Below are 144,179 nucleotides of genomic sequence, written 5' to 3' on the forward strand. Positions count from 1 at the left end.
ACTTGCTTATTGAAAAATTCTGGCCTCCTTGAAGAAATGCTAAATTAAATCACAGAGATAAACTCTTTGTGCTCTTGTCATTTTTCTCTACTATTAAGTTCATTTTCTTAATTCAATATTTTTTTATTTCTACATTTTATTTTGGCTTGGTACAGACAGAATGAGAACAATACTTTTACTGTGTTTTCCATATTTATTTCCAGTTCTTTCTTTCTAAACACAATCCTTCAGAGATCTTTTCAGTTGGGTACAGGCCCTGTGTTGTTCCAAAGCTTACATTGGCCTGCTAGTGGATGGGGCTAGGGCACAGCTGCTCCTTGGGTAGGATTTGAATCACTATGGGCAGGCTGGGTTTGCTGGCTGTAGGATCATGGTTTTCTTGCATCTGGTGTCTCTCCCTGGTGAGTGAGGCACTTCTGGAGGTTGGGGCTGGCTTCCTGGAGGGTAGATCTGGTGCATGCATACTGGCGGGTACAGCTGAGTTGTGGTCCTTTGGTGGGCAGAGCCATATCTAGGGTTGTGTCTAGAGGTGGCTGTGGGCTCAGAAAGTCTTTAGGCACTCTGGCTGCTGATGGGATGGGGGTGGGGGTTGCATCCTTGCCCAGTTAGTTGTTTGATCTGAGGTATCCAGCACTGGCACCTTTAGGTGTTTGGTGGGGTGTCTTGGCATTAGTGAGCTAGAGGGTGAATCCCAAGACAGCAGCCATCAGCAGCAGTGTTCCTGTGGTAGAATGTTCCCAAATATGGCTGCCACCAGGGTCTAGATCCCCAGGGTGAGCTGTAGCCATGCCTTGTCTCTTCACGACACCCTAAAAGAGCAGCAGGCAGCTCATACTCAGGCTTCTAGCAGATTACTCCTTTTGCCCTGGATCCTGGTACACATGAGTCTCTAATTTCTCAGATGGGTCAAGTCTCTAATTTCCCCAATCTCTTGGGTCTTCTGAAATTAAGGCCTGCTGGTCTTCAAAGCAAGATGCTCTGAGGGGTCATCTTCCTGGTACAAGACCCCCAGCCTGAGAGCCTGATATGGAGCTCAGAACTCTTACTTCTATGGAAGAACCTCTGCAAAATTATTCTCCAGTGTGTGGGTCACCTACCAAGGGGAATGGGATATGACTGTATTGCATATCTGCCCCTCTTACCTGTCTTGTTGGTGCTCCTTCTTTGTGTCTGTAGTTGTAGATCTTTTTTGTTAGTTTCTGGTCTTCTTCACCCATGGCTGTTCTGAAGATAGTTGTGATTTTGGTGTGCTTATGACACGAGGTGAGCTCATGATACGAGGGGAGCTCATGATACGAGGGGAGCTCATGATACGAGGTGTGCTCATGATACGAGGGGAGCTCATGATACGAGGGGAGCTCAGTGTTTTTCTACCTCGCCATCTTGGTCAGTCTGCGGGCACAGAGGTAACACACCTCAGCATAATAAAGGCCACATATGACAAATCCATTGCATAGAAATTGAAGATGATACAAACAGGTGGAAATATATATTTTGTTCCTGGATTGAAAGAATCAATATTGTTAAAATTACCATATTACCCAAGGCAATCTATAGAATCAATGAAATCCCTATCAAACTATCAATGGCATTTTTCACAGAACTAGAAAAAAAAATTAAATTTGTATGGAAACACAAAAGATCCTTAGTAGCCAAAACAAACTTAAGAAAGACTAGAGCTGGAGGAATCATGCTTCCTGACTATGGACTATACTACAAAGCTAATGTAATGAAAATACTATGGTACTGAGACAAAAATAGACACATAGATCAATGGAACCAGAATAAACCCATGCACTTGAGATGACAAGATAGGCAAGAATGTACAATGGAGAAGAGACAGTCTCTTCACAAAATGGAGCTGGGAAAATTGGACAGCTACATGTAAAAGAGTGAAATCAGAACATTCTCTAACACAATATACAAAAGTAAACTCAAAATAGATTAAAGACCTAAATGTAAGACTAGAGACTATAAAATTCCTAGAGGAAAACATAGGCAGAATACTCTGACATACAGCATTATGGTTTTGGATCTGTCTCCTTGAGTAAAGGAAATAAAACCAAAATTAAACAGATAGGACCTCATTAAACTTAAAAGCTTTAAATAGCAAAAGAAAGCATTGACAAAATTAAAAGACAACCTACTACATGCTGCTGCTGCTGCTGCTGCTAAGTCGCTTCAGTTGTGTCAGACTCTGTGCGACCCCATAGATGGCAGCCCACCAGGGTTCCCTGTCCCTGGGATTCTCCAGGCAAGAACACTGGAGTTGGTTGCCATTTCCTTCTCCAATGCATAAAAGTGAAAAGTGAAAGTGAAGTCACTCAGTCGTGTCCGACTCTTTGCGACCCCATGGACTGCAGCCTACCAGGCTCCTCTGTCTATGGGATTTTCCAGGCAAAAGTACTGGAGTGGGGTGCCATTGCCTTCTCTGAACCTACTACATAGGAGAAAATATTTGCAAATGCTATGACTGATAAGCAGTTAATATCTAATGTACGTAAACAGGTCATACAACTTCAAAAAAAAAAAAAAAAAGCCTGATTAAAAATGGGCAAGATGAGCATAAGAACTGAATAGACATTTTTCCAAAGAGGACATGCAGATGGCAAACAGGCCCATGAAAAGATGCTCAATATCCCTAATCATCAGAGAAATGCAAATCAAAACCACAATGAGATATCACCTCATACCTGTCAGAATGGCTATCATCAAAAAGACATAAATAACAGATGTTTTCATGGAATTTCAGCTGAGCTGTTTCAAATCCTAAAAGGTGATGCAATGAAAACACTGCACTCAACATGCCAGCAAATTTGGAAAGCTCATCAGTGGCCACAAGTTTGGAAAAGGTCAGTTTTCATTCCAATCCCAAAGACAGCCAATGCCAAAGAATATTCAAACTACTGCACAATTGCATTCATTTCACACACTAGCAAAGTAAGGCTCAAAGTTCTCCAAGCTAGGCTTCAACAGTATGTGAACTGAGAACTTCCATTTGTTCAAGCTGGATTTAGAAAAGGCAGAAGAACCAGAGATCAAATTGCTGACATCTACTGGATCATAGAAAAAGCAAGAGAATTCCAGAAAAATATCTATTTCTGCTTTAGTGTCTACACTAAAGCCTTTGACAGTGTGGATCACAACAAACTGCTGAAAATTCTTAAACAGATGGGAATACCAGACCACCTTACCTACCTCCTGAGAAATCTGTATGCAGTTCAAGAAGCAACTGTTAGAACTGGACATGGAACAACTGACTGGTTCAAAATTGGGAAAGGAGTGCATCAAGGCTGTATATTGTCACCCTGCTTATTTATCTTATATGCAGAGTACATCATGCAAAATACTGGTTTGGATGAAACACAAGCTTAAATCAAGATTGATGGGAGGAATGTCAATAACCTCAGACATGCAGATGACACCACCCGTATGGCAGAAAGTGAAGAAGAACTGAACAACCACTTGATGAAAGTAAAATAGGAGAGTGAAAAAGTTGGCTTAAAACTCAACATTCAAAAAACTAAGATCATGGCATCCAGTCCCATCACTTCACGGCAAATAGATGGAGAAACAATAGAAACAGTGACAGACTTTATTTTCTTGGGCTCCCAAATCACTGCAGATGGTGACTGCAGCCATGAAATTAAAAGACACTTGTTCCTTGGAAGAAAAGCTATGACAGTGTATTAAAAAGAAGAGACATTACTTGCTAACAAAGGTCCGTATAGTGAAAGCTATGGTTTTTCCAGTAGTCATGTATGGATGTGAGAGTTGGACTATAAAGAAAGCTGAGTGCCGAAGAATGCTTTTGCATTGTGGTGTTGGAGAAGACTCTCGAGAGTCCTTTGGACAGCAAGGAGATCCAACCAGATCCAACCTTTCCATCCTAAAGGAAATCAGTCCTGAATGTTCATTGGAAGGACTGATGCTGAAGCTCAAACTCCAATACTTTAGCTACCTGATGTGAAGAACTGACTCATTGGAAAAGACCCTGATGCTGGGAGAGATTGAAGGTGGGAGGAGAAGGGAATGACAGAGGATGAAATAGTTGGATGGCATCACCGACTCGATGGACATGAGTTTGAGTAAACTCCAGAAGTTGGTGATGGACAGGGAGGCTTGGCATGCTGGAGTCCATTGGGTTGCCAAGTCGGACACGACTGAGTGACTAACAGAACTTCCTCGAAACAACTATATAGAACTACTGTGCATGCTAAGTTGCTTCAGTTTTGCCCAACTCTTTGCAACCCTTTGGACTATAGCTCACCAGGCTCCTTTGTTCACGGGAATCTCCAGGCAAGAATACTGGAGTGAGTTGCCATTTTCTCCATGAGATTATCCCAACACAGGGATGGAATCTGTGTCTCTTTTTTCTTCTGTATTGGCAGGCTGGTTCTTTTCCATAGCATCACCTGGAAAGCCCCAGAAATACTGTATGACCCTGCAATTCCACTGCTGGGTATATATCAAACAAACAAACAAACAAACACTAATTTGAAAGATACATGCACCTTAATGTTCAAAACAGCATTGTTTATAATTGCCAAGATATGAAAGCAACCTTAGTGTCCATTAACAGATAAACAGATAAAGAAGAGGTGGTGTGTATATTAATGTATATAGTGAAATACTAGACATCCTTAAAAGTGGATTTTCCCCATTTGTAGCAATGTAGGTGAATTTGGAGGGCATTATGCTAGATGAAATCTGTCTGATAGAGAAAGACAAGTACTATATGATATCATTTACATGTAGAAACTAAAAAAAAAAAGAAATTAATGAATATAACAAAAAGAAACAAACTTACAGATATAGAGAATAGGCTAATGATTACCAGTAGGGAGGGGGGGAGTGGTGATATAAGCGTGAGGAAATGGTATGTACAAACCGTTTGGTATAAGATAGGTTGCAAGGACATACCGCACAACATGAGGAATATAACTAATATTCTGTAATAATTGTAAATGGAGTGAAACCTTTAAAATTGCACAATTTTTTTTTAAAATATAAAATATCAATTCAAGTTTCTTTGCCTCCAGACTAATATAAGACTTCCAAACTAATCTAAGCCTGGTATCTTCAGAAGACCTGCAATGTTGCCATCTACATCACACAACCACTACCGAATATAATCGTCAATAGCATTATATTTTCTACCACTTCATCTACTTACTTTGTCTCCCAACAGACTATAAACTCCTTCAGTGCAAGGATTACAATTTAAACTTTTTTTAATCCTTCAAATACTTGGCCTGATAACATATTATTTACACAATGAATACTTGTTGGTTGAGGAAAATAGATTTGTAGGTAACTTTTAAAAATATATGTTTATAAAATAACATGATTCTCAAACTTTCTGGTTGTCCTCCCCCAGTTTTTTTCTTTGATATAAAATTTGGTTCTATAATTCTTTATGTATATAGGTATATGTGTATAAATGTAATTAATGACAAGTAGAAATAACTATTTCACTGTTTTATTATAAGCTTCATATTGAAGAAGTTTGTATACTTGCAAGCTTCTTTTCTCTTATTCATTCCTAAGAGGGTATGATAAATAGTTGTTTACTGCCCTTTAAATAATAGACTGTCACAAATGTTACTCTGGTTTTCTCCTTTCTCAGCTAAATAACCTTAGCCCCTTTAGACATTTAAATGCCATGAACAGATGCTCAATAATATTACTTGGTGGCTGGGCATAATTTATAGTGCTTATTTCTGGAAGTAGATGAAAATAGAAGCATTATGTATTTTTAAAGCTTTTCTTTCACATATGGTGTGCTTTACAGGGAGTGAGGATTTGGATGAATGGAGAGATGAATGCAGCTAATATTCTCATTTCAGCCTCATCTAAAAAGAGGGGAAAACACAGGAAACATCAGAATAGAAGCTATAATGCACAAGATGCTATTTTACTATTAACTCAGACCTTTCTTTTGCCAGATGGTGTTGGAGGAAAGCTTTTGTTTTCTTGTTGATGGGCATCTCCTTTGAATTTTGCTAGCCAAATATGTTTCTTCTCTTCTCAGCATTCACAGACACTGTAGCTTCCTTTAAGTATGTCTTACGTGCAGTAGCCGGTTTGCATTTCCAGGCATTGTATACCCTTCCAATTGGTTTCTGGGAGAGGAATTTATGCTTCTTGATGTATTGATTTTAATCTTCAAAAACTTGGATAACCAGGCATACTACCAGAATACCCTGTTATAGCACTCACCACATTAAAATGGCATTTGCCTATTTTCCTGTCTCTCTGAAATCCATACTATGCACTTTCAGATATCAAGAACGTTTTTTGATTTATCTTTCTATTCTAGTCTGGCATATGGTAGATTCTCACTAAACATTTCTTGAGTACATGAACAAATGAAGACCAGAAATTCAAATCTACTTTGATATTTAAAGGAAGTCTTTATACTTCCTGGAATCACATGGGACAGAAGGAGCATTTACTATAAATAGATGCCTATGCTATGTCTGGAGCATAGCACATGTTACCTTATTTAATCTGTTCAAGCAATTCATGAGCTATTCCCTTATTTGCTGCCATTTGTTGGATATTTGTCTATTTGATATATATTATGTTCTGTCTTTTAAAATACTTTATCACTTAATATTTTTAATGATACTTTGAAAAAGATATTATTATTTCCATTTTTAAAAGAAGGAAGTTGAGACTCAAAGAAAATATGAAATATTTGAATCCAAATCTACCTAACTCTAAAACTCAAATATTTCCTACTTGGCCATCATGACTTGGAAGACAAAATGTTTGGGACAAATGTTATTTATTTTATTTTTCCACTTTATTTTCTCTCTAATATTGGTATCTACCACCCCTCCTGGTATATCTTATATTAACTCCCTTCTAGACAAAAGATCTTACTATTAACTAAAAAATCTAGAGAAACCTCACTGGCCATCTTATAGGTTGCTAGTCCAATGTTAAGTCAATAAATATATTCCTTTGACTAAAAATCCTTGGTTCAATCAGTTGTAACCAGATTCTTAAAGTCACATTCCAAAAGCTTGGCTCCTTTTGCATAGCAATCTGCCTTGGCAGCTTTTCCCAGAAGGGGCCTGTAGGTCTGGCAATTGCTCAGGATTTCATGAGTAGTCCAGTCACAAATAGAAGATGCTCCCAAAGGTAATTATGCGACTTTCATCAGTACAGCAATTTTAAGCACAGCTTTACTAAAGCAGCATCAAATTCTAATTGGATCCACTAGGCTTAATTTAAGGAGCCATAGAGGACTAATTCTAATGTACTGTTACACCCAGTATATCAGCACAATATTATATGTAAGCAAGCATGTATGTATAATATATAAAGTCGGGGGAGGGATGGGGATGTGGGAGTAGGGCACTGGACTGAAAACCATAAAAGACAAGTCTTTATATTGTCCCTTAAGAAAGATAAAAGAATAGAGAAAGAAAAGGTAGCTAAATAAGCAAAAGAGAGAGAGGTTGCCACGCTAGTAAAGCTAGATCCTAAGATGAAATAAAACTTAGAGGTCTGCTAATACAAGTACTTAATCAAGAGGAATGTTATTTCCATCGACATTCATGAGTGTCAACTATCCTCAAAAGATACAGAAAGGGCATAAGTTAAAACTATTAATGTGGGAAGGGTATGGGTAAGGATATACCAGATGCAGAATATTAGACTTAAAATTACCTCCTGAATGAGGGTGATGGGTGTATGTTTGTGGCATGTAGCATGGCATAGGTAGAATGTGAATCAGACTTCTAATCCTGAGACCTAGATTCTAGGCCAGTCTCTATAATTATTATGCATCACTGAGCTGTACACATGATTTCTCATCTGTGAAATGAAGGAGAAGAATTAAAAGATTCCTACATTATTTTCCAGTGATATATCACATGAACTGGAAGAAAATATTTACTGCTGACAATGAGTGAACTGTAGAAAAAAATGATTAGGGTTGTACTGATTAAAGATGTAGATAGTTTGGGGGGATGTTGATCACCACCTCCTCAGGGAACTAAACTGACAATTTTCATTACACCACTGGAGCTATACAATCAACAGGTTTACCCACACATAATTTAGCCACTAAGGCCTTCTTCTTCCTCAGCTCTCAGTCAAACGTATCTATTTGTGTGCATGTGCAGTGACCAACCTAGACTTGGCACATGTGCTGAGCAGGATTGGCCAAGTTGGCCAAGTTGAAAACCATGGCATAGGTACCAGTGTTGTCCACAGTGGAAGAGCTGATGTCCAGGCTGTTGTCAGTGGAGCCCTGCAATTTGACAGAAAATTTAGGTCCCTCTGCACCCCCAAGGATACTTCAAGAATCCCTGAGGCCAGTCTAGATCGAAGCAGCTCTATATCAAGATGTGGTAACTCACAATGACCCAAAGAATTTGAAAAGGAAGCAAAGTGTGGCCGTTTCACTTTCAGAATAAAAACCTGCTCCTGAAGGATCATTCCCTAAACTTCAGAGGCAACAGCAACAAGTGGCACATTTTTCAATTGTTCAAGAGTGTATGGACAGACAGTCACTGGAAATCTCAGCAGGTGGGTAGTAACAGAATCAAGCCTTTAAAATATGTAAAATAAGTAATCATTTCCTGTTTCCTGAGATAAATATCTATTCTTCCAAAATCTGAAGATGAAGAGAGTTGTAAAAAATTTTGTCTGGGTGAAATGCTAGGTGTAGAAGGGGCTGTTGGATCAGCTACATATGAAAGTCCTAGGATAGATTATACACAGATTGTTTTTCTTCTGTTGCTTCATACTGTTAGAAGAATGAAGAAGTAGCAGTAACTAGTTACCTGTTAACTAATAACTAGTGTGTAACTGGTTTGGAGAAACAGACTTTTTTACAGAATTGGGATGATGGCTTTATTTATTCTTTATTGGCTTGTCTTGAAGAACCTTGGTTACCTGAGAGTCATTCACTGATCTGGCAGCTTGCAAGAAGGTGCTATGAACTGAGATTCTTAGTGGACAACAAGGATGATGAGAGTTCCTGCTGAGAATGTATTACTCTGCTTGGTTAGCAGGTGTTTTCACCAACATGCTATAGATGGTAAGCCATCTTGATGCAGCTGATCTTGGAGATAGAAAATACTTGTGATAACGGCAGGCTGAGTCCAAGGAAGTTTGGGTTGGCCAAAAAGTTCGTTCAGATATGTCTGTACCATTTTAGAGACAAACCAAGAGGAACATTTTGGCCAACCCAATACAATGGAAAAGGTCAGTTTTCATTCCAATCCCAAAGAAAGGCAATGCCAAAGAATGCTCAAGCCACCACACACTTGCACTCATCTCATACACTAGCAAAGTAATGCTCAAAATTCTCCAAGCTAGGCTTGAACAGTATGTGAACCATGAACTTCCAGATGTTCAAGCTGGATTTAGAAAAGGCAGAGGAACCGGAGAACATTGCCAACATCTGCTGGATCATCGAAAAAGCAAAACAGTTCCAGAGAAATATCTACTGCTTTATTGACTATGCCAAAGCCTTTGACTGTGTGGATCACAACAAGCTGTGGAAAATTCTTAAAGAGATGGGAATACCAGACCACCTTACCTCCCCCTGAGAAATCTGTATACAGGTCAAGAAGCAACAGTTAGAACTGGACATGGAACAACAGACTGGTTCCAACTCGGGAAAGGAGATGTCAAGGATATATATTGTCACCCTGCTTATTTAACTTATATGCAGAGTACATCATGAGAAATGCTGGGCTGGATGAAGCACAAGCTGGAATCAAGATTGCTGGGAAAAATACCAATAACTTCAGATGTATAGATGACATCACACTTATGGCAGAAAGCAAAGAACTAAAGAGCCTCTTGATGAAAGTGAAAGAGGAGAGTGAAAAAGTTGGCTTCAAGCTCAACATTCAGAAAACGAAGATCATGGCATCTGGTCCCATCACTTCATGGCAAATAGATGGGGAAACAGTGGAAACAGTGTCAGACTTTATTTTGGGGGGCTCCAAAATCACTGCAGATGGTGACTGCAGCCATGAAATTAAAAGACGCTTGCTCCTTGGAAGAAAAGCTGTGACCAACCTAGACAGCATATTAAAAAGCAGAGACATTAATTTGTCAACAAAGGTCCATCTAGTCAAGGCTATGGTTTTTCCATTGTCATGTATGGATGTGAGAGTTGGACTATAAAGAAACCAGAGTGCCAAAGAATTGATACTTTTGAACTGTGGTGTTGGAGAAGACTCTTGAGAATCCTTTGGACAACAAGCAGATCCAACCAGTCCATTCTAAAGGAAATCAGTCCTGAATATTCATTGGAAGGACTCATGTTGAAGTTGAAACTCCAATACTTTGACAACCTTATGCGAAGAGCTGACTCATTTGGAAAGACCCCGATGTTGGGAAAGATTGAAGGTAAGAGGAGAAAGGGATGACCCAGGATCTGATGGTTTGGATGGCATCACTGACTCAGCGGTTTGGATGGCATCACTGACTCGATGGCATCATGAATTTGAGCAAGCTCCACGATTTGGTGATGGACAGGGAAGTCTGCTGTGCTGCAGTCCATGGGGTCGCAAAGAGTCAGACAAGACTGAGCAACTGAGCTGAACTGAATACAATGCCAATTCAAGTGGAAATTTCAGCACAACTTCAACACAATGTGAACCTGCATAACTCAAGTTGATATTCAGAAGAAAGACTGACTTTTTTTGAATATCTGAAGTGTCTGGAAAAGCCTACACAGTTTTTCATGAACAGTTTAAACCGTTTTCTGAAATCACATGCTTTTAAAATGAATTGTGTGCTGTATGCTTAGTAGCTCAGTTGTTTCCAACTCTTTGTCACCCCATGGGCTGTAGTCCACCAGGCTCTTCTGTCCATGGGGATACTCCAGGCAAGAATACTGAAATGGGTTGCCAGCCCTTCTCCAGGGATCTTTCCAACCCAGGGATCGAACCCAGGTCTCCCACACTTCAGGCCGATTCTTTACTGTCTAAGACTATTGATGAAGCATTCTGCACAGAATCTGTATGATGAAATTTTACAGAGGTCCTGGTTGCTGTCATAGTGTTTATTTATATGCATACATATAAAATTGCATTGAAAATGTGATAACAAATAGCTTTTAGGGATGTGGATCTTAAATTTTCTATCACATTCTCCCCTACTAAAAATTATGTCATTATTGTGTCTCCCTCATAGACCTGTTCCACACCATCTCTCAGCCCTAAGTTTTTCTTTATAAGATCAACTTGCTTGTTCTGCGTCCCTTCCACTGACTCATTGTTGGGTCAGAGAGGTGCTAACATTCACAAAGAGGATATCTAAACTATTATTTACCTTGTACAGGTTGTGCATTGCACCAGAGCACATGACAGAAGAAGCCAGCGGGGTCTGCAAACTGTGCCTTTGTGTGGGTGCCCCCAACTGAAGGCAGGCATGCCTTCTTCCTATTCATTCTTAAGTGTAGTATGGGCTTGTGGTGTTCCGGGAAGTGGAATTTACTCCATGATCTGAAAAGATCTGATCTATACCAACAGTGTGAATATCCATTCCTCAATGCCAAACATCACAAAACTAATTACAAGGGATTCTTTTGTGGGGGCTAAAAAAGAAATAATACAAACCACTTCCACTTAAAGGACAAAACATTCTAGGCAGCTCAGATGAAACTTCTGCATCAGCCTATTTTGTGGGAATAACAGTGCACTATCATGGACGGACACATTTTTAAAACAAATTTATTGGTCAAAATATCCTCAGGGCTAACTTGCACTGAGTCCCTGCTGAATGATCTCAAAGGAATAAAACAAATTACATACACTACATTAGGCCTTAGCATGCATGGTGCACTCAAAAGCATTTTCAAACACTCTGTCAGTGCCACGCATGGCGCAGAAAGGAAAATCTCACTGAAACACTTGTTGATATTCTATCTCTCTCATGAAGAATTTGATAGATTTTCTGCAGATTTATTTGTGGTTTGGAATGAAAGTGTGCTATGTACGGCTGCTCTAGAATTTCATGGAAAAGGTAAATTGTCCAAGCTCCCTTCCAAATATCATCAGACTTAAAGTGGTTCCCATAGCTCTCCCTTCAACCATAAGATGTTCCCATTAGTGCCAATTAATGCTGAGACCCTGGCAGTCTGTGTGCATGATTCATTAATGAGAAGCCTCATTTACAGCTGAGAAAGCAATGCAATGGAGCAGCTGTAATAATTTCTCACCACCTCTACACAGACCCATGCCCTGCAAACTGCTGACCTCTCACACAGATAAACTTCCCTCTCTTTGGCCTTTGGTGGTTTGTTCTCAGGGAACAGTGGGCAATGGTAACAATGGCAGTGAAATCCTACCTAACATTCCAGCTTCTGTGCTTACTGGAGACCAAATGTGAGACTGTGATTTTAACCTTCCCTTCTCAATTGAAAATTCTAATTCAATTAAGGGTGGAACAGAGACGCTGAGACCTCTATTTCTCTGCTGTACATTGCTTTTCCACAAGGTACCCTTTTTATCGACACCCTCTAAACCTGTAGAATATATTGCTAGTCTTGTTACTAACATGACTCCAGTAATCAAACTGGTTCAACTAAATTAAACCCAGGTCAAAGATGCTGGGTTTTATTGTCTATATATACATATTTTTAATTATGTCTGACTATTTCTTTGCTATGATTCCAGATATCACAGTTATTTTAAAAATGATAAGTTATCACTTTTTTTCCTGCCCAAATGCTACCCTATTCTCCAATGTAAACAGAGGTACAAATGATAAGTGATTGGACACCGAGTGCCAGAGAGTCTCCCAAATCTGCCATAGTCAGTAAAGCAGGGGGAAGGTACCCCTGAATCCAGAAGCCAAGTTGCAGTTATACTCTTCAAAATAAGAAAGGGGCTTTTTCTGCCTCTGAGAAAAAAGCACTCAAGGCCCTTCAATCTCTTTTATCCATGATCTTGGCAGGCATCTTTTTCCCCACTCCCATCCTTGCTTCTGGAAGTGAACATGAGACACTCATCAGTAGAGTTGTTTTAAGCCCTGCTTTGCTTGAAGCAGCATCCAATTCTAAACAAAAAACCTTTTGGCTTTAATATTAATTTTCCTTTGTCTCAAGAGGGAGCTGGGCTGAAATACAATTTTGTACTTTATACAAACAATAGTGCAAGTAACACTGAAGGGGAAGCGTTTATGCTACTTAGGAGAATCAATTGCTTTTCAAGCACTATTAAGCCTTTTAGAAATGGTACATTTGATCAATATCCCAGCTGAGCTATTAACAAGTTTGTGACCTCAGACAAGTCCCCAAACCTCTATAGGCCTCAGTCTGCTCATCTGTAAAATGAGAGCTCTAGATTGGATTTTCTCTATGGATGCTTGTAGCTCTAAGAGGCTGTGATTCTATACATTAGTTGCAAATGACTCTTACCTGGGTGATAAAAATCAGTGGCCTGAAACACTCTTGGAATCAAGGCTGCTTCCAGCTTTTTTTTTCTCCTGAATGAAGTTGGAAATAGCAATCATTACTTGGGGCCTTGGGGGCTACTTGCTTGTACTCAGGCTTTCTGGAAAATTGAGATGCATTAATTGGCTATCTTCTGGGTCTAAATCTATTTCTAAATCGATTGGGGATTTCGTATTTTCCCTATGAGATCCAGTGGTGACAAGGTACTCAAAGGAAGCTAGAGTCAAACGAGGAGACATAGTTCTACCCCCTGGAGGCCTCTAACTAGGACAAACCTCAGCCCCTCTCAAGCCTCTGGTAATGTTCTAGAGAATGCAGGGACCAAAAACTTACCCAGGAAAGTTATACACTTTTGATATGTTTAAACAAATTGAGGCAGAATTTTACATATCTCATGCAGTCAGTATGATGGCAAGTGAACTGTACTAGTTCAACTAAGATTTATTAATAATCATTCATACTCAATGTGGTGAAAGTTATCCATGAGGCTATATAGCCTTTTTACATTAATGACTTGTCATTTTTAAAAACTGTATATATTAATACCTGAAGGATTCGGTGGCTATAGTGCTGTTTATTTTTTATAAAGCTATGTAGTCATATTAACTACAGATTAATAATCCCAGTTTGTTCTCTTCAGAGAAGCCCATGGACTTATGGACAGAAGTTGTGAAAGTCACTTAGTCATGTCTGACTCTTTGTGAACCCATGGACTATCCAGTCCATGGAATTCTCCAGGCCAGAATACTGGAGTGGGTAGCTGTTCCCTTCTCCAGGGGATCTTCCAACCCAGGGATCAAACTCAGGTCTCCCACATTGCAGGTGGGTTCTTTACCAGCTGAGCCACAAGGGAAGCCCTGGACAAAAGTTCCACAAGGTTCACTGAGTCCTTACAAACCTCTACTGCAAAGGATGATAGGACTTTGGTTTTGTTTCCTCAATGACTTCATTTCCTCCTCAATTCCTCAGAGGAATAAGTTCTATAACTTCATTTCTTGTGCAAACTATTCAGATAACCCTTCACATAGAATTATAGCTTCTATTAAAAATGTGCATTCTTTCCCAAAGCTTTGTTTTAACATGAAACAATATGAGCACATTGGAAAAGAATTATTATCCTTGTCAACATCCTTAGGGGGCTTGATTAATATTAGAACAACTTCTTCCTGACTAATGATGGTACAGGTTGCAAGAGCCTTCCCCAAACAACTGTGCAATTCAAGTCCTTTGTATCTAGTGTGCTTTTGACAAACTGGTCAATAGTGCCTGCTGAAGAAGAGTATTCCTCTCAGTTTCAATCACAAAGCAACCTTTGAAGAAATTCTCAAGTCTGATAAGTAGGCTAGACTTAAAACTTCATACTCATCTGTGACACTCTTGCCTCAGTAGAGATGTTGAATACAAAAGAGGAGCCTGTACAAGGAAATCTGAAATATGAATGACAGCTGAAGATTACGTACTGTACTAGAAAATAAGACAATCACATGAATGGTAAAAATTTTAAATCCTCCTTCTACATGATAATACAAGTAATAATAAAAAGCTGTCATAAAAGTTATCATGTATGAATAACTTACCTAAGGCTTAAAACCTACCAAGTGTTTTATATATAATAATGAGTTTCATCCTCATACGAACCTTAGAAGGTTGTTAGTAGGACTATAATAAGTAGATAGTTTTTTCTGGTATTAATTTTACTTCATATTGTTTTGTTTGCATATTTCCACATCATTTTTTTCAATTATGATTTTCAAAAGCTGTTGATATTCACCCCTTCATGGATCACAGCCTTGTGGTAGTGCAGGGACCTGCATAACTCAGTGAAACTATGAGCCATGCTATGCAGGGCCACCCAAGACGGCCAGGTCACAGTGGAGAGTTCTGACAAAATGTGGTCCAGGAAGCAACAGTTAGAACTCGACCTAAAACAACTGACTGGTTCCAAATTGGGAAAGGAGTACAACAACCTTGTACACTGTCACTCTGCTTATTTAACTTATATGCACAGTACACCATGTGACATGCTGGGGTTGGATGATTAACAGGCTGGAATCAAGATTGCCACAAGAAATATCAGCAGCCTCAGTTATGCAGATGATACCACTCTAATGGTAGAAAGTGAAGAGGAACTAAAGAGCCTCTTGATAAGAGTCAAAGAGGAGAGGGGAAAAGCTGGCTTAAAACTCAACATTCAAAAACTAAGATCATGGCATCTTGTCCCATCACTTCACAGAAAACAGACGGGAAAAAAGTGGAAACGGTGACAGATTTTATTTTCCTGGGCTCCAAAATCACTGTGGATGGTGACAGCAGCAACGAAATTAAAAGGCACTTGCTCCTAGGAAGAAAAGCTATGACAAACCTAGACAAAGTATTAAAAAGCAAAGACATAACTTTGCTGAAAAAGGTCCATCTAGTCAAAGTTATGGCTTTTCCAGCAGTCATGTATGGATGTGAGAGTTGGACCATAAGGAAGGCTGAGCACTGAAGAATTGATGCTTTCAAATTGTGGTGTTAGAGAAGACTCTTGAGAGTCCCTTGGATTTCAAGGAGATCAAACCAGTCAATCCTAAAGGAAATCAACCCTGAATATTCATTGGAAGGACTGATGGTGAAGCTGAAGCCCCAGTACTTTGACTACCTGATGCAATACTCAGACCACCGATCCTGAGTCTGGGAAGGATTGAAGACAAAAGGAGAAGAGGGTGGCAGAGGATGAGATGGTTAGATAGCATCACTGACTCAATGGATATGAATCTGAGCCAAGTCTGGGAGATAGTGAAGGATAGAGGAGTTGAGTGGGCTACAGTCCATGGGGTTGCAAGAGAGTCAGACACGACTTAGCAACTGAACAACATCGGCATTCCATTACTTCGGTAATGGATGATTGTATTTATTCATTTTGGTATTTCAAATGTGGTTTAGAAATTTCCGCTATGAAAAGAAAGAGCAGAGAAAATTTAAAAATATATATAGCGGGGACAGAGAAGCAAAAGTATAAATTATACTGTGTAGTTTCTCAATAGTTTCAATTGTTTAAGTGCCTTTTTGAATAGATCTTTAGTTATGTTTGTTATTGTGCCGAAATGGCTAGAGATAGATCTGGAACTTATTGTGAGCTCTACTGTTTGTCCTCCCCGTCTCCCATTCATTCATATATTGAAGTCCTAGCCCTCAGCATTTTACATGTCACTGTATTTGGGGACACAGACTATAAAGAGTTAATGCTACAGTCCTTGGGGTTGCAAAGAGTTGGACATGACTTGGCGACTTTCACTCACTCAAGGTTAAATGAGGACACTGGGATGTGCCCTAACCCACATATCAGTATTTGGAAATAGGGCCTTCAAAGACGTGATTAAGGCAAAGTACCTGAGGGTGGATCATAATCTAATCTGGTTGATGCCCTTTTAAGAGAACATTTGAACATGGAGACAGATCACAGAGGTACAGGCACTTGCACATGGGACAACCATGTGAAGAGGCAGCAAGCGAGCAACCATCTTCAAACCAGAAAGAGTGATCTCAGAAGAAATCAACCCTGCTGGCACTTTGATCTGAGATTTCTAGCCTCTAATACTGTGGGAAAATAAGTCTCAATAACTTTAAACCATCTAGTCTGTGCTATTATGCTATGGCAGCCCAAGCAGATTAATACAGTGCCATACAGCACAAATAGAGGTGTTAGCTGTCTTTAATTTAGCTGTTTCCCCTTTAATTGGCTCAAACCAATTTGAACTGAGGGAAAAACAGATCTTAATAAACCCTAGGACATATGTTTTGAAAGTGGTCAAAGAAACACACTCGAGCCCTATTTTCATAAGTAATTTAACCCTATTTATTTAGTAACAAGACTGAAAGCCCATGGCAAGTGTCTAGCAGAAGAAGGATGACTTTCACAGACCTCCCTGAGCAGCATTCAGTGTTCTCCAGTCCAAGGAACTGCTGGACATTGTGGTGCCCCCAGCCATGGATACCTTTAAAATAGGCCCATGCACAGTGAGGCTCAGATCAGTAGCAACGCAGAGAATAAACTCTCAATAGCCCTGCCTTTCTATGGAAGAGTTGGGTCTTGAAACAAGCTCTCCTGATCCCACTGTTTATTTTTCACCGCACTGGTTTAAATATTCTGGCGTTTGAGTATGTATTAAGTACTAATTATATGACTAGTTAGTGCATTGCTTGAGGTAGTATGACAAGGATATGAAACAATATTGGCACTTAGTTGAACTTATCCTTTTTTGAAGGAATCCAAAGTCCCAATTAACTGAAATGGGTGACCTTGCCACATTATTATGCTGGATGGTCCTTATGCATTTTGAAAAATAAGGGCAATTTTAAAATGGTATATTTTAGATATTTGATACGACCCATTATGACAGTGCTTTGATTGAAACCTCACACAAGATAAAAGCATATACTATCATTTTAAAACACAGAAGAGATAGTCAAACACATGTACACACACAGACATACTCTCTCTCACACATAAACACTCCCTCAAACACCAACACTGGTTGCCCATTGAAAAATTTAATCACTTTCAACCCTAAGAAATATTTTCTTATATAGTTGGTCTTAATCTCCAATGCAACAGTTGATCTATTTCCTCCTTTTAGGCCTTCAGTACAAAGAGGGAACAGCTGGCCCCAATTCTTTTTTACAAGTTTTTCACATACTGGGGGACTTAATGTGGTAAAATAGGTCATGCCTATCAATTACAAAAGCAGACTTGAATTTTCTATAACTTTGATTTGTTTAACTACCTGCACCTGGGAAATAGAGGGTGGGGAATAACTGGTATTTGGCAGGATTTCATACATTGCCACAATCTTTTCTTTCAACAAAAATTTGTCCTTTCAGATTTGTCCTAATTATTTTGTAAAATGTCTGGGGGAAAATAGACAAAATAATTGGTACAATTTCTTATGTTTGTGGTTGAAGAAAACTCATGAAAAAGAGACAATCAAGTCCCTCAGATTCTTCCTGGGTTTATGTTTTGTTAAAATGCATTATACACTTATTAAACACTGTTGATAGATACATTCCTAAGTATTTTATTCTTTTCGTTGCAATGGTGAATGGAATTGTTTCCTTAATTTCTTTTTCTACTTTCTCATTATTCGTGTATAGGAATGCAAGGGATTTCTGTGTGTTGATTTTATATCCTGCAACTTTACTATATTCATTGATGAGCTCTAGTAATTTTCTGGTGGAGTCTTTAGGGTTTTCCATGTAGAGGATCATGTCATCTGCAAACAGTGAGAGTTTTACTTCTTCTTTTCCAATTTGGATTCCTTTTATTTCTTTTTCTGCTCTGATTGCTGTGGCCAAAACTTCCAGAAATATGTTGAATAGTAGCGGTGAAAGTGGACACCCTTGTCTTGTTCCTGACTTTAGGGGAAATGCTTTCAATTTTTCACCATTGAGGATAATGTTTGCTGTGGGTTTGTCATATATTGCTTTTATTATGTTGAGGTATGTTCCTTCTATTCCTGCTTTCTGGAGAGTTTTTATCATAAATGGATGTTGAATTTTGTCAAAGGCCTTCTCTGCATCTATTGAGATAATCATATGGTTTTTATTTTTCAATTTGTTAATGTGGTGAATTACATTGATTGATTTGCGGATATTGAAGAATCCTTGCATCCCTGGGATAAAGCCCACTTGGTCATGGTGTATGATCTTTTTAATGTGTTGTTGGATTCTGATTGCTAGAATTTTGTTGAGGATTTTTGCATCTATGTTCATCAGTGATATTGGCCTGTAGTTTTCCTTTTTTGTGACATCTTTGTCAGGTTTTGGTATTAGGGTGATGGTGGCCTCATAGAATGAGTTTGGAAGTTTACCTTCCTCTGCAATTTTCTGGAAGAGTTTGAGGAGGATAGGTGTTAGCTCTTCTCGAAAGACCTATATATAGAAAACTATAAAACACTGATGAAAGAAATCAAAGAGGACACTAATAGATGGAGAAATATACCATGTACATGGATCAGAAGAATCAATATAGTGAAAATGAGTATACTACCCAAAGCAATTTACAAATTCAATGCAATCCCTGTCAAGCTACCAGCCACATTTTTCACAGAACTAGAACAAATAATTTCAAGATTTGTATGGAAATACAAAAAACCTCGAATAGCCAAAGCAATCTTGAGAAAGAAGAATGGAACTGGAGGAATCAACTTGCCTGACTTCAGGCTCTACTACAAAGCCACAGTCATCAAGACAGTATGGTACTGGCACAAAGACAGACATATAGATCAATGGAACAAAATAGAAAGCCCAGAGATAAATCCACACACATATGGACACCTTATCTTTGACAAAGGAGGCAAGAATATACAATGGAGTAAAGACAATCTCTTTAACAAGTGGTGCTGGGAAAACTGGTCAACCACTTGTAAAAGAATGAAACTAGATCACTTTCTATCACCGTACACAAAAATAAACTCAAAATGGATAAAAGATCTAAATGTAAGATCAGAAACTATAAAACTCCTAGAGGAGAACATAGGCAAAACACTCTCAGACATAAATCACAGCAGGATCCTCTATGATCCACCTCCCAGAATTCTGGAAATAAAAGCAAAAATAAACAAATGGGATCTAATTAAAATTAAAAGCTTCTGTACAACAAAGGAAAATATAAGCAAGGTGAAAAGACAGCCTTCTGAATGGGAGAAAATAATAGCAAATGAAACAACTGACAAACAACTAATCTCAAAAATATACAAGCAACTTCTTCAGCTCAATTCCAGAAAAATAAACGACCCAATCAAAAAATGGGCCAAAGAACTAAATAGACATTTCTCCAAAGAAGACATACGGATGGCTAACAAACACATGAAAAGATGCTCAACATCACTCATTATTAGAGAAATGCAAATCAAAACCACAATGAGGTACCACTTCACACCAGTCAGAATGGCTGCGATCCAAAAATCTGCAAGCAATAAATGCTGGAGAGGGTGTGGAGAAAAGGGAACCCTCCTACACTGTTGGTGGGAATGCAAACTAGTACAGCCACTATGGAGAACAGTGTGGAGATTCCTTAAAAAATTGCAAATAGAACTACCTTATGACCCAGCAATCCCACTGCTGGGCATACACACCGAGGAAACCAGAATTGAAAGAGACACATGTACCCCAATGTTCATTGCAGCACTGTTTATAATAGCCAGGACATGGAAACAACCTCGATGTCCATCAGCAGATGAATGGATAAGAAAGCGGTGGTACATATACACAATGGAGTATTACTCAGCCGTTAAAAAGAATTCATTTGAATCAGTTCTGATGAGATGGATGAAACTGGAGCCAATTATACAGAGTGAAGTAAGCCAGAAAGAAAAACACCAATACAGTATACTAACACATATATATGGAATTTAGGAAGATGGCAATGACGACCCTGTATGCAAGACAGGAAAAAAGACACAGATGTGTATAACGGACTTTTGGACTCAGAGGGAGAGGGAGAGGGTGGGATGATTTGGGAGAATGGGAATTCTAACATGTATACTGTCATGTAAGAATTGAATCGCCAGTCCATGTCTGACGTAGGGTGCAGCTTGCCTGGGGCTGGTGCATGGGGATGACACAGAGAAATGTTGTGGGGAGGGAGGTGGGAGGGGGGTTCATGTTTGGGAACGCATGTAAGAATTAAAGATGTTAAAATTTTAAAAAAATAAAAAATTAATAAAAAAAAGACAAATAAATAAATAAATAAAAGGAAAAAAAATAAAAATAAAAATAAAAAAATAAACACTGTTGACTCTTGTGATTCTTGAATGGTCAGCCTTTAGAGTGACAATAAAAGCTTTAGGGGTTTGATTTCTATGGGATAGTTAGAACAACTTTCCCATTGATAACAGTTATCAAACTTAAAATTAAAAAAATAAAATAACCAAGTATTATTTGAAGGCACTGAAGACTGACTAAAAACCGGCCGAAACTGGAGCAGAAGATACTTTTGAAAGACGAGCTGAAGAGGTGAGACTCGGTATTTTTGTGGGTCTGACTAAAAATATCAAGTATAGCAGAAAGACACAACTTCATATGCTTGAAGTGTGACACACTATTAATATACATATGATATTGGCAGAGTCAGAACATTTGGGAGAAAAACTTGAAAGGGAAGGGACTACATAGAGGATGAGCCCCAAATTAAATCTGTAAAATTAACCCAGTATCCTGGCTGACCACTAATTGCAGAGAAAACAGAGGAGCCAGAAAACAAAAGAAAACAGAACCAAAGAATGGTGGAAGCTGAAATTACTGAGTCAAGATTTCAGCAGCCAGCAACATAGAGAAGACATTTTGACTAGTTAAGTGCTTGCTAGAAGTTTTTAAAAGTCGCTCTGTTGGATATATCACCTAATTGTGGGGACACAATCACAGGTGTTTGCCTAAGTCCAAACTCACTGAGCTACACACAGTAAATATGTATATTTATTTGTATTTCAATTATACCTTATTCAGTTCAGTTCAGTTCAGTCGCTCAGTCATGTTTGACTCTTTGCGACCCCATGAATTGCAGCACGCCAGGCCTCCCTGTCCGTCACCAACTCCCGGAGTTCACTCAGACTCACAGCCATCCAGTCAGTGATGCCATCCAGCCATCTCAGCCTCTGTCGTCCCCTTCTCCTCCTGCCCCCAATCCCTCCCAGCATCAGAGTCTTTTCCAATGAGTCAACTCTTCGCATGAGGTGGCCAAAGTACTGGAGCATCAGCTTTAGCATCATTCCTTCCAAAGAAGTCCTAGGGTTAATCTCCTTCAGAATGGACTGGTTGGATCTCCTTGCAGTCCAAGGGACTCTCAAGAGTCTTCTCCAACACCACAGTTCAAAAGCATCAGTTCTTTGGTGCTCAGCCTTCTTCACAGTCCAACTCTCACATCCATAAATGACTCCTGGGAAAACCATAGCCTTGACTAGATGGACCTTAGTCGGCAAATATACATTATTAAATCTATTCAAAAAACACTCCAAAGATAAACATAATAGAGTTCAGAGTCTTTACAATGTATAATTCATAATGTCTAGCATCCAAATAAAAATGAGTAGATATGTAAAAATAAGAGAAAATGTGACCCTGACTCATGAAAAATCAATGGAAACAAACCCCAGGGTGAGCCAGATGTTGCAATGAGCAGACAAAGACTTTTTAAAAAATACAAATATGTTTAGGTTCTTAAAGATAAATATGTGCACAGTGGTGGAACAGATGGAGAACCTCAGTACAGAAATAGAAACTAGTAAAAAGAAAAAAAAAGAAAAATGAGAATTATAGACTTGAAAAGTACAATAATGGAAATGAAATATCTATTGGAAGAGCTTTAAAACAGGTTTGAGGTGGTATAAGAGTTAGTGAAGTTGAAGAAAGATTAATAGAAATTATCCAATCAAAAGAACAAAGAGAAGTGAAATAGAAGAAACTTGAACAAGTTTCTGTGGGACAATAGCAGAAACTCTAACATACATGTAATATGGGATTTCCCAGGTCGTGCTAATAGTAAAGAATCCTCTTGTCAATTCAGGAGATGCAAGAGATGTGGATTTGATCCCTGGGTTGGAAAGATCCCTTGAAGTAGGAAATGGCAACTCGTTCCAGTATTCTTGCCTGGAAAATTTCATGGACAGAGGAACTGATATTTTCAAAGTACTAAAGGAAAAGTTAAAGAGAAAAATGTAAGAAGGAATGGGGGATGGAGAGGGATGGACTGGGAATTGGGGGTTGGTAGATGCAAACTATTACATTTAGAGTAGATAAACAAGGAGGTTCTAACATATATCACAGTCAACTATATTCAGCACCCTCTGATAAACAGTAATAAACACCATAAAAAATTTAAAAAGAATGTATATATGTGTATAACTGAGTCACTGCTGTACAGCAGAGATTGGCACAATATTGTAAATCAACTAAACTTTAATTTTAAAAATATGCTCAAAAATCTACTTACACAAAATTATATATAAGAAAAGTACATTTCATAAATGAAAGTAAAATAAAGATATTTTATAAAAAGAAAATAAAAGAATTTTTTGCTTAAAGACCCATACTACTAGAAATGCCACATGAAGGTATTGAGGCTGAAGGAAAATGATACCAGGTAGTAGGATCTATAAGAAAGAGTAAATATATCTCTTTAAAGTATAAATGTGTGGATAAATATACTATATATATATATTTATATATGTAAAATCTAAAGCTATGTAGTCCTATCTATTAATGTCTACCTATCTTTCCTTAAAAGAATTAGAATAGCTTAATGTGAAAATTATAGCACTGTATCAAGTAGGTTTATAATTGTTTGTACATATATATACGATGTCTAGTTTCACACAATAGCAATAGCAGCACAACATTATTGAGATGGGGCAATAAATGCAACAAGATTGTTGCAAGTTTCCAATATTTTATTTGAGTTAGTACAGGGGTAGCTCTAAGTAATTTATGATAAGAAAATAATTTATAATATTCAGAACAACCTCTAAAAATAATGCAAAGGGATATAGCAGAAATACTAATGGAATATCAGATTTTTGAATACCCCCCTCCAAAAAAATCAGGAATGGGTAGATAAACAAAAATTGATGAAGAAAAACCCTTCATAATCATTGACTTAAATCCAGTCATGTCATTAATTACATTGAATATAACTATAATAACCACTACAATTAAAAGGAAGAGATTGTCAGTCTGGATATAATAGCAATAGCCAGCCATGTGTTATTTATAAAAGACATTCTTTAAATATAAAGAAACAAATACACTGAATGTAAAAGGATGGATTAAGTTAGCCCCTGAAAAAAAGTCTTTATTTAGACTAAGCACATTAATTAAGATAAATCTGAGCATCTCATAAAGATAAAAGGGTAAATATATCAAAAAGATACTCATCAGCTGACAACAGCTCCAAGAAGAATAAGGAATCTGAGAGAACAGAGAAACAGCAAAAGAAAGAAAGAAAGAAAGTAAAATTGTTATTGAATATGTTAGTAATTTTCTCTCAATAATATAGCAGTTGGGTAAAAATTTATTTAGGACATAAAAGATACAGAAAATCTAAGAGGCATTATCAACCATCTTGACCTAAGTGACAATGATAAAAAATTATATCATACGACTCTACAAGATGCACTCTTTCCAAATGAACATGAATTGTTCATTGAGATATATAGGCATACATTAATTATAAAACATATATCATTAAATTTCAAAGAATGAAATCATATGACAATTATTATTTTCATATAATGGAGTTGCATTATGAATCACTAAATAATCGAAAGTTAAAGGGCACACTTTAACTCATGAAGTAAAGAAGGAATCATAGGGGAAAATATAAAATATTCTGAGCTAAATTACAATAAATAAAATATATCAAGATAGGTTTGATGTAGCTAAGAAAAAATATTTAGAATGACTTTTGGTTATCTTTTGCTTTAAATACTTACACTGGAAAATTTAAAGATTTAAGATAAGCCATCAGTTTTCACTTTAAGAAAGCAATGAAATTGAATTTAAAATAAGTAGCAGAAAAAAATTGAGAAGAGAACAGATATGATAAAGACAGAAAATACAGAAACAGAGAAGATTAACAAAATAAGAACTGATTCTTAGAATATATTTAAATTAAAAAGTACCTGGAAAAACTGATCATATAAACATAGGAGAAAACCTAAATTATCCAAGCAGGAATTAAAAAAAGGAATTATCAGTACATATATTAATATATTAAAATGGTAATGATGATATATTATGAACAATTTTATGCCAATAAATTTGACAACTTATATGTTGGACAAATTCTTTCAAAATATAATTCTCTAGAAAAATGAAGTGAGAGTAAATAAATTCTGAGTACACTTAGACCTGTCAAAAAAAAAATTTGCTATTAAAAAAAATCCTTCAAAGAAAACTCTAGAATTCACTAATGAATTCTATCAAACATTTAGTGAAAAAAACAGCAATTTGAAACATTATTCAGCTAATGAAGAGGAGAAAATATTTTCTAATTCATTTGATGAGGCCAACACAATCTGCACAGGTAATCCTTACAAATATATTACAAGACACATAGAATAACAGCCCTCATAAACAAAGTACAAAAATTCTTTCAAGGTTCTCCAAAGAAATGCAACCAATAGGATGTATATATATTTATAATAAGAAAGTGGCTGATGCTATCATGGAAGCTGGCTTTCCTGGTGGCTCAGCAGAAAAGAATCTGCCTGTCAATGCACAAGACGTGGGTTTGACCCCTGGTCAGGAAGATCCCCTGGAGAAGGAAATGGCAAACCCACTACAGTATTTTAGCCTGGGAAATCCCAAGGACAGAGGAGCCTGGTGGGCTACTACAGTCCTTGGGGTGACAAAGAATTGGACACGACTCAACGACTAAATAACAACAATCACGGAAGCTGGCAAATTTCAAGATCTGCAGGGTGATCTGTCAAGCTGACAACAGTATAGCTAAACTTTTAGTTCCTGTCCAGGTCAAAGGCCTGAGAACCAGGAGAGCCAATGTTATGGTTCCTTTCTAAAGGGAAGCATCCTCAAGACGCAGGAAGAGCTGGGATTTCAGTTAAACCAAAGGCAGGAAAAAAGGTGTTATCCCAGTGTGATGGCAGACAGCCAGGAAGAGAGGATGGATAACTTTTTTGTTCAAGTCTTCAGCTGATTGGAGGGCAATCTGCTGTATTCATTCTACAAATTTTAATATTAATCTCATCCAAAAACAATCTAACAGAAACATTCAGATTAATATTTGGCCAAATATCTAGGCACTCCATGGCCCAGTCTTACAGGCACATAAAATTGACCATCACAAGTCTACCCCAAGTCTATCTGGCATGCTTATGCATCTCCTTAAACCATACTTAATCTCCTAATAAAGATAATAACAAGGTCATAATTCTGTTTATCATGATACAAATACCCTGCATAGAACTTAAAATGCATTAGCCATTTATCCAGAAGAGAAGATAAAAACTTTGAATAAAGTTTACCATTTCCTTGATATCCTGTAACAAACATTAAGATGTAAAGATACTTATATTCTCTGATAGGAAGTCAATTCCTCTTATATTACTTAATATGAGATTAGAGAGTGAAGAAACAAAGGTACCATACACACACACACACACACACACACACACACACACACATTCATAACATAAAAAGAGAAAAAAATACTCAGTGATGGAGATTATGCACGGGTTCAGCAACACAGATTTTCATTTACCAAGGCAGACCTGGAATTCCAGTTGAGCTATTTCAAGTCCTAAAAGATGATGCTGTGACAGTGCTGCACTCAATATGTCAGCAAATTTGGAAAACTCAGCCATGGCCACAGGACTGGAAAAGGTCAGTTTTCATTTCAGTCCCAAAGAAAGACAATGCCAAAGAATGCTCAAGCTACTGCACAATTGCACTCATCTCACACGCTAGTAAAGTAACGCTCAAAATTCTCCCACACCAGGCTTTAGCAAACCATGAACCATCAACTCCCTGATGTTCAAGCTGGTTTTAGAAAAGGCAGAGGAACCACAGATCAAATTACCAACATCCACTAGATCATGGAAAAAGCAAGAAAGTTCCAGAACAGCATCTATTTCTGCTTTATTGACTATACCAAAGCCTTTGACTGTGTGGATCAAAATAAACTGTGCAAAATTCTGAAAGAGATGGGAATACCAGACCACCCAACCTGCCTTTTGAGAAAACTGTATGCGGGTCAGAAAGCAACAGTTAAAACTGGACATAGAATAACAGCCTGGTTCCAAGTAAGAAAAGGAGTACGTCAAGGCTGTATATTGTCACCTTGCTTATTTAACTTATATGCAGAATCGATCATGAGAAACACTGGGCTGGAGGAAGCACAAGCTGGAATCAAGATAGCCGGGAGAAATATCAATAACCTCAGATATGCAGATATTATCCCAGTATAATCTCACTTATGGCAGAAAGTGAAGAACTAAAGAGCCTCTTGAGGACAGTCAAAGAGGAGAGTGAAAGAGTTGGCTTAAAGCCCAACATTCAGAAAACTAAGATCATGACATCTGGTCCCATCACTTCATGGGAAATAGATGGGGAAACAGTGGAAACAGTGGCTGACTTTATTTTTCTGGGCTCCAAAATCACTGCAGATGGTAACTGCAGCCGTGAAATTAAATGGCGCTAACTCCTTGGAAGAAAAGCTATGACCAACCTAGACAGCATATTAAAAAGCAGAGATTTTACTTTGTCAACAAAGGTCCATCTAGTCAAGGCTATGGTTTTTCCAGGAGTCATGTATGGATGTGAGAGTTGGACTATAAAGAAAGCTGAGTACCAAAGAATTGATACTTTTGAACTGTGGTATTGGAGAAGACTGTTGAGGGTTCCTTGGACTGCAAGGAGATCCAACCAGTCCATCCTAAAGGAGACCAGTCCTGGGTGTTCATTGGAAGGACTGATGTTGAAGCTGAAAGTCTAATACTTTGGCCACCTAATGCGAAGAGCTGATTCATCTGAGAAGACCCTGATGCTGGGAAAGATTGAAGGTAGGAGGAGAAGGGGACGACAGATAAGATGGTTGGATGCCATCACTGACTCCGTGGACATGGGTTTGGGTAGACTCTGGCAGTTGGTGATGGATTGGGAGGCCTGGCCTGCTGAGGTTCATTGGGTCACAAAGAGTCGGACATGACTGAGCAACTGAATTAACTGAACTGGAGGCTGACCTGACTGTGACCACTGGTGAGTGCCCAGTGCATTGGATGTACTGGATCATATGGCCCAAGTGGCAGAGAGCTTGTGCAGCAGGCTGAACTCTTCTCAGAACCTTCTCTTGATCTCTGCATGCGTGCTCAGTCACTTCAGTCATGTCCAACACTTTGTCCGGCTCCTCTGTCCATGGGATTTTCCAGACAAGAATACTGGAATGGGTTGTCATTTCCTTCTCCAGGGCATCTTTCCAACCCAGGCATAGAACCTGGGTCTGCTTGCTACATTGCAGGCAGAAGTTTTACTGCTGAGCTACTGGGAAGCCCCTCTCTTGATCTGGGTCCCACTAGAAACCAGAAGCTTTCCAGGCCACTCAGTAAATGGGTTGGAGTAACATTAAAATGAGAAATATGTTGCTTCCAAAATCCTAAGGGGCCCACTAGGCACTGTATTTCTTTCTTATAATTTTTTTTTTTTTTAGACGTAGGAGGGACCAGAGCAACAGCTTATCCTGCACCTTAGAAAGGGTATCTCAGTGTGCCCCCCACCAAGAAATTTCAGGAGGAGGCCCCTGAAACTTTGTTGATTTTACATTCTACCATCTGACATGCATTTACCTTACAAATAAGTCTAGAATCACTGCTGCTTCTTGCTCACTAAGCCAAATTAGCATTTTATAATCCATTGCATTGTGGGAAGGAAAGGCAATCAAGATCCTTGTGAACTAAATTATGACACAGAGCTGATGAGTTCTTAGGTAAGACAGTGAATGTACATTGCTAGCCTTGCCAGCTAAAAGCAAACTGCTTCTGGTCGTTCTTATTAACAGGTATGGGGGGAAAGTATTTGCCAGATCGTTAGACACACATCAGGTACTAGAGGATGTGTTAATTTGTTCAAGAAATAAAACCACATCTGGTGCAACAGCTGCAGTTGGAGTCATGATCTGATTAAGTTTATGATAATCTACAGTTATTCTCCAGGATGTATCTGCATTCTGCACAGGCCAAATGTGGGAGGGCATGAATGAGGATGTGGATATGGACTGCCACTCCTGTATTAATGGTGGCACTAATCTCTACAATCCTATGTGGGTAGAGTATTGTTTTTGGTTTACTATTTTACTCAGTAGAGGCAGTTTTACCGGTTTGCATTTGGCTTTCCCCACCAGAATAGTGTTTACTCCACAGGTTTGAGAACCAATATGGGGATTTTGCTATCTGATGAATAAGTCTGCAAATTATGCATTTTGGAACTGGTAAATAGTTGCAGGATGGGTTCTGGGTCCCACTGGATCCACTGTGAAATGGACCTGACCTCCATGAACCTTACTCTGACTAGCGGATCACAGTGAAGTTTTGGGTCTCCTGGAATTAACATCAGTTCAGAGCTAGTGTCTGTTTACATTAGAAAACTCAAGTAGTTCTTTTGGCACGTGTTGTACTTCCTCACAGATCACAATTTGTACCACACCTTTCGGGGCCTGCTGGGACTTAAGTCTAGTTAGGTCTAGAAGCAAAGGAAAGTAGCAAGAGAGAATCCGCACTGTTTTACGTAGTGACTGCTTTGAGGGAGGTCATTTACTGTCTCCTCGGGCAATGTGAAGTTAATCCTTTAAGGCTCAGTAGAGAGTAGAGACGGAGAAGGCAATGGCACCCCACTCCAGTACTCTTTGGGGGAGCCTGGTGGGCTGCCATCTATGGGGTCGCACAGAGTCAGACACGACTGAAGTGACTTAGCAACAGCAGCAGAGAGTAGAGAGGCTGTTTCCACTGGCAGAAAAGACTCAACAGAATTTTGGACTCCATGTTTCCACTTCATCAGGCTCTCCCAATATATCCTACTCCAACTTTCAGGCTCCCATCCCATCCCAGTCGGAGTTCTCACTTTACTGTCGATACCCTTGTACTGTAATTCAACGAGTTTCATTATGAGATTTTGGGTTTGTTTGACTCTTCAGAAATTTTAGTCCTCAGCTTTAGGAGATAGGGTCTCCTTTTCCTTTAGGGAACATAAAGAAGTTTTCAGGTCATCTATGAAACTTTTGAGCTGGGAATTTGAACTCCTGATCTTTTCTTTTTCAAGAAAAAAAATAATAATACCACTATTATTCAATAGTGATGACTATACAACCAGATCACACCATGAACTCTCAATGCTCTCTTTAATACTTTAAATAGAGTCATTAAGATCTTTAAATCTAATTAGGCTAGAGAGCCAATTCCAGAAACTCTAGAACCAATTTAGAAAATTCATTCTTAAAATTTTATTTTGATAGAACCATTCTCTGTATCAATATTTCCCAAATGAATTCTGTGAAACTTTTTGTGAAAAATAATACCAATCTTAAATTATCTTAGATCACAGAGAAGGAGAAAATATATCCAAATTAATTTCAGGAAGCCATTAAAATCCTGATAAAAAAACCTCACAAAGACATTACAAAACAATTACAGAGCATTAGCCCTTATAGTGTAAAAATCTTTAACAAAGTATTAGCAAAGAAAATGCAATACTTCCTAAAAATTGATAATGCATCATGGTCAAGTAGTATTTATCCAAGTAATCCAAGATTGTTTCAACACTTAAAATCAATCAATGAAATTCATTATAGTGCCAAAATGTGCTGTGCTGTGCTTAGTTGTTCAGTTGTGTCCGACCCTTTGCAACCCCATGGGCTATAGTCCGCCAGGCTCCTCTGTCCATGGGGATTCTCCAGGTAAGAATACTGGAGTGGGTTGCCATGCACTTCTCCAGGGGATCTTCCCAACCCAGGGATCAAACTCAGGTATCCCACATTACAGGTGGATTCTTTCCAACTGAGTCAGAAGGGAAACCCTGAAATCCTATGATGTGTTGAATATAATTATTTTAATATAATGCCAAAATGAACAAATATAAAACTCACTCGTGATATTGAAAAAGAAAATCTCCTAGGATGCTTGGAATAAAAGATAATTTCTTCATTCTGAGAAATGCCATCTATGAAAAATCTGTAACTTACCCTGTACCTAATCTTCTCCTTAAGATTAGGATTTATGCATGACTGTCTGCTCTTACCATTTCTATTCAACCTTTTCTTGGAGGACCTGGCCATTGCAATAAATGAAGAAAGAGGGGGGAAATGCATATGGATTGGAATGGAAGAAGTTAAACCCTCCCAACAGAGACAGATTGAAAACTTTTTGTTAAAACAAAAACAAAAATAAAAAAGAAAATAACATTAAAAAATTTTCAAGCTAATAAGTGAGGTTCATAAGACATGAGGTTACCAAAATAATATACAAAAAACAGCTATATTTCTATACACTAGAAGCAAACAATTGGAAAAGAAAAATAATAAATTCCTTTTACAATTGTACAAAATTATTTATAAAGTGCATAACAATATATTTTTAAAAGTCACACAAAACCTTTATTTTTAAAGCCACAGAATACTGCTGAAAGAAATGGAGAGACATATTTATATCTTGAAACACTCAATATTTTCAAGATGTCCATTTCTCCAATATTAATCTATAGATTGCATATAATATCAACCAGAACCCCAGCAGACATTTTTATATAAATAGATAAACTTGTACAAAACAGTATAGGAATATACAAAGAATCTAGAATTTTCAAAACAATCTTGGGAAAAAAAAGAAAAAAAGCTAGAAGGCGTGTACTCATAACTTCAAGACTTCAAGTTCGTTTCAGTCGCTCAGTCACGTCCAACTCTTTGCGACCCCATGAATCACAGCAAGCCAGGCCTCCCTGTCCATCACCAACTCCTGGAGTTCACTCAGACTCACGTCCATCCAGTCAGTGATGCCATCCAGCCATCTCATCCTCGGTCGTCCCCTTCTCCTCCTGCCCCCAATCCCTCCCAGCATCAGAGTCTTTTCCAATAAGTCAACTCTTCACATGAGGTGGCCAAAGTACTGGAGCTTCAGCTTTAGCATCATTCCTTCCAAAGAAATCCCAGGGCTGATCTCCTTCAGAATGCACTGGTTGGATCTCCTTGCAATCCGAGGGACTCTCGAGTCTTCTCCAACACCACAGTTCAAAAGCATCAATTTTTCGGTGCTCAGCCTCCTTCACAGTCCAACTCTCACATCCATACATGACTCCTGGAAAAACCATAGCCTTGACTAGATGGACCTTAGTCGGCAAAGTAATGTCTCTGCTTTTGAATATGCTATCTAGGTTGGTCATAAGTTTTCTTCCAAGGAGTAAGCGTCTTTTAATTTCATGGCTGCAATCACCATCTGCAGTGATTTTGGAGCCCAGAAAAATAAAGTCTGACACTGTTTCCACTGTTTCCCCATCTATTTCCCATGAAATGATGGGACCAGATGCCATGATCTTCGTTTTCTGAATGTTGAGCTTTAAGCCAACTTTTTCACTTTCCTCGTTCACTTTCATCAAGAGGCTTTTTAGCACCTCTTCACTTTCTGCCATAAGGGTGGTGTCATCTGCATATCTAAGGCTATTGATATTTCTCCTGGCAATCTGATTCCAGCTTGTGTTTCTTCCAATCCAGCGTTTCTCATGATGTACTCTGCATATAAGTTAAATAAGCAGGGTAACAAAATACAACCTTGACGTACGCCTTTTCCTATTTGGAACCAGTCTGTTGTTCCATGCCCAGTTCTAACTGCTGCTTCCTGACCTGCATACAGATTTCTCAAGAGGCAGGTTAGGTGGTCTGGTATTCCCATCTCTCTCAGAATTTTCCACAGTTTATTATGATCCACACAGTCAAAGGCTTTGGTATAGTCAATAAAGCAGAAGTAGATGTTTTTCTGGAACTCTCTTGCTTTTTCCATGATCCAGCGGATGTTGGCAATTTGATCTCTGGTTCCTCTGCCTTTTCTAAAACCAGCTTGAACATCAAGGAGTTCATGGTTCACGTATTGCTGAAGCCTGGCTTGGAGAATTTGGGGCATTACTTTACTAGCATGTGAGATGAGTGCAATTGTGCTGTAGTTTGAGCATTCTTTGGCATTTCCATTGTCATAAAGACAGACAAATAGATCAATGAAATAAGACAAAGCATCCAAATGAACCCATATTATATAGAATATTGACTTTTAATAAAGATGCCAACTCAATTCAATAAGGAAAGGGCAGTCTTCTCAATAAATGGTGCTGGGACAACTGAATACTCATAAGAGACAAATAAACAAAAATTCAGCCCCCCCTTTCTCACACTACATACAAAAATTAATTTGTGTAAATAAGAATAAAATAAGAATGGCAGGTATTGATAACATAGCTAGTAGGTCCAAAAGATTTCACTATACTATTTTAGTACTTCTTATAATAATATGATATGCATTACAAATAAGGAACATAATAATGATTGAAAATGTATTATCCAGTAATCTTATAAGACTAAAATCCTTATATTATATCTAAAAAATGTTACTGTCTATGCATATGTTTTAACTTTAAAAATCAATTGGAATAAATCATAATAAGAAAACAACCCAATTAAACAGTGACAAATGAAAGGATGCTCAACAACATTAGTCATTTGTCAAATTGAAATCACAATGAAGTGTCACTATACACCCATTAAAAAAAGTAAAATGAAAATGATTAACAGTATCAAGTGCTTATATTTAGATTTAGAATTTTGGGGAATGCAAAGTTAAATATATTTTATCAGACTACTTAATGCTATCACTCCTTCAGTTCAGTCGCTCAGTCGTGTCCAACTCTCTGCAATCTCATGAACCTCAGCACGCCAGGCCTCCCTGAATATCACCAGCTGCCGGAGTCCACCCAAACCCATGTTCATTGAGTCAGTGATGCCATCCAACCATCTCATCCTCTACTGTCCCCTTCTCCTCCTGCCCTCAATCTTTCCCAGCATCAGGGTCTTCTCAAATGAGTCAGCTCTTCGCATCAGGTGGCCAAAGTATTGGGCTTTCAGGTTCAACATCAGTCCTTTGAATGACCACCCAGGACTGATCTCCTTTAGGATGGACTTGTTGGATCTCCTTGCAGTCCAAGGGACCCTCAACAGTCTTCTCCAACACCACAGTTCAAAAGCATCAATTCTTCTGTGCTCAGCTTTCTTTATAGTCCAACTCTCACATCCATACATGACTCCTGGAAAAACCATAGCCTTGACTAGACGGGCCTTTGTTGGCAAAGTAATGTCTCTGCTTTTGAATATGCTGTCTAGGTTGGTCATAACTTTCTTTACAAGGAGCAAGCGTCTTTTAATTTCACGGCTGCAATCACCATATGCAGTGATTTTGGAGCCCCCAAAAATAAAGTCAGCCACTGTTTCCACTGTTTCCCCATCTATATCCCATGAAGTGATGGGACCAGATGTCATGATCTTCGTTTTCTGAATGTTGAGCTTCAAGTCAACTTTTTCACTCTCCACTTTCACTTTCATCAAGAGGCTTTTTAGTTCCTCTTCACTTTCTGCCATAAAGGTGGTGTCATCTGCATATCTGAGGTTATTGATATTTCTCCTGGCAATCTTGATTCCAGCTTGTGCTTCCTCCAGCCCAGCGTTTCTCATGATGTACTCTGCATAGAAGTTAAATAAGCAGGGTAACAATATACAGCCTTGATGTACACCTTTTCCTATTTGGAACCAGTCTGTTGTTCCATGTCCAGTTCTAACTGTTGCTTCCTGACCTGCATACAGATTTCTCAAGAGGCAGGTTAGGTGGTCTGGTATTCCCATCTCCTTCAGAATTTTCCACAGTTTATTGTGATCCACACAGTCAAAGCCTTTTGCATAGTCAATAAAGCAGAAATAGATGTTTCTCTGGAACTCTCTTGCTTTTTCCATGATCCAGCAGATGTTGGCCATTTGATCTCTGGTTCCTCTGCCTTTTCTAAAACCAGCTTGAACATCTGGAAGTTCACAGTTCACATATTGCTGAAGCCTGGCTTGGAGAATTTTGAGTGTTACATTATTATTGTGTGAGATGAATGCAATTGTGCAGTAGCTTGAGCATTCTTTGGCATTGTCTTTCTTTGGAATTGGAATGAAAACTGACCTTTTCCAGTTCTGTGTCCACTGCTGAGGTTTCCAAATTTGCTGGCATATTGAGTGCAGCACTTTCACAGCATCATCTTTCAGGATTTGAAATAGCTCAACTGGAATTCCATCACCTCCACTAGCTTTGTTTGTAGTGATGCTTCCTAAGGCCCACTTGCCTTCACATTCCAGGATGTGTGGCTCTAGGTAAGTGTGAATGATCACACCATCATGATTATTTGGGTTGTGAAGATTTTTTTTGTACAGTTCTTCTGTGTATTCTTGCCACCTCTTCTTAATAGTTCTGCTTCTGTTAGGTCCATGCCATTTCTGTCCTTTATTGATATAATAATATTAGCAAATATATGCCCTCACAAAGACATATAATGGAATGTTTATAGTTTTTGTTCATTATAATAAAAAACTGGAAACAATGCAAATATTTATCAATACCAGAATGGACAGTCTTGGAATATATATAAAATGAAACACAATTCAGCAATAAAAAGGCAGAAACTACTGATATTTACTTTATTCCTAAATCTCAATAGCATCTTGTTAATTAAAGGAATATGGAAACAAAACTAATACATATTCTGTTGTTGTTCAGTTGCTAAGTCATGTGCAATTCCTTTGCAACCCCATGGACTGTAGACTGCCAGGCTCCTCTGTCTGTGGGATTTCCCAAGCAAGAATACTAGAGTGGGTTGCCATTTCCTTCTCCGGGAGCTCTTCCAGGCCCAGGGATCAAACTTGCATCTCCTGCATTGTTGGTGGATTCTTTACCACTGAGCCACCAGAGACTCCCACACATTCTATACTTCCATTCATATGAAACTATAGGAAAAAAATAGATACATATATTGTGATGGAAAGCAGATCAATGTCGAAATTCAGTGGGTGGGAGGAGACAATTGATTTCAAGGGCACATATGAGAACTTGTTGGGATGAAGGAGATATTTTGTAGCCTGATTGTAGTCACAATACCATAGATAAACTTTTGATAGAACTCATGAAATCAAACACTTTAACAGGACAGATTTTGCAAATTAAAGAAAAATCTATTGAGAATGTGTTTTTACATGCTCAGAATCTGTATTCTGTGGGATATATAATTTTCTTCCTAGTACTGTTTCTTATAAAGTGGCAAATATGATTACAAAAACTGCAGTAGTACAAAATCCATTAAACATGAAGACACAGAATGGAAAATAGACATACTTTGGCACAGGCACTAAAAAGCTCAAGAAACACTAAAATCTGCTTAGACTCAGTTCTATGACTCAGTAAAACATCTTCCCACTGAAATTGTTAATGGGCTATGAGGCTTTAAATACACAGTTCCCAATCAGCTCTAAATAGAGGCCAACTTCTTATATGGTATTCTGCTTGTTAACTGTACCTTACATGGTTACAAAGTGGTTCTGTAAGAAGTTGTTTCAAAGAGTTATTTCACAATCTTCTGTCCTCCTTTTGAGTCAGAAAAGGAAAAAGAGTCTACAGCCATGCCACCCTGAACATGCCCAATCTTGTCTGATCTTGGAAGCTAAGTAGGGTTGGTTCTGGTTAGTGCTTGGATGGGAGAAAAGGAGAAAGAGCTCAGTTGTTGACATTTGAATGGGTGAAAATGATATACAGAAAATAACTTGTCTATATTGAGATAAATAGAGCTAAAAAGGCAGTCATTTGACTTGTGGTAGTATCAACCTATTATTAATGCTTTTTTGGGGGACAATTGTTTTAAGGATGAAAAATTCAAAATGTATCTTAATAGTATCCCCGGTAATTCAAAGGGAATTAAATTGTGAATAATCTTCCTGGTATCTTCTTTAAACCCCTAGCTGCCATTTTTAGTACCAGAGGTCCTAGAATACAAGGAGGGCAGTGGACACCCTTGGTTTTCAGTATAGTCTCATTTGTGGAAAGCTATAATCCATGCTGCTGACAGTTTCCTAACAATGCTTACAGCCAATTAGGATGGTTTGGCAGCAGCTCATGGAAGAAATGACAGAGAGATCTGGGTTGCTCCTGCTGTAAATCTCAGTGCCAAAAGTCACCGTTCTTGGGCTCTTTCTCAAATCTGTGTCCTAGCAACAAGCATTTCTAGAAACAAAAATATGTGGGGGAAAGGGCAGGGGGAGCTATTTGAAAGGAGGGAAAGAGACATCCGGCAGACAGTGTCTGTGTTTTCTATATGGTACTTGGGTGGGTACATCAATCATATTTGTTAAGTTGGACTCTAAACCATATGTCAGAATTTTGGTGGCAAATCTTTCACTCTCCCTTCTTGAATCCCAGTGTTCCCCTCATTGCACCATTCTGCTCCAACTGAGGCAGTTGAGAATGAACTGGAAAGGTAAAGGATAAATGAAAGGCAAGAAGACCTCTTGGCTGCTGCAACAAACCAGGATAAACCAAGAAAGTAGTGATGATGGAGATGCAAAAAAAGTTGAAGTTAGCAAAAAAAAAAAAAAAAAAAAGTCTTGGCAACCTAATCAGATGTAGGAGTTAATCAGAAAATTCTTGTTTGAGCAACTGGGTAGAAAGCAACAGCATCCATGAAGCCAGAAAAACAGAAGAAAAAAAAAAATTGCTGGCTGGGTTGGGGATAGTTGGAGGAGCATAGCCATATAAGAAATGCATGTGCAATTCAATAGGGATTTTAAACTAGTGCAGATCTTGCGGCGCCATTATTTTCTGTTTGTTTGGTATTCTGTCACTCTCTCTCTGGCCCTACTTCTATCTATACACGTTTATGCCCACTTCCTTGCTTCTTTAATCCTCTAACAGACTTATGCTTAACTTCTTTTGGTTCCTTGAATGCTCCTTTCCCTATCTCACCGCTGTGACTAGACTTGTGCTTTTCTTTCTGGAGTGCTTTTCTCCTTCCCTCTAGTTCTCTTTCTTTGGATCACTGCCGCTTGCCCTTCAGCTTTCCAGTTAGCCATCACTTCTCCAGAAGCATTCCTTGCACCATCCCCAGTCTTCCCAAGCCCATTTTAGGTGACTCTTTAATGTACTTCCATTTCCTCTATCGTAATGTTTATCACTAGTGTTGAAATTGAACCCTTACTTGTCTGTCTTTACCTCGACATTATAAGCTCAGCTAAATGAAAGGACTGTTTGCCTTGTCAGTAATTAAGCCCAAAGAATCAAAGTAAAACATAAATAAATATTAGTAGAATTGAGTATTTCTAAAATTATTTAGTAAACATAAAAACAAATGGGGTTCTTCCCTGGTCCTTCCACTGCAGGGGACATGGGTTTGACCCTTGTTTGGGGAACTAAGATCCTGCATGCTGCTGTACAGTCACAAAAAAATTTTAAAAAGACCCAAATTCCCAACTGTGGATTATTACATATGGTCACTTATATCAACTGATATATCAATTATAATTTTTAAGAATAAATAAGTACATATAATATGTATGACATGTATAATATGGAGAGGGAGAAAGAGGTAACAAACTAAGAACTAGGGTTCTATATAAAATTTTGCACTTAAAATGCAGCGTATGGCTTTATACATGGCATTTAAATACTTGAGGTTTAAATTTTATCATCTGTACAAGTGAAAGGTGGGATGAAGAAAGTTTGATGTTTCCTCATATTTAAGATTATGTGAATCTATGAAAATAAACAGCAAAGGGGAACCTAAGTCTTATCAATTTCAAACAATGTAAACAGAGATTTTCAAAAATACAATAAGAATTGGAGTGACATCCAATAATATGAGAGTAGAAATAAATCTCAAATTTCTATCAAAAACAATATTAGAAGTACCGTAAGTTGTTCTTTTAAAAATTTATACCTGGATTCTTCATCTGACTTTGTATATTGTAAATATTTTTTAAAGATTATCTGTAGACTTGTTCATTAAGATGGTTAAAGCTCACTATAACACATGATAAATCAAGTTAATTAATATTGGTAAGTACCGATATTAACTAGTTAATATTGGTAAGTACCTAGTAACATGTAATATTAATGAGGAGCATGATGGAGGGAGACTGTAGACATGAACAAAGCACTTGGACACATGCAAGGATAAATTACCAATATATTATTACATCATTCCCCAATAAAGGCAAGATACCAAAACAGCACCAGGGGAAGTAGAGATCCTTTCAAATATTCTGGAATCAAATAAGTACTGGTTAGGAAAAACCCTCAGAGATCATTTGATCCAGCCTCATTAGGGTCTTTGATCTTGAAATACCCCCAGTAAGTGCTGTCCCACTTATTCTTGAATGTCTCTGAGGAGACAATCTCACTGGAAGCAACGCATTCCATCTTTGAGCATCTCTATCTATTGCAGAATGTTTTCTTTTATCATGCTCCCTGAAGTTTCCATTCATTGGTCTTGGTTCTGTCAGTGGGATCAAGCAAAGCACATCAAATATCTCTTTCACATGACAGCTTCAAATTGCTATTGCAAATCTGAAATGAATTCCCAATTTTGTATTTCTATACAACATAAAAATATAATGTGACAATCAAGACCTTTTTGAACTAGATGTGAATAGAAGTTTAATTTCCTTTTTATTCACCAAATTATAGAAATTACAGTTTAGCTTAAATTCTGATTCATGTTGTTTTTAAACTAAAGCTATCCCTTTTTAAAAGTATTGTACCACCTCTTGCCTCTTTTCTTTAGTTTGACATCAGTCATTACAGTCTAATTGCTCTTGTTCTTGCTTCTTGGTACGTGAGAGGTGGGGAGTCAGTTTGCATGACATCTGACATTAAAGGCTTGCTGAGTTCCCTGTTTTATAGAAACAGCTTATGGATTACACTGTAATATGCTGCCAGCCAAGGGATACAGGGAGTAGAGTGGTTGTGAGGATGGTGTGAACTGAAGCCACTTCTGCTCTTAGACAAAAGTATGTTGCAAAACAGGGTTAAGAAAATAACAATAAAACAATAAATTCTTTGCAATAAGACCAGAGCTAATTTTGCAACTTGGCCTAGAAAGTTACTATCTATATAACCTTCATTAAAAGAGTTAATTTCACTCAGCCCTAAGGTCTTCATCTATAAAATGGGAATAACATTGAGTTTGCAGGCCTGTTGTGATAATTAAATGAGGCACTTGAGCACACTTCATCTAGTAAAGTGACTGGCTATTGCTTCTCCTATTTCAAAGCTAGTGCAGTTAGAAAGTTTATCCCTTAGCTCTTGCTAGCTTCTCCAGGCCCCCACATCCTCCCACACAATATTATTGTTCAGGCCACCCTCCAGCCTCATTCTCAAGCCGGTAACATTATCTGCTTTCAGCTCTTATCTCCTCCAATTTGATGATTCCAAAATGAGAGGACCTGAGCAGTGGTGAAAGCATCAGAACTGAACTGAGCTTCCTTATTCTCATGCCCAAGATGCCCACAATGTAGAGAATGATGAGGAACTGAACGTTTCCATGACCCAGTTTGGTGTCTCCCTGAGTAACTGAGGCTGCTTTGCCTCTGAAGGTCCTCTTGGCGGTCTCCTTCGGATGACATTGGGTGAGAGAGTCCTGCTACTATTGCCTACTGAATCAAGAAGGAGTAACTACGTACAGAACACTGATGACATGCCAAGAACTGTGCTGGGTCTGTGCCTCCAACACACACATTCAATTATTCATCAAAATCTATTGCAAATCACCTGTGTGCCAAGTTGTATGTAATAGTCGAAGGGAGGAAGTACAGTAAAATGTGTAAAACATAGAGAAATTATGCAGATAAAGGAAACTCTGCTCTCCGGGGTTGTAAGATCGTGGAAGACATGACATAGGAACTGACATTTGAAAGAGAAACAGGCTTTCAGATGGAAGAATAGGTCAGGCATGGGAAACACATACATGAAAATACAGGAGGCCTGACCAAACACAGCTTGCTGTGGAAATGTCAATATGTTGATATTATAGAAACTTGACATTCAAAAGACGATTGTGAAATACCTTAATGTAGAAACAGGCTGTTGTGCAAAATAAGACCAAAGATGTAGAATGTAACCTAAAGCTGTGCTGCTCACTGTGAAATGAAGGAGGGAAATCTCTCCAGCTCATGGCTGGGCTGCAGTTACTTTTCAATTCCTTTACACATCAAAATCACAGACTTTCTGGTCAAAAGGTACAAACTTCCAGTTATAAACTAAATAAGTCCTAGGTACATAATGTACAACATTATGACTATAATTAACACTGTTGTATAGTATGCAAGAAAGATGTTAGGAGAGTAAATCCTAAGAGTTTTCATCACAAGGAGAAATAAAATCTTTTAGTTCTTCTTTTTGCTGTATCAATATGAAATGATGGATATTCACAAAATTTACTGTGGTAATCATTTCACTATATATGTAAGCCAAAACGTTATGTTGCACACCTTAAACATAGCAATGATATATGTCAATTATATCTCAATAAGACTGAAAATAATCACAGTTTCTTTTATATAAGAACACAACATAAGATCCTTTGAGAACTGAATTTTGTCAGCAGTGGAGTAGAAATTTTGTGATACATAGGTGATGCAAGTATAACATGATATGGAGGCAGGGAGTATTCTTGGGAAAAGTTGGGAAGAGAAGTCTTAATGAAAGCCCATCTCAGACTGTTATTTGTGACGGGTAATAAGGATTTAGTCTTGAAAGGGGCATAGGAACTTGTCTGGTAAACATTAAAGTATTCTCATTTTGCTGAGACCATATACTCTTCTAACTAACAGGAAGTTATGTAAAATGAAGTTCTGTTTAACATGAAGAGTTGACCTTCAGGAACTTAGGCTTGTGTGTTCTATACATTTTGCACGGCTACTGAATAAGCATATAGAGTCATCATCAGATTTATATTTCATAAATATTAACTTGATCACAATGCAAAATATAAATTTGTGAGGGATGAGGCTAGAATCAGATAAATTAGTTAGGCAGTTATTGCACTATTCTTGGGGAGAGATAATGAGGGATTAAACTAAGAAGAGCCACTGGGAACAGAAAAGAGATGATGAGGTTATCTAGTAGAAACCTGCAGAAAATAGCAAACATAATGGAGAAAATTTAGACATTAATACATTCTATTAAAGTTGGAATAAAGTCATGTACCTGATATTACTGTCACTTTTCAATATGGCACAGAGATTTTGGTCATTTCAGTAATTTTAGGAAAAGAAATAAGGTGTAATAGAGTGAAAGCATGGACCGTATGTATTTATAGATGATATAATCATACAAGCATAGTGCACACACACACACACATCCACAAACTATTAAAACTAAAAATAGAGTCCATCCGTTTGCTAGATACAGGATGACATTAAAAATCATCACAAGATCAACAAACTGCATCAACAACAATTGTGTCAAACACTACATATCCACTCAGAGATTTTACCCCAACCCTCCCCAACTTTCTCCCTTTTTCCCCGTTTACATCTAAGTGTGCCAAACCTTACTGCCTCCTTCGTGGAGGTAGGAAATTATATGTTTTCTTGTGGTTACCCTACATCTTGGTTACACTTAAGAAAAATGTCCTTTATTAAACTTTCCTGCTAGGACCCTGACAAAGATCATCCCTTCTCAAGATGATTGATATTAGTCATCACAGAAATTTCATGATTCTTTTCTATCACTGACCCAACAAATATTTGTTGACATGTGATCCAGTTTTGGCCAATTAAATGGGACAGAAGACCTGCAAATTAGCTTCCAGGGAAAAGTTTATCCACTTATTAAAAAGTATCACGGGAAAAGATGGTTTTCTTTTTCCTCTGAACATTGTCCTAACTGAATGTAGAACTTAAAATTTCTGAATCATCTTTCTATCACTATTTGGATGAAATTATCCCAAAGAATTTGTTTGGGACTGAGAGAATGAAGTGAGTGAAGAAGAAAACAAATGCCGGACTCTACAGAACTTCAATACTGAGAGGTGGTGTGAAAGAGGAGTCCTGGAAGTGACTGAGAAATATCCGTCAAAGAGATAGAACATGAGCCAGAAGAAAGGACAGTATGGACAGCAAGTAAGAATGAGTGTCAAGAAAAAGGGCATGGTCGATATCACCATACTGTTGAAGGGGTTGGTTGGGTAAGGTCTGAGAAGAGATGATACAATCTGAAGCAAAAGCAGTTGCAGTGGAATGATGGTGTTGAAACCTCATTGTTAAGGCTTGAGAAGTTAATAGAGGTTAGAACATGGATTGAGGACATGAGAAACTGAATACATTTTCTGAGAATTTTCCAGGGAAGCAGGGTATTAAAAGGAGGGAAGGAACATTGTTAGTTCTTTTATTTCCCCCTTTTTGTATAGAAGATAATCCAGGATGAAATCAACTTGGGGGCAGAGAGTGAGAAAAAAAAACAAAAAACAAAACAAAACATTGGAAAAGAAGACAGATTGACCACCATAGAACTTTCATCAGTTTGAACAATTACAACTATTTTTAACAGTAGATGGATTTTTACTCAAGTCTATCTCATGTATGTGAACATAATACCTATGGTCTGAAGGTGTGGGATCTACTCCTGCACATCCTCCTCCATCCACCCCACCACCTCCTTGCATTCTTGCTCTCCCTGCTCTTCCCTTTAGGGCTTTGACACTCCAGCTTCACCTGATAACTGTCAGGAATGTTTACGGCTTTGGCTGCAGCTTGAGTTTTTAGGTATGTGACCCTCTAATGAAAATAAGGAGAGTGGAAAAAAGCAGGAAAGCTGACCAGAACCAGAGCACCTGGACAAATACTCTTACTTCTAATGACATTTCTGGTCACAGGGTCATTTCTCTAATGCCTGAAATCTAGATGTTGAGGCAGGGCAAGGGGCCTGGGGCTTGGAGAGAAGCAGATTAGAAAAAGGATTTTTGGGGGGAGAATGCTTAGAGGAAGGTCTAGAAAATATACCATTAAAAGAAAAAACAGTAGCTACTTTTCGTTTCCTTCTTTCCTTCCTTCTTTCCTTCCTCCCTCCTACCTTCCTGCCTCCCTTTTAAAATTACTAGTGCATTTATGGGCTTCCTTGGTGGCTCAGACAGTAAAGAATCTGCCTGTAATGTGGGAGACTTGGGTTCCATCCCTGGAGAAGTGAATGGCAACCCACTCCAGTATGCTTTCCTGGAGAATTCCACGGACAGAGGAGACTGGCGGATTACAGTCCATGGGGTCGCAAAGAGTCAGACATGACTGAGTGACTTTTACTTTCACTAATGTCTTTATAATAGTTAGAGATATTCAGAGAAGAATCTAAGCTTTCCCAATTTAGTTTGCGCTTCTTGGGATTCGTCTCCTCCTCCACACTCTGCCCTCCTGTAGTCCCTTCCTGTTTAATATTAATGTGATTCCCGTCTGGTTCCTCCTCCACTCAGCCTACTTCCTTTTTCAGCTTCAGTGATGAGTCTCTGGCACTCAGGTTAATGTTCCCTTTATTTTAATCATTTCTGCTTTCTCACTTTGACCTTTCCTTCATTTCTAATTGACACCCCCATACTGCTGTGAGAAAATTAAGTCACCTCCATCCATTTCAGGGGACCAAAGTATGCGTTGCTCAGTCACAAATTCTCCATCTCATTTCCTTCCATAACAGAGGCCCACTGAGATTAGTTGAAAAGAGCAAGAAATGGGTGACCTATTTGTCTGTGGTAGTTAAAAATTTAGCATACAGCAATAGCACATTTGCCTCATTTCCTAAGGTTATGAGGTATTTCACAGAAATGATTTTTAAAGATAACAAGAATTTACTGCTTTTCAAGCTCCAATATTTAAAAGAAATTACTATGTGTTGGAATCTTCATCAAGGCTGCTTATTCTGTAATGCAGTTGCTAAATATCAGCCTCAATGCATGAAGTCACTACAAAAGGGAGACAGTGCGGTGAACACACTGGCTAGCTGAGCTATTTTCTTAGCTCTGACAACCTCTTCAGGGGAGGCTGTGCAGCTCTGTGTATTTATTTAAATTCTCTGATACTAAGTGGTTTCAGCTAAGGAAAAGTAGGTCTCTGCTCCCATAAAGTTATCAGTGCTAAAGAGAGATCCTATTGTTCTTTAATGTTTATAGTTTCATAACATGATTATTATGAGTGAGGGGACTTTGTTTTAATAATTTTGCCTAGCATCCTAGAAACAGGTTTTAATGCTTGTGTATCTTCAATTCTCCTTCTAGATTTGCCCTTTATTTGAGTGTTAAAGAACACACAGGGTGGTGCTATATGTCTAGATTGCAGGGAGTTAAAGATTCCCTTATCACTTGCCAGTATCTTTTTCAGCGGGTGAATGGTTTCTTTTCCTATTAGACTATCCCAGCATTTTAGTACATCTAGAGATTTAGACAGGGTGCAAGTGGGTGGGGGTCTATAAGGATTAGAAATGGAGGCCCACTTTCACCTCTGCTGCATTCACAGACTTGTAGAGTCAGAATCTGTGTGCCCTGGAGAACCAGGTAGGACGACAGCACCTGCAGAACACTGTTGTCTTTCACTGTAGTTTCATTTCCTGGTGTCATGGCAGATGAGTGCATGTTCCCTTTGCTGTTGACAGGTGTCGTTTACCATGCTCAACTGTGCTTTCCTTATAATTTACTTCTTCTGTTCTTCTTGAAGTATGTGTCACTCTTGGTTTCTCATAGCTCCCATTGGTCTAAAAGTATATAAAATCTGAGCCTGAGTCTTGAATTGCTGACCTGTCTGAAGTATTGCAGCAGTGGTTCAAGAAGACTATGACAGAACTGGGGACAAAGCTTGGGAATAACCTTGAACAAGTCCATTAACCTATTTTGCCCTCAGCTTCTTTATCGGTACAATGCACATGTTAACCTATATCATCTCTTCATCTGTGACATTCTAAGACTCTAGCTCTTGATGTTTCCACTAATGGTTAGTTTCTGCATTTCTCTGTGAGTTATTTAGAGAATTTCCATATATATATATATATATATATATATTTATTTATTTATTTAGAGAATATATATATATTTATTTAGAGAATTAGTTGTTTAGAGAATTTCCTTATATATATACACACACACACTTAATTATGTCTATATACTTAATTATATATATGTACTTTATATATATACACTTAATTATATATATACATTTAATTATATATATACACTTAATTATATATATATATACACACACACACTTAATTTTATATATATATATGAAAGTGAAAGTGAAGTTGCTCAGTCGTGTCATACTCTTTGGGACCCCAAGGACACTGGGCTCCTCTGTCCATGGGATTTTCTGGGCAAGAGTACTGGGTGGAGGTTGCCATTTCCTTCTCCAGGGAATCTTCCTGACCCAGGGATCGAACCCAGGTCTCCCGCATTGTAGACAGATGCTTTACAGTTTGAGCATATATACACTTAATTATATATATATATATATACCCCTCATCCAAGGTAAGGAGCAGTGGCTGCACTTTACTGGAGCAGCTGTGAAGAGATCCCTCCCACGTCCAAGGTAACAGAAACGCAAGTAAGACGGTAGGTGTTGCGAGAGGGCATCAAAGGATAGACACACTGAAACCATGATCACAGAAAACTAGTCAGTCTGATCACATGGACCGCAGCCTGATATAACTCAGTGAAACAAAGCCATGCCTTGTGGGGCCACCCAAGACGGACAGGTCATGGTGGAGAGGTCTGACAGAATGTGGTCCACTGGATAAGGAAATGGCAAACCACTTCAGTATTCTTGCCTTGAGAAACCCCATGAACAGTATGAAAAGGCAAAATGGTAGGATACTGAAAAGGAACTCCTCAGGTCGGTAGGTGCCCAATATGCTACTGGAGGTCAGTGGAGAAATAACTCCAGAAAGAATGAAGGGATGGAGCCAAAGCAAAAACAATACCCAGTTGTGGATGTGACTGGTGATAGAAGCAAGGTCTGATGCTGTAAAGAGCAATATTGCATAGTAACCTGGAATGTTAGGTCCATGAATCAAGGCAAATTGGAAGTGTTCAAACAGGAGATGGCAAGAGTGGATGTCAACATTCTAGGAATCAGCAAACTAAAATGGACTGGAAGGGGTGAATTTAACTCAAATGACCATTTTATCTACTACTGCGGGCAGGAATCTCTTAGAAGAAATGGAGTAGCCATCATGATCAACAAAGAGTCTGAAATGCAGTACTTGGATACAATCTCAAAAAATGACAGAATGATCTCTGTTTGTTTCCAAGGCAAACCATTCAATATCAGAGTAATCCAAGCCTATGCCCCAACCAGTAATGCTGAAGAAGCTGAAGTTGAACGGTTCTATGAAGACCTCCAAGACCTTTTAGAACTGACACCCAAAAAAGATGTCCTTTTCATTATAAGGGACTGGAACGCAAAAGTAGGAAGTCAAGAAACACCTAGAGTAACAGGCAAATTTGGCCTTGGAATGCGGAATGAAGTAGGGCAAAGGCCAATAGAGTTTGGGCAAGAGAACACACTGATCATAGCAAATGCCTTCTTCCAACAACACAAGAGAAGACTCTACACATGGACATCACCAGATGGTCAACACCGAAATCAGATTGATCATATTCTTTGCAGCCAAAGATGGAGAAGCTCTATACAGGCAACAAAAACAAGACCAGGAGCTGACTGTAGCTCAGATCATGAACTCCTTATTGCCAAATTCAAACTCAAATTGGAGAAAGTAGGGAAAACCACTAGACCATTCAGGTATGACCTAAATCAAATCCCTTACAATTATATAGTGGAAGTGAGAAATAGATTTAAGGAACTAGATCTGATAGATAGAGTGCCTGATGAACTATGGATGGAGGTTCGTGACATTGTGCAGGAGACAGGGATCAAGACCATCCCCATGGGAAAAAATGCAAAAAAGCAAAATGGCTGTCTGGGGAGGCCTTACAAATAGCTGTGAAAAGAAGAGCAGTGAAAAGCAAAGGAGAAAAGGAAAGATATACGCATCTGAATGCAGAGTTCCAAAGAATTGCAAGGAGAGATAAGAAAGCCTTCCTCAGTGATCAATGCAAAGAAATAGAGGAAAAGAACAGAATGGGAAAGACTAGAGATCTCTTCAAGAAAATTAGAGATACCAAGGGAACATTTCATGCAAAGATGGGCTTGATAAGGACAGAAATGGTATAGACCTAACAGAAGCAGAAGATATTAAGAAGTGGTGGCAAGAACACACAGAAGAACTGTACAAAAAAGATCTTCACAACCCAGATAATTACTATGGTGTGATCACTCACCTAGAGCCAGACATCTTGGAATGTGAAGTCAAGTGGGCCTTAGAAAGCATCACTGCGAACAAAGCTAGTGGAGGTGATGGAATTCCAGTGGAGAAATTTCAAATCCTGAAAGATGATGCTGTGAAAGTGCTGCACATATTTGCTGGCAAATATGCCAGCAAATTTGGAAAACTCAGCAGTGGCCACAGGACTGGAAAAGGTCAGTTTCATTCCATTCTCAAAGAAAGGCAATGCCAAAGAATGCTCAAACTACCACACAAATGCACTCATTCCACATGCTAGTAAAGTAATGCTCAAAATTCTCCAAGCCAGGCTTCAGCAATAAATGAATCATGAACTTCCAGATGTTCAAGCTGGTTTTAGAAAAGGCAGAGGAACCAGAGATAAAATTGCCAACATCCACTGGATCATGGAAAAAGCAAGAGAGTTCCAGAAAAACATCTGTTTCTGCTTTATCAACTATGCCAAAGCCTTTGACTGTGTGGATCACAATCAACTGTGGAAAATTCTGAAAGAGATGGAAATACCAGACCACCTAACCTGCCTCTTGAGAAATCTGTATGTAGGTCAGGAAGCAACATTTAGAACTAGACATGGAACAACAGACTGGTTCCATATAGGAAAAGGAGTACGTCAAGGCTATTTATTGTCACCTTGCTTATTTAACTTATATGCAGAGTACATAATGAGAAACACTGGGCTGGAAGAAGCACAAGCTGGAATCAAGACTACCAGGAGAAATATCAATAACCTCAGATATGCAGGTGATACCACTTATGGCAGAAAGTGTAGAGGGACTAAAGAGCCTGTTGATGAAAGTGAAAGAGGAGAGTGAAAGAGTTGGCTTAAATCTCAACTTTCAGAAAACTAAGATCACGGCATCTAGTCCCTTCACTTCATGGGAAATAGACGAGGAAACAGTGGAAACAGTGTCAGACTTTATTTTTTCGGGCTCCAAAATCACTGCAGATGGTGACTGCAGCCATGAAATTGAAAGACTCTTACTCCTTGGAAGAAAGATTATGACCAACCTAGAGGAGCCTGGTAGGTTGCAGTCCATGGGGTCACTAGGAGTCGGACACGACTGAGTAACTTCGCTTTCACTTTTCAATTTTATGCATTGGAGAAGGAAATGGCAACCCACTCCAGTGTTCTTGCCTGGAGAATCCCAGGGATTGGGGAGCCTGGTGGGCTGCCGCCTATGGTGTCACACAGAGTCGGACACGACTGAAGCGACTTAGCAGCAGTAGCAGCAGCAGATAGCACATTAAAAAGCAGAGACATTACTTTGCCAACAAAGGGCCATCTAGTCAAGGCTATTTTTCCAGTGGTCATGTATGGAAGTAAGAGTTGGACTTGAAGAAAGCTTAATACCAAAGAATTGATGCTTTTGAACTGTGCTGTGGAGATCTAACCAGTCCATTGTAAAGGAGATCGGTCCTGGGTGTTCACTGGAAGGACTAATGTTGAAGCTGAAACTCCAATACTTTGGCCACCTCATGCGAAGAATTGACTCATTGGAAAAGACTCTGATGCTGGAAGAGATTGGGGGCAGGAGAAGAAGGGGACGACAGAGGATGAGATAGCTGGATGGCATCACCGACTCGATGGACATGAGTTTGAGTAAACTCTGGGAGGTGGTGATGGACATGGAGGCCTGGCGTGCTGTGATTCATAGGGTGGCAAAGAGTCGGACATGGATGAGTGACTGAACTGAACTGAATTATTGGCCTGGGTCATTAATTACCATTTCATGTATATATCTAGATGTTGGATTTTAAAATATGGATGGATGATTATAAGCCTGTGTAATTCTGTATCATATGGTATTGCATTAAGGAAAACAGTCAGCTTCCAAACTTAGAAGTAACTCAAATATTTTCTTTAAATCTTCAAGACTGTGATTCTCCAAACAAATAGTTCATGAAAAATTTTTTTTTGGGCTGCACTGGGTCTTCATTGCTGAGCAATGGGTTTCTCATTGCAGTGGCTTCCCTTGCTGTGGAGCATGGGTTCTAGGGTGCACAAGCTTTAGTAGTTGTGGTGGATGGGCTCAGTAGTTGCGATGCACAGGCTTAGTTGCTCTGAGGCATGTGGGATCTTCCTAGACTAGAGATTGATCCCTTGTCCCCTGCACTGACAGGTGGATTCTTAACCACCGGGCCACCAGGGAAGTCGCATGGAATATTTCTTAACATCCCTTGTCCTCTCTTCAGCTTATCTTCAGAAAACTCTTTGGAGACTCTCCCTCACAAAAATGAAGAAAACCTCACAATTCCTCACCTCTTTTATTCTCCTATCATTTCCTTTTATTATTTCCTGTTTTACACAGGTTCCTTATAACACTTTCTTATCCTTGTACTCATGCTCTTTCCCTATCCAGTTCTTGAGTAAAGGGTAAAAGGCAGAGAAGCCAACAGTGAATGTCCACTTTACTGCCACATTCATCTCTAACTGATGATTTCTTTGCAAATAACTGTGAAAACCAGGAGGTCATGGAGAGAAATGTGATAAAAGAATAGCTCAGTTACCCCCCTTGGTCTGGGGGAGACACAGGGAAACAAAAGGATTAATTTTCCAGCAGCCACCCCTTGTCTTCTCCAAAGGCAGGGGGTCATACATCTTTGAAACCACAAGCTGGGTGCGCTGCCCATTACTTCTCCTTCCAAATACTAGAAGACTACAGAACCTTCATGGACTAATTCTAAAATAATGGAATTTTTTAAGTGTCTAATTTAGGCAATAATTGCCCTAAAGAGTTTATTCTAAGACAAGTTATTTATGAGGTAGATAACTCTACACAGGTAATTCAATTTTCCCCTTGATTTATTTAAATTCTGTTTCTTGAGAGGAGCTTGAGTTTCTCAGGTTCTTATCAAGTTTATCCCTATCCAGCCTGGGTGTTCACTAATGGGTGTATATTATTGAATTATCGGTTTAATCTTTTAAATAGAAGGCACCATGTATCATCTAGAAACCATTTGGCAATGAACGCTAAATAATGAAAGCTATTTCTACATGTAAAATGTCTCCAGGGATGCTGCTAATTGCATTGTTTAGGGGGCTTATGACATCAGAGCTGGCTGGCATCTCTGTGATTAATCTGGCCATCTCTTATTGTTTCACATCATGATCTCAAGACGGCTGTTGTAGTGTTAGTTTAATGTCTGCATTCAATCAAAAAGAAGGGGAAGGGAGAAAGGGTTTTAAGTCAGGAATTGTGTCCATTTAGTTAAGAGGCCCAGGCAAAAATTTTCTCTAAACACTTACCTATGTCTAGCTCAGCAGCCATATCGCTGGATAGAACTGGATCCCATGGACATCCCTAAATGCAATGAAGTCTCAAAAGGATGAGAAGATTGATTCATGAGCCACAGCCTGGAGCTCTGAATATTACTTCTCTGAACCGATTGGGTTGATTTTGTCAAAGATAATGTGGAAATGGCTCTAGAGGAGCCACCACCCCCTTCCCCCCAACCCCCACACTGAATCTGCTACATCTCTTAAGGACGTAGAGAATTGTCTTCAAATGAAATTTTCTTAAAAAGATAAGAGCTATTAAGTTTTTGCAGAGAGTTCTTAGTAAGTGTTGATCAAATAGTCTCTTCAATGTATGGGAACGGGAAGGAAAACAATGAAGAGAAAAAGAAGGCAAGAGTATCTGTGGAGAAGGTAACAGAACTGAGACTTTTCTGGTGGATCCAGAGTTCCAATTTATAACTCTCGGTAGAATTTATCACCCTTGCTACATTACATTTTACTGATGCGGAATTATTCATCCATTCTACTTTGCCACTTTATTCTCCTTTAAGTTCCTGAGGATCAAAATCACTGAGAGGATTACAGAGTGACTGCAGGTATATCCCTTTCCTTCAGTTTTGTAAAGTGTTAGTTGGTCAGTTGTGTCTGACTCTTTGCGGCCCCATGGATTGTAGCCTGTAGCCTGTATCCTGCCAGACTCCTCAGTCCATGGACTTCTCAAGGCAAAAGTACTGGAATGAATAGCCGTTCCCTTCTCCAGGGGATCTTCCCAACCCAGGGATTGAGCCCAGGTTTCCTGCAGGTGGATTCTTTACCATCTGAGTCACTGTTGGTACATCCCTTTCCTTCAATTTTCTAAAGATAAGTGAAAAACTGAATATAATTCTCTAAGAATGCAGAGGTCACAGTGGTGAATATTTTGATGAGGAAAAAAATATTATGGTTACCATTTGGATGCGGGAAATTTTTCTCTGTTGAGGGAAGTAAACTTTCTAGACTTATGAAAAATCAGAAGTAGAGGTATATTCAGAAACACCTGGACACTGAATCTGCTCTTGCACCTCAGCTATCATGTGGTCTCACTGCCTTCAAGTTTGTTTGGAGAACTGCAAGAGCCTGATGTTCTAAAACATTCCTTTACCTTGTAGTGAATATTTTTTAGCATAATTTCTTCTAGATGGAGATGTAAGTCTCAAAAATAGAAGACATTGGTGTGGCAAGAATAGAGTTTTTCACCTTTGGTAAAACCCTACTTTGTGTGGGCAATGTCACTGCAGCCACATGTCTGCCCTGGGGACTCTGAGAAAAGAGAAACTCTGCTAAATATGTCTTTTTTGTTCCAGCCCTGTGTGTCATCTCATTTACATTAAAATATTTTACCTGTGAAGAATTAAATGGTGCAGTGAGTCTAACTGTAGGGTAATCTGTCTGTGTGTGTAGTTCTTTCCCATTTCCTAGTGTCCAAAAATGCAGGTTCTACAAGATCAATGACATGGAAGACTGTAGTCCTATTTTCACTTCCCAGTACTAGGTGCCCAAGTCACAGTATTACAAGGTTGTTTTGGAGAAAGACTAATAGGGAATGAGTTGTATCACTGGAAGGATGCCAGAAAGGATGCTCATTGACTAAAATGATCTATTATGCCAGCCACAGTGGGTACATGAAATGAGTCCAAAGGAAAAACAAAAAGTGAGAAAACTTAGGAGGTAACTGCTGTAGCACTAATGGCATATTTACTCATAATCACCCACCAAAATCCTAATAAGAATTGATATGCTTGTTTTCCTTGTTGGAATCTGTTTGGAAAACATTAAGTACTCATCCTCAAAGACATAGTGCTGAACCCCAAAAGGCAGGTTTCTGTAAACAAACTGCAGAAGTGATTTCTGGGATCTAAGGGTGCAGTATGGGTGGGTGACATACGAAGAGAAGGGTTATTGAATCCCAGCAAAGAAACTCTTGTGTATTCAACATAGTTTCCTACAGCTAAGGAAAGGGGAAGCCTGTCTCTATATAAATGGCTTTAGCACCAACATAGCTTTGAATTTGGAGCAGAAATAAATAAGAAGAATCTAAAAAAATACGGGCTTTAACCAAGGGATGCCAAAAGCCTTTGGGAATAACATAAGATCAAGAGCCTAACCAAGCAGAAAGCAACAATTTTTATTACAAAGCAAAGAGCAACAGAAAATTGAAAGGCATGAGCTATTTCCACCAGTTATAGATACAGCAGGAAAGAAAGCCACACAGAAGGATGCCATGTGGAAAATGTTCTGTGAGCTTCTTAAGGAAACATAGAGCAGAGAGCATGGTGCAGAACTAACATCCCACAGGCTAATTCTTACTGTCAGGTTATGATCCCTTGATTTGCTGTGATTGTCAAAGACATGAGAGTTATTGGAGCTCATCCCCACCCCCCACACTTCAAATACAGCTATCCAGACAGCTGTATTTTCTGTCAGTGTAACTTCACTAACAGAAAATACAGTTGAGATGATGGCTGCTATGCTCCAAGTCTACTGCTAACAGCAAGCTCTGTCGCCCAGTCACTGGGGGTCTGAAACTTTGCCATTAAATCTGGTGGCTTCAGATGTCTTTTGGTTCCTCCTTCTTCTGAAACACAATATGCTTAAGCACAAGCAAGCATAGGGTATCTGGGAAAAGACAGGAGCACTAAATAAAACCTCCATTACCACATAATTTTGCACGTAGCCAGTGTTACAGTCATGAAGAAGAGCAGAACAAGTTATTTGGGTACAGAGAAACACTTTATCTCAGTAGCAAGAGCAAGACAAAAAAATCTAGACATCCAGCTAGTGAGTAGTTGTGCTTTCCTAAAAAATGGTATAAGTTACAGATTGAATGTTTGTGTCCCCTTGAAATTCTTATGTTGAAAGCCAATGTCCATCCAGGTCGGGCTTTGTGAGGTGATTAAAATTAGATGATGTTATGAAGGTGGAGCCTTCATGAATGGGATTAGCATCTTTACATGAGATAGCAGAGAGCTTGCCTTCTCTCTCTCTGCTCTTCACATTATGAGGTTACAAGGAGAAGTTGGCAGTCTGTAGGCAAGAAGAGAGTTCTCACTAGAACCTGACCATGTTGGTACCCTGATCTAGGATTTCCAATCTCTGGTACTACAAGAAACACATATCTGTTGCTTATAAATACTTGTGTGCTTTTATCTTGGGCTTTTACAAAACACTGAAATAAACTGTTGGCAGAGGTGAGAGAGGTTTGCAAGATGGGGGGGCAGAAGAATATGGAACTCAACTCCCGCCATGAGTACTTGAAGAATATATTTACACGTGCAGCAATTCTCACCTGAAAACATACTTGAGACTAGCAGAAAGAGTCTTATACAACAAAGCTATTAGATAGAACAATACAAAATCATGTGGGAAGAGGCAAAAGGGATGAGGTTGGGTCCAGTGCCCCTACAAGGTGACACAAAAGTAGAGGGGAATATTACAGCTTGGAGATTCTACCTGGGTGGTATGTGGCATGAATCACATATTGGGCACCCAAGCCCTGTGGTCCAACACTGGGGAAATGAGTCCACTTAGCTGGTTGAAAACCAATGGGACTGAAAGCAGAGATGTAAGAAACCTAGATATAAGAAACCTGCTTGCTTACTACTGAAACAGCATAGAGGAAGTAGATTGAAGGTGCCAAGGTCTCGGGCCCATTTCTCAGACTGCATTGGTGCATGCCCCAACCTGAGAAGAGTACCACTCCTTACCCTCTTGCTCTGCAATACAACTCCACAGCAGGCTGAGGGGTGCTCCAGGCAAGGGTAGTATATAGCTGTGAAGGAGGAAGTCGGCGATTGAATGTGTCAAGGACAGCCATTGCTAGCACCTAAGGAGGCAGTGAATCAGGGGGAATCCATTACTTTAACTGGTATGACTTCACCACACTAGGGTGAAAGCTGATGATATTAAGGAGAGTGCCCAATTGTGGAGGATGGAGCCAGATTAGACCTAGCACAATATCCAAATGGGGAGAAAGTGGCCATTATTGCTGTTCATGGAGGTGACAAATGGTTAGAGATCTGGAACTCTGACTGATGTGATGAGACTGCACAACATGCATCCTAGCCCATACCCAGTGCCCACTGCAGCCCATCTTGTTCCAGCACTGCTTCCCTATAGGATGAAGATATCATAGCTGGTAGTGGGGAGAGTGCACATCTAGAGGGAACAGAACCAGTTTGGAATCAAGCCTCAGGGATTCTGCTCTAGCACCTTGGGACCCACCTTTGAGCCACTGAGGATAGGATAAACCTTGGCTCACACCTGATTCTGGTTCTTGACCCTCAATATCCAGCCCCAACTCACACCAACAAAGAGCCAGTACACTCTGGGGGAAGACAGCACCCACACAAGACACACCATTAAGACTGGGAGAGGCAACTGTTTTACCTAATTTCACAGAGTCAGAGAAAATTCATAAGCAAAATCAGAAGACAAATGAATTATTTCAAATGAATAAAACTAGAGAAAATACCTGAAAAAAAGAGAAAAAAATAATTTTCCATATAAAGAGTTCAAAGCATTGGATGCTAGCAAGGATAAGAATGCTAAGCTAACTGAACTAGAGAAAAGAAGCAGAAACTTTAACAAGAAACTAGAAAGAAGGAAACTAGAAAATATAAAAAAGAACATGTCAGAACAAAGACTATAAGTAAAATAAAAAACACACTAGATGGAACTAACACCAAAGTAAGTGATACAGAAAAAATGTGAAAGTGATCTGGAAAAGAGAACAATGAAAATCAGAATATTAAAAAGGAAAAAAAAATTAAATTATAATGGTTTAAGGGACCTATCTGACAACATCAAACCTATCAACATTAACATTATAGGGGACTCAAAAGGAGAAGAGAGAGAAGAGGACTGAAAATTTATTTGATGAAATTAAGGTTGAAAATTTCTCAAACCTGAAGAAGAAAACATATCCAGGTACAGGAAGCACAGAAGAGCCCAAACAAAATGATACAAACAGATTAGCACAAAGACCTATCATAATTAAAATGGCAGAACTTAAAGAGAATTATAAAGGCCTCAAGAGACAAAGAATCACATGCAAGAGGACACCCATAAGGCCACTAGCTGGCTTTTCTGCAAAAACTTTGCTGGCTAGAAGGAAATGACATGATATAATTAGACTGCTGAAAGGGAAAAATCTGCAACCTAGGATACTCACTCAGCAAGATTATCATTTAGAATTGAAAGAGAGACAAAGAACTTCTCAGAGGAGAAAAACAAAAAGAGTTGATCAATACTAAAACTATCCTGAAAGAAAATGTTGAGAAGTCTTCTCTAAGTGGAAAGGACAACAACAAGAAGAATCTATAAGAAAAGCTGAATAAACAGGGAAGGTTGTAGATTAACCACTGAAATAAGGTGATACAAGAGTAAAAGAAAAACATCAGCTATAACTAAAATAAACAGTGAGGTGATAAACATGAAGATGCAAACTATGACATGAAAAACATAAGACGTGCGGAGGGGAGAAAAAAACGTAGATCTCTTAGAATGTGTTTGAATTCAAATGAGTACCAGTTTAAAACAAGGAGACACAGGTCAACCTATGTGAATCCCATGGTAACCACAAATCAGAAACATACATTAGATACACAAAAACTAGAGAAAACAAAAGAATAGCACTAAAGGAAATCATCAAACTGCAAGGGAAGAAACTAAAAGAAGAAAAACAGAAAACCACAAAAACAACCAGAAAACAAGTAACAAAATGACAAAAAACTACCAAGAATCACTTCAAATGTCAATAGAATAATTGTTCCAATCAAAAGTCATGGGGTAACTGAATAGATTAAAAAAAAAAAAAAAACAAGACCCATCTGTATGCTATAAGATACAAAAGACTCATGTCAGAGCTAAAAGACACACAAAAAAATTGAAAGTGAAGGGACAGAAAATGATTGAAAGTGAAAGTGGAAATGGCTCAGTCGTGGCCACCTCTTTGTGACCCCATGGACTGTAGTCCATGGAATTCTCAAAGCCAGAATACTGGAGAGGGTAGCCTTTCCCTTCTTCAGGAGATCTTCCCAACCCAGGCATCAAACCCAGGTCTCCCACATTGCAAATGGATTCTTTACTACCAGCTGAGCCACAAGAAAGGCCCCAAAATACTGGAATGGGTAGCCTATTCCTTCTCCAGTGGATCTTCCCAACCCAGGAATCAAATCGGGGTTTCCTGCATTGCAGGCAGATTCTTTACCCTCAGCTATGAGGGAAGCCCTAGAAAATGATTATTTCATGTAAACGGAAATGACTAGAAAGCTAGGCTAGTAAAGCTCCTATCAGACAAAGTGTATTTTAAAATGAAGTATATAACAAAAGACAAAAAAAAAAAAAGTGCATTATATAATGATACTGGGATCAATACAAGAAGGGGACATAACACTTGTTAATATATATACACCTGCATAGGAGCACATAAATATATAAAGCAAATATTAATAGACAGAAAAGGAGAAATTGACAATAATTCAATTATAGTAGGAGACTTTAACACTTCCCTTACATCAATGAATAGATCATCCAGATAGAAAATATGTAAGGAAATAGTAGTCTTAAATGACAAGTTAGACCAATTGGACTTAATAGACATCTGAAGGATGTTCTATCCAAAAGCAATAGAATACATATTCTTTTCAAGGGCACATGAAATTTTCCCCAGAGCAGATCACATTCTAGGTCCCAAAATAAGTCTCAAATTTAAGGGGATGGAAACTATACCAAGGATTTTTTCTGACTATAACTATATGAAACTAGAAATCCAATTACAGAAAGAAATGGGAAAAACTCAAACAACAAATGTGTGAAGAATAAACAATACACTGCTAAAACCCCAATGGGTCACTGAAAAAATCGAATAGGAAATCAGAAAATATCTTAAGAAAAATGAAAATAAAAATGCAACTTTTCAAAGTATATGGGATATAATAACAGCTGTTCTAAGAGTGAAGCTTATAGCAATACAGATCTATCTCAATAAACCAGATGAATGTCAAATAAAAAACCTACCATCTAAAAGAATTAGATATAGAAGAACAAAATCCGAAATCAGCAAAAGGAAGGATATAATAAAAATCAGAGACAAAATAAATAAAATAGAGAACTAGAAAAAACAAAGATAAGCTCAATGCAACTTCTCTTTTTTTGAAAAGATGAGCAGAATTGATAAGCCTTTAGTGAGGTGCATTAAAATAAAGAGGACTCAAAGAAAATAAGAAATGAAAGAGAAGACATAACAAATATAACAGAAATAAAAAAGAGAGAGTATTATAAACAATTATATGCCAATAAATTAGACAACCTAGAAGAAATGAATAAATTTCTAGAAACATGCCATCTTCTAACCCTGAAACAGAAATAGGCAGTCTGAACAGACCAATTACAGTAGTGAAATTGAATTTGTGATTAAAAAAAGTCTCCCAGAAAACAAAAGTCCAGTTTCACAGGGGACATATACCAAACATATAAATAAGAGCTAACACCTATCTTCTCAAATTATTTCATAAAATTGAAGAGGGAACACTTCCAAATTCATTCTATTCAATACAAGGTCAGCATTTCCCTGATACCAAAATTAGACAAAGATAGTGCAATAAAGGAAAAGTACAAGCCAGTATCTCTAATAAACACAGATGCAAAAATCTTCAACAAAATATTAGCAAATCAAATTCAACAATATATAAAAAGGGTCATATACCAGGATCAAGGGAGATTTATGCCTGGGATGCAAAGATGTTTCAATACATGCAAAGCAATCAATGTGATACGCCATGCCAACAAAAAAGTATAAAAATTCCATGATTGTTTCAATAGATGCAAAAGAAACATCTGACAAAATTCAACATCCATTCATGATAAAAATTCTTATCAAATTGGGTATAGAGGGAACACATCTCAACATAACAAAGGCCATGTATAACAAATCTATAGCTAACATTTGGAGTAGGGAGTGGCAACCTGCTCCAGTATTCCTGCCTGGAAAATTCCATGGACAGAGGAGTCAGGTGAGCTACAGCTCATGGGGTTGCAAAGAGTTGGACATGACTGAGCAACTGAGCATGCATGCACAGCTAATATACTCAATGGAGAAAAGCTGAAAGTCTTTCCTCTGAAATCAGGAACAAGATAAGGATGTTCACTCTTGCCACTTTTCTTTAACATAGTATTAGCAGTCCTAGCCACAGAAATCAGAAAATAAATAAGAAAAAAGAGGTATCCAAATTGAAAGGGAAGAAGTAAACCTCACTGTTTGAAAATGACATGATAGTATTTCTAGAAAACCCTAAAATGTCTCCATCCAAGAACTATTAGAACAAATAAATAAATCCAGTATAGTTCCAGGATGCAAAATTAATATACAGAAATCTATGCACTGATAATGAATCATCAGAAAGAAAACAAACAAAAAAAAAATCCTGTTTAAAATTGAATCTAAAAGAATAAAATACCTAGGAATAAACTTAACGAAGAAGGTAAAGGACCTATACTCTGAAAACTATAAATATTGATGAAAGTATTGAAGCTGATATAAATTAATGGAAAGATAAACCATGTTCTTAGTTTGGAAATATTAATATCATTAAAATGTACATACTACCCAGAACAATCTACATATTTTATACAATCCCTATAAAAATATCTATGATGTTTTCACAGAACCAGAAAACCTGAAAAAATAATGCTAAAATTTATATGGAGCCACAAAAACAAATAAACAAACAAATGAAAATACCCTCAGAATTGTCAAAGCAATCTTGAGAAAAAAAACAACAAAGCTGGAGGTATCATGCTCCCGACTTCAGACTATACACCAAAGCTACAGTACCAAAATGATTTAATACTTGAACAAAAAACACACATGTGAATCAGAACATGAGATCAGAACAGAATAAAGAACCCAGAAATAAATCCTATAAATAAATCCTCGGTACTTATGGTCAATTAACCTGTGACACAAGAGGCAAAAACAGATAATGGAGAAAAAAATCTCTTCCATAAGTGGCACATGGAAAACTGGACAGCCACATATAAAAGAATGAGAGTAAAACATTTTCTTACAGCATATACAAAAATTAACTCCAAATCGACTAAAGGCCTAAATGCAAGACGACAAACCTAGAAGAAAATTTAGGCAGAACACTCTCTGATATAAATCACAGCGATGTATTTTGGATCTCTCTCCTACAGCAAAGGAAACAAAACACAAACAAATGGAACCCAATTAAACGTACAAGTTTTTCCACAGCAAAAGGAAACCATTTACAAACTGAAAAGACAATCTCCTGGATTGGAGAAGGAATTTACAAATAATATGACCAATAAGTGGTTAACATGCAAAACATATAACTAGCTTATACAACTCAATATCAAAACAGTAAACAACTCAATCAAAAATTGGGCAGGAGAGCTCAAGAGACAAAGAAGATGTACAGATGACCAACAGACACATGAAGAAATACTTAACATCTCTACTCATCAGAGACATGTACATCAAAACCAAAATGAGATATCACCTTACATCTGTCACAACGTCTATCATCAAAAAGTCTGCAAATAAAGAATGTTGGAGAGGATGTGGAGAAAAGAGAACCCTTGTGCACTGTTAGTGGAAATGTAAATTGGTACAGCCACTATGGCAAACAGTTTGGAGGTTTCTCAAAACCTAAAAATAGAACTGCCATATGATTCAGCAATTCAAGACCAGGTTTTGTGGAGCCGGAAGCTTGTACAGTTTGATAAGCCCTCTTTAGGAAATGTAATACAAAAACGTCTTACATTTGCACAACATGAACGCATTGAGAAAGCTCCTCCCAGTTCTCAGGAAGAGGCTTGTGTGCAGGAAGAGCCAGGAAGCTTAACCTTCAATAGTGTCATGGTGTAGGCAACCTCAACTTTCCTCAGCTAATGTAGATCTTATGCAGTGAAAGGGCAAAGAGAACATGGCACAGGCATAACATCTGTTTCAGGACCAGAGAAAACTTGAGAATTCTCCAGAGTGCTGGAGAGAGGGGTTGAAGGGAAAGGCCTAGGAAGCACCTGGGGAAGGCAACACCCAGACTAGCAGAGGCCCAGTCATCTGGCAGGCGATTTGATAAACAGTCATTGATTGAAGAAATGAGCACAGATGATTTCCTTGACAGGTCTCACTGGTAGGTTTAACTGACCTAAGGAATCAATTAATTCATTCTGAGTTGGCAAATTATGCAGATTTTAAATTGAATTGTTTTTCAGAACTCCATATTTCTCTATTTTAAACATGAGGCTAGGACTTTGTGATCATTCTCTATACCCAGGCTGCCAGATTGTTTGTCTTTGTCATTCCAGAACAATAGAGTTCATGACAGAGATGTGCAAATCCATATCCACGTATGGTATCATGTATCATCATGGTACACAGAAGGACATGAAGAGTTATGAAGTCCATCTGTTCTAGGAAAAATGCGCTCCCAGAAAGAGAGGATTATGTCCAAGTTTTAAGATGCTGTGGTGTCCAATTTACTCATAATATGTTTTCAAGGCAAAAATCCAGGGATGAGTAAGTATAAAAAAAGAGGAGGAATAAAAGTAACACTTGCAATACAACAAGCTCCAGATCATTTTAATCAAAATTATTTCCAGTCATTGTCATTCCTCCTGAGCAGCCAATTCTGCCAAAAGGCACCAGGCCAATGTAGTCAGGTTCCTGACAGTTTTCTTCATCAATCCAGCAAATATATAGCGGGCCATTTGTACCATCTGTCTCCCAGGTGTCAGTCATTGGAAAGCAGATAGGAACCTGGGAAAGTGTGTTGGAATGCCATTTGGAAAAAAGCTGAAACCTGCTGTGGGAAAGAGACTGGGAGCGTATTGAACAAGAGGAAGAAAGAGATTCCACAAAATGAGCACAAAGACAGCAAAGGAATCTGTTAAAGCTCTGACAAATCAAAAGAAATTCTTCTGTCTCCTCTCAACCAGTTTGATAAGATTAATGATTCTTATTTTGGGGCAATCATAAAAAATATAATATTTCCCAGGCATTTTGTAGTGATTGATATTACATTCTTCATGCATGTAAATAACTCCTTGTAACAATATTTGTGCCTCCCTGTTTTAAAATGGGAACACAGGGGAAGAAATCCTGTTACAAGCCCCTCTAATCCTGACCTTATCTCAAGCTGTAATAAGAAAATCTTCATTGTAGTTACTCTTCTGAAATAATTATAGTCTTTACTTAGAGACTGATTAAAATCACATAACTGCAACCTTTACACGATTGGCATTAGCAGTGCCAGAAGCTTTGATCTCCAATAATGAGGCCATTTCATCTGCCACAAAGTTGTATTGTCTTTTCAGTTAGGAATTCTTACTGCAGACCACGAGGAGTTTTCAAGCAAGGTAAACCTGTGATGGAATGGCATCCAGTTACATTGAGGGTCATGCTTTTGTCTGTCTTTGTATTCAGGTATCCACGAAACTGATGCCATCACAGGAGTCAGTGATAGCCATCGCACATTGGAACAGACAAAAGTGTGGTAAAATTCTCCTTTAGTATCATGTTATTATTATAGTGCTGCTTCTATTTTCAATGGGACTTCTCTCCTTCCTCTCCCTACCTGTCTCTCTGCTCCCACACAAATTGCTTATCTGTTGATTTATTCCAGGGAAATCTTACTCAGAGTTTGGGAGCGTTCATAAGGACCTAGGCTATGTTTCTCAAACTTGAGTAATGTGTGAAAGAAAGTGAAAGTTGCTCAGTCGTGTCCAAATCTTTGCGACCCCATGGACTACAGTCCATGGAATTCTCCAGGCCAGAATACTGGAGTAGCCTTTCCCTTCTCCAGGGGATCTTCCCAACCCAGGGATCGAACCCAGGTCTCCCACGTTACAGGCAGATTCTTTACCAGCTGAGCCACAAGGGAAGAGTAATGTGTGGCCCCCTCTAAATAATTTTTTAAAAACTTCTTGGATTTTGAGTATTAACTTCAATGATTTTTATAATAATGTTACTTAGGTATTTAAGAAATATCAACAATCTCAGATATGCAGATACCATCACTCTAATGGCAGAAAGTGAAGAGGAACTAAAGAACCTCTTGATGAGGGAGAAAGAGGAAAAGTGAAAAAGCTGGCCTAAAAGTCTACATTCAGAAAACGAAGATCATGGCATCTGGTCCCATCACTTCATGGCAAATAGATGGGGAAAAGGTAGAAATAGTGGCAGATTTTATATTCTTGGGCTCCAAAATCACTGGATGCTGACTGCAGTCATGAAATTAAAAGACACTTGTTCCCTGGAAGGAAACCTATGACAAACTTAGACAGCATATTAAAAAGCAGAGACATCACTTTGTTGACAAAGGACCACATAGTCAAAGCTATGGTTTTTCCAATAGACATGTACGGATGTGAGTTGGACCATAAAGAAGATTGGGCACTGAAGAATTGATGTTTTTGAATTGTGGTCCTGGAGAACTCTTGAGGGTTCTTGAGGAATTAAACGAGTCAATTCTAAAGTAAATCAACCCCGAATATTCATTGAGAGTATTGATGCTGAAGGTGAAGCTCCAAAACTTTGGAGCAAAGAGCTAACTCATTGGAAAAGACTCTGATGCTGGGAAAGATTGAGGGCAGGAGAAGGGAGCAACAGAGAATGAGATGATTGGATAGCATCACTAACTCAACAGACATGAGTTTGAGCAAATTGAAAGAGATAGTGAAGGACAGCGAGGTTTGGCATGCTGTAGTCTGTGGGGTCAGAAAGAGTTGGACATGACTTAGTGACTGACCAACAACATCAAAGTATTTATGAACCAAGAGCTAGGTATAAGCTCCATCTGCTTATAGCTGTTATCCAAGAATACAACCAAGACAAATTTACATATTAAATACAAGGGATACTACCAAACCAATAAAAGTCAGATTAACAACTAATGTGACCGATAAACCTGTTTTGCTAAAATCAAATTGACTCTCATATTGTGAATACTGTCCTCAAAGCTATGGCTCAAGTCCCCTTGAGCTGGCATGCATATAGCTATTATAAACCTATACCTTGGAGAAAGTAGGACAATTTTTGACATGTGTACATGGCAATCAGCTAGGTTTACTAGCATGTTGGAAGGATTCCGAGGGATTGTACTATATTTAAAGACCTTACTTTTTAATTCTGAGAAAAAGAAAAAAATCCTGGAGTTAAAAGAAAAAAATTTCAGTTCAATGAAACAACTCCATTGGTGATCACTTTGAATATGTTTCCCTACCATAGATTATTATTACTATTAAAGAAAAAATTGTTGGTGAGAATTTATCTCCCTTAGTTCATGTTTTTGTTAAACTAAAAAAGAGAGAGTTCTACATGTCATAATTTTTTAAACAAAATGTTACAAGTACCAGAGCTAAGACTTGTTATAAATATCTGCATTTTTTGTAAGTATATCTTGCTCACTGCATTACTTATTCTAGCTTCTTTTTCTATGTCTCTGTGATATTTTTCTGATAGAAGAACACATTTTAGTTTATTTCCAGATTGTTCTTATGTATTATTTTAACCATTTTCTACTATATCAGGAAGAATAGAAAAAAAATGGTACATAGGTTTTTGTTTGTTTTTTGCTATTAAAGAGAAATGAAATTGTTAAGTCACTAGGTTGTGACCAACCCTTTTGAGATCCCATGGACTGTTGCCTTCCAGGTTCCTCTGTCCATGGAATTATTAAGGATAAAATTAATTGGAATGAAATTTTTAAGGAGTTATTAAGGAGAAAAGGTATCAACTTACAAATGTTTACAATTAAGTTAAAAATTTAACATTGATATAATTATAGACTCACAGAGATCTTCAAAAGTAGTCAAGAGGTTTCATGCATCCTTCACTCAGTTTCCTTCAAATGTTCTGACATCTTATATAACTAATATAACACCAAATATGAAAACCAGGTCACTCACATTGGTACAATCCACAGGCCTCATTTATTATTAAATTTTAATAAAACTTTGTAAGTACTGGCTTGAGCATAAAATGGCCTAAATATTACTGAAAAAATAAATAAGATATGTATCATGACCTAGTTGCTTAGTTTGTTAATGTTTTGGGTCCTTATCATGATGCCTTCATAGATCTATTACCTAATCAACTGAGGGAAAATCTGTGCTTGGGGCTCTTATTTACAATCATGGATATGAATCATGTTTCAAATACTTTTACTGATGATTTTTGTTTCTAGGCTGTAATTTGATTAGGCTGCTTTTTTAAGTTTGCTATGTGGATGACAGTTTTCCTAGAATTAGAAAATGTGTCAGTTCTTTCCTTTTATTGATTTATATTAATGAACATGGTAGTTCATACAGTAATGTACTACCTTTAACCCAGTTTCTTTTTTGTTCACTTTCATTTTGAGGATTTAATTAAAACTAGATATTTATGCAGGAAATCTACTTGACTGGGCACATGTAAGCTATGTAAACTGCTCAATATGAAAGGATAATTGAGAGCCCTATTCTCTTTCTTTTCCCTTTATGTTAAGGAACTCTCTTCACTCATTACCTCATGTACTTCATGTGACACCTGACCCATAACCTTCTTGTAAATAGATTAAAAAAATAGGACTTGAAATTTAGCTACTCAGTGGATCATCTTACGTCCCTGTTGGGTGTTATGAACTCCACTTAGAAGCACTGACCCACAAGATACAAAGCCCTCACTGTTTCTTTCTTCTTTTCTAGTGTCATTACCTTTTGTTTATTAAGCTCATATTACCAGGCTACTGTTAACTGATCAGAAACATCTTGTTACCCCTTTTGTAAATACTTGCCAATTCATCTGGAGTTCTCTTCCTTCCTTTACTGATCTGGAAGACTTCTATAGATCAGATGTCTTTCTTCCAAAGAGCTTTCCCTTTTTCTTTCTCTGCAATACATGTTTGTTCCATGTGAATCCACTGACGGACTTATCTCCCCAGGCTGTACTTTGTTTCCTTATATCTCTACTCAGTGGAGAATAGAAGCTATGTCTTATTCTTTTCCCTCAGTGTTCAGTATCTTGGGTCCAGTTGACTTTAGACTTATCTTTTCCTAAAACACAATGACTCCCTTGCTTTAATAGAATTCTGAATCCTTGAGCCACAAGGAACCCACCAGGAAAAGTAAGACGAACGACAGTGTTGGAATAGAGTATGTGCCATTACAATTTTTAACTATGAGGATTTTCAAAACTGATACAACTGGAGAAAAGAATTAACTAATGGAATAAATAACACACTCCTCTATGATAGTTTCAGTTATATTACTATTATGAAAGAATTCTGAAAATAATAAGTATCATTTTCCCATAACACAGGATTATTGTCTCTATTGTGCATTAAATGGCCTATTATATTCTTGCTCATATGGGTACAATGAGTATCTTCAAGGCATTTTGTGACCCTGTCTCCACAACCCCCCAGAGACCATAAGCTGCACTGTAGTCTTCAGAACTGCAGAGTATATTATCTGGGGGAGGGGAAAGAAGATGTCTCATTTTAGACTTTAAAAACTAGTCTATCTATATGCTGCTATAACCTTTGGGAAATGAACCACAGGGTATACATTTTTCATTTCTTTTCCCTTAGGAGAATGCCAAACTCTTGCTCAGGCCAAGGGGAGAGAAGGTGCTTTGGGCTATTTTTTCTTTTCCTCTGGTATTTGTTTCATGAAGAGCTATTGCTGGTCTCCACCTAAAATTCCCCCATGACATAATATGTGAGTGTGTTTAATATCCATTCGTTGTAACTGTTCTCAAATACCAAATCATCTGTCAAGTTCTCCACTTAATTGTTATATTTTCACTGCTTTTGATTCATAAAATGTTTGTCTCTGGTGCTTATAATAAATATATCTCAGATATCCCAGTGACCAAAAGAGTATAGTCAGAGGCAGTAGGGAGTTAGGGCAAGAGGGAAAGGCATAACCTAGCTCACTGGATACTTGGGAGTAAGGTAGATGAAGCCTTGATTTGTTTGTCCTCAGATAATCCATCCCAGACTTGGAGAGAAAAACAAAAAACAGGGAAGACAGGATTTTTTTCTTCTTAGAGCTGGTTGTTGAAATATTTCCAGCTTATCATTGGGAACAGACTTAATATGACAAAAGATACAGCTAGCATCCAAGCAGTCTACAAGAACGATTGTCCCTCATGCTATTGCACCTACTATATATACTATGATTTCAGTTCAGTCGCTCAGTCGTGTCTGACTCTTTGCAACCCCATGAATCGCAGCACGCCAGGCCTCCCTGTCCATCACCATCTCCCGGGGTTCACTTAGATTCATGTCCATCGAGTCCGTGATGCCATCCAGCCATCCCATCCTTGGTCGTCCCCTTCTCCTCCTGCCCCCAATCCCTCCCAGCATCAGAGTCTTTTCCAATGAGTCAACTCTTCGCATGAGGTGGCCAAAGTACTGGAGTTTCAGCTTCAGCATCATTCCCTCCAAAGAAATCCCAGGGTTGATCTCCTTCAGAATGGACTGGTTGGATCTCCTTGCAGTCCAAGGGACTCTCAAGAGTCTTCTCCAATACCACAGTTCAAAAGCATCAATTCTTCGGCGCTCAGCCTTCTTCACAGTCCAACTCTCACATCCATACATGACCACAGGAAAAACCATAGCCTTGACTAGACGGACCTTAGTCGGCAAAGTAATGTCCCTGCTTTTGAATATGCTATCTAGGTTGGTCATAACTTTTCTTCCAAGGAGTAAGCTTCTTTTAATTTCATGGCTGCAAGCACCACCTGCAGTGATTTTGGAGCCCCCCAAAAATAAAGTCTGACACTGTTTCCCCATCTATTTCCCATGGAGTGATGGGACCGGATGCCATGATCTTCATTTCCTGAATGTTGAGTTTTAAGCCAACTTTTTCACTCTCCTCTTTCACTTTCATCAAGAGGCTTTTTAGCTCCTCTTCACTTTCTGCCATAAGTGGTGGTATCATCTACATATCTGAGGTTATTGATATTTCTCCCGGCAATCTTGATTCCAGCTTGTGTTTCTTCCAGTCCAGCATTTTTCATGATGTACTCTGCATAGTACCAGCAAAAAGGTTTTGTCTTTTTCATATTTAGTTCCAGCATCCACCAGGGTCCTGGCAGGGGAAAATAGCTCACCTAGAAAGGGTATTCTGAGGGAATTCTGTGGTGGTCCAGTGGCTAAGACTCCATGCTCCCAATGCAGAGGGGCGAGGTTCAATCCCTGCTTAGGGAACCAGATCCCACATGCCACAACTAAGAGTTCTCATACCACAACTAAAGATCACTTCCATGTGCCCGCAGGACTGAAGATCCTGCATACCACAACTAATACTTGGCACAGCCAAACAAATACATAAATATTTAAAATTTTTCTTAAAAGGATATTTTGATCATGGTTTAGGGCAAGATGAAGAGAAACTAAAAAGAGTCAGAAGTCTTTACTATGTTTTAGCCTGAAGAAGGAAGGAAAGCAGACACATTATCAAAAGTTGGAGACAAAGCAGCTCTGTAAAGGGGGACACTTAACAGGACCTGTGACCTCTGGAGTAGGGAGGCAATCAGCCCATGGGGACCACTGAGAGGCAGCCAGGAAAATACTCTGATGTCACTTTTCTCCCTTTGTGAATCTGCTCATTCTTCCCATTATCCAAATGCAATTGTTAAGTCAGGGGCAATGTAGCCCATTGATGTAGTTCCTACAGGTCAGACTCTTAGGATATAAAGCAGGGTAGAGTGACTTTGGGACATAAATGGAGGATTTTCAACACAGAACCCATAGACGTTGGTTTTATGTGTCTTTTTCTGATGTGTGTGTGTGTGCGTGCACATGTGTGCGGGTGTAAAAGATGCTAGGCCTTAGAGTATTGCTTTTGAGGATTCATTCCAAAGAGGTAACTAGCAGTGAGCTGTGGGTGGCCCCAGCAACACCCCGCTCAGACACTGGTACTAGGGCTGTTCTGGGTCCAAAATCTCAAGTCCCCATTCTCCTGATTCTTGTGATTTGGCAGGAAAGTGGCTGAGTAAAGTGAACATTAGATATGAATGTCTTCTTCCTCAAGGACCCTTCCATTGTAAGTGGTTGACGGAAGCAGAAGAACTGGTACGTTTTCCAAGTGGGCTCTTCTGTGGCAGTTGTCCATCTCATGGAGGCCTCTGACAGGTGGTATCCATGAACCAGTTTGTACAGACTCACGAGGGCCAACTGCAACACTTCCCAAAGTTCAGGCACATCTCATTTGTAGCCTGAAATTGGCCATGATGTGGCATGTATACCATGGAAATTAGAAGAAAAAAAAAACTCTATAAATCATTTTATTTGCTTTCCCCAGAGAGTTTGTTTTTAAACATTGAGCAGAACACCACTGCCTGTGCATATGGAAATTCTCTGAATAAATTTCTCAGAAGAGTTCTAAGAAATGGAGCTTTCTGTGAGGTCTCTGCTAGGTATTCTTCTCTTGAAATATCATTTCCTATCTACTTAAAATTTCCCAAATTTTGAATTCTCCTTTCGCTAACCATAGAAATGCTAGTCCATCAAGGTGTCAGGGAATTTATAGCTCTCATATGTTAGCTTGTCCTCCTTGGAAGGAAAGTTATGACCAACCTGTTCTATCAATAGCATATTCAAAAGCAGAGACATTACTTTGCCAACAGAGGTCCATCTAGTTAAGGCTATGATTTTTCCAGTGGTCATGTATGGATGTGAGAGTTGGACTGTGAAGAAGGCTGAGCACCAAAGAATTGATGCTTTTGAACTTCGGTGTTGGAGAAGACTCTTGAGAGTCCCTTGGATTGCAAGGAGATCCAACCAGTCCATCCTAAAGGAGATCAGTCCTGGGTGTTCTTTGGAAGGACTGATGCTAAAGCTGAAACTCCAGTACTTTGGCCACATCATGCAAAGAGTTGACTCATTGGAAAAGACTCTGATGCTGGGAGGGATTGGCGGCAGGAGGAGAAGGGGACAACAGAGGATGAGATGGCTGGATGGCATCACCGACTCGATGGACATGAGTTTGGGTGAACTCTGGAAGTTGGTGATGGACAGGGAGGCCTGGCGTGCTGCGATTCATGGGGTCGCAAAGAGTCAGACACGACTGAGTGACTGAACTGAACTGAAGAAGTTCTGAGTCAGTCTACATATGCCCTTTTTTGTATATCACTTTGGCTTAGTTATATCTTAATGATTGTTTATCTATTTTATTGCATATATATCAACCCATCTGAGTTACTTCATGTCAATCAGGATGGGGATTTTTTTTTTTTTGATTGTTTGTTATTGCTATATCCTCCTGTGAATATGTCAGCTAATTCCATAAGATTAAAATGAGGGACTGTGATATATAGAACACAGCTGGATTCTGAGCGGTATAGAGAGAACTGGGGGTGGCAGCATTTAGGAAGACATTTGTATTTAAAACTTTCCTTCTTCGTGCATGTGTGCTAAGCCGCTTCAGTTGTCTTTGACTCTTTGTGATCTGATGGACTGTAGCCTGCCAGGCTCCTCTGTCCACGGGATTCTCCAGGCAAGAATGCCAGAGTGGGTTGCTATGTCCTCCTCCAGGGGAATCTTGCCAACCAGGGATCGAACCGGCGTCTCTTAAATCTCCTGCATTGTCAGGTGGGTTCTTTACCACTAGCCCCAATCTAGTAAATCCCAATAGAAGACCCAATCTAGGTTTACTCACCCTCTAGCAAAATAATAATAACAGAAATTTAAAAAGTCTTTTACTTAACATTTTTCAATTACCTCATTTTATTGGACCAACTATCTCCAATCAGGGTCCTAGTATATTGCTATAATAATGTTTTAAATATAGATTTTAAAGGGAAGAGAAAATGGGAAGAATGTTTTTCATTGCTGGTGGAACATTTTTGCACATCTAGTCCCAAACCAAATTGCTGTACTCTGTTGACTTCCACATTTCCCTAGGTGATCTCAGTCTTCCAAGGAGTGATGCCACTTCTTTTGGCTTCACAAAATTATTCTAATTTCTCATTTTCCTTTTTTTAATGGAACAAAAGACATCTGGCTACTGGCTTACTTCCTCTTCCTATTGCACCTCAACCTCATGCCTGTCCTTTTCTCTGCTGCCCTTAAATAAAACATTTATTCCTCAGGCCCCACTAATGAAGCAAGGTCTTCTAGTCCAGGGTTATTTCTAGAATTACAAGTAATCATGTGAGTGTACTAGATTTATTAAAGAATTTGGAAATATTACTAGGGCTGTAAATGTCTCTAGTATTTCCAGAGTGTGGAAAGGCAACCAGCAAATCTGGCAGAGAACAGTCTATCACAATTCAAACATTACCACTTCACATCAGTTATGCTTAAAAATGTTCAACTAATGCATTCATTCCAGAAGCAGCAGAACAGAAAGCTATCCAGCTAGGAGATCTATTTTAATATCAATGTTTAAAATGATTTCAATATTCACCGTTTCATACTCAATAAATCTCCAGTGAGCTTTTGCTTTCAGGACATCTATCAATTACAAACCAAATGGACATCGAAAAGGACCTGTAAAATGCAATATGCATTGGCAGGCAGGGAGCCCAAAGCTCACCAGAGAATGCAATTAGTAAATTTTCTCCAAATTCATGCAAATGAATAAATTGTGCCACCATCTTGAAGATCCATATTTATTATTACTCCAAAGAGAGTCAGTCAGAATCTAATTTTAGATGAGATTCTTCTAGTCCTCAGAAAAAAGTATTTTATAAAGTAATAATCATGAATAGAAAATTCATATAAAAAAGTATATAAAACAAATGAACATAAACTTACTAAGAAAATTATGGAAAATAAAACAAATGAGTTTTTTGTCTATCAAATTGGGGAAGTATTTTCAAAACTAATATTGATGAGTGTTATAGGAAAATAATAATGTATTGCTGTAAAAAGCATGATCTTTGAAGACACACTACCTGGGTTTGAGTCCTGATTTCATTTCTAATGAGTAACTTTGGATGTTGAATTATGTTTGTGCCATAGTTTTTTAGTCTTTAAAATGGGGATAATTATAATATACTTTACAGAATTACTGAGATTTAAAAATATAGCCTCTGTAAAATAGAACAGGTTCTGCCATATGCCAAGGGCTTAGTAATTGTCAGTAATTATTATTACAACTATTCTGAATAACAATGTCTTGTGGTGAGAAGCACAGTGAATTGGGTATTGAACACTTCTTTACATCATAATGAATAAATTAGCATAAAATTTCTGGGGGGAAGTTTACCTATATGCATACAGATTTTAAAAGTATCAGTTTTATTTGATGCAGTAAAAATATTTCTAAGTATTTATCCTCAGGAAAGTATTATAGAGACAATTATTTCTTTTCAAGGATGTTTGTTTTAGCATTATTTATAAATAATCATTAGAAGCAATGTCTAAAAATGGCAATATGAAAATCACTCAATGGAATGTTATATAATAAATAACATTTCTGAATATTATTTAATGCCTTAGGAAATGCATAAAATGTGAAAAAGCAGAATATAAAATTCATGTGGTTGGCACTTGCTTTAAAATGTAAATTTTATAAATTGTATATATGCACAAAACCATATATATTGAAAATCACATATGTATGAAAATCTGGAAAGAAATTCATCAATGTCTTTCACATGGCATTATTGCAGGTGATTTTGGTTGATTTTTTAATATATTTGTGTTTTCTAAGATTTTTATTATGAGCATTAATTAGTTTCAAAATTAGAACAAAAATCAGAGGAAAGTCTTAAGTGCTTTATATAATTAACAGATGTTCAAGCTAGAGCAGTCCTTGTAGTCTCTTACTCATCTTTCTTTTCCTGACAATTGCATGCTCAATTAGATGCATTTACACCTTCATGCACAATTGAAAACCTTTTGTCATAAATGTGACAATAATTACCTGGTTAGCAATCCTGACAACAATTTAGTGGCCAAAAATAAATGTAATTCATCTTCACTTCAAGATACATAATAACTAACACTTATAATTTATTGAGAATATACCCTATGCCAACATTGTTAATTATTTTACATACATTAATGAATTTAATCTTTACACTCATCCTGTGAATTAGGTAGAATAGTATCTGTCTTATAGAAGAGAGATTTGAGGCCTCTAGATTAACTTGTCCACAGGTATCCAAATTCCAATACCGGAATTTGATGCCAGATTAGTCTGACTCAGAGGCTAAGCTTTAACCCCTGTGTATGCAGCTTCTCAGTGCTTCCAGGAGGCTCAGTGGTAAAGAATCTGCCTGGAAAGCAGGAGACACAGGTTTGATCCCTAGGTTGGGAAGATTCCCTGAAGAAGGAAACGGCAACCCACCCCAGTATTCTTGTCTGGAGAATCCCATGGACAGAAGAGCCTTGTGGGCTACAGTTCATGGGGTCACAAAGAGTTGGACACAACTTAGCAACTAAACAACATGCTGCCTCTCCCCAAATGACTCATGCATACCTGGCTTCTTTTCTTTGCTCTCATTTTTGGGAAGAAGAAGAAAAAAAAAATTCCAAAGTATAATCTAAGATTTATTGATGTCTGAAAAGTTAGTATAAAATAACTTGGAATTTAACAACTGCGGTTAATACATAAACTAGACAAACATACTAAACTGGAGGTTAGTTGTACACATTTTGCTAAAGACCATACATTTACAAAAAAATAAAATAAAAAAAAGAAGAATTAAATATAGGAAAGGTACGGTAAACCTTAGTATTTGTTTCTATAAGAAAGAAAAGTTTTTTAAAAATCCTCTCTTCATATGAGGATTCATTTCTTAACAAGGGAAATGTTTCTTGTTTTTTTTCTTTCTTTTTTTTTGTCATTATGGTTATAATTTACTACAATTGGCTATCCAGAGGGAGTAACAGTTAGATACCATTTCCTCGTTTGTACTGAGAGGGTATTTTATAATCTCAAATGGGCCTTTTAATTGTATCTGTCTATGATTTTAGTAGTACTCGAACATGGTAGCTATACCGTAAATATTTACAAAGTGAATATATGTCCTTATTTCCTAATCCTATGTGTTCTTAAAGGCTGACCTGAAGCCTCACCTCCATGAAGTCTCCTTTGATTACTCAAACTCTGAACTCAAAAATAGTACAGTAATTACATGTTATCTTTAAACATTTATTAATAATATCACTCACAAAAGTCATTTTAAAATAAGTTGTAAATCAATTTGACAGAAATAGGTCTTCAGTCTGTAATTGTATCTATTCCTTGGGTTGTCTATGGATGTGAGAGGGGCTATAACAAAAACTGAGCACCGAAGAACTGATGCTTTTGAACTGTGGTGTTGGAGAAGACCCTTGAGAGTCTCTTGGACTGCAGAAGATCCAACCAGTCCTAAAGGAAATCTGTCCTGAATATTCATTGGAAGGACTGATGCTGAAGCTGAAATTCCAATACTTTGGCCACCTGATGCAAAGAACTAACTCATTTGAAAAGACCTTGATGGTGGGAAAGATTGAAGGTGGGAGGAGGAGGGGACGACAGAGGAAGAGATGGTTGGATGGCATCACCTACTCAATAGACATGAGTTTGAGTAAGCTCTGGGAGTTGGTGATAGACAGGGAGGCCTGGATGCTGCAGTCCATGGGGTTGCAAAGAGTCGGACATGACTGAGTGACTGAACTGGACTGAACTGGGTTCTGTCACAGCACTGGTCTCACAGTTGATGCTTAGCAAATTCTTACTGAATGTAGAGTAAATTTGAATCTGCAAGTAGATCAGAACTTCTTATGTCAGAGCATTTCTTTTATTAAAATGAGGTTCCTTAGATTGCAGTCCAAGTCTTCTCTATACCTGCTGTGGTTTGATCATCATCAACATCACAGTCATCATTATCTTCATAATTAAGAACATGTATTTGGTCCTTCTGAAATGAGTGGCAGCAGCCCATGTTCTATCTTTAAGTCAGATGGGAAAGAGCTGGCTATTAGTCTGTATATAATAACCTTTTATATGTTTAAGGACTATTTCCAGAGTCTAAGATCATTAACTTTAGAAGAACCTTGAACATTGGACAGGTCTTCCCAGGTGACACAGTGGTAAAGAATTTGCCTGCTAATGCAGGAGATGTGGGTTTGATCCCTGGGTCAGGAAGATCCCCTGGAGTAGGAAATGATAACCTGCTCCAGTGTTCTTGCCTGAAAAATTCCATGGACAGATGAGCCTGGTGGACTACAGTCCATGGGGTCACAAAGAGTCAGACAGGACTTAGCATGCAGGTACAAATGCATGAATGTTGGACAAGATCAACTGATGCAAAAGATGGAATGAGAAGAATGACTGAGAATGCGTTACAGGGAGAGGAGGGACTGTGTGTCACCAAGCTGCTACGCATCTCTCTACCATGTGCAATGCAGCAAGCAAGCGCAGGAGAAGACGCGCTGCCAGCCTTTTAGTGCACATCTTTTGTCATGGGTCCTTTTCTGTCTGCAGAGGCAGGGGCACCCCTGTTTGTATGCAGAGCTTGTCTTTGGAACAGTAGTATCTCAGCACACTGGGTGTGTTTTGTTCTTGTCAGTTAATGTGGTTGAGAATGGTTGTACTCTAGGACTGCAATTTTGCCAGTGCTTTTTGCAGTTGAAATTATAACCAAATTCTTAGATATATATTTAAAGAAAATGGATGATTTTCCTCATTTTCCAAAAAGGTAGGGGATAGATTTAGAGCACTATTTGGCAGCCATTGTTTACATTTAAAAATGCCTAAAATTGATGATATAACCTTGGCATAGGACCAAGTTTTCACAAAATTAGATAAAGGATTAGAGACTACTTTGAAAACTAGGCATGTGATTTCCACAATGAGCTGTATACTTCTAGGAGTAATCATTCTGTGTCATCAGTCACACAGCTATTCATAAGCAATAGTTGTTTCTGGAAGACGACATCAAAAAGTAAAGGCCAACTTGAATAAAAATCCATAGTTGGTTGCCATTCTTCTCTAAATAAAAGGGAAACCACATAACTTCAGCTTTGAAAATTGCCTCTTTTTTCTAGCTTCTTTGGCCAAAGTCTGAACTACATATTTCTTAGCTATATTTCATGTTTAGTTCTTTCCACGTCTCATTTTCATTTGATTCAGGAGCATATATCTCTATTTATGAAGTCTTCCTTGTTTCTGCTTTTTAGCCCAGGGAATTCAATTAAATTCACCTGGAGGACGGAACACTGCAGCCCATAAAAGCAGTAATAAATACTAAAAATAATAAGAAGAATGTAAAAATATTCTGATTTGGTGGCAGAGGGATTTAGTTCCACTTGGAGGTCTTATTTAGTTAATTCTCTCTTGGTAGTCATTCCTCTTCTTTTTCTAATTCTCTTTGCTCAGTTGCTGAGAAAACATTCTTTGGCTAGAGTGCTGAAGCTGAAGCAGACAGATTTCTCCACCTCCTCTGCTTTGTTTAGTCATTGCTCTTTCAGTTAGAATTGGTGTCAGTAGACACTGACATCACTGATTCAATGGACATGAACTTGGGCAAACTCGGGGAGACGGTGAGGGACAGGGAATCCTGGTGTGCTGCAGTCCATGGGGTCGTGAAGAGTTAGACATGACTCGGTGACTGAACAACAGCAGTAGGCAAAGTTCATGAGCAACAGATTTCCTGGGACAAGTCCAGTCTCAGAGTTTCTATTGTCTTTTTTAAAAATTATATATATATATATATATATATATATATATATATATAGTCGTTGTTGTTGTGCTGGGTCTTTGCTGCTGTACAAGGCTTTCCCTAGTTGTGGCGAGTGTGGGCTACTCGTACTTGCGTTACACAGGCTTCTGGTTTTGGTGGTTTCTTTTGTTGTGGCATGGGGGCTCGAGGGCATGCAGGCTTCAGTAGCTGTAGCACGTGGGCTCAGTAGTTGCAGCTCCTAGGCTTTAGAGTGCTGGCTCAGTAGTTATGGAACATGGGCTTAGTTACTCTGAGGCACGTAAAATCTTTCCAGATCAGTGACGGAACCTGCGCTCCCTGCATTGGCAGGCATACTTCGATCCACTCTGGTAACAGCAAAGTCCTCTATTGTCTTTTATAAACAAATAAATGCAATTTACAACATGTAATCTCATTCAGGGATTGGAAAAATAAAGTCACTCTTCGTATTGAGTATTACTCAACTGATTAATCAGTATGTATATTTGTATTAATATGTATTTATGCACGGCTTCCCAGGCAGCCTAGTGATAAAGAACCCACCTGCCAATGCAGGAGACATAAGAGATGGGGGTTCAGTCTCTGGGTCAGGAAGATTCCCTGGAGGAGGGCATGGCAACCCACTCTAGTACTCTTGCCTGGACAATCCCATGGTCAGAGGAGCCTGATCGGCTACAGTCTCTAGTGTCACTAAGAGTCGGACATGACTGAAGTGACTTAGCACACATGCATGCATGCACATATATAAACTTCCAAATGTTTGAGCTGGTTTTGGAAAAGGCAGAGGAACAAGAGATCAAATTGCCAACATCCACTGGATCATGGAAAAAGCAAGAGAATTCCAGAAAAACATCTACTTCTGCTTTATTGACTATGCCAAAGCTTTTGACTGTGGATCACAATAAATTGTAGGAAAATTCTGAAAGAGATGGGAATACTAGACCACCTGACTTGCCTCTTGAGAAATCTGTATGCAGGTCAGGAAGCAACAGTTAGAACTGGACATGGAATAACAGACTGGTTCCAAATAGGAAAAGGAGTACGTCAAGGCTGTATATTGTCATCCTGCTTATTTAACTTTTATGCAGAGTACATCATGAAAAATGCTGGGATGGAGGAAGCACAAGCTGGAATCAAGATTGCTGGGAGAAATATCAATAACCTCAGATATGCAGATGACACCACCCTTATGGCAGAAAGTGAAGAAGAACTAAACAGTCTCTTGATGAAAGTGAAAGAGGAGAATGAAAAAGTTGGCTTAAAACTCAACATTCAGAAAACGAAGATCATGGCATCTGGTCCCATCACTTCATGGGAAATAGATGGGGAAACAGTGGAAACAGTGTCAGACTTTATTTTTGAGAGCTCCAAAATCACTGGAGATGGTGATTGCAGCCATTAAATTAAAAGACACTTACTCCTTGGATGGAAAATTATGATTAATCTAGAAAGCATATTAAAAAAGCAGAGACATTACTTTGCCAACAAATGTCGGTCTAATCAAGGCTATGGTTTTTCCAGTAGTCATGTATGGATGTGAGAATTGGACTATAAAGAACTGTGGTGTTGGAGAAGACTCTTGAGAGTCCCTTGGACTGCAAGGAGATCCAAACAGTCCATCCTAAAGGAGATCAATCCTGAGTGTTCACCGGAAGGACTGATGTTGAAGCTGAAACTGCAATACTTTGGCTGCCTGATGTGAAGAATGGATTCATTTGCAAAGACCCTGATGCTGGGAAAGATTGAAGGTGGGAGGAGAAGGGGACAACAGAGGAAGAGGTAGTTGGATGACATCACCGACTCAATGGACATGAGTTTGGGTAAACTCCAGGAATTGATGATGGACAGGGAGCCCTGGCATGCGGTGGTCCATGGGGTCACAAAGAGTCAGACATGACTGAGTGACTGAACTGAACTGAATACAAATGTATATGCTGGTATTTTAAAACACACATTTAGGCTCCTACAAGCCTCCAATCACAATATTCTTGTCAACTGATGAATATATAGTCTTGTTTTATGTGCATTTCTCTTTAAAGATACCTTATTTAATATATATTACTATTAACACTGAACTCAAGACCCATAGCACTATAACTCATGCTTGAATGAAGCTTATTTAACACACATTTTCTCATAACAGCCTTCTTGCACTTAGAACTAGACGTCTCTTGGGCACTAGATTTGTAGGTTATTTTAAACAGTGATATCAACAAAAAGCACACAAAAAAATTTTTTTTTAAGGCAGTACTTAACAGACTCAGGACTTTCCTGATAGCTCAGTTGGTAAAGAATCCACCTGCAATGCAAGAGACTCTGGTTCAATTCCAGGTTCGGTAAATCTGCTGGAAAATGGATAGGATACTGACTCCAATATCCTAGCCTAGAGAATTCCATGGACCATACAGTCCTTGGGGTTGCAAAGACTCAGACATGACTGAGCGACTTTCAGTTTCACTTTCTTTTTTAAGGGACCATGAAAGACACTAGTTTACAGTGTGAGTTCTGAAAAAAGAAGGAAGAGTATCCTATTCTTTGACTTCAACTGGGAATGTGTGAGGGGTGACTCAAATGTTTCTTCATTCTGCACATGTCTGAAAATAGCCACAAAACTCCTTGAATATTGACTTTATGATTACAAATAAATTTTAGCATAGGCAAATTTATAATATAGAATCCACAAACATGAGAATCATTTGTATACATGTAAAGACTCTGATGCTGGGAGTGATTGGGGGCAAGAGGAAAAGGGGATGACAAAGGATGAGATGGCTTGATGGCATCACTGACTTGATGGACTTGAGTTTGAGTGAACTCTGAGAGATGGTGATGGACAGGGAGGCCTGGCGTGCTGTAATTCATGGGGTCGCAGAGAGTGGGACATGACTGAGTGACTGAACTGAACTGAACTGAACTGATACTTGTTATTTGTATGTATACATATGCTTGTCTCATCTAAGTTAATTTCACAGGAGGAATCTGCAAAAACACTTTAACAAATCTACAAATTAAAAGCTTAAATTGGCAATATTAGTAATTTCCCAGGCAGTCCTAAGATAAGAAGTTATTCACCTTCAGTGGGGTTGGGAAGATCCTCTGGAGAAGGGAATAGCTACCCACCTCAGGATTCTTACCCGGAGAATCCTGTGGACAGAGGAGCCTGGCTGGCTACAGTCCATAGGTTCACAAAGAGTCAGAAAAAAACTGAATGACTTTCAGACACACACCATTGCTGAGTAAAGACACTGTTCTTGAGAAGCATGACTCTGAGAACTTCAGTTCTTTACAAGATGAAGTTGCAGTCCTTCCATAGGATTTCTTTGTCCATTCAATAATATTGTATTCTAGCCTTGATATTCCCACAAAAGAGAGATTTGATATTCTGCATTATTAATTTATATTAATCATCTGTCTCTCTTCTGTTTCTTCCCCCCCCCCACATTTAATACACTTCTCTCCATCATATTACAGATTGGAGAAACACCACTGTTATATACATAGCATTGCTTATTACTTGTGAACTTTTATTTTAAAAAAGGAAAATACATTCAAGTTAAAAGCCAGTCAAGTATGACTACCACCAACAATCATGTTGTGTTTACTTCTATAGCACTTTGTTCTAACCCAAAAATTGATTTTGAGGAGAGCTTTTCAGAACCCAATGGGTGTGCCAGTAGAGCAGCTTCCATATGTGTATGCGTCTTCATCCCTTCCAATTGGCTGTTATTTTGAGGGCAACTGCAGCATTTTACTAACTTTGGTAGCCTTCATGTGTATCACTGTATCTGATACTATATAGATAGACCTTGATAAGATATAATTTATTTTAACTAGAATAAGATACTATCATTGATTGTAAGAAACTTGCATTTCAGTAATGTGAAAAAAGAAAATATGCTGAAGTATTAACAGTTATAATAGAGAAGAATTATTGGTGAATTTTGTTTTCTTCTTTCTTTTTATGTATATTCCTTCTTGCAATAAACACAATATTATATTTCAATAAGAACAAAATCGAAAGGAGCAACTTGGAAAACCAGAAACAACTTTCTAGCCTTTCAAACTGATGAAGCTAAACTCCAAACCATTTTCCTATAGATGGCAGAAAAATTTCTGAGTTGAGAAACAGAAAGCAGAAACATTTATTTTTGCACAATTGGCAGTAAGGTCCCCTCTGTCATGAGATATGAGCATGTGGAGCAAAAGCATGATACAAGATGCAGTGCTTGCAAAATCTTTGCTGTATAAGGAACTAGATGGGGAAAAAGTTTCAAGAACATGAGGAAAAAAAGGGGAGAGACAGTCTAGTGCATACCACATCACACTGTGTCTACCATTCTGTTAATCGCTAAATGGACTGGATGGCAGGGTATGGATTGGTGCGAGAGAAGAAAGGGTCAGCTGTATCTCTTTAGCTTTGGCTTGGAAAATTGGATGACTGGGGCTGAACTAGGTGCCCCTGAAATGTTTGTTCAAGAATATTATACATTCAGTCCTGATATAGTGAGTTTACCTTGTCTGCAAATAGTAAGTAAGCAACTATATATAAACAAGAGTAATAATAGCAGCAACGACAATAAGTAACACTTATGTAGCTCTTATTTTTGCTGGTCATTATTCTAGGAGCTACATATTCATTTAATTCTTCCCACAAATCTGAGAGATTTGTTTATTATTAGTTTCTTTTTACAGATGAGGCACAATAAAAGTGTGTATGTGTTTATATATTTATATGGCATTAAGTGGCAAGATTGCAGGGAATTGAGAGAGCAGAGGATCAGAGAATTGAGTAAGATTGCTAAACAGCTTTGATGGTTCCTTTGAGGCTACTGAACTCAAGTCTATATTAACAATAGGTCTTTTATAATAATAACAATAATGTCGCTTGGCCACTTGAGTGAAAACAGAGAAAAAGCAGAGAGTAGGCAGCATAAGGCATGGGGTTTTGCTCATGAGATGCGATGAAAAGAGGAGTATAGTATAGTATAGGAGTTTAAGAATATTATTAAAATATAGTATGATAAGGAAATGGAAAAAAAAAAAAGATGGAGCTGATGATGGGCAGAAGTTAAAGAGTCAGTGGATTTCATTTTAGCTGGTCTGGAGCCTGCAAAAGATTCTTAAAGATCTAGAAATAGGATCTCTTTATGTGGTGTTAGCTTATGATCTGCCTTAGTTTAATCTCATAAAAATACTGTCCATGTGCTTGAACTCCAGAAAATCATCCTTGCTCTCAATCACTAATCCTAACCTAGTTTCTCTTTAGATGCCAAGGATCTCAGCGATGTCTAATCCCCAGAGATTTGTGCTTTGTTAGCCCAATAAATCTAAACCCAATAAATCTATTCACAATTAGGGTATGTTCTCATATTTATTAGCCTTTCACTTTAATTAAAGGTTTATTTCTCTCTGTGTGTTTTTAGAAAAGTGGAAGTCAAACCTATAAATCTAACCCTTAAATAACAAACCTTTTCTCTAGGCTCATATGTTGGCAAAATTATTGCTGAGGTAGCTTAAATAATTAATGGTTACCATTAACAAATAGCTCTGGGCAGCACAATCTCAGAGAACACCTATGTGTTCAGCATCAATGGCCCATCACTAGTGAGATATCTATAAAAATGTTTGGATTTAGGTGGGGAAAGAGATAAACTGGAACCCTCAAGCAGAATGACGCTGAAAATAAATATGTCTCACAATTTTGTGATTGTCATTCTTTGAGTTTTCTTAGACTCACCAAATCAATGTGAGGAAGAATGACCTCAGCTCGCACGACTACACAGTCAAAATTATTTGCATATTTTTGAAACTGTAAATGATTCTGACCTTTGATAAAGTATAATGAGCAGAAAGGAAAACTGTCCCTTTAAAACTTGCCTCTTGATGTTAACAAATTAGAGACTTCTCACAGTTCCATGCCAGACTTCATTTGTTGTAATGTCGAATTGAAGTTTCCAGGTGAAATGAACAGCTGCCAAGCTAGCCTTTCAAGAGCTGCCTTTGGGAACATAATACTTTATTATCCGTGTTGTGCCATTCTATGCTGCTGCTGCTAAGTCGTTTCAGTCGTGTCCGACTCTGTGCAACCCATTCTATGCTGAGTAGTAGTTAAAATAATGAATTTATTTTAACTAAGTTAACTGACTAATCTATTTCAAGGTCTATTTTCTCCTTAGCTAGTAGAGTACCTTCAGGCTCTTCCATCCATCTGTTCTTCCTTAGGGCACAAGAAGCCAGCCAGTTGGCTGGAACTAAAGTCTTTCACCTGCTTCTTCTCCTTTTAATATATTTGTAAATTGAACTCAGCCTCTAATAGGTTTATCTAAAACCAAGCTTTTGACTTTTCTGGAAACATGTCTTCTTTCACTGATTAAATATATTTTCCATTTGTTTTTGAGTTTAAAATTTGTCAGTTTCCTCTAGCCAGTAAGCAAGGGCAGTTAGGTTTTGGGAGTTTCTGTTTTGCTTTGTTTTTAACCCCTCCAATTCCAGATCTGATTGATTATGGAACAAACTTGACCATTATTCATAAGTCCACTTATACTGTTGTTTGGCAGAACACAATTACCTCTTAAAAGCTTTAGGGGAAGATGTGATAATCTTCAAAATTTGGCTTGTATGTCAAATCAAATGGCTCTTATTAAGCAACAGTTTGAGTTGGGTACAAATGAATTGAAAACGTATTTTAAATAATAGGAAAAAATGCCTTTGGGAAATCATATATTGGGTCTTTCCAAAAGCAAAAGAATTGAAAATGTGTTGTGTTGTTTGGCAAAATTAAGGACATTATGAGATTTAGAGAAAGAAGTGGGAGGAATCTAGTTTTTTGGGAAGAAGAATCTCATAATGACATAGAATAACTATTAATAACTCTTATCTCTGGGACTAGTGACAGAGAAGGTTATGGAAACTCACTTCTTTACATATAGAATAACTCTAAATTAATTAGTTTGAAGTGAAATTTTTTTTTAATAAGTTTCCTATAGTATAATGCAAGACTGTAGGGAATGGAATAATATTAGCACTCTAGACAGTATGACAGGCACTGAAAGGGGCTAATTTGTGTCAGGGCCTCATTCAGTACTCCTAGACACTATTTAATGCATTCTATATCCATCCATGTAGCTAGCAATGGGTATTTACCCTTGCCCTCGCATAGCTTTTAGACCATAAACTGGAAGAGCCCTGATGTCCTCTATTGTGATTACAATTTGACCTCAGAGTACACAGGTCAGTTTCTCAAATAGGTCTTTTTCTGACTCTCTTCATTAAAATTATGTCTCTGTCTCCACTAGTTGCTTTCTCATAGAACCTGTTTATTTTCGTTTCTAATCTTTATAACAACTAGTAATTTAACATTTATTTATACCTGTCTGATGTCTATCATCATGTTAAACTCTTAGGTGTGAGAGTATTGTATACCTCCTGTGACTAGACTAATATCCTCACAGCCTCACCTTTGATTTCAGCCACTCATCTCATGATGAGTGACTCCAGAGGTCTTTCATTTTACTCCTTGAGCTTCTCCTTGACTGCAATCTTTATGGGACCCACTCATTAAATAAGTGTGTGTAATCTGGAATCAGTTCAGTTCAGTTCAGTTCAGTCACTCAGTCATGTCCGACTCTTTGTGACCCCATGAATCGCAGCACGCCAGGCCTCCCTATCCATCACCAACTCCTGGAGTTCACTCAGACTTGCGTCCATCGAGTCAGTGATGCCATCCAGCCATCTCATCCTCGGTCGTCCCCTTCTCCTCCTGCCCCCAATCCCTCCCAGCATCAGAGTCTTTTCCAATGAGCCAACTCTTCGCATGAGGTGGCCAAAGTACTGGAGTTTCAGCTTTAGCATCATTCCTTCCAAAGAAATCCCAGGGTTGATCTCCTTCAAAATGGACTGGTTGGATCTCCTTGTAGTCCAAGGGACTCTCAAGAGTCTTCTCCAACACCGGAAGCTAATATCCTCATGGACTTTCATCCAACATGGTCCAGAGCTGATGGAGAAATGCTTTGGTCTATTCTCAGGCTGGCTCTGTTGAACTATTGGACTTGCTCATGTATAGAGTGCCAAACTTGCAACAGGCTCTACCAAATACTGTATAGTTGGGAATGTAATCCATTTCCCTGGGCTTCTCTGGTGGCTCAGACAGTAAAGAATCCACCTGCAATGCAGGGGACCTGGGTTTGATCTCTGGGTTGGAAAGATCCCCTGGGGGAGGGCATGGAAACCTACTCCAGTAATTCTTGCCTGGAGAATCCCCATGGACAATGGAGCCTGATAGGCTACAGTCTATGGGATCACAAAAATATCAGACACGACTGAGTGACTAGGCAGAGGACAGTCCATTTTCCCGGTTGTTTGACAGAAGTATTCATATGCACACTGGAAAGGTCTGATTTTTCTTCTTAAATGCAATTAATATAGGGCCCTGTTTTTGTAGAAATACTGCTGAATTTTGAGCCCTCAGAGTGTGTCAAAATGATTTACCTTGCACTGCACCTTGGGTTCTTTGGCCTTTTCTCAACTGATCAGCTGATCTCACCCTCATTATTGCCTTTTAGTGGATCTGTTTCTAAATTCATGCTCAGAATTCTAATTTCCTGACAGTATCTGAGCTAGTTCTTGCTCCTTATTCCCAAGTGGAGTCATGGACACCCAGGAATATCCCCCTAGTTCTGGACCTTGGTTTATCCACCACCTCTTCCCACTGGGTTCTGACAAAAACATCTGTCTTCCACACTCCTCTGTTTCATAATCATATTTTGAAGAATCTTTACTTTTTTCTCAAAATTTCATAGCAAGCTAGCTTCAAGGTTTACACATACCTCCCTAATAAGTTGTCTCTAGACAACAGGGAATTCAAACCAGCTAACTGGATATTAGTATTTTTATCCCAGGATTGAAATTGTTTAGAGATTTTAAAAACTGATCCTACCCTTCGAATTATGGAAGCAGAGGAGTAATCAACGTGCCGGCTTCAGAACCTAAGGGTCACTTGCTGCAGACAGGCAGCTCAGAGTTCTAGGAAAAACAAATGTCACTCTGGTAGTCCCAAGAGCAGAGTTCAGCTCAGGAGACCTAATGGCAAGCCATTTGAATTTGAAGTTCAAATCCAAAGCCTCCATGTCAAGCTTAGAAGGAAAATTATTCACCGGGTCAGTTACGTTATAATAAGCCTTGAAGATTACAAGCCATTTTTTTTTTTCAAGAAGTTTACTTTTTCTCTGTCAGGCATGAAATGATTAGTGTACTGTCTAATCCCTATTTGAAATATAAGAGGGTGCAGAATTCCATTTAAAATGTAATGAAGTGGATATCATCCCAATTTTATTGATGAAGAATTGAGGCTCTAAAGGGTTAAATACCTTGCTCAAAGTTAGAATGTTAAAATGTGGTAGAGATGGGATCCAACCCCAGGATTATTTAATTTCAAAAGCCTTACAGTTACTACAGTAGCATGCAGCATCTTTAGCCAAAATAAGCTAAAAATGAAAAAGATTTTGTTCAAATGACTTACTTACTTGAAACGTAATATTTTTACTTATGAGGAATATCACATATTTTCCTGGCTGTCAAGTTTATGTCATATGGGAAAGGAAAAAATGTTTCCCCCATTGGAACAGCATACATTTCTCTATACATCATACACCTAAAGAGTTTAGCACAGACATCTAAAAGTGGAAGTTGGGAATGAAGTATAATTTACTATAGTTTTTATTTCTTTAGTTGTGATTCTTCTCTATTATCTTGGTGGCGAAGTTTTACGTTCAGTTCCTAAACCCCAAAATGGTCATGTGGGATCTTGGTGAGCTGAGTAGATGTGGTCCCTGAAATGTGTCTAAGTCCCATTGGCTGGCTTCCTCATATAAAAGAAGCAGTTTCTATTACTAATGAAAAAGCATGGAATGTAGATGGCAACTACAGTGCATTTTTATTTTTATTTCCCATTCTCCCTTTACAATTTTATTTAAAGGGTTATTATATTCCTCCCCTGCCCCTCACTGAAAACTTGGGCAGGCTCGTTACTTTTCTGTTCCCATTCAGACTGAAAGCAAACAAGCAAAGTAGTCATTTTTGTCATAAAAATTCACAATTCAGAAATTCAATAAAATGAATACCCATTCCCACATAAGAGTTAAAATGCTAAACTTGGCTTCCTGGTAAATCTCTGACTCAACCTACTTCAGGCAGGGGGTGGGTGGTTGGGAAAACAGGTGAATATGGTCAAAAGGTACAAACTTTCAGTTAAGATAAGTTTGGGGGATGGAATGTATAGCATGGCAACTATAGTTAGTGATATTGCATTGTATACTTGAAAGTTGCTAAAATAGATTTTAAAAAAATTCTCACCAGAAGCAAAAATGTTATAACTATGTGAAGTGATGGATTCTAACAAAATTTAGTGTGGTAAACATTTTACAAAAAAAAAAAAAAATTTACAATATACACATACAACAAATCATGTTGTACACCTTAAGCTAATACAGGGTATGTATCAGTTTTATGTTAAAAACCTGAGGGGAAAAAATCAACGTGGTTTAGTTTTAAAGAAAAAAATCATTGCAGAATGCATGTGGTATGTGTTGTGGAAACATATGAAGCCCACTCCCCAAAAAATCTCGTACTTAATCTGTATGCATGCTCAGTTGTGTCCACCTCTTTGTGACCCCATGAACTGGGGCCTTCCAGGCTCCTCTGTCCATGGGATTTTCCAAGCAAGGACACTGGATGGGTTGCCATTTCCCTCTCCAGCAGATCTTTCTGACTCAGGGATTGAACCCAAGACCAGTGCATCTCCTGCATTTGCCGGTGGATTCTTTACCACTGAGCCACCTGAGAAGCTCCCAGTTCAACCTGCTTCAGGCAGAAAGCCTGCCTGAGGAAGGGGCTGAGTTACTTCTATTCTCTATTTTCTTCATGCGCTCATTCTCCATTTTCCTACTAGGGTGAGGGTTGAGGCAGGTACGTCTGTAGGTCCATATGCCAGTTATTACTTGTTTTACTTGCTACCACTGTGGGCCTGGCAGGTAGCTAAAGTTAGTGATCCTGAGTGGGCACGGACAATGATGAAAGTTAGATTTCTCTTGTGGGTACTTTTGTTGGCTCTTCAAAGGCCACCTGCTTGGCACCCTTTCCCTGCATTTGTCATGGTTTGCCAAATGTATCTATTTCCCAGATGGTCTCTTGTAACCTCTAGCTCAGCCCCTGGGCATCCAGCCTTTCTCTTGAGCTCCCTGTGCCTCTCCAGGAGACCATATGGGTCAGAACCAAGAGTCCACCTACCACACAGTCCAGACTTGGTCAGAGGAGAACACTCCTGTAACACTTGGGGTTTCAGAATGATCTTAGTGCCTTAGCACTAAACTGACTTTACCACCAAGGATCTTAGTCTGCCTGACCATTGCCTTCAACATTCCCAGGGACCTAAGTAGACTCCTGCAGTAGTCCACCTTCCCTTCTTCAGGCAGGAGTCAGCAGGCATTGTTCTCTATATTTGGACTACAGGGAATATATCTCAAAATACTCTGAGTCATCTCCTTATCAAGGATGCTATCCAAAACTTATAAATAAGGCAAAAAAGATTACCATGTGCCCTTTCAAATTCATATAAGAGCATTGTCTCACTAGCCTGTCCAAAGATCATCTGTCATTCCAGAATAAGCTAACATATTTTGCTATTTACTAATTATTAGGTCTCAGATTCTGAAAAGTTAGATGTTACCTTACAGAATATTGATAAGCTACAAATTAGTTTTGATAAGTGGAGATGCAAATGATATTTTGAAAATGGAAGACTGGTGATTTCTATGTTGTTGTTGTGGTTTTTTTTTTTTTTTTTTTTTTTTGGTCCTATGGGACATTACAAGTTTTCTAACTTTGAAATCATATCTGGCATTTATTATTTTTTATAATTGTTTTGTTATCAGGCAATTTTACTCACTTAATTGGTTTAAAAAAGCTATTGTCATAGATTCACTGTTTATCTGTGGGAGAGTTAATGTTCTGAAAATTATATTTTGATGTCCTGGAAGCTCATGTTCGAAGTTTGAAGGTGGTGCCTGACTTCTTATCCCTTGAAAAGAAGGTGGTGAGAGTTCAGCCAAGTAACAACTCTTTCTAAAGAATTCTGTTCACCAGTCTGTCTCACAATATCTTGCCCTTATTATACTCATGAAGTAAATGTAAAGACTCAGGATTCTGGGAACAAGTTTTGGATCATTTCTTTTGAAAATCAGAATGTGAAAGGTTAGTTTCACGTTTATACTTGATTCCCTAATAAACTATCAGATTGATACCCCAGTCAATCTGAGACGCAAAACATCATCCTCTAACATCTTGTTTTACTTCTACTGAAATAAAAGAGCAGATTGACTAAAAGGACAAAGACAAGTGTGACTACCTCTGACTTTTCATTCACTTGTAGGAAACTGAATTTTCATATATCCAATACCTTTTGAACAATTCCTTTTTGTTCCCATGAGGAGTCAGCTGGCAGCGTTCTTTGAACATCACATTTTCACAATATATATGTCTAGAAACATCTAAAAGAGGTCATTTTGAATTGGCCTAACTTCCATTACCCATGAAGCTGAGAATTGGTTGCTATTTATATTGAGTAAGTACAAGATAGGTGCTGAAGAAGGGAATAGTTTAGAGAAAGTTACCTCATCTCAAATGCCATCTTCTTATATATGTAACACCATCATTTTGCTTAAAGTGAATAATACCTGTATCAAAAATACTTTCTGAAATCATTTATAAATGATCATCTAGGGAATCACTTATCTGATTGAGGTTATGTGAATTCCTGTACAGTTCACAACCCCTCACCTCGTTTTAAGGTCAGTTATAGAGATGGGCTCTAGTAACATAAAAATTCTATGACATGTGTCTGTGTACGATTTGAAAACTTAAAGACAAAATAAATGTGAGACATTTCATTTAACATAGGTTCTGAACAGAGTGGAAGTATTTGCAATTACTGACTAAAAAGGTCTGACAAGAACTTCCAGGTTGGGATTTTCCTCTCTCATTGTATCTCACTTTCAGATGATTAAAACTTTGGAAGGTGATGAGGTCAGCATGCTGCTGCTGCTGCTGCTAAGTCGCTTCAGTCGTGTCCGACTCTGTGCAACCCCATGAGATGGTAGCCCACTAGGGTCCCCCATCCCTGGGATTCTCCAGGCAAGAACACTGGAGTGGGTTGCCAGCAGACAATCCCAAACTGACGGAGATCTTTACTAATCTTTTGAGAGCATAAGATGATGTCAACTCAACCATTAGTAGGAGAATTTTACAAAGTTTCAAACTTTTTAAAAAGTAAAAATATTTGTTAATTACAAACACTAGGATCCCAAGTTGATTGATTATCATTATAGTGCTATATTTTCTGGGAAAATGCTAAATATAAAATGTTCCCTCACTCTACTGTTTTATGTTCAGGCCCTGCAATCTTTGAAATGTTTAAAATGCAGGTTGTAAAATGCAACTCTGAAAAAGAATTCATTGTGCCAGAATTGACAGAGGGCAGCAGAAAACTTACAAGCTGTCCTCTAGTCGATTCAAAAAGTAATTAATTGCAGCTGCTGTTTTGTAGCAAGCTGGGGAAATGTCACCAAATACAGAAAACTCCAAAAAGAATGACAAGGCCTTCCTGTAATTTTCCCAGCCTAAACAGAAATGAGATGAATGCATTGTGACTGCTGTAGGTAATGAGACTTTGTAAGATTATTATAAATAGGGTGCATAATTAGTATTCTTCAGTTCAGTAAGCATTTTGTGTGGTTTCTGTGAATTTGGAGTAGGCCCCAACCGCTTGACAAAACATTCACTCTCCCTAAACCAGGCAAACATGTTGGCTTCAGACACTGCTTTCAAATACACTGACTGTCAATTACTTGTGAAGATGGATTTAGAAAAGACTCAAAGCGTTAACTACAAGAAGAATTAACAGTGAGTGAGTGGCTGCCATGTGTCAGCAACATGTTATTCATTCTACAAACCACACATTACAGGTATAAGCTCATTCAATCCACAGTAGGCAACTACTGCTACTTTCCTTCATAAATGAGAAACTGAGGTCTGAGAGGCAAACTCGACCAGTATTTATAGATAATGGATGATAACTTGAACCCAGGAGGTCTAATTAAAAGTTCTTGATCCTTTAAGTTATAACATCGTACTTTCCATAGACATCTTCAATGTATGGAAATTTATATTGTGTGTTTTTTCCTTTGAGCTGTTCTTTGGAGTAATGCTAGCTATGCATTTTAGTGAAAAATGTTCCAAAGAGGAAATGCATTTACTATGGAGAGGCTGGTGATGGCAGCCATGACAAAGGGGGAAAAAACATGTTGAAACTGCTAATTGATGAGAGTTGGGCACCATCCATCACTCTGTACTTGTATTTGCAAAGGCGAATTCATAAATATCCGAAATTTTTTATTTATTCTTGGTAAGAACTGAAAATAGGAGGACTAAAAAGAATATGACTACCTGATTTCAAAATGAAAAGAAGCTATCATCAGCTTTGAAGAATGTCAGCGAAGAAGAAGAAATACATAACTCTTTGTACCTAGAGATAAAATGGTACTTTAGCTTACAGGTATATTGGAACCAAAGATGTCTTGAAAACTGTGGTGTGAACTAGGATCATTGTAATTGAGAAACTGTGGGGAATGGTATACAGGGAAAGAGAATAGGCCACGTTTCTGAGGAACCCCTTCATCTGGATTAGTTTGGGAACAGTCTAAACTGATAAAACAAAAAGACCCAAGACACAATGGCTTAAACATTAAAGATGCTTACTTTTCTTTTCCATAATTAAAAGCCTGCTTAGGGTAGCCCTACCATCCTCATGGTACACTTTCATCTCTGGATTCCTGGCATCTGCATCTGACATTACATTTATGTGCCAGACAATGGCAAGAGAGCAAGATTCAGTAGTGTGCATGTCCCTGTGGCTTAGAATTTAGTCGTCTGGCCACCAGGCGGCATGGGGAATGGAATCCTGTTGACTGGCTGTGTGCTCTGCTGACTGGAAGAAGAGCTTGAGTATCTGTAGATGACTATCAAGATTTGCCCTACCCAGCCAAGGAAGCAAGGAATCTAAGTGACTGAGCCCCAGGAAATATCATGGTCCAATTGTTGAGTTAGGGATTTCTCTCTGTCTCTTCCTTCCCCTATTTCTCAATACCTCTCCTCTTTGTCCAAACTGTCTCTGGAGGACTGTGAAGTAGAGGGAAGAAACATATAGTTGTTAAGTATGCAAGGTGGTGCTTTGGTATTGAAATCTCATCATTCATCATTCCACCTTTCTGGGGTTGATGACGTTAAAAAAGAAAAACAAAAAACAATAGTTATGGGAAGTAAACAGCCAACATTATTTATCACCAGCCAAGCATATTACACAAACAAGTGCAGGGATTTTCTGGATTTATTTTGTATTTTCTTTTCCTTCATGAAACATCAGCCTGCAAGCCAAAGTATACTGTCCTAATCCTTCCCATTTGGGAGATCTGTGGCATTGACGCTAAATCTTTTTATCCTACAAGTTACACAGACAAGAAGGGAAAGTATGCTTCACACTCATCCCTTCTCTCCCAGCCTGAGTTGTAGCTAAAGAGCCTTGTGGACTTTGCCCCACATGAGCCTACCTCATGAATCCAGAGGCAGAAGAGAGAATGCTGCATTTGGGTAAAAGAACTGGAAGCAAAACCTCACCATTGGTTGGGGGCTTTTTATATTATACTCAATTCTTAGCTCTGACCAATCACTTCAGTTTTTCCTCCTTTGGGGGAAGTACTGGAAGTACTAGTGGGCAGAAAGAGAAAGAAGTAATGGAGACAGATTTTCTTCCACTTTGTACTAAAAGTATAAAAAAGAATGCAGAAATAACATACTAGCTACTACAGAAAAAAGTACAACAAAATCAAGCAATGTTCAGTTCAGTCACTCCATAGTGTCCAACTCTTTGCAACACATGGACCTCAGTACTCGAGGCCTCCCTGTCCATCACCAACTCCTGGAATTTACCCAGACTCACGTCCATTGAGTCAGTCATGCCATCCAACCATCTCATCCTCTGTCATCCCCCTCTCCTCCTGCCCTCAATCTTTCCCAGCATCACTGTCTTTTCACATGAGTCAGCTCTCCACATCAGGTGGCCATAGTATTGGAGTTTCAGCTTCAACTTCGGTCCTTCCAATGAACACCCAGGACTGATCTCCTTTAGGATGGACTGGTTGGATCTCCTTGCAGTCCAAGGGACTCTCAAGAGTCTTCTCCAACACCACAGTTCAAAAGCATCAATTCTTCAGCACTCAGCTTTCTTTATAGTCCAACTCTCACATTCATACATGACTCCTGGAAAAACTATAGCCTTGGCTAGACAGATCTTTGTTGGCAAAGAATGTCTCTGCTTTTTAATATGCTATCTCGGTTGGTCGTAACTTTCTTTCCAAGGAGTAAGTACCTTTAAATTTCATGGCTTCACTTACCATCTGCAGTGATTTTGGAGCCCGAAAAAATAAAGTCTGACACTGTTTCCACTGTTTCCACATTTATTTCCCATGAAGTGATGGGACTGGGTGCCATGATCTTAGTTTTCTGAATGTTGAGCTTTAAGCCAACTTTTTCACTCTCCTCTTTTGCTTTCATCAAGAGACTCTTTAGTTCTTCTTCACTTTCTGCCATAAGGGTGGTGTCATCTGCATATCTGAGGTGATTGATATTTCTCCCAGCAATCTTGATTCTAGCTTGTGCTTCCTCCAGCCCAGCGTTTCTCATGATGTACTCTGCATAGAAGTTAAATAAGCAGGGTGACAATATAAAGCCTTGATGTACTCATTTTCCTATTGGGGACCAGTCCAGTCCATGTCCAGTTCTAACTGTTGCTTCCTGACCTGCATACAGATTTCTCAAGAGGCAGGTCAGGTGGCCTGGTATTCCCATCTCTTTCAGAATACTCCGCAGCTTGTTGTGATCCACTCAGTCAAAGGCTTTGGCCTAGTCAATAAAGCAAAAATAGATGTTTTTCTGGAACTCTCTTGCTTTTTTGATGATCCAGTGGGTGTTGGCAGTTTGATCTCTGGTTCCTCTGCCTTTTCTAAAACCAACTTGAACATCTGGAAGTTCACAATTCACGTATTGCTGAAGCCTGGCTTGGAAAATTTTGAGCATTACTTGTATCCACTGGTTAATTTGTCCCCTTCCACCAAACTGGTAATTCAAAGAGCAATGTTTAAAACAAAAAGGTTTCAGGATGACATAAAATAGACAGGGACAGCTATTGTTCTCTATATAGTAGCAATCTAAAGGAAACAAGACACAAAGATGGAATACATATCCATAACTTCTCTTCTTGGACATGGGAGGAAGCAAGTTAGATAAAACCTGGATAAATAAGAACATGTGGTCTAGATGTGTTGCTTTTTAAGTGGAATGAAATACAGTCTTCTGCCAGTTACCTTAGTGGTCATACTCCTAAATTCAAGACAGGCTGTTGCTCCAGCCAAGCATATAGGACTTGAGCTGCTCATGTGTACCTCCTCCTAAGATTTGTTTCTGGGGATCCACAAGACAGTTTCCTTTATTTACATCTCAGTATTTAGATGGTGCTGCTGGAATGAAGAAACTCTTAATTAGGAAGGAGTTTCTGGTTATTGATCATTTCTAAATGTAAAACTTAAATTTAGTGCTTGTGGAATTGTAAGCCTTGGCTTCCCCATTAGTAAAATGGAAACAATGAGAAATATTGAAATCACTGGGTTATTACGAAGATAAACAAATGTTATGAGTACCAGAATTTATCACAAGGGCTAACAAGATGTAAAAGTTTAATACATTATTAAAATTTCAGTTGTTTTATAGATTTGATTTATCATACATTATATTAGGTTCTACAGATCAAACAGCAATTAGCATACGTTTTTGTTTCAAAAAAGTATACAACTTAAGATAGATAAATATAAAAAATGGGGAAAATAGAGTAAAACTTATTCTGTGATAGACATATCTGGGGGCTTTGCTGGTGGCTTAGTTGTAAAGAACCCACCCGCCAGTGCACAAGATGCGGGTTTGATTCCTGGCTGGGGAAGATCCCTGGAGAAGGAAATGGCAACCCACTCCAGCATCCTTGCCTGGGAAATTCCATGGACAGAGGAGCCTGGGAGGGTATAATCCATGAATCACAAAAGAGTCATATATGACTTAGCGACTAAACAGCAAAAGTAACAGCAGAGATATTTACAGAATGCGTTACTTGTCAGGAGAGGTTTTATATAGGAGGACACACATTCTGCCTAGTTTAATTCAACAGAAAAAAGAACAATTTAGAAACTGTGTTTTATTCTCTAAATATTCATGATAAAGAGAGTCCCACCTTCAGTTTAACCCATCTCAGGAAACTGGACATTACCAATTTATGTCATCTGCCCATTTCTACATGCCACCATCCCCTTTGCAAAAGCAAACTATAGCTTCTCCTTCACATAGGTATGTTTAAAACTTATTTCCATCCCTACTTTGCTTTTGAGGTGTGAATGACATTTTCATGTGCAGTATTTATAAACACTTAGAAATTATGTACATATAACGTTCAACATAGTCTATGATATACTGAAAGGGACTTAGGCAGCTAATAGGATCTGTGAACCACACACACATACACAAATTCTGCCTGGAAAGACTTTTCTTGGTTAGAAATGCCTGTGCCCCACAAATGCCTTTCAGTTAAAAAATGGGGGGGCCAGCTGGGAACTGTGAAAACAGAGTGAGTAAAAGGTAAGTTAGAGAAATTAGAAAAAGAGAATCTGGAAACTTTCTGCTCATCAGTTTAAAAGGATAATCATTGAAGAGAATGCAGTTGACATGCTGAGGATCCTTCCTTTCTTATCGAATATCTGATGAAACCTCTTGACTAGAAATCTTAATTTGCTAGAGTGATTAACAGGAGACAAAATTTGTGGATATAGGGCATGGAATGACAGGGAAATTGCATTGAATTAATACTTGCATACAATAAACAGAATTACTTACGTCACAGGAGCCAATAAGGCTAAGTATATGATCTGGTATATAAAAATTTGTGAAATGTGTGAAAGCAAAGATGAGAAATTTGAGAGCCTCGTGGCAGTTCCTAGGAAACAAATATTTGCCATAGCTTGGAATTTCACGCCATGTTGTCTGTACTTAGGTGCTTAAGTTCTTCCCCAGCTACTGATGCTTTTATGAGGACTCCTGAAACTGGCCTCCCAAATGAGATCACCTTTCTTGCTCTTAGAAATGCATCCTGAGGTTCATAGGCACTCCTGTTTCCTCTGAAATTTATGTCTCCTCTAGTGTCCCTTTCCCCCATCTCCTGATACAGGACATGTTCAGTGATATGAAATGTGTTGTCTGACAATGTAATCAATAGAGTAGAATCCTGCCTCAAGATGCCCCGGGACCTATGTCTCATATTCATAAAAGGTGTTATTACTTTGGGTGCTGCTAGGCTGTTGAGTCTCTCTATTTTTATTAATTGCATCTCTCAGCTGCACTGGATAGAAAAGAGCTGCTGCTTTATGAGTTTTTTCATTTCCTGAATCTGGTAATGTTTTGGGCTCTGAATGGGGCAAAAAAGTAATTCACAAAAGCAACAGTTGTTTGTCTCATACAATTAAATTCCTAGAATCAACTGCAGAGGTGATATTTTAAGGGGAAGCAGGATATATTGGTCATAAATGTCTTTGCCATTTGTTGAAATTGCAGTTCGATTTGGAGATGAAACCTGATAAAGTAAACAGTGAGCTAGCTGGAGTTAGGGTCCTAGGTTATTGCCTGAGTGTTCCTGCTGACTTCCTGGGAAACTTTAGCTAAACACAGGATGCTTTTCTGAGCTATAGTCTTTTTGTGTGCAAATATTGATAACTGTGCCTATTTTAGAAGACAAAAGGTTTTTTTTGTAACTATATATATATAGTGAGGCTTCCCAGGTAGCCCTGTGGTAAAGAATCCTCTTGCCAATGCAGGAGACCCAGGAGATGATGGTTTGACTCCTGGATCCAGAAGGTTCCCTGAAGAAGGAATGACAACCTACTCCAGTATTCTTCCCTGGAAAATCCCACAGACTGGGAGTCTTGCGAACTACAGTCCATGGGTCACAAAGAGTTGGGCATGACTAAGCACACACACACACACAGGCACACATACAAATATAGCAAGGTATTTGATATAAAAACTCTAAATTATAGCCAGGGCATGCAGTCTACTCAGTTAAACAGTGCCCTATGTTAGGTTTAATGATTTACTGTCTCTGCCTTTAAAGTTTTAATTCTTTTAAACAATAGGCCCCACATTCTCCTTTTGCACTAGACCCTTTAAATCAGGCTTCATTACTGTACATTCAATTGGAGTAGATAAAACTGGATAGCTATAGATCTCCATACTGTAAAGACTTTTTTTTTCAATGATGTAAATTAACAATGCAGCCAGTGTTTTCAGAAAGAATTTGTTTTAGTTCTTGTCTCATAAAAGTACTCAATATTAACTAGTTAATTATAACACTGGCAGGAGTAATTTCTGCTTGATTTTATAGGTTACAGACATCATTGTTTTATGGATAAGCTAGCAAAATCCTCTGGGAGAAATAAACTTGTACACTTTTGAAAACACTCCTGGGCCAAGGTAATTGTTTTTGTCTTAGGTGCTCTTGAAAAGACTGATTCTTAGGTAGAACTGTCTTCTATCACTTCAAGTTCTTGTGTGATCAATGGCCTTCAGGCAGACTCCTAGGCATGTCAACTCAATACCGCCTAGCAGAGTGACAGCCGCTGCTATGTCTGTCATTATAAACTGTAATTAATCAAGTTGCTTTCCTGAAAATATCTTATAGGTATGATGAATCAATGACACTAACAACATATATGGGGTTAAGGGGAATACTATGACTAGCCAGTTTACTTGATAAGATACATTTCCAATACAGCCATCGCATTACTTTTATCATTATTTTTTTTAACCCGTTATATAGAACTAACAAGTTGGAAGATGTTTCTTAGGAGTTGAGACATTTTGTTGTGTGTTTTTTTTTTTTTTTTTTTTTTGGCAGGAAAGAAGTGTGGGGTTGTTATTTAAGTCCATGTACATGGAATCCACACATGAACTACTCACACATGGTACAGTTTCATTCCTAGTTTTGAATTATTATCCTTTTACTTGTTTAATTGGCCAATCACAAGATTCATGATTTTAAGCTAATGTATGGAAGAAGACTCTCCTTTAACGTTATATGTATTGCCACTATATTGTCACTATTATATATATTGTCAATATAGCCCTTCTGTCATATACAGAAACAAGTTTGCCTCATAGAGTGTATTATAGTTTGCTTGGAATACAAGCATTGTAAACAAACGAAACAATAAAAACTGTTTTAAGTGCTATGACATCAAAAATACAGAAAGGATACCTAATTTAGACTGCAAGGACAAGGAAGGGAACCACATACAGGCTAATAACTGAATGATGTTAGCGGCTAGCTTGAACCCAAAGTTTAACCTTGAAGATAGCTTGGAAGCGAAAGCTACCAAACAAGAGAATAGGTAAGTGGAGTGAATATGATGAAAACCATAGTCTAGTTAAAATATAAGGAAAATAACTGAAGTTAAAGAGAGACCTGACCTTTAACAAAAACATTACAAACAGTAGTTAATGGAAAGATAACCTGGATTTAAAATTAATGGATGATGGTTGTAGAATCTTAAGAAGTCAGCTTCAGAGCATCAAGTGATTTTGGAGATTGTTTTCTTCAAGAAATGCTATATGCTAACTCCATGAGATTATAGATTCTGTCTTGTTCACTGCCATACTGCAAGGTATATAAAGAATTTTCTCAATAATAAGCCCCTATATAATGTACTGGATAACTGAATAAATTGTCTAGGTAAGCATATAAGTAAAAAAGTTAAAAATGAGAAGCTATATATTCTAAATGAGATCAAGCTGAAATCAATAACAAAGTTGTACAACAGTAAATTGTCTTCCTAGACAGATTCCTTATACTTTAGCAATATATTTTTATGCTTTTTAAAAACAAAGATTATGCTTGTTTTATATGGACAGAGAGAATGAAAAGGGGTACATATCATTTTATGAATTAAGTAAAAATTGTTCTTTGAACTTTAGACCTCTTACTCTAGTTTTAAAAGAAAAAATTCAGTGTCTAAAATATTTTTAACTCCTTCCTATATATGTCATTGTTCTAATATATTAACTTCCCAGTTGTCAGAGTTTGTGAGGAACTAAGGGACCAAGGCTCCTTGGAAAGAAAGTTATGACCAACCTAGACAGCAGATTAAAAAGCAGAGACATTACTTTGCAAACAAAGGTCCGTCTAGTCAAGGCTATGGTTTTTCCAGCAGTCATGTATGGATGTGAGAGTTGGACTATAAAGAAAGCTGAGCACAGAAGAATTGATGCTTTTGAACTGTGGTGTTGGAGAAAACTCTTGAGAGTCCCTTGGACTGCAAGGAGATCCAACCAGACAACCCTAAAGGAGATCAGTCCTGGGTGTTCATTGGAAGGACTAATGTTGAAGCTGAAACTCCAATACTTCGGCCACCTAATGAGGAGACCTGACTCATTTGAAAAGACCCTGACACTGGGAAAGATTGAGGGCAGGAGGAGAAGGGGGCAACAGAGGATGAGATTGTTGGATGGCATCACCGACACAATGGACATGGGTTTGGGTGAACTCCAGGAGTTGGTGATGGACAGGGAGACCTGGCATTCTGCGGTTCATGGGGTCACAAAGAGTCGGATACGACTGAGAGACTGAACTGAACTGAAGGGACCAAGGACTTCTTCCTAACAGCATTCAAGAAATATTTGTCCCTTGAATAATGAAAGCAATAAAAGTGAGTGGTAAGTAGATAACTTCCAGAATTTTTGTACAGGTTACTTGAAGGACACATAATTAAGTTCAAGAACTAATCAGGACTCTGATACTAGATTTTTTTCTTTCTTTTTGTAAAATTCTGTTCTGTTGATAAATATCTCATAAATTTGCATTAGCTCATCTAATATGTGAGTGCTAAAAAAAAAGTCTAATTCTAAACTCTGAAAAAGGTGGACTTATGGATGTGATTTTAACTACAGAAAAAATATACCATGGAGAAGTTATTTATTTAGCTGATGACAGAATGCTGATATAAACCAGTGACATGAATCATGTAAAAAATCATTAAAAGTAATCAATTAAAGCTAATGCCTTGAAGAAATAATGAAGTTCAAATGGAAATTATTTTAATAAAACATTATAAAAGAAGCCCAATGTAACTAGCCTAAAAATAATTTTAGTTTTTTTTTTAACATTTTAAGGTATTTATTTACCATGCAGAAAAATAGTAATTAGTAGATGATTCCTCAGGCAGAGTAAAACCTATTGTTACAAAGAATATTTTTAAAAACCTAATGAAGAAATGTGAGCTGGAATCCTTTATATTAAGAAGATTAAATGAATCATGTTTCATGCATTTGATTAAACAATAGCATCCATAGAATAAAGGGCATTATTTGATTCCTGGGCATCTTGTACTTATTCATGAAATGTAATTCTATGGCATCAGATTCTTCTGCCAACTGCAGTCTCATGAAGGTTTGGTTTGTCATAGTGGTGCTCAAGAGAAGGCATGTGGGTCATTTTCAGAATCACTCAGGAAATCATGTTTCTCTGATGGTGGGCCAATATTTTATTTTTCTTCTGTATATTGTGCATTTAGTAGGAATAAAGAAGGATGGTGAAAAACTAACAAATGAAAGGTATGTTGACTATTATATATTTTTTTCAAACTTAATTATGCCTCTCCTCTCCAAATAAAATTTTGAAATACTGTAAGGGGGGACTACATAGTGTGAGAAATCTATTTAATCAGAGTTCCCTGAGCAGGGAAAAATTACAAAAGTTTCAAGGTGGGTTTTGTGCTATAATGTCTGAACTTTGGTAGGAGAACAACCAGGTCCTGGGTTTGGTCATCAGAGCTGGGTGTCTCAGCACCAGTAAGGTTCATGCTTATGGATAAGGGTTCCATGGTCTCTCCTGAGCATAATGTGATAAACTCAAGAGCTCCTGGTCAGAGACTTGCAGAATCTCTAATGGAACTCATTATTCTTAGTTTGGATATCACTGGTTATTTTTAAAATTCCTAAAGAATATGAGTCTCTATCAGGTATTTAATCCTGTTCCTCCCCTTCTAGGTCCATACTGCCTCAACAATAATGTCTGCTGGGAGTTTAAATTCTTATTTTGTTCTCCTTTTTTACAATTATACTTCTTTCACTTTCAGTTGACATTTGACCTATTTTACCTTTCTCCAAATTGATTTTTATATCCATCTATGGAATGTAGATCATTTTCACCCCTTTAAGGATTTACAAAAATAAGAAAACAACCTCTGGCTGAAAAATCTGTGCTATTCCTCCAGTTAAGGTGTGAAGTTGAATCGCTCTCCTCTTGAATCTTCTCTGGGTATATGTACTTATTAACCAATGGAATAGAATACAAATTAATTTCTGAAATTGTGAGACTAGATAAGAATAATCCTGCGGCTTCTACATTCCCTCTTGGACCTTTAAGTCCCCATGTAAGAAGTCTGACTACTCACCTAGAAATACAATGTGGAGATGCCCTGAGATAGTCCCAGAAGAGCTCAACTTTCCAGTTCTCCCACAAAGGCACTAATCATGGATAACCATACTGAATCTCCCAGGCTGAAAGAACAGAAGAAAAGCAACATGGTGATTCTACCAGACGAGACTCAGCTGGAGGCTATGATAAAACAGGAATTTAGAAAGCAGCCTAACCATGGCAAAACAGGAAAATTCAGCAATAGAAAGACAATTACACCATGAGCAGGGAAACTGCAATAGGGAAAGCAGATATGGAAACTGGATGAAAAATAGTAGTAGTTACTGGAGTCAAAAGGAGGAGGTAGCCACAAATATAAGCCTTAAGAGTAGCATATTAATGATCCCCCAATTCTTGACTGACCCCTAACTCTGAATTCAATAATCATAGGGTAAACACTATTTGGAAGACTGACATATATCAGTTATTTCAAAAAAGCTTTCTTAATAAGCCTACCCACTGACTAATTTTGATTCTTTTTGGCTACCTTAAGGTGTAAAGAAGCTAAAAATATCTAGTCTTATTTTTTGTCCATTGAAATTTACTGTCAGCAGAAATAAAACAGAATTTCAATTTATAAGGTTAGAGGGAATCCTAGGGAATTGAGTAGGTAACTGTAATCATTTCCCCACCAAAATTAAACATTTTCCAAGGATAGGAATGCTGGAATAAATTTATGAGTTGCAATCATGACCTAATCCTTATCCTTCACTTTTTTTTCCTGCACAAGGTCAAGATAGTATTCTCTTCATCAAGGTGTTGAAATATATTTGGTAAAAGGGACAAGAGCATTCTTGGGAAGAAATATGGTGTCTCTTATTTGTACTGAGAGAGGATGGTAAGAGATGATGAAACTGAGTAGACTCCTGGGTTTCTACTGTGATTATAACAATCTCACTGTGGGGATCTTTAGCCCTGACTAATTTGTTATAAGTTCTCTTAGACTGGAATGTGTGGACAGACCATTAATAAATTATTTAATATATATTTCTGAATAGCCCCAGAATTGTGAATAGAGGCCTGATTACAGCCACTATGATAGAAAATCTCTACTTGAATCAGTTCACACTATGATAGAAAATCTCTACTTGAATCAGTTCACAGAAACTTCTCCAAATATATAATTTTTGTCAGTTCTACTTATTTTCTCCTTAAGCATACTTCCTATTAGACTTTCACAGTGTTAACTCATATTAGTACTTATCACTATATGAATGTCTTATCTCCAAAACTAATCTGTAATTTTCTTCAAGTAGGAGCCATGTTTTATGCTTCTCATTTCCTGAAGATCCTACTAGCTCAATAATGAACATGTTATCCTTATGTAATGACTTTACTAAATTGACTGGACACAATGTCTAGACAGGAAGTGACTGTTAATTTTTGCCAACACTGAATTTTCCCTATCCCTGGAAAATATCTTGGAAAGATAATAGTTTCTGATCTTTTTTTTTTTCTGTTCACTTTTAGATGTTCAAATATTTTCTGAGTGTAATTCTATGTTTATGTAGCATAAAAACAATCATATACGTTTTAATCTCTCCACAAATCCTCCAGTAACACATGCTAATCAATAAATTGCAAAACTCTCATTAAAGGGGGGTATGGAGAGAACAAAGCTCAACCTAATATAGGCCATTTATGGCACGTCTACAGTTTACATCATACTCAAAGGCGAAAAGCTGAAAGCCTTTTCTTTATTTTTTTTTTAAATTTTTATTTTTACTTTATTTTACTTTACAATACTGTTTTGGTTTTGCCATACATTGACATGAATCCACCACGGGTGTACATGTGTTCCCAATCATGAAGACAGACATGCCCACTCTGACCACTTCTATTTAACATAGTGTTGTCAGTCCTAGTCACAACAATCAGACAAGAAAAAGAAATAAAAGACATCCACGCTGGATATGAAGTAGGGAAATTACCACTGTTTGTGGATAACACAATACTATATATTGAAAACCCTAAAGCTTCCACCGAAAAGCTCTAGAATTATTAAATGAATTCAGTAAAGTTGCAGGACACAAGATTAATATACAGAAATCTGTTTTTTTAATATATACTAATAATGAACTATCAGAAAGAAAAATTAAGGAAACAATTATGTTTAAAATTGTACCAAAAAGAATGCCTAGGAATAAGTTTAACCAAGGAGGTGAAAGACCTGTACTCTGAAAATGATAAAACACGAATAAAGGAAATTAAAGTTGATACAGATAAATGGAAAGATATCCCCTGTTTATGGTTTTGGAAGAATTAGTATTATTAAAATGTCCATACTATCCAAAACAATCTAAAGATTTAATGCAATCTCTATCAAAATACCTATGACATTTTTCACAGAACTAGAAAAATAAACATGCTAATATTTATATGGAACCATAAAAGACTCAGAACTGTCAAAGCAATCTTAAGAAGAAAAGAACAAAGCTTTAGGTACTGAACTCTTGGACTTCAGACAATACTTCAAAGCTTCAGTAATCAGAACAGCATGGTGCCACCACATAAAAACAGACCCAGAGATCAATAGATCAGAACAGAGAGTCCAGAAATACACCTATGCACTCATAGTCTATTAATATATGACAGAGGACACACAAATATATAATGGAGAAAAGACAGTCTCTTCAGTATGTAGTGCTGGGAAAATGGACAGTTACGTGTGAAAGAATGAGATTAGAACATTTCTTCAAAACATATACAAAATTTACTTAAAATGTATTAAAGGCCTAAATATAAGACCTGAAACCATGAAACTCCTAGCAAAAACATCTTTCAAAAACAAAAGAAAAATAAAGATATTTTTAGATAAATAAAAGTTTAGAGAATTTATAGTTAGATGATAAAAATGATAAGAAATGATAAATAAAACCTTTTTGGTTGAAAGAAATTCCAAGTTAATAGAATTAAGAGTCTACAATATTTTTTTTTTTAAATCACTGTATAAGGTCACTTTGTGGGTAAATATGAAAGACAATTTTTATGTGCTTAAATACCTTTTATTTTTACCTTTAAGATCTACTTTTTTAGCAGCTTTCAAATGTACAATGCATATTGCTAATTATTATCACTATGTTGGCATTACATCCCCAGGAATTACTTATTTTGTAACTGAAAAATTCTGTAGCTTTGACCACCTTCACCCATTTCACATACTACCCTCTCCCAATAACCTCTTGCACACGGCATTCTTTAACAATAGGACCCAGTGCTTTGTTCCAATAGTTCACAAAACTCTTTGCAACAACTTGGAAGGAACACTGAGATCCAAGGAATGGGTATGCAGGGAATGAGAGAAAGATGTCTCTACTGACTCTTTGCTTTCCTTGATATTACCTGGATTTATAAAACAGCTTTACATTTTTACAAAGCACCTACTCCTTGCATTATTACCTTGTCCCTCACATAGTCCTTGAGATGTAGATTTTATGATGATCCCCAAATACATATACGAAAAATATGATCAGAGATGTTAATTTATCCATGATAAGCAAATGAAGGCAGAAGCAACTCCTGGATTACACCATTTTAATCATAAAAGAGTTTAAAAATCATCTAGTTGAGAGGTTTTTCACCTCGGGTCCACCAACCCTCAAATGGTCCTTGAGGGTCCATAATTTGGACGGGAAAAGTATTGTATTCTTTTAAACTAAACTATAACTGTAATCTAGCACTTCCTTCTATTGTAATTGTAAACCACAAACCATTTAATACTTAAATACTTTTAAGTCAATTGACTAGAGCAAAAAGTCATATAGTATGGAGTTGATAACATAGATGAAGTAATACCTGGACAAGGATGGTACAAAGGATGGTAAAATTGAATTATTAACATAATATTGCAAGATTTTTATTTTACATGAGTAGTCCTTTAATAGTAACTTAATATAGATATTTATAAATTAAGGAAACACATTTTCATCCTAATAATAACTATATGTTAAAAAAATGTCAAATGTATAGCTAAATCCAAAAGAGGAGAAGGAGGGATGGATATTTGAAATATTTGAAGAGAAGACAGAAAATGGGGTGTAAAAGAAAACACAAAGAGGAAAAAAAAAGCTAGAAATTAGACTTACATTCAACCATATAAACCTTTACATCAAATGTAAACACAAGAGTCTTATTAAAAGGAAGGGATTGTCACAACGGACAAGATGAATGAATGAAAGTCGCTCAGTCATGTCCAACTCTTTACCACCCCATGAATTTTAGCCTACCAGGCTTCTGTGTCCATAGAATTTTCCAGGCAAGAACACTGGAATAGGTTGCCATTTCTTTCTCCAGGGGATCTTCCCAACCCAGGGATGGATAGAATCCAGGTCTCCTGCACTGCAGGGAGATCCTTTATTGTCTGAGCCACAAGGAAAATTAGACCCAACTAAATGCCTTTCACAGGAAATACTTTAATTTCAAGGACACACAAAGCGAATTTTGCTTCAGGCCATTTGTAGTAACAGCAACTAAATACCCCTACCATCCAAAAAAAAAAAAAAACAACAACAACAACTTTCGAAAACTAAGAAAAATTGTAGAAATAATAGTTTCTAGAAACACGATTTCTAAGAAAGAACAAACAAACAAGATGAACTCTATAAAAGCACTGGTTTGCTGACAGTTTCTAGGTCATGGTCAGTGAAAGGAACCCATGTACAGCCTACCATTCTGGATGTTTGAGAAGATAGAAATTGGGCTGAGGAAGAAAATGTTAAAATTTGTGGGGCAGAATGTTGAAGGGGTAATGCAAACACAGAAAGCTACAAAACACTAGTAATTTAGTGCAAGAGTTGAGAAAAAGAAGTGAAAGCTTGATATGTAAGTAAAATTGACTCTATTTGCTAATAGCGTAATCCTTTATTTAGAAAATCCTGAGGTATTCACACAGAAGCAACTAGAATACCTAAATGAGCTTGGTACAGGGCCAGCGGCCGGGAGGAGCAACCCGAGTGGTGGTGGCGCAGGCACAGGAGGGCCTAGATGAGCTATCCCACGTTGAAGGTCAGGAACGGCGGTGGTAAGGAGATACCCCTTGTCCAAGGTAAGCAGCAGCGGCTTTGCTTTGCTCAAGAGGCGTGGAGAGATATCCCACGCCCAAGGTAAGAGACACCCAAGTAAGATGGTAGGTGTTGCAAGAGGGCATCAGAGGGCAGACACACTGAAACCATACTCACAGGAAACTAGTCAATCTAATCACACTAGGACCACAGCCTTGTCTAACTCAATGAAACCAAGCCATGCCCACGGGCAACCCAAGATGGGCGGGTCATGGTGGAGAGGTCTGACAGAATGTGGTCCACTGGAGAAGGGAATGGCAAGCCACTTCAGTATTCTTGCCTTGAGAACCCCATGAACAGTATGAAAAGGCAAAATGATAGGACACTGAAAGAAGAATTCCCTAGGTCGGTAGGTGCCTAATATGGTACTGGAGATTAAAAACAATACCCGGCTGTGGATGTGACGGTGACAGAAGCAAGATCTGATGCTGTAAAGAGCAATATTGCATAAAAACCTGGAATGTCAGGTCCATGAATCAAAGCGAATTGGAAGTGTTCAAACAAGAGGTGGCAAGAGTGAACATTGACATTCTAGGAATCAGCGAACTAAAATGGACTGGAATGGGTGAATTTAACTCAGATGACCATTATCTCCACTACTGCGGGCAGGAATCCCTCGGAAGAAATGGAGTCGCCATCATGGTCAACAAAAGAGTCCGAAATGCGGTACTAGGATGCAATCTCAAAAATGACAGAATGATCTCTGTTCGTCTCCAAGGCAAACCATTCAATATCACAGTTATCTAAGTCTATGCCCCAACCAGTAACGCTGAAGAAACTGAAGCTGAACAGTTTTATGAAGACCTACAAGACCTTTTAGAACTAACACCCAAAAAAGATGTCCTTTTCATTATAGGGGACTGGAATGCAAAAGTAGGAAGTCAAGAAACACCTGGAGTAACAGGCAAATTTGGCCTTGGAATGCAGAATGAAGCAGGGCAAAGACTAATAGAGTTTTGCCAAGAAAATGCACTGGTCATAGCAAACACCCTCTTCCAACAACACAAGAGAAGACTCTACACATGGACATCACCAGATGGTCAACACCGAAATCAGATTGATTATATTCTTTGTGCCAAAGATGGAGAAGCACTATACAGTCAACAAAAACAAGACCAGGAGCTGACTGTGGCTCAGATCATGAACTCCTTATTGCCAAATTCAGACTCAAGTTGAAGAAAGTAGGGAAAACCACTAGACCATTCAGGTATGACCTAAATCAAATCCCTTACAATTATACAGTGGAAGTGAGAAATAGATTTAAGGGACTAGATCTGATAGAAGAGTGCCTGATGAACTATGGATGGAGGTTTGTGACATTTTACAGGAGACAGGGATCAAGACTATCCCCATGGAAAAGAAATGCCAAAAAGCAAAATGGCTGTCTGGGGAGGACTTACAAATAGCTGTGAAAAGAAGAGAGGTGAAAAGCAAAGGAGAAAAGGAAAGATATAAGCATCTGAATGCAGAGTTCCAAAGAAGAGCAAGAAGAGACAAGAAAGCCTTCTTCAGCGATCAATGCACAGAAATAGGAAAACAACAGAATGGTAAAGACTAGAGATCTCTTCAAGAAAATTAAAGATACCAAGGGAACATTTCATGCAATGAAGGGCTTGATAAAGGACAGAAATGGTATGGACCTAACAGAAGCAGAAGATATTTAGAAGAGGTGGCAAGAATACACAGAAGAACTGTACAAAAAAGATCTTCACAACCAAGATAATCATGATGATGTGATCACTAATCTAGAGCCAGACATCTTGGAATGTGAAGTCAAGTGGGCCTTAGAAAGCATCACTACGAACAAAACTAGTGGAGGTGATGGAATTCCAGTTGAGCTATTTCAAATCCGGAAAGATGATGCTGTGAAAGTTCTGCACTGAATATGCCAGCAAATTTGGAAAACTCAGCAGTGGCCACAGGACTGGAAAAGGTCAGTTTTCATTCCAATTCCAAAGAAAGGCAATGCCAAAGAATGCTCAAACTACCGCACAATTGCACTCATCTCACATGCTAGTAAAGGAATGCTCAAAATTCTCCAAGCCAGGCTTCAGCAATACGTGAACTGTGAACTTCCTGAAGTTCAAGCTGGTTTTAGAAAAGACAGAGGAACCAGAGATCAAATTGCCAACATCCACTGGATCATGGACAAACAAGAGCATTCCAGAAAAACATCTACTTCTGCTTTATTGACTATGCCGAAGCCTTTGACTGTGTGGATCACAATAAACTGTGGACAGTTCTGAAGGAGATGGGAATACCAGACCACAAGACCTGCCTCTTGAGACATCTGTATGCAGGTCAGAAAGCAACAGTTAGAACTGGACATGGAACAACAGACTGCTTAAAAGAGGAAAAGGAGTATGTCAAGGCTGTATATTGTCATCCTGCTTATTTAACTTATATGCAGAGTACATCATGAGAAACACTGCTGGAATCAAGATTGTTGGGAGAAATATCAATAACCTCAGATATGCAGATGACACCACCCGTATGGCAGAAAGTGAAGAGGAACTAAAAAGCCTCTTCATTAAAGTGAAAGAGGAGAGCGAAAGAGTTGGCTTAAAGCTCAACATTCAGAAAACAAAGATCATGGCATCCAGTCCCATCACTTCATGGGAAATAGATGGGGAAACAGTAGAAACCATGTCAGACTTTATTTTTGGGGGCTCCAAAATCACTACAGATGGTGACTGCAGCCATGAAATTAAAAGACGCTTACTCCTTGGAAGAAATGTTATGACCAACCTAGATAGCATATTCAAAAGCAGAGACATTACTTTGCTTACTAAGGTCTGTCTAGTCAAGGCTATGCTTTTTCCAGTGGTCATGTATGGTGTGAGAGTTGGACTGTGAAGAAGGCTGAGCGCTGAAGAAGTGATGCTTTTGATCTGTGGTGTTGAAGGAGACTCTTGAGAGTCCCTTGGACTGCAAGGAGATCCAACCAGTCCATTCTGAAGGAGATCAGTCCTGAGATATCTTTGGAAGGAATGATGCCAAAACTGAAGCTCCAGTACTTTGGCCACCTCATGGAAGAGTTGACTCATTGGAAAAGACTGATTCTGGGAGGGATTGGGGGCAGGAGGAGAAGGGGATGACCGAGAATGAGATGGCTGGATGGCTTCACGGACTCAATGGGTATGATTGTGAGTGAACTCTGAGAGATGGTGATGGACAGGGAGGCCTGGCATGCTGCGATTCATGGGGTCGCAAAGAGTCAGACATGACTCAGCGACTGAACTGACTGACTGACTGAAGTTCAGTTCAGTTCAGTTCAATCTCTCATGTCCAACTGTCTGCAATTCCAATAATCAAAGCACGCCAAGCCTCCCTGTCCATCACTAACTCCCAGAGTTTACTCAAACTCATGTGCATCGAGTCAGTGGTATCATCCAGCATTCTCATCCTCTGTCGTACTCTTCTCCGCCTGCCCCCACTCCCTCCCAGCATCATGGTCTTTTACAATGAGTCAACTCTTTGCATGAGGTGGTCAAAGTATTGGAGTTTCAGCTTCAGCATCAGTTCATCCAATGAACACCCGGGACTGATCTTTAGGATGGACTGGTTGGATCTCCTTGCAGTCCAAGGGACTCTCAAGAGTCTTCTCCAATACCATAGTTCAAAAGCATCAATTCTTCAGCGCTCAGCCTTCTTCAAAGTCCAACTCTCACATCCATACATGACTACTCGAAAAACTATAGCCTTGACTAGACGGACTTGGTTGGCAACGTAATGTCTGTGCTTTTTAATATGCTATCTAGGTTAATCATAACATTCCTTTCAAGAAGTAAGTCTGTTTTAATTTCATGGCTGCAATCACCATCTGCAGTGATTATGGAGCCCCCAAAAATAAAGTCTGACACTGTTTCCACTCTTTCCCCATCTATTTCCCATGAAGTGATGGGACCACATACCATGCTCTTAGTTTTCTGAATGTTGAGCTTTAGGCCAACTTTTTCACTCTCCTCTTTCACTTTCATCGAGAGGCTTTCTAGTTCCTCTTCACTTTCTGCCATAAGTGTTGTGACATCTGCATATCTGAGGTTATTGATATTTCTCCTGGGAATCTTGATTCTAGCTTGTGCTTCTTCCAGCCCAGCGTTTCTCATGATGTACTCTGCATATAAGCAGGGTGACAATATACAGCCTTGATGCACTCCTTTTCCTATTTGGAACCAGTCTGTTGTTCCATGTCCATTTCTAACTGTTGCTTCCTAACCTGAATACAGAGAAGGAAATGTCAACCCACTCCAGTACTCTTGCCTGGAAAATCCCGTGGACGGAGGAGCCTGGTGGGCTGCAGTCCATGGGGTCGCTGAGTCGGATATGACTGAGCGACTTCACTTTCACTTTTCACTTTCATGCATTGGAGAAGGAAATGGCAACCCACTCCAGTGTTCTTGCCCCGAGAATCTCAGGGACAGCAGAGCCTCGTGGGCTGCCATCTCTAGGGTCTCGCAGAGTCGGACACGACTGAAGCGACTGAGCAGCAGCAGCAGCAACCTGAATACAGGTTTCTCAAGAGACATATCAGGTGGTCTGGTATGCCCATCTCTTTCAGAATTTCCAGTTTATTGTGATCCACACAGTCAAAGGCTTTGGCATAGTCAATAAAGCAGAAGTAGATGTTTTTCTGGAACTCTCTTGCTTTTTCCACAATCCAGCAGGTATTGGTAATTTAATCTCTGGATCCTCTGCCTTTTTAAAACCAGCTTAAATATCTGGAAGTTCATGATTCACTTATTGCTGAAGCCTGGCTTGGAGAATTCTGAGCATTACTTTACTAGCCTGTTAGATGAGTGCAATTGTGTGGTAGTTTGAGCATTCTTTGGCATTGCCTTTCTTTGAGATTGGAATGAAAACTGACCTTTTCCAGTCCTGTGGCCACTGCTGAGTTTTCCAAATTTGCTGGCATATTCAGTGCAGAACTTTCACAGCATCATCTTTCAGGATTTGAAACAGCTCAACTGGAATGCCATCACCTCCACTAGCTTTGTTCGTAGCGATGCTTTCTAAGGCCCACTTGACTTCACATTCCAGGATGTCTGGCTCTAGGTGAGTAATCACATCATCATGATTCTCTGGGTCATGAAGATCTTTTTTGTACAGTTCTTCTGTGTATTCTTGCCACCTTTTCTTAATATCTTCTGCTTCTGTTGGGTCCGTACCATTTCTGTCCTTTATCGAGCCCATCTTTACATGAAATGTTCCAATGGTATCTCTAATTTTCTTGAGTTAAGTTAAGTCGCTCGGTCGAGTCCAACTCTTTGCGACCCCATAGACTGTAGCCTACCAAGCTCCTCTGTCCATGGGATTTTCCAGGCAACAGTACTGGAGTGGATTGCCATTTCCTTCTCCAGGGGATCTTCCCAACCTAGGGCTCGAACCTAGGTCTCCCACATTGTAGACAGACACTTTACTGTCTGAGCCAACAGGGAAGTAAGATCTCTAATATTTCCTATTCTGTTGTTTTCCTCTATTTCTTTGCATTGATTGCTGAGGAAGGCTTTCTTATCTCTCCTTGCTCTTCTTTGGTACTCTGCATTCAGATGCTTATATCTTTCCTTTTCTCCTTTGCTTTTTGCTTCTCTTCTTTTCACAGCTATTTTTAAGGCCTCCCCAGATAGCCATTTGGCTTTTTTGAATTTCTTTTCCATGGGGATGATCTTGATCCCTGTCTCCTGTATAATGTCATGAACCTCCATTCATAGTTCATCAGGCACTCTGTCTATCAGATCTAGTCCCTTAAATCTATTTCTCACTTCCACTGTATAATTGTAAGGGATTTGATTTAGGTCATACCTGAATGGTCTAGTGGTTTTCCCTACTTTCTCCAATTTAAATCTGAATTTGGCAATAAGGAGATCATGATCTGAGCCACAGTCAACCCCCAGTCTTGTTTTTGCTGACTGTATAGAGCTTATCCATCTTTGGCACAAAGAATATAATCAATTTTATTCAGTGTTGACCATCTCATGATGTCCATGTATAGAGTTTTCTCTTGTGTTATTGGAAAAGGGTGTTTGCTATGACCAGTACATTCTCTTGGCCAAAGTCTATTAGCCTTTGCTCTGCTTCATTCCATACTCCAAGGCCAAATTTGCCTGTTACTCCAGGTGTTTCTTGAATTCCTACTTTTAAGTAAGCCAGAAAGAAAAACACCAATACAGTATACTAACACATATATATGGAATTTAGAAAGATGGCAATGACGACCCTGTATGCAAGACAGCAAAAAAGACACAGATGTATATAACGGACTTTTGGACTCAGAGGCAGAGGGAGAGGGTGGGATGATTTGGGAGAATGGCATTCTAACATGTATACTATCATGTAAGAATTGAATCGCCAGTCTATGTCTGACGCAGGATACAGCATGCTTGGGGCTGGTGCATGGGGATAACCCAGAGAGATGTTATGGGGAGGGAGGTGGGAGGGGGGTTCATGTTTGGGAACACATGTAAGAATTAAAGATTTTAAAATTTAAAAAATAAAAAACTAAAAAATAAATAGATAAAATTAAAAAAAAAAATAAAAAATCTTCATAAGGAAAAAAAAAAGATACAGACTTAAAGCCTTAAAAGCTACCAAATAATAGAATTAAAAATGACACAACCAACAAAAAAAAAAAAAGAAAAGGACATCTTTTCTGGGGTGTTAGTTCTAAACAGTTTTGTAGGTCTTCATAGAACCATTCAACTTCAGCTTCTTCAGCATTACTGGTTGGGGCATAGGCTCTCCAGTAATGCTGGAGAGCTTGGTAAACTTATAGGCAATATAGTTAATCCATGAAAAAACCAACTGTACGTCTATATAAATGAAAAAATTATAAATTGATTTAAAATTACTGTTATAATACTATCAAAGAAAGAATAATGCTGAAATACTTAGAGATATATTTAGTGCATGATATATACATAGAAAAGGGTAAAATACTGCTGCAAGAAATTAAAGACCTAAATAAGGGAAGGGTGATACCATGCTCATGAATCAAAAGACTCAATATTTTTAAGATGACAATTCTTACCCCAAAGTAATCTCTTGATTAAAAGCAACCTCAATCAAAATCACAACAAACATTTTTAATTGAAAAAATTGATTTTGAAATTATATGGAAATGCAAAGTATTTAGAATAGCCATAATAATTCTGAAACAGTTCAAAGTTGGAGGACTTACACTACCTGGTTTCAAGGTTTACTATGGGACTGCAGTAATCAAGAAACAGTGATCTAAAAATAGACCCACATGTATAAACTAAGATGAAGTTCAACAAAGTTTTCAAGGCTGTTCAATGGGTAAAGTATATTATTTTTGACAAAGACTGTTGGGAGACTAGATATCTATATGTAAAATAAATGAATACCTATTCATCTTATATCCTAAAATTTACTTGAAATGCCTTATTCATATATGTTTAAATGTCACATAGTAATTATTTTAGAAGGAAATATAAAGGAAAGACCAAGATTTTCAGACACAGAAAACTTGAACCATAAAATAAAAAATATCTGCCTTTATTAAATTAAAACTGCGGTGTTCATAAAACATTATTTAGAACATAAAAAAGATAATCCACCGCCTTGGGAAATATTTTCAAAACACACAACATAATAAAATTATATGTTGAATAAAAAAAACATAGTCCCCCCAAAATTGGAGAAAACTTTTGAACAAAAACATCACAAAGTTACACAAATGGCTAATATGCATATTCATACATGCTCAACTTCATGTATTATCAGAAAATGTAACTTACAACCACATGAGATATCACTGCATAACTGCTAGAATAGCTCAAATTACAAAGATTGATTAAGCCAAGGGTTGGTGAGAATGTGGAGTAACATGAATTATCAGCCCACTACTCGTAAGGCATAATGGTACAAAATGATATACCCACATAAGAAAAGAGTGTGCCACTTTCATATAAGGATAAACATAAATTTTACTGTATGACCCAGTCTCTCACTCAGAGTATTTACCCAAGAGAAATGAAACTTATTACATAAAAACATATATATTTGGGTATGCATAACAGGTTTATTCATAAGAACCAAAATCTGGAATATCCATAACAATAACTATTCAGACTTATTATTAATATATAGATATTTCAGTTAAAACAGTATTGTGAATTACATACAGACCAATAAACCAATGCAACAGAATACAGTCCTGATACACAAATACTATAACTGGGAGTCATGTCAAAAATGACATACTCAGGTACAGAAAGAATTTGTTATTCAATAAGTTGTTCTGGGATTATTGTATATGCATATAAACATCCATTGGAGCATCGGAAAAGTGAGAGAATTCCAGAAAATCATCTACTTCTGCTTTATTTACTGTGCCAAAGCCTTTGACTGTGTGATCACAATGAAGTATGGAAAATTCTGAATGAGAAAGGAATACCAGACCACCTGACCTGCCTCTTGAGAAACCTGTATGCAGATCAGGAAGCAACAGTTAGAACTGGACATGGAACAACAGACTGGTTCCAAATAGGAAAAGGAGTACATCAAGGCTGTATGTTGTCACCCTGCTTAGTACTCTTGCCTGGAAAATTCCATGGACGGAGAAGCCTGGTGGGGTGCAGTCCATGGGGTCACTGGGAGTTGGACACGACTGAGTAACTTCACTTTCACTTTCCCTTTATTTAGCTTATATGCAGGGTACATCATGAGAAATGTTGGGCTGGATGAAGCACAAGCAGGAGTCAAGAATTCCGGGAGAAATATCAATAACCTCAGATATGAAGATGACACCACCCTTATGGCAGAAAGTTAAGAGGAACTAAAGAGCCTATTGGTGAAAGTGAAAGAGGAGAGTGAAAATGTTGGCTTAAAATACAACATTCAGAAAACTAAAATCATGGCATCTGGTCCCATCACTTCATGGCAAATAGGTGGGGAAACAATGGAAACAGTGGCAGATTTTATTTTGGGGGGCTCCAAAATCACTGTAGATGGTATTACAGCCATGAAATTAAAAGATACTTGCTCCTTGGAAGAAAAGCTATGACCAACCTAGACAGCATATTGAAAAGCAGAGACATTACTTTGCCAACAAATGTCCATCTAGTCAAAGCTATGGTTTTTCCAGTAGTCATGTATGGATGTGAGAGTTGGAGTATAAAGAAAGCTGAACACTTAAGAATTGATGCTTTTGAACTGTGGTGTTGGAGAAGACTCTTGAGAGTCACTTTGACAGCAAGGAGATCCAATCAGTCCATCCTAAAGGAAATCAGTCCTGAATGTTCATTGGAAGGACTGATGTTGAAGCTGAAACTCCAATACTTTGGCCACCTGACGTGAAGACCTGACTCATTTGAAAAGACCTTGATGCTGGGAAAGATTAAAGGCAGGAGAAGAAAGGGATGACAGAAGACGAGATGATAGGATGGCATCACCAACTCAATGGACATGAGTTTGAATAAACTTCATGAGTTGGTAATGGACAGGGATGCCTTTTGTGCTGCAGTCCATGGGTTTGCAAAGAGTCGGACACGACTGAGCTACTGAACTGAACTTATATAAACAAAGCAAATCTATTTCTGTTCACAGTATGTACAAAATTTAATTATAAATGGAATGCATATGTGAATGTGAAGGGTCAAACAAAGAAACGTTTAGTGGACAAAATAGAATATCTTTATGATCTTGATGTAGATAAAGATAAAATGTCATCTAATCAAAAACTTTAAGAAGACTGGACTATATCAAAATTAAGAACTTTTCTTCCTCAAAAGACACTATTAAATGAATGAAAATATAAGGTATAGAATGTAAGAAGGAAGATATTTGCAGTATCCAAAGAAGAATTTATACCCAGAATATGCAAGGGAGAAAAAAAAAGACAACCCTACAAAGCAATAAAGGAAATATAGGCAATCTATTTTAAAAATTGGCCAAAAAAATCAAGAAGTACTTAAGAATCTATCCAAATTACCAGTGAACATAAGGAAGAGTGTTCTGTTTCCTTAGTCAGTAGAGAAAGGAAAATTGTAATGCTTACCATTATATGTTACCAGAATGCACGAAGGAAAAAAAGACACACCAGATACAAAGAGTTGCAGAAGTACAGAACCTATAACTCTCATAATACTCCTGGTGGGAGTGCCAGTTGGTATAAACAAATTGGGAAATTGTTTTCCAGTGTTTGCTAAAGCTGAAGATATACCCTATGACCCCAAAATTTTATGTCTAGGTATTCCCCTACCAACATTTAATTCCTATTTCACCAAAACATTTTTACCAAAACTGTCAAACTGCCACCATTCAAAACAGTCCAAGATTCACCTACATTAGAAGGAATACGTAAAATTGTGAGGTATTGCTGTAATAGAAAACTATATACACTTTTAGAAGAAAGAAACATGAGAATCAGAAGAATATATATTATGGGATTATATTGCTATTAAGTTAAAATATCTAAATATAATTTTTAGTCTTGGATATCAATCCAGTGGTTACACTTGGGTATTAATTAAAACTGGTAGAGAGTTTGAGGGGCTCTTGGGGTGCTCAAAAAGCTCTTCTTCTTTAGTTGGATAGGTACGTCTTGAATAAATCTACCCAAGTATGCTCAGTAGGTAAAATTCATTAATATGTACATTCATAATTTGTATACTTTCCAGGAAATGTGTATGATACATTGCAATTAAAATTGCATAGACTCTAAGAAAGATAGAGAATAGAGAAAAATGATGGAAAGCCAAGGAAATCATAGTGAAAAACTGACGCTTAGCTCTGGCAGAGTGTTGAACTAACTTTGGGATTGCTCTATTCCAGAATTCTCTTCCTGGATATATTTTTTCTTTGTTAAGCCAATTTCATCCTTTTTTTTTTTTTTTTTTGCTAAGCTGGGTCTTCATTTGCTACTCTTGGACTTTCTCTAGTTGCAGAGGCTACTCTCTAGCTGTGGTGCAGGGGTTTCTCATTGCGGTTGCTTCTCTTGTTGCGGAGCACAGGCTCTAGGCCTGTGGGCTTCAGTAGCAGTGGCACGCAGGCTCAGTTGCCCTGAGGTATATGGGATCTTTCTGAACCAGGGATCAAATCTGTGTTCCCCGCACTGGCAGGTGGATTCTTAACCACTGGACTACCCGGGAAGTTCAAGCCAATTTAAATTTGATAATGTATTTCTTGCAGCCAAACATCTTAATTGATACAGGACTGACATAATTTGTACAAAAGTATTTTTGTCGCCCATTTCACAAGTACTCTGTGGGAAATGAAAGAAAAGTATTCTCCCCACATACTTTTCTTAACACAGTGTTGAGAAAAACCAGTACATCTTGATCTTGCTATAGATGAAAATAAGACATCATAGTCATATGGTTTTGCAGCAATACAATTTTACATGGAAGAAAAAAATCATGAGTAGGCAATTGCTTACAATTTCCATTATGTTCTTTGTTTCAGTTTACCTCCTGAGAGTCCTATACATCAATGTTAGACTTTCCAGCCCTGACATGGTGACTTAGGAAAGTTTCTGACCCCTTGACTTGTCCAATGTTATGAAAACAGTAAAATGTTTCTGAATTTTCATTTTACACATTGATGTCAACAAATTTCATCCAAACAGACATCTCTTCCAAGAGACTAACTTGCAGTTTCAGTTCAATAAATTTGTGCCCCCTTCAGGTTTACAAAGGGGCTTCCCCAATGACTCGGTGGGTAAAGAATCTGCCTGCAATGCAGGAGACGGAAGAGACACGGGTTCAATCCCTGGGTCAGGAAAATGCCCTGGAGGAGAAAATGGCAACCCACTCCATCATTCTTGCCTGAAAAACCCCATGGACAGAGGAACCTGGAAGGCTACAGTTCAGGGATTGCAAAGAGTCAGGCACCTCTGAGTATTCAAGCACAGGTTTAAGTGTTGTCAAAAACCATATCTGACATAATTCAATAAGTTCTTTAAGAATCATTTGTGCCATAATTGTAATCTTGTGACAAAATATGCACCAAGTGCCCTTCATTTATCTTATAATTTATGTGAAATCTTCTCATACATTAGGTGCTGAATAAAGCTCACTTTGTACTCTAAGACATAGTCCTAACAACTTTCTTTTTAGATCCACAGAAGGTCTTTCACAGATTCCATTTGAACTTTGATTCTCTCTTGCTAAGTAGAGAGTTCTACTTCTTCATTGTCTCCAAATTTCTTTCCAGGGCTTTGCTCATATTCAATTAACACTGAAACTTGGCATCAAGGCAAGTATTTCAAGCTTTATTTGGCTTCAACTGGTAGTCAATCTGATACAGATTGACTGGATGACATTTTACGTTTCCTGAGGCCTACCAAAGTTGTTTTTTTTTTTTTTTCTATTATTCAATCTACCAATTACTTCATCTGATTTTGGAATGATGGCAGACAAATTTCTACAGATGGAGGACATTCACTCATTGAACTTTAAATAAAGCAGCCAACACTGCATACTATTTATACTTTCAAAATTGCATCAGAATGCAAGGAAAAATAACACCTAAATAAATCCAAGGTAAAGCTGTCAGGTTGTTTATTCTGAGTCATCGATCCCTGACAGATTTCAGATTGTTGGTATCAGATGGTACTATTAGGCAAGATCAAAATTGCCCTTGCCCATTTTGACAACCTCTCAGTTATCATCTGCATCTTTATTGCTTCAGATGAACTTCTTCACTGACATATTGATTTGATTAGGTGGCACCTCAAAGCCAAGTTTTTATGGAGATTAATGATTAAATATGTAGTCTGTAATTAAGCCTGTAATTTTAGAATGTGTTCCTGGGGCAGACTTTGAAATAGAGTACTGAGTGAAGGTCTGGGGAAGAATTCTCACAGAATATACACCTCTCTGTACCCAGGCCAGAACTGGAAATGAGGAGAAGCTGACCTGCGCTGTGGTTGCACCTGAGACAACAGTATTGCCTATAGGTTGGTGGCAGGGAGGTTACTCTGAAAAGCTACAATAGCCCTTTGGAGTTCTCATAAACCGAGGCGGGGGGTGAGACTCAGGCCTTTGTATCAACACATGAACCGACCACTGGCTGTCAGCCACCCACAATAGGGAGTATAACCCTAGGATAAGCAGTTCCTGGATGCTGAGAGCAATTCTTGGTGAGTGAAACAGATAGTAGTCAGGCTAGCTGGGAAGCGAGTGAATGCACTGAAGAGGGAATGTGGAGTTAGAACACCACTTTAGAACACCACTTGCTTCTTAAGGTAATTTCCTGGAAATCTCATGGACAGAGGAACTTGGTGAGGTGTTGCAAAAGAGGGGCTTCCTGGGTGGCTCAGTGGTAAAGAATCTGCCTGCTAATACAGGCGACATAAAGACACTGGTTCAGTCCTTGGATCAGGAAGATTCCCTGGAGGAGGGCATGGTAACCCACTCCAGCATTCTTGCCTGGAGAATCCCATGGACAGAGGAGCTTGGAGGGCTATATAGTCCATAGGGTCGCAAAGAGTCAGACATGACGGAAGTGACTTAGCACAGCACACATGGCTATTCCTTAAACCTTCTTGATCCTGATCTTTTAACATTTCTCTTTCAAGGCTGTTCATATCCAAATCCCACACATACCGCTTCCAATTCAAGACAGACTACTCCTGTGTTCACCTAATCTTATGGTTTGGAGAGTCTCACAGAAATAACTCATGGGAAGTTGCTGTTTCGTGGTCAGATGTCCATCTTGAGAGGCATCTACTAGCATAATAGAAGAGCTGCCTTTTTTCTGCAGATGATATGTTGTTGCTCCAGAACACCAAGAATCAACATTCTGATTATCCTATTAGAATTTTTTGTAAACTCTACATAGCACTTTTCCCCATCACAGTTGCCATTCATATCATAAGATCTGTCAGGCTACATGCCCAATTGATAGAAATATATGTACCACAGCTCGGGCTTGTTGCATAGTCCTTTTTTTGGTCTGGGCTGTATTGAAAGTTAGCAACCTTCTGCGACACCCAGTAAATGAGCCAAACAGGGAGAAGAGGTATTGCAGAAGAGGGGATCTGGACAAAGCACCACAGTATTTATTTGAACTAGCTTCCCAATATAATGGTGTCACTGTGACTCCAGATTTAAAAACAAATCCCTCTGTTTTTAATACTGTATTATAAAAGTTCTCTTCAAAATTAAAAGCATTTGTGACAAAGAAAAAGAATCAAATGGCTATATTCAGAGGCATATGTGGAATGGTCAAATAAGTTACCTCTCCTATAAATGACTAATTAATACTAACACACTTATGAGATGGTAAACACAACAAAATTAATTAATGAGTGTGGCGGCAATGGTAAGGGAACATCCTTGTATCACTGAAACTGTGGATATTAAACATGCTAAGCCAAGGGCTTACAGATGAAGTGCTGGGTAGAGAATATACATTTATTGAGTGAAAATCTAGTTTCCATTCTATCAATCACTTGCCATGTCTCCCAGTTTGTTTTCCTTTCTCTGACAAACTTAATTTATTTTTGCATTACCAAGGGAGTTATTTTGGCTGGTAACACAGGGCACTCTTCTAGGCACCTTTAAAAATTTCCAGAAAGAAAACTGTCTAATTAAAATACTGTTAAAATACTAACCTTGTCTCACATTCATATTTATTTATACTCTCCAGGAAAAAAATAGAAACAAAACAGATTGTTCAAATGCTGGGAGATACATTGTTTGATTGATAAGCTGAATTCTTCATCAAGATACTGAACTTTGAGAGCAGAATATGTCTGGAAAAATGACCCTTGGTATAGGTGGAATGTAGGAGGGAGAAGTAGGCAAGACCTCAACAGGAAAGGACTTTGATGCATTTCTGAAAAGATTTCACCATTTTGAACAAGGATAAGTAGCTAATAAATTTTATTTGTAGTTCCTTATTTTTTTTCTGAACTCTTAAAGTAATACTTGGAGAAGGAAATGGCAACCTACTCCAGTATTATTGCCTAGAGAATCCCATGAACAGAGGAGCCTCACAGGCTATAATCATAGGTTCACAAGAGTCAGACATGACTTAGTGATTAAACCTCCACCACCAAAGTAAGACTATTTGATAATGACTTTTAAAAATTGAGTTGAAATTTGTATGCATTAAAATGTACCTTGTAGAATATAGTTCTGTGACTTCTGAAAATTGCATACACTTATCTGCTACCAAAAGCAAAATACAGTCTATTTGCATCATCCCCAAATTTCCTCCATGCCCATTAACAGCTAACCCCTCCCTTGACCCATAGTCCATAGTAATGACTGGCCTCTTTTGGGTCCCTATATATTTGTCTTTTCCAGAATGTTACATAAATGGAATCATATGCTAAGTGCTATGTGCTCAGACGCTCAGTCTTGTTAAACTCTTCATGACCCCATGGACTACAGCCCACCAGGCTATTGGCAGGTAGATTCTTTATCATGAGTACATTTCCCTGGTGGCTCAGATGGTAAAGCGTCTGTCTACAATGCGGGAGACCCTGGTTCAAGCCCTGGGTTGGGAAGATCCCCTGGAGAAGGAAATGGCAATCCACTCCAGTACTATTGCCTGGAAAATCCCATGGACAGAGGAGCCTGGTAGGCCAGTCTATGGGGTCACAAAGAGTCAGACACGACTGAACGACTTCACCACCTGAAAAGCCCAAAATGGATGCTTTTAGGGATTTATTCATGTTATCACTTGGTTCAGCAAATCATTCTTTTTATTGTTGAGAATTATTCCATTGTATGGGTGTACCACAGTTTGTTTATGCATTCAATCACCAGGTGAAAGATAATTGAATTTTTTCCAGTTTTGAGTGATTGTAAATGAAGTGTCAATAAACATTCGTGTACAGACTTCTGCATGGATATGTTTTCACTTCAGGAAACTAGGCCTGTAAGTACTGTATAAGAAGTGTGCATTTAACTTTTTAAGGAACTTCCAAACTCTTTTCCAAAGTCGCATTTTTGCAGTCCCACCAAAAAAGGTATGAAGTTCATTATACTAACAAGCACTTTGTAGTTTTCTTTCTTTCTTTTCTTTTTTTGTTTTCCTTTAACCATTCAAATAGAAGAGTGGTTTGTTAACAATGAACATATTTATGTGCTTATTTGTCATCCATATATCTTTCCATGATATGTTAGTTCAAATATATAATCCATTATTTTAAATTCTGCTTTATGATTATGATTACCATTGAGATTTAAGATTTTATTTACATTGGATACAAATCCATTGTGAAACATGATTTGTAAATACTTTCTCCCAGGCCGTGTCTTGTCTGTTCATCATTTTACCAGTGTCTTACAGAGAGTGAAAGTCCTCTATTTTGGTGTAGTACAATTCAGCAAGTTTTTCTTTTATGAATTTTGCCTTTGTTATCACTTCTAACAAATATTTTTTTTATCCCAAGGTATCAAATATTTTCTCTAATATGTTCTCTTAGGCTTCTGCATTTTTAAACTTTGTATCTGCACCTGTTATCTAGCCTTTAGCCTTTTCCAAAATATAACTAATTTCCTTTGACCTGCTTGTGTGGCAGCAAGCACTTCTTTCTCCCTTCTTCTGGCACAGGAGAGTCAGTGCCTGCATCTCATCCACCTCTGAAGAAAGCCTTTCTTTGGATTTCAAGCTACTTGGGTGCTTGGTGACATCAGGTCTATTATAGAGTTAAAAAATTATGACTTTGCAGTTGATCCATGTTTTACTTGCTGCTAAAAGAAGCACAGCTTCCAGCTTACTAAGTTCTAGATGTTAAGTAGAACTCTACCGATTATTGTTATTTTAAGCAGCTTTATTGAGATACGGTTCAAGCACCATGAAATTCACCCATAAAATACAAAGTTTAGTAATTTTTAGTATATTTAAATATTTAGTAAATCTAGTATATTTGTACTAAAAATATTTAGTATAATTTTTGGTATATTCAGAGTTGTGCAATCAATAACATAATATATATATTATAATTTTAGAACATTTTCATCACCCTCAAAATAAAATTCAATATACATTAACAGTCACTTCCCACTCTAGCCTCAAATAATCACTTATTGACTTTCTATCTCTCTGATTTTGCCTATTTTGGACATTTTATATACGCAAAATAATATAATATACGGTATTTTTTGACTGGCTTCTTTCACTTACATGCTTTTAGGTTCATCCATGTTGTACTAAGTATTAGAATTCATTCCTTCATATGGATGGGTAATATTCCTGCATACGGATATGCCACATTCATCAGTTAATGTTTGGATTTTTCTACTTTTAGTGATTGTAAATAATGCTACTGTTAAAAGTGGTATACAAATTTTTGTGTGAATACAATATTTTTTCATTTCCCTTGGGTATATACCTAAGAGTGGAATTACTGAGTATATGGTCATTTATTTCAAACATTTTAAGGAACTACCAAACTGCTTTCCAAAATGGTTTTATCTTTTAAATTATTTTTCAAGGCGCCTAAAATACAGATGATTACAGTCATTATATTCACTGGACCCATGCCCTATAATCAACATTATTCCACTGATGTATTAGACTACTGGTGAATGGATGTAAGTAAAGTCTTTTTTGCACTATCACGTAAAAGTCCAGGCAAGTGATCATGAGAACCTGAACTACAGCAATAAAGGGAAAATTTTATTAAAGAATAAGTACATAAAAATCTGGAATTAATTAAGAGGTACTGACCAAATTACAACCCTATTTTGGATGGAAATAAAAGAGAAAAAGGAATCAAAGATGCTTTTTAAATAAAGCTCACATATTCAGACTTATTGGGACAAGTTAGGCTATTGCTACAGTCTACACAAACTATTAGATACTTTTGCATAATAATAATTTTATTTGCTTAAACATTTACTTTTTTGTTACTTGTAGGTAAGGGTGCCAAAGAAATATTGCCTAAGACATATTGTTTAAGTAATACTGATTTACAGTTTTAATAAATATATAGTGACATTTTTACGTATTTAAGTAACTTCATTATCAGTTACCCCTGAACAAAGTACATTTTGTTTCTGCTGTAACAAAAACTGCTAATATTATTTGCTCATTTTTGATGCTGTCAGTAACAAACAGATAAACATAGAAGACAAAATCTGTGCTTGTACTGTTTCCCAATCTCCTAGGAATTTTCTTCTAGCTGCTTTTTTACTTCAAGTATGTATTAGATGCTTTAGTTCTTGAAGGTCAGCATGGATTCCAGTGTCTTAAGTCTATCATTTAGCAGAGATAATGTGCTAATTTGCTTCTTCCTCCTAACTTTAAGAGTAACCAGTGCTGCTGCTTCTTGACTTACATCCCAAATCATTACTTGATTTCTAGATTGACCTCTTGTCTAAGTAACTAAGATAATAACACCAGTCTGTTGATTGGCTTCCTGATTTCCTGTTCCATAAAGTTCATAATATTCTTCTATCAATAAGAAGTGGTGGCCTTGGTATTCACTCTATTATCTCTCAGGGAAGTTATCACTTCCCCAAAAGTCTAGCACCAAGATACAGTAGGATTACTTTGCTAACCTCTTTGCTGTTGATATTTTGCAAATTGCCATAGGCTTTTTACATAATTTCATTTTTCTTAAATATAACAGTGCAGTTAAAAAGTTATGCAATTTTTTTCTTTATAACATCTGTTTCAGAAATCATTATAGCTTAAGTTTCTTCATGGCATAAATTGCCTTATTTTGATTTCATCACTTTTTATGTCATTTCTGTTCCATGTCAATATGATTAAGGCTATATTTAGAAACAGTATTTTCAGACAACCTTTGCTTATCTCGCTGCAATTTTTTGTGAACATGGTTTAGAGTTTCAATTTCCCTGCAAATATACCCTTTCTCCTTATAGCTTGCCTTCTCCATACCTGCCACCTCCCACCCCGCAACCTGCACACGAAATCTAGATAGATTTTATTCTTCTTTAGTGTTTTTAAGTCGAAATGGTGGGACACTCTTATTTTTCATGGATATTTGCTTTTCTACTCTTCATAAGTTTAATTATGAACCATACAAGCAATCTCAAAATATAGTTTAAAGAAGATTCCTTTATTCTTTCTTTAGATGGCTGACTTGAAGAACAGCATAACTGTTGTTAACCAGGATCAAGGAACTAAGAAGCCTCCCATTGAGGTCCCGAAGGCCAGTAGTAAGAACCAAGCCATAGGGCCATTGCTCTGGGGTGTATCTCCTAGCCAGTACAGTCCAACAAAATCAGTTTAGACATGCACAGAAGCAGGCGACAGATGATGAGATAGTTGGATGGCACCACTGACTCAATGGACTTGAGTTTGAGAAGACTCTGGGAGATAGTGAAGGACAGGAAAGCCTGGCATGCTGCAGTTCATGGGGTCGCAAAGAATTGGACAGCACTTAGCGACTGAACAACAACAATATACTGACAGCAATACAGTAGACTCATATCTATAGATTTTACATCTGTTTGTTTTCCAGGCTGCAGTCCTAAAAATGTGGCCAGAAGAAAGTAAACAGAAAATGACATATACATGACACAGCACTTTCTTTTTCACCAAAAATTAAAAAAGTTAATTTTAACTCCCTATATATGCCCTTTATTCATTTTTTTGTTCGTTGGCTGAGGATATTTTTGACAAGTTTATAAGTGTCTACTTTCTCTTTTCAAACAGTGATGAAGAAAGGGAAATTAATTTTATGAATTCCATTATTTTTTATTGTAAAGAATTGAAAAACTTTAGAATATCAGGGACTTCCTTACAAAAAAATCTAGTAAAAACATTTTCTCAGTGACATACTTCACTTGTTATTGGTTCTTTGAAAGTTTGCCACCCACTTGAAGCATAGCAGTTAGCCCAAAAAGGGAGCAACAAGCATCAACTTATGAGTGAAAATGCTTGATAAAAGAGCCACTGTCAGAGCCTGCCTTATGAGATAGGAGAGGCCGAAGGGCAGACACTTCCCATATCCCCTCCCCCATATGCAGACATTATTACAACTTCACAGTACCTGAGTTCCCTAGAGTTATTTCTTTTTAGTTGGTAACTAGAGGACTCTTGAAATGTTAATTTTACCATCAAGAGGCAGTATGGTCTTATCTTTGAGAATGTGGGCCTTAGAATCAGATCTCCATCTTTGCTCTGATAGTTACTATGAGAATTATTTTATCTTATCTCTAAGTAAGAATGGGGTTAATCTAAAGAAACAGCCTGATCTCTTAAAAGTTTTATAAAAATGAAGTAACATATTCATACCCAGTTCCCAAAATAACTCTTGATATTTAGTAAGTACTCTTTAAATATTAGCTATTAATATTATGTAAGAGGGGAATTATAGCCATCACCATGCATGAATGCCTTTGATACAATGTACTTCTCATTCTAGCAGGATTCTGTATTTACGGAACAAGGAACAGAGGATGGGAAGGTCAGGATAGATCTTGAGTACTAAAGCTGGCGAAGAGGATGTTGGCTTGGTGTATGTCTATACCTACCTCTATGCTGCTGCTGCTGCTGCTAAGTCGCTTCAGTCGTGCCCGACTCTGTGCGACCCCATAGACAGCAGCCCACCAGGCTCCCCCGTCTACCTCTATAATTTGTTATTATTCTTAAAGATAGTTTCCAAAGATGTATAAATTTCAGGCCACATAAGACATGGATCCTCCCTTGTTAAGATGAGCACTACTTCTCAAAATGTAATGCACACATGTAACACTTAGCCATTTATCAAAAGATGTTGATTCAGAGAAAATATTTACAAATGATATGACTCATAAGGGGTTAATAACCAAACTATATAAACAGCTCATACAATTAAAAGATGAGCAGGAGAGCTGAATATCCTTCCAAAGAGGACATGAAGATGGTCAATAGGTTCACAAAAAGATGCTCAACGTCCCTAATCGTCAGAGAAAAGCAAATTAAAACCAGAAGGAGATACAGCCTCACATCTGCCAAACTGGTTATCATCAAAAAGAATAAAAACAACAAATATTGGTGAGAATGTGGAGAAAATAGAACCCTTGAACACTGTTGGTAGGAATGTAAGTTGATGCAGCCACTGTGGAAAAAAACTGTGGAGGTTCCTCAGAAAACTAAAAATAGAACTACCATATGACCCCGCAATTTCATTCCCAGGTATAATTTCAAAAAAAGATGAAAACATTAATTTGAAAAGATGAACGTACCCCAATATTCCTAGCAGCATTATATACAATTCCCAAGGGATGGAAGCAACAGATCATTGATAAAGAAGACAAAATACACATGTACACACACAGTGGAATACTCATTCAGTTCAGTCACTCAGTCGTGTCTGACTCTTTGCGACCTCATGAATCGCAGCATGCCAGGCCTCCCTGTCCATCACCAACTCCCGGAGTTCACTCAGACTCACGTCCATCCAGTCAGTGATGCCATCCAGCCATCTCAGCCTCTCTCGCCCCCTTCTCCTCCTGCCCCCAATCCCTCCCAGCATCAGAGTCTTTTCCAATGAGTCAACACTTCGCATGAAGTGGCCAAAGTACTGGAGTTTCAGCTTTAGCATCATTCCTTCCAAAGAAATCCCAGGGCTGATCTCCTTCAGAATGGACTGGTTGGATCTCCTTGCAGTCCAAGGGACTCTCAAGAGTCTTCTCCAACACCACAGTTCAAAAGCATCACTTCTTCGACACTCAGCCTTCTTCACAGTCCAACTCTCACATCCATACATGACCACTGGAAAAACCATAGCCTTGACTAGACAGACCTTAGTCAGCAAAGTAATGTCTCTGCTTTTGAATATACTATCTACGTTGGTCATAACTTTTCTTCCAAGGAGTAAGCGTCTTTTAATTTCATGGCTGCAGTCACCATCTGCAGTGATTTTGGAGCCCAGAAAAAGAAAGTCTGACATTGTTTCCACTGTTTCCCCATTTATTTCCCATGAAGTGATGGGACCAGATGCCATGATCTTCTTTTTCTGAATGTTGAGCTTGAAGCCAACTTTTTCACTCTCCTCTTTCACTTTCATGAAGAGGCTTTTTAGTTCCTCTTCACTTTCTGCCATAAGGGTGGTGTCATCTGCACGTCTGAGGTTATTGATATTTCTCCCAGCAATCTTGATTCCAGCTTGTGCTTCTTCCAGTCCAGCGTTTTTCATGATGTACTCTGCATATAAGTTAAATATCAGGTGACAATATACAGCCTTGACTTACTCCTTTTCCTATTTGGAACCAGTCTATTGTTCCATGTCCAGTTTTAACTGTTGCTTCCTGACCTGCATACAGATTTGTCAAGAGGCAGGTCAGGTGGTCTGGTATGCCCATCTCTTTCAGAACTGTCCACAGTTTATTGTGATCCACACAGTCAAAGGCTTCGGCATAGTCAATAAAGCAGAAATAGATGTTTTTCCGGAATTCTCTTGCTTTTTCCATGATCCAGCGGATGTTGGCAATTTGATCTCTGGTTCCTCTCCCTTTTCTAAAACCAGGTTGAACATCAGGAAGTTCACGGTTCACGTATTGCTGAAGCCTGGCTTGGAGAATTTTGAGGATTACTTTACTAGCATGTGAGATGAGTGGAATTGTGTGGTAGTTTGAGCATTCTTTGTCATTGCCTTTCTTTGGAATTGGAATGAAAACTGACCTTTTCCAGTCCTGTGGCCACTGCTGAGTTTTCCAAATTTGTTGGCATATTGCTTGCAGCACTTTCACAGCATCATATTTCAGGATTTGAAACAGCTCAACTGGAATTCCATCACCTCCACTAGCTTTGTTTGTAGTGATGCTTTCTAAGGCCCTCTTGACTTCACATTCCAGGACGTCTGGCTCTAGATGAGTAATCACACCATCATGATTATCTGGGTCATGAAGATCTTTTTCGTACAGTTCTTCTGTGTGTTCTTGCCACCCCTTCTTAATATCTTCTGCTTCTATTAGGTCCAGACCATTTCTGTCCTTTATTGAGTCCATATTTGCATGAAATGTTCCCTTGGTATCTCTAATTTTCTTGAAGAGATCTCTAGTCTTTACCATTCTGTTGATTTCCTCTATTTCTTTGCATTGATCGCTGAAGAAGGCTTTCTTATCTCTTCTTGCTATTCTCTGTAACTCTGCATTCAGATGCTTGTATCTTTCCTTTTCTCCTTTGCTTTTCGCCTCTCTTCTTTTCCCAGCTATTTGTAAGGCCTCCCCAGACAGCCATTTTGCTTTTTTGCATTTCTTTTCCATGGGGATGGTCTTGATCCCTGTCTCCTGTACAATGTCACAAACCTCATTCCATAGTTCATCTGGCACTCTATCTATCAGATCTAGTCCCTTAAATATATTTCTCACTTCCACTGTATAATCATAAGGGATTTGATTTAGGTCATACCTGAATGGTCTAGCGGTTTTCCCTACTTCCTTAAATTTGAGTCTGAATTTGGTAATAAAGAGTTCATGATCTGAGCCACAGTCAGCTCCTAGTCTTGTTTTTGTTGCCTGTTTAGAGCTTCTCCATCTTTGGCTGCAAAGAATATAATCAATCTGATTCGGTGCTGACCATCTGGTGATGTCCATGTGTAGAGTCTTGTCTTGTGTTGTTGGAAAAGGGTGTTTGCTATGACCAGTGCATTTTCTTGGCAAAACTCTATTAGTCTTTGCCCTGCTTCATTCTGCATTCCAAGGCCAAATTTGCCTGTTACTCCAGGTGTTTCTTGACTTCCTACTTTTGCATTCCAGTCCCATATAATGAAAGGACATCTTTTTTGGGTGTTAGTTCTAAAAGGTCTTGTACGTCTTCATAGAACCATTCAACTTCAGCTTCTTCAGTGTTACTCGTTGGGGCATAGACTTGGATAACTGTGATATTGAATGGTTTGCCTTGGAGACGAACAGAGATCATTCTGTCGTTTTTGAGATTGCATCCAAGTACTGCATTTTGGGCTCTTTTGTTGACCATGATGGCTACTCCATTTCTTCTGATGGATTCCTGCCTGCAATAGTAGATAAAATGGTCATCTGAGTTAAATTCACCCATTCCAGTCTATTTTAGTTCACTGATTCCTAGAATGTCAACATTCACTCTTGCCATCTCTTGTTGACCACTTCCAATTTGCCTTGATTCATGCACCTGACATTCCAGGTTCCTATGCAATATTGCTCTTTACAGCATCAGACCTTGCTTCCATCACCAGTCACATCCACAGCTGGGTATTGTTTTTGCTTTGGCTCCATCCCTTCATTCTTTCTGGAGTTATTTCTCCACTGATCTCCAGTAGCATATTGGGGCACCACTGACCTGGGGAGTTCCTCTTTCAATATCGTATCATTTTGCCTTTTCATACTGTTCATGGGGTTCTCAAGGCAAGAATACTGAAGTGGTTTGCCATTCCCTTCTCCAGTGGACCACATTCTGTCAGACCTCTCCACCATGACCTGCCTGTCTTGGGTTGCCCCGCGGGCATGGCTTGGTTTCATTGAGTTAGACAAGGCTGTGGTCCTAGTGTGATCACACTAGGACCACAGTGATATACTACTCAACCATAAAAAATTACAAACATTGCCATTGCCAACAATGTGGATGAACTTGGAGGGTATTAGGCTGTCAGACAGAGAAAGACAAATAATGTATGATATCATGTATATGTGGAATTTTTTTTAAAATGAAAAGCTAATGAATATAACATAAAAGAAACAGATGCACAGATATAGAAAGAGCTAGCAGTAACCAATGAGAAGTAGGAAGGGGGAAGGAGCAAGAGAGGGTAGGGGATTAAGAGGTATGAACTATTATATACAAAATATATAAGCTACAAGGATGTATTGTACAACACAGGAAATATAGTCAATGTTTTGTTATAACTCTAAATGGATATAACCTTTAAACATTGTGAATCACTATGTAGTATACCTGCAACTTACAGAATATTGTACACCAACTATACTTCAATTTTAAAAATTAAAAAAAAAATTTTTTTTTATTTGGTAGGTCTGGGATGGGGCCCAAGATTCTAGATTTCTAATAGGCTGATACAAATGTTAGTGGGCTCCCAGAGAGACACTCCATTGCCTGACCTTCTGACAATAATAAACCCCTTGTGAGGTAAGAATCATATTATTGAGTACTTTTAGACACTGGATAGACCAAAATTTCATGAATTTTTGTGATAAGAGAAACCTTAGATATTCTTTAATCCAACTCTCTCTCTCTCTTCTCTAGATTAGAAATCTGAGGTCCAGAGGTGTTAAGTGGCTTGTGCAAAACAATACAGTTAGGAGCAGTACTGTCTCCTAAGCCTATATTTCCTCTCATCATATTGTCCCTAGAAGGATAGAGGACAAGCTTTATGCAGGAGAAAGAATGCTACCAACCCACAGTAACCTCTAAAATGCAGAATAGGTGAGCTTATACCAAGCTATTTGAATGGGAGGTATAATAAGCACGGAGGTGGCCAAGGAAACTTTTAGAGGATGGATATATGAGACTGAAGCTGGGCTTCAAAGGAAGAACGAATCAGATGCAAATTCAGCTTTCCAATAAGGGAGTCACATTGAAAAGGACTATGCTTTCTGGTTATCATGGAACCCAGGGGAGGCAATCATAATGAAACTTGGTTTCTGAAGAGACAGCCAAGCAAGAGATATCTGGGACCTGGGAAACTGATTATTTCAGTAACTATCAAATGCAGGAGCAGATCGTCCAGGCAGGGTCCAGTGAGGTCTTGAAGGTCAAACTGTTTCCAGAGACTGTGTTTTAGGCAATGGGAATTAAGCCCCAGGGGGATTTTTGGAGTAAACAAGGACTTTGGAAAACAAAGAAAGGGTACCAGACATAAAACAAAGACAGGGATTCCAGCATGAGGAAATAAGAAATGTTAGAACAGAAGTATGAAGAGGGGAATTGATTTCAAGGGATGAAACAATGTTGGAGGTATTAGTATTTAGGTACATGGAGTCACAAAGAGTCAGATACGACTCAGCGACTGAGCAGACACACAGCGTGCCATACAACCTAAGGTACTGCAACAGAAACACTAGGGAGACAGGGCTATGGACTTGGGAGTCAAGTCATTTTGCAGCTCTCTGTACATAGGGATGATGTGCTTGGCTTGTGAAAAAATCACTGGGATAGGAGATGAGTCTGAAGTTTTCAGTCTGACACTGATCTATTGCGCAAAAAAGTCAAGACATTTATTTACTCCCCTTGAGCCAAACTTCTGCCTGCAATGCGGGAGACCTGTGTTCGATTCCTGGGTAAGGAAGATCCTCTGGAGAAGGAAATGGCAACCCACTCCAGTACTGTTGCCTGGAAAATCCCATGGATGGAGGTGCCTAGTAGGCTATAGGTCATGGGGTCACAAAGAGTTGGACATGACTAAGTGACTTCTCTGGGCCAAATTTGCTCGCCTATAAAATGCAGCATGGGAACTGCCTTGTTTATTTCATATTTTTTGGGTATAGCTTTGAAAATTATTTCAAAATAATTTCAGACTAAGAAAAAAGTTACAAAAATAGTACAGAAAATGATCATAGACATACAAACTGTACACCATTCAGATTTCTTCAAATACTAACTTTTTCTGAATCACATTTGCTTTATCATTCTGTGTGCATATGTAACATTTCTCTGAACTGTGTGAGAGCAAGTTATGGCCAAGATGTCTCTTTACCCCCAAATACTTTCATGTGTATTTCCTTCAAACAAGAACATTCTATCACATACACAAAACAATTACAAAATAATGCAATTAATTATCTAACCTAAGAAAAATTCAGATTTTTCCAAGTATCCTAAAATGCCTTTTAGAGGAAAATTTTTGTGGGGTATGTGTGTGGTGGGGGGCAGGGGAGATAGGATCCAGTCCATAATCTCAGTTTGTTTTTAGCTGTCAAATCTTACAACTTTTGAAATCTTCCCCAGTCTTTGTCTTTCATGACCTTAACATTTTTGAAAATATTTTCTAAAATTCCTCAATAGGGTTTTTGATGTTTTTTCATGGGTTAACTTAGCTTATGCATTTTTGACTGACAAGAATAATACTGACTTCATATTTTATTGTCAGAATCAAAAGCAATAATGTGTATGAAACTGCTTTAGTAAAATGTAAAAAAAGTCTATCCCAAACTGAGGGTTGAGGATTAAAAGGATTATGACTCCTTTGAATCCCAATCTGCATCTCTGCTCTTGTCCTCTAGAATAAGTGGTATTTCCCCTGAAAAGTAGCACTGGGATACCCTGCTGTCCTTAGGTGCAGTAGTGAAGCTGTAGGATAATTGAATCCTATACCACGCTCACTATGAGAGAAGCTTGAGAACACCGGTGTTAGAAGAGCCTGTGGTGGGCCTATCCTCCTCTTGCTGTCTCCTTATTTCTTTCCACATAAGCATTTCCTCTTGTAAAATCTTTGCACATTTAATTGCATCTTGGTGTTTACTTCCCAGAAGACCTGGACAAATGGAGGGGACTAATTCTCTCCTAGACACTGTGGGAAGAATAAGAAAAAATATATATATATACATGTATATATCATATCTCCCTGAAAAGCAGGGCACAATAATGAAATAGGCAAGTTGTCTGGCAAAACACACACACACACACACACACACACATTATGAATTATTTTCCCAGAGCCAGTCCAAATCATCACACTTTGAAACTATAGTCAAATGTCACCAACCATTTGCATTTCAGAGACAGTAAAGAATGTTGATTCCATTCCAGAGTGAAAAACCTATTGGGTCAGGAAGAGAGTGGTAGAATAGAAGCCTCAGGGAAGAAAAGAGGAATGGAAGATACATAAAGTGGACCTAGTAATTTACCATAATAACAAGTGTCCCCTTAAGCAAGGAGAGTGAAGTTTATTGATTTTATATTAGTTGATGCTAAGAACAATGATTAAGAATGAGAGGAAAACATTCACTCCCCTGAAGGAAATGCTAACAGGGCTTCTAACATTTGCAGCTCTTAAATGAGGGTGGGTAATGATCCCACATATTTCATTTTCACAGTGTCCTGTGAACAACTAGGAGGCCAGCCTGCCTGGGGTTGCAGCCAGTTGCAGCAGTTTTCTGTAGCAAAGATTATATCTGATTGTGAAAGGCTTGTCAGCCTTTCAGAGGCGGAAAAGTCAACCTTCCCCAGGGCTTCCTGTTGGCTTGAATTTTTGGTGATGCTTGGAAGGCAGGTGCTGGTCCCAGAATGCTCACAGCCTGATTTGCACAGCTTCATGGGGACAGCCAGGTAGCCTTTGTGAGGAGGCAAAGTGCCTTTGGCAATCCCCTGAGGACTGAACGCTCCCAGCAGGAAAGGGGGGTGGAGGGGAGGGAAAACATCTGACTTCAGTCTGCATTTACTGCAAGCAAAAGGATGGCATGTTCAGTTATGAAGACCTCCAGAAAACACCCTTTTTGGTCTAATTTAAAACCATACCAGGTGGGTAGATAAATCATTATGTAAACTATATCATCGCTATCAGAAATGAGGAAAGACTAGGTATGTTTCTATTCATTAATTCTCTCCTTCTTACACACACACACACACACACACACACACACACACACACAAATGCTGAATTTGCTATAATTAGTTTTGTTCTCTACAGAAAGCTTCTTTTATTGAGGATGCCATTAAACAAGTGAAATACAAATTACAAGTGACATTGATATGATCATAACCACTCTTTCCTGGCTGCCAGAGATAGTTTCTGAAAGGAACCTGCATTTCTACAGATGGCATAAAAAAAAAAAAAAATTAGAGCTGCAGAACACACCATTATTCCTGCGAGGCCCTCAGTTCATTAGTTGAAGCAGCCAAGTCTTCATGAGCTGCAACCGATCAGCAAATGGGAAATGAGCAAGAATATAAATTCCCAGCAAAGCAAATCATTAACATTTGCTGCCTGCATCCTGGAAACACAGTAAATCAAATGTGTCATCATTTATCAAGACAAAATATCATTACTAATTGGGATTAATTTGCTGCTGTGGGATTGCTGACCTTTGCTGAAAGAAAATAAAACTGCTCGTTAGCTGTCTTCATTTAATTTTCCTTGAAGGAGGGAGAGGGAAAAAGGCAGCCTGCCTTTGGGAAGAGGCAGGGGGTTGGGGACATTCTTTTATTTCAAACAGCTATACATTCTAAAGTCACAAAGCAATGAGAGAACCTGCTGATGCACTATTGCCAATTGATGATCCAGAATTTTCAATATGCACTTAGAGATCACAGTGCCTCCAGCAGCCATTGTCTGTGATTTAACATTGTCTTGGGAAGAAATAATTAGAAAAATTTCTAGGGTGAAATTCTATATGGTTTCATTTACAGAGAAAAAGCAAGCATGATTGCACAGGAGCAGTCTAGGATTTATCTGTGTGTACTAATAATAAGGGGTTCCAAGGAAATACATATGTTTGAGCATCCCCTGTGATCCCACACATGGCTAAATTTACATGGAACCACTGACTTAAAAACTGTGGGGGTGATCTTTTACTTTTAGTAGTGACTAGTGTTACAACTGATGAATGCATCTGCTTTGTAAAGTGACTATAAATGCCTGAGTCAGAGCTACTATCTTTTAGACTCTGAAAAAACTGTGAATCCTGAGAATTCCACTGTGGACTCAGATCACCTCAGTAACCAATCATCACTGACCTTTTGAGATCTTTAAAACATTAAACTGTTATTTATCTTGATTACTAAGATTTTTGGTGCACCCTTAAATTGTGTACCCCATGCAAATAATACCTTGCTCACTTCACCCTAATAGTGTCAGGCATTGTTTAAAGTTAAAAGGTTTACTCATCACAGGTAATGAGAAAATTGAAGATAAATAACCTCTGGAAGTTACAAATCTAGCAAGCAGTGGAGTCAAGATTCAGATCCAGAGCACTGCTGCCTAGCTTCAGCATCATGGCCGTTACAAAACTACCATTGCCCATTTGCTACTGTTAGATAATTGGGGTGAGTTAATAAGTGGACCATGGCACCAAGCACTGCATGATGGCATGGGAAGTTTAGACCCACACATGCATGCACACACACACACACACACACACACACACACACACACACACACTCCCCTGAAAGAATTAGGTGCTATACTATAACAAGTTAAATGGAGAAATATATGAAAAAGCCAGTCTATAGTACAGGAAAACTGAAGATGAAAAAACTGAAACCCTAAATGCTTTAGAAGTTGCATGAAACACTTAATTAAGAAATCTTCAGGCCAGTGCCAGCCACTGGCTAAGAGATATCAGAGTTCTGGATCAAGAAAGGCAAGGGCACTGAGTCAAGTAGCTGTCCCGGCCTCTCGATGAAGCCTGTCTGTGATCAGCCTACTTTGGGGGTTTACCAATCTCCAATCCGGAAGCACCCTTGCTTATTCCCCTTTCAACATGGGTTATTATTTTCAGTGGTAGGAGGCATATTAGTGTTTGTATTAATGTGTTTTAAAACAATTTTCTCTTCTTAATTAGGGAAAATATTCTTCCTTAATATTTTGACATTATAGATATGCTCAGCAAACTTTTTGTGTGACTTTTTAAAAGGTATGTGAGATGGCACATAGAGGCTAGGTGTGAAGAGGGAGATGGGATGCCAACCTTCCCTAAACGATACTTTAAAGAAAATAACTTTATGAAAATGTATGATATTTCATAATTCAGTGTAATGAAGAGACCCAAATGCATAAGTTTTAAGAGTTTCCTCTGGAGAAGGGCTTTGAAACAATAGAATGGGAAAGAATAGAGATATCTTCAAGAAAATCAGACTTACCAAGGGAATATTTCATGCAGAGATGGGCACAATGAAGGACAGAAATGGTACAGACCTAACAGAAGTGACAGATATTAAGAGGTGGCAACAATACACAGAGGAACCATACAAAAAGATCTTCAGGTCAGTTCAGCCACTCAGTCGTGTCCTACTCTTTGCGATCCCATGAATCGCAGCACGCCAGGCCTCCCTGTCCATCACCAACTCCCAGAGTTCACTCAGACTCACGTCCATCCAGTCAGTGATGCCATCCAGCCATCTCATCCTCGGTTGTCCCCTTCTCTGCCTGCCCCCAATCCCTCCCAGCATCAGAGTCTTTTCCAATGAGTCAACTCTTTGCATGAGGTGGCCAAAGTATTGGAGTTTCAGCTTTAGCATCATTCCTTCCAAAGAAATCCCAGGGCTGATCTCCCTCAGAATGGACTGGTTGGATCTCCTTGCAGTCCAAGGGACTCTCAAGAGTCTTCTCCAAAATCACAGTTCAAAAGCATCCATTCTTTGGCGCTCAGCCTTCTTCACAGTTCAACTCTCACATCCATACATGACCACAGGAAAAACCATAGCCTTGACTAGACGGACCTTAGCCGGCAAAGTAATGTCTCTGCTTTTGAATATGCTATCTAGGTTGCTCATAACTTTTCTTCCAAGGAGTAAGTGTCTTTTAATTTCATGGCTGCAGTCACCAACTGCAGTGACTTTGGAGCCCAAAAAAATAAAGTCTGACACTGTTTCCACTGTTTCCCTATTTATTTCCCATGAAGTGATGGGACCAGAAGCCATGATCTTCGTTTTCTGAATGTTGAGCTTTAAGCCAACTTTTTCACTCTCCTCTTTCACTTTAATGAAGAGGCTTTTTAGTTCCTCTTCACTTTCTGCCATAAGGATGGTGTCATCTGCATATCTGAGGTTATTGATATTTCTCTCAGCAATCTTGATTCCAGCTTGTGTGATCACTCACCTCAAGCCAGACATCTTGGAGTCTGAAGTCAAGGGGTCTTTAGGAACCATTACTATGAACAAAGCTAGTGGAGGTGATGGAATTCCAGTTGAGCTATTTCAAATCCTAAAAGATGTTTCTTTAAAAGTGCTGCACTCAATATGCCAGCAAATTTGGAAAGCTCAGGAGTGGCCACAGAACTGGAAAAGGTCCGTTTTCATTCCAACCCCAAAGAAGGGCAATGCCAAAGAATGTTCAAACTACTGCAAAATTGCACTCATTTCACACACTAGCAAAGAAATGCTCAAAATTCTCCAAGCGAGGCTTCAATAGTATGTGAACCAGGAACTTCTGGATGTTCAACCTGGATTTAGAAAGGGCAGAAGAACCAGAGATCAAATTGCCAACATCTGTTGGATCATAGAAAAAGAAAGAGAATTCCATAAAAATATCTAATTCTGCTTCATCGACTATGCCAAAGCCTTTGACTGTGTAGACCACGGCAAACTGTGGAAAATTCTGAAGGAGATGGGAATACCAGACCACCTGACCTGACTCCTGAGAAACCCATATGCGGGTCAAGAGGCAACAGTTAGAACCAGACATGGAATAACGGACTGGATCAAAATTGGGAAAGGAATCTGTCAAGGCTATATATTGTCATCCTGCTTATTTAATTTCTATGCAGAGTACATCATGTGAAATGCTGGGCTGGATGAAACACAAGATTGCCAGGATAAATATCAATAACCTTAGATATGCAGATGACACCACCCTTATGGCAGAAAGCAATGAGGGACTAAAGAGACTCTTGACGAAGGTGAAAGAGGAGTCAAAAAGCTGGTATAAAACTCAATATTTAAAAATCTAAGATCGTGGCATCTGGTCCCATCACTTCATGGCAAATAGATAGGGAAACAATGGAAACAGTAGCGACTTTATTTTCTTGGGCTCCAAAATCACTGCAGATGGTGACTGCTGACATGAAATTAAAAGATGCTTGCTTCCTGGAAGAAAAGCTATGTCAAACCTAGACAACATATTAAAAAGCAGAGACATTACTTTGCTGACAAAGATGCCTATAGTCAAAGCTATGGTTTTTCCAGTAGTCATGTATGGATGTGAGAGTTGATCCATAAGAAAGGCTGAGCTCCAAAGAATTGATGCTTTTGAACTGTGGTGTTGGAGAAGACTCTTGAGAATCCCTTGGACTCTCCCTTACAAGGAGATCAAACCAGTCAATCCTAAAGGAAATCAGTCCTGAATATTCATTAGGAGGACTGATACTGAAACTAAAGCTCCTACTTTGACCACCTGATGTGAAGACCTGACTCATTAGAAAAGACCTTGATGCTGGGAAAGATTGAAAGTAGGAAGAAAGGGGGATGAAAGAGGATATGATAGTTGGATGGCATCACCGAGTCAACAGGCCTGAGTTTGAGCAAGCTCCATGAGATGGTGAAGGACAGGGAAGCCTGGCTTGCTACAGTCCATGGGGTCACAGAGTTGGACACAACTGAGCAACTGAACAACAGCAACAACTTGTGTACTATGCCCAAATCTTCAAATAAGTGGGGAGAGGAAGGAGAGGACTGGGAGACCCACAGTCCTCACCAAAAATGATGCTCCTGTAAGTCATGTCCTAGGGCAGTTCCAGGAAACTAAACTGATGGTTCTGCAATGATTATTAAAATATACAGTTTCAAATGTACCTGAATTTTTTTTTAGTTCACATTGGTCTCAGTACCAAATTCTCTTCTTCATATGTAATTGAATCTAAGATTGAATTTCATTTATATTGGAATCCTTGAGCATCCAGCCTTAGTCCAAGGGGGTTACTTGGTTTCAGCTATGTTACTTTGGTCTTGTCACTGACTACTCTTGACATGTTTTTCCTGTTCTGAATCTGCTATGGGACAGCCAATGATTTCAGGATTTTGACTTGCTGGTAAACAGATTTGACTGCCCAAAATACCATTGTAAATGTTAATTAATTCATATTTATATGAATACATTAAAAAGTCCCCTACTCTATTCCAGCTACTCCTCTCATCTACCTGGTAAATAGAAGTAGTTTTAATAAAGTTAATATCTACAGAGACATCAATTGTAAAACCTGTCTCTTCTCTGACTCAGAGAAATTTAGGTAACAACATTATAATACCTGAATTATATATTAACTTCTCATGAGTTCCTCTATTACCACTCTAAATAGTATATACAACCTTTTTCTATTTGGGAGTTGAGAAATAAAGACATCATTTAAAAAATAACCAAAGCAGCCTACAAAGTAAAAGTGTATACAGTTTCACTAAATCCAGTAGCATTCCAGGCAATTATAGCTATATAGCTCCAGAATTTTATTTGCCAGCAAATCTCTAGTGGGGATTTGAAAGGAATGCTGTAGCCAAGAACTATACTGGTGCCTTCAGTCATTCTAGGGGGAACCAACTGGATGCAATGCATGGAAAAAAAAGAAGTTGATTTTTTTTTAATTTACGTAAATTTATTGATCTCATGGTGTGTGGCTCAAAGGAGAAAGCTTTGACAAAAGTTGATGCAGGTTCAGCCTTTCCATATTACAATATCATTCACATTCCTCTGCAAGTTAAGGACCCCTCGATGCCTGCACTACTCCTATCCCAGTAGTGGAAATAAATGTCTGAAAGCTCTTCTCTGTGTCTAGGGCATATTCTATCCATTGATCTTCTGAGCCTTTGACAAGCCTGAGGTTTATAGCTTCCCTCACTTAGAAGCTGATCAGGTTTCCTGACATAAGGATACTATCCAGAGGTGCATTTTTTTCTTTCTGCACAATAATGCAGATAAATAAGGCATACTAGATTACACAAGTAACCTATGCAAACATTGTAAAGGTCAACTCCAACCCTGCCGTGCTGTGCTTAGTCACTCAGTCACGTCCGACTCCTTGCAGCCTCATGGACTATAGCCTGCCAGGCTCCTCTGTCCATGGGATTTTCCAGGCAAGAAAACTGGAGTGTGGTGCCATTTGCTACTCCAGGGGATCTTCCTGACCCAGGGATCGAGCCAGTGTCTCTTGTGTCTCCTTTGTTAGCAAGCAGATTCTTTACCACTAGTGACACCTGGGAAGCTCCAATCCACCCTAAACATACCCATTTCCCAAAGGACTCTGCAAACCTTTCAAGAGAAAAAGAAGTGCAGGGTGTTAGAAGATAGCAATATGAATCATAAAGGAATTAATTAAGAGGTATGGGAAAGGGGAAGAGCCAGACTAGAGTCAGGTCTTCTGTAGTCTGTCCCCTTTCACTTTCTTGGCTATTAGATTCAGCCTAGCCCTCCTCTTCCACTGTTGCAATCTCCCATGCCTTGGTTTGTCTACTTCAGTATCCCTGTTCCTCTTCATTCATGCTGTAGATATTATAGCATCCCTTTGATTCTACTCTATTCTAGCCATTTTATGCCAAGGGTTTTCCATTCTAATGAGAAAAATCTCTTTTGGTCCTTATCTCTACTGTGCCATTTTTCCGCCTCTGTGCCATGTTCATTGTATTTCTCATTTCTCTGTTCCATATTTTTCCTTCCTAATATCTATTTACAGTGAGGAAGTGTGATAATTCATTACTTTTCCTCTTCATTTGCTCCCATGTCATGTTCTGTAATTACTAGCCAAGCAGTTTGTTTCTCTTTCCCTATGTGCCCCTAAGGACAGAGCTCAAGTCACCTTACATGCTCTCTCTGGTCATACAATCATGAGATCACCATCACCCAGATCACACCACCTCCCCCTTCTCTCACTGACACCCTTGGTCATCCTGGACCATCATGTGCTTCCTGTCTTTGTAAGTGAGATGCTTATTTAGATGCAATTGGTCTACCTCCTCTCTCTGGCTTACTCTATGCTTTTATGATTAGCTGTTCATTCACTCCCATTATTTTATTTTTTTGTAAATTAACTTATGTATTTTACTTGGAGGCTAATTACTTTATAATACTGTAGTGGTTTTTGCCATACATTGACATGAATCAGCCATGGGTGTACATGTGTCCCCCATCCTGAACCCCCCTACCACCTCCCTCCCATTCCATCCCTCAGCATTGTCCCAGTGCACTGGCCCTGGTCACCCTGTCTCGGGCATCAAACCTGGACTGACGATCAATTTCACATATGGTAGTATACATGTTTCAATGTTATTCTCTCAAATCATCCCACCCTCGCCTTCTCCCACAGAGTCCAGAAGTCTGTTCTTTACATCTCTGTCTCTTTTGCTCTCTCGCATATAGGGTCATCATTACCCTCTTTCTAAATTCCATATATATGCATTAGTATACTGTATTGGCAGAGAAAGCAATGGCACCCCACTCCAGTACTCTTGCCTGGAAAATCCCATGGACGGAGGAACCTGGGTAGGCTGCAGTCCATTGGGTCTCTGAGAGTTGGACACGACTCAGTGACTTCACTTTCACTTTTCACTTTTATGCATTGGAGAAGGAAATGGCATCCCACTCCAGTGTTCTTGCCTGGAGAATCCCAGGGACTGGGGAGCCTGGTGGGCTGCTGTCTATGGGGTCACACAGAGTCAGACACGACTGAAGCGACTTAGCAGCAGCAGCAGCAGCATACTATATTGGTGTTTTTCTTTCCGACTTAATTCACTCTGTATAATAGACTCCAGTTTCATCCACCTCATTAGAACTGATTCAAATGCATTCTCTTTAATAGCTGAGTAATATCCCATTGTGTATATGTACCACCGCTTTCTTATCCATTCATCTGCTGATGGACATCTAGGTTGCTTCCATGTCCTGGCTATTGTAAACAGTGCTGCGCTGAACATTGGGGTACACATGTCTCTTTCAATTCTGGTTTCCTTGGTGTGCATGCCCAGCAGTGGGGTTGCTGGGTCATATGGCAGTTCTATTTCCAGTTTTTTAAGGAATCTCCACACTGTTCTCCATAGTGGCTGTACTAGTTTGCATTCCCACCAACGGTGTAAGAGGGTTCCCTTTTCTCTGCACCCTCTTTGGCATTTATTGTTTGTAGACTTTTTAGTAGCAGCCATTCTGACTGGCGTGAGATGGTACCTCATTGTGGTTTTTGATTTGCATTTCTCTGATAATGAGTGATGTTGAGCATCTTTGCATGTTTGTTAGCCATCTCACTCCCATTATTTTAGAAGGAAAGTACTGACTTAAAGACTTCAACTTTATCAGACCAAAAACAACAACACAAGTCTACAGATTTCCTTCTCTATCATCTTTGAAATTTTCCAAATTTAAATGTTCCTCTTCCCAAATACCACCACTATTGCCGCTGCCCACTCTTTACCTCTTTCTTCTACATCTGACTAAAAGTAATGCTAAGTATAAAAGCCATAGCTGATTCTTTCCTCTCTTGCACATATGATTTACATTAGCCTCTTGAATCTTATAATCAAGAGACATCTTCATTACAAGAAGCTTGCAAACCCCTTGGAGAGAGACTAACCTTGCTATTTATTTATTTATTTTTGCCTGCTTATGTTGTTTCGGTTTTAACGCTGAGTACCTAGCACTGTGTTGGGAAACTAAAGGCCTCAAAAATT

The 144,179-nt window shown here is 38.4% G+C and overlaps 1 pseudogene; it reads left to right on the top strand.

The window, feature by feature from the left end:
* Window positions 1,272-61,523, top strand: LOC102177634 (annotated as a pseudogene).

This window comes from Capra hircus, chromosome 10, assembly GCF_001704415.2.
Source record: "Capra hircus breed San Clemente chromosome 10, ASM170441v1, whole genome shotgun sequence".
NCBI classification, from domain to species: domain Eukaryota; kingdom Metazoa; phylum Chordata; class Mammalia; order Artiodactyla; family Bovidae; genus Capra; species Capra hircus.